This window comes from Loxodonta africana, chromosome 13, assembly GCF_030014295.1.
Source record: "Loxodonta africana isolate mLoxAfr1 chromosome 13, mLoxAfr1.hap2, whole genome shotgun sequence".
NCBI classification, from domain to species: Eukaryota; Metazoa; Chordata; class Mammalia; order Proboscidea; family Elephantidae; genus Loxodonta; species Loxodonta africana.
The window spans coordinates 9,837,384-9,981,562 of NC_087354.1; the positions used below are offsets into that span (position 1 = coordinate 9,837,384).

General features: G+C 45.6%; 1 long non-coding RNA gene across 3 annotated transcripts; it reads right to left on the minus strand.

Annotated features, from left to right (window-relative positions):
• Positions 1-6,298: 6,298 nt before the first annotated feature.
• Positions 6,299-100,774, minus strand: LOC111747854 (uncharacterized). Of its 3 annotated transcripts, none has more exons than XR_010323743.1 (6): positions 100,575-100,774; positions 99,295-99,382; positions 93,327-93,401; positions 73,681-73,782; positions 71,464-71,616; positions 6,299-6,728 (listed from the first exon to the last, which is right to left on the minus strand). It is a non-coding gene; the product is annotated as an uncharacterized LOC111747854 (long non-coding RNA). The 3 variants fall into 3 exon arrangements; XR_010323744.1 differs by lacking the exon at positions 6,299-6,728 and adding an exon at positions 67,830-68,633 and having other exon boundaries at positions 99,328-99,382; XR_002783802.2 differs by lacking the exon at positions 6,299-6,728 and adding an exon at positions 67,830-68,633.
• Positions 100,775-144,179: the final 43,405 nt, after the last annotated feature.

A 144,179-nucleotide genomic window follows, 5' to 3' on the forward strand; every position in this document is an offset into this window, starting at 1 on the left:
ACAAGGAGATATGGGGAAGAGGTATGTGGATAGACCTCTCTGAATGGGCCAAAGAAGTGAAGACGTTTGTGTCTCATTTGAATGCACATCAAAGGGTGACCTTGGCAGAGGAGGATTTTAACAATCAAGTGGACAGAATGACAGGTTCTGTGGAAACCACTAATCCTCTTTCCCTAGCCACTCCTGTCACTGCCTAAAGTGCTCATGAAAAAAGTGGCCATGGTGGCAGGGCTGGAGGTTATGCATGGGCTCAGCAACATAGACTTCCACTCAGCAAGACTGACTTGGCTACAGCCACTGCTGAGTGTCCAAATTGCTAACAGCAGAGTCCAACACTGAGTTCCCAATATGGCACCATTCCTCGAGGTGTTCAGCCAGCAGCATGGTGACAGTTTGATTACATTGGACCACTTCCATCATGGAAAGGACAGTGTATTATCTTACTGGAATAGACACTTACTCTAGGTATGGATTGGCCTTCCCTGCACACAATGCTTCTGCCAAAACTGCCATCTATGGACTTATAGAATGCCTTATCCATAGTCGTGTTTTCCCACACAGCATAGTCTCAGATCAAGGGACTTACTTCACAGCAAATGAAGTACAGCATTGGGCAAATGATCATGGAATTCACTGGTCTTACAATGTTCCCCATTGTTATGGATGAATTGTGTCTCACCAAAATGTGGGCTGGGCCATAATTCCTAGTACTGTGTGGTTGTCCTCCATTTTGTGATCTGATGTAATTCTCCTACGCATTGCAAATCCTGACTTCTATGATCTTAATGAGGCAGGATTAGAAGCAGATACCTTGATGAGGCAGGACACAACCTGCTGGTCTTGGGTTTGTCAGCCCCTGTAGCTATGTGAGTCAGGAGAAGCCTCCAGTCTGATGCCTGACCCGTGGACTTGGGACTTTCTAACCTCTACAACCACATAGCCATTTCCTTGATGTAAATCTCCCATCCTCTCCCTCTCTCTCTCTACATACATATACACATGCTTCACTGGTTTTGCTTCTCTAGAGAATCTGGCCTAAGACAGGTGTATACCTCGGAGTGGGATTGCTGGGCCATATGGTAGTCCTGTTTCACTTTTTGAGGAACCGTCAAACTGTTTTCCTCTGCAGCTGCACCATTTTTCAATTCCACCAGAAATGGATGAGTTTCTCCACATCCTCGCCAACACTTGTTATTTTCCATTTTTCTGGTAATTGCCATTCTTGTGGGTGTGAGGACTCCTGGGCGGTGCAAATGTGTAAACAGTCTGCTATTAACTGGAAGTTTGAACTCATCCACAGGCACCTCAGAAGAAAGGCCTGGTGATCTCCTTCTAGAAGTTTACAGCCTTGAAAACTGTATGGAGCACTGTTCTACTCGGCCCCCATGCGGTCCCATGAGTTGGAATCCACCGACGGCGACTGGTTCGTGGATGTGGTGGTTTTTTAACAACAGAAATGTTGGGGAGGGGAAAATCTGAGAATAAATGGTAGCTCTCAACATTGCATACATTTGCATGATGAAAACCTCATCCAGTGTCCTTATGCTTGTGGCTTGCTTCGGACTGGTGACAGCATCATTCACAGCTTACCCAGGTCCTTGGACAGCTCTTTGGGGCCCACTATTTAGGCTGTGAGTTTCTTGGGGGAGGCCTGGACTGACTTCTCCTCTGGGGACTGCCTTTCTTAAGTGGACTGGTGGCAGCAGGGTTCCAGGAGAGCACTGACTGGGCTACAGCAGTCCCACATGGGAGGATTCCAGGTGACATGTGGCCACCGGAACAAGGGGGATTTGCTGCTGTGGTCCTTTACTGTCCCTGGTTGCAGGCAGGGTGGTCCGCACAGGACTGGAGGGTGCGAGAAGTCAGGGCGGAGCCTCCAGGAGGGCTGAGAGGAGGTGAGGGGGCAGAGGGCCAAGGGAGTCTGCACCGTGTGAACAGGAGTCATCATCTCAAGTCTTACTGGGACAGTCAAGGTCAGGGTCATCACCCATTTGCAGATGAGGAATAGCACCTGGAAGTGTGAAGTGCCTCTCCCTGGGCATCTGGCCATGGAGACTGGGCAGCTGGCTCTGCCCATCTCTGCCTGAGCTCAGGGCCAGGCCACAGACATGGCATTGTGAAGAATGAACCATGAAGAGGAACCTTCTACTTAGAGGCAGAAACGTTTTTACAAAATTTAAAACTGAAATGTTGTTGTTGTTAGCTGCCACAATGGAACGAAATGCTACCTGGTCCTGTGTCAGCCCCGTGATTGGTTGTGGATCGGACCATTGTGGTCCATAGAGTATTCACTGTCTGATTTTCATACTTAGATCTTCAGGCCTTTCTTCCTAGTCTATCTAGTCTGGAAGCTTTGCTGAAACTTTTTCAGCATTATAGCAACGCAGAAGCCTCCACAGACAGATGGGTGGTGGTAGTGTGTGATGTGCACTGGCTGGGAATTGAACCTGCGTCTCCCACACGGAAGAGGCGTTAGGTGGGGAATGGTAAAGTCCTGGAGTTACTGGCCCACCAGTAAAAGGCAGCTCAGAGTTAGAGAGTCCCACTGGGCCTCGCAGCTAGAGTGGACCACTCCCTCGTGTAGTGTGGGTGCCAACGCGTGCACATGCTTACCCCTGAACACATCTTCTGAACCCACTGTGGAGATCTGAAGAGGGCCTAGTGTCATCTGCAAGTGAGGGACAGAGGGGTTCAGTTGTAGGGGTTGCAGGGTGTGGAGAGGAGCAGGAGCATGGGTGATGACCCCCCGGACTTGGCATCTCAAAGGCATTGCTGCTCACACAGGGGAGGTTATCAATTAAGCCCTTGACTTTCACACATAAAAGAAAATATCCCGAATGCTCTCTCCATATCCACTGACTTCTTCCTGTACGCCACAGACACACTCAAGGCTCCCCCAGACTAAAAAAAAAATGGACAATGCCCGCAACAAAAAACAGAGGTTCTTCTCTGGACCTGGGGCTGTACACAGCCCACCCTGGAATTTCTCTCTTCCAAATATCCACACAGCATGGCACGCACCCTGGGGTAATGGGGAAGTGGTTGGTGTGTTATGAGGATAGAACATTTTGCCTTCATAAAAAAAAAACGCTTATGAAGACTCCACACTAATATGGAAATGCACACCCAGCTACTTCCCAGGGAGGCATTATGCTGATGAGTAGGGCCCCTGCCCACCCCCTGGCCCAGGCCAGACTCCAGGATGTCCTTCCAGAGCCCTCCTTCCCCCTTGCTCTCGGGATCTACCTGTCATAGCTGCGTAATGCCACCCTTAGACCTGGCAAGGGGAGGCCCTGCTCTGGGCTTTCCTCTAGCTCTGTCCCCAGGGCAGGGAGTCTGTGGGGCCCTGGGGACATGCCATCCAGAGCCTAAACCCCTTCTAGACTGTGCACCAGGCACCTAGGACCAGGAATCTCCCTGACAAGCACCCCCACCTACTTCTGGGGCTTCATAGGCCTCTTCCTGGTCTCTTCTCCCTGGTGTGTGCCTGTTGGCCTGGAGGCCCTGAGGGGCAGGGTTTCATGTAAAAGGAGGGGTGTGAAAGCTTCTCCACATGGGGCTGGGGTGACACACCATGGGGTCAAAGCCGGGAGTGGGGGCGAAGGGAGCAGGTGGGGCCAGAAGCAGGGGCTGGAGTGGCTCTCAGCACCACTACTCCCTGGCAGTATGTCAAGGAGTCCAGGGATCCTAAATTGGAACCTGGCTTTCCAGGTCCTTCTGAGGGTGTCAAGATGAAATCTAGAAGCCCTCTCACAGTGTGTGGCATCCAGTGCTGTTGAACGGGAGGCTTCTACTTGAGGGTTGCCTTGGGCCTGCAGCGGTGAGAGCAGGAGTTCTCAATCTGTCCATACTCTAGCCCCCTCACTGCCTGGGACTGGGCTCCTGCTCTCCTCCTGCTGCCACTAATTCTAACAGAGAGCAGACTGCGTTCCTTCTCTAGGCTCTCCTTGCCCAGAGCACCGGTGCCCACATGGAGCCTGGGAACCTAGCCCCTGTGCCTCCTGACCCACTGTCCCCCATCCCTGTCCACACATGCTCGGGGCACATCAACTTCCTTATAACCACTGCACCTGCCCTTGTACCCCCACCCCCCCACCCCAGCCTTTGGAAATAACCTGCCATCTCGTCCTCACAAACGCTTCTCTCCACTCTGGCAAGAAGCACTACTGGTAGCTTACCCACCAGCCCTTCCCCGCTTTTCCTTGCTGTTTGGGGGGCAATTTGATCCACATATCCTCTCCACAATGACTCAGGGTCAGCCCTGACGGCTGCAGCCAGCCATGCGGTCTCATCTTCCTTGTCCTGGACAACGAGACATGAGCAGAAGTCAACTGGGGGCTCCTGGGAAAGGTGTCCTCTCTGGTTACGTAGATCCACAGGAAGAAATGGTCTGCGTGCCCCGCCGCACTCTGCTGTGTCAAGATGGCACATCTTTTACCTGCCGTGATGGACTGAACTGTGACTCCCAAGATATGTGGAAGTCCTGACCTCTGCATTGTGACCCTGTTTGGAAACAGAGTCTTTCTTTGAAAATGTCATTAGTTAAGTTACCATGAGCCCATACCAGCGTAAGGTGGGTCCTCATCCCTTCTTACAGAAGAGAAGGTCAGACATGGAGACGGAGTCGAGGGGGAAAGACGGCAGGCGAAGATGCATGTACAGTCAGCAAAGGGACACCAAAGGTTCTGGCAGCCGCCAGGAGCTATGGGTTGTGGTCACTGTTAGTTGCTGTCCAGTGGAATCTGACTCATGTGGAGCCCATGTGTGCAGAGTAGAACTGCATTCCGTAGGGTTTTCAAAGCTGTGGCCTTTCGGAAGCACATCTCCAGGCCTTATTTCTGAGATGCCTGTGGGTGGGTTTGAACCATCGGCCTTTCAGTTAGTAGTCCAGTGCTTAACCATTTGTGCCACCCAGGGACTCCAGAAACTAGGAGAGAGGCAAGGAGAGTTTCTTTCTTTCAGATGGAACAAACACAGCTGATAACCTGGTCTTAGACTCTCAGGCTCCAGAAGAGTAAGACAATGAATTTCTGTTCTTTAAAGCTACCCACTTTGTGATATTTTGTTACTACAGCCCTTGGACACCAAGACACCAGCTTAGCATGAAGCCCACACCCTGAGGAGGGTTAAGCCAAAGAGAGACCCAGGGACACAGGCTGGACCCCTGGTGTAGGCGCCCAAGACTGCCCTCCTCTGCACTTCTGTTGTGAGATCTGCTGTCCCCTGTCTGCTCCATGCAGCCCGAGCCTGGATCTTCCGTTACTTGCAGCCCAACGCAAACTGAACCTGAGCCCCTCCCCATGAGACCTCCTCTGAGTCTCCCAGGACTTCAGTCCTTCCCCCCTGTGCTCTGCCCACCCCTGCTTCCACCAATGTGTTCCTGAAGGGCAGAGGTCATCTCTTATTTGTCTCCGCGTCCTGCCCTCTCCCATCCCTCCCCTGTTGTGCTGGTTGCTGGCTGGATGCCCGTCCAATAGTGTTCCATAGAGTTTGTTGAAACAACACATTTTTTTGTAAAAAGTCAATTGGTGAACCTGCTTGTTTTGTTGTGCAACATCCTTAAAGTCCACATGGTATTAGATTTCAGAACTAGGAAAACATTTCTCTCTCCCGAGAGATTAATTAACAGCTTCTATTACAGGCCCACAATCTCTTATGTACAGTTCTGAAATCTAAGTATTTCTGAAAACTTTCCATAAGTTAGTGGTAAACTCATTGGATGGCAAAATCTGACTTGGTCATTCCTGAAGATAGCAAGTCTTTGCTTATCTCACTTAGTATGAATATCTCTATATTTCACTGCAAAATATAGATGTGCTTGGTAATGAGTGGTGGGCCCCGACCCTGTTGGGGTGTTACTTAATACATGGTATATGCACATTATTACTGGTCCAAAATTCAAAATGTTCTGAATTCAGAAAAACATTCTACCCCAGGGTTTCTGATAAGGAATTGCAGCTCTGTATCAGATAGCGGGAGACCTGGTGGCACAGTGGTTAAGAGATTGGCTGCTAACCAGAAAGTCAGCAGTTCGAATCTACCAGCTGCTCCTTGGGAACCCTATGGGGCAGTTTTACTCCGTCCTATGGGTCACTATGAGTTGGTATCGATTCAAAGGCAACGTGTTTATCAGATAGCAAGGGCTGTGTAATACACTTGATTTTCCTTTTATGCCTTGATTGCCTAGAAGGTCCAACTTAAATTATTTATTGACAACTAACCTTTGTCTAAAGTACAATTATCTTGTCTGTTTTTTTTTTTTTTTTTATAAGATGGCTTTAAAAAATTATCTGTGCAATCTGGCTTTCTTGAATTTGTGAGTTTTATTTTAGCCTGTTTCTCATTGTTTCTTTTTAGTGAAATGATATAAACTTACTACAAACGAGTGAATCCAGAGGGACTGTATAGACTATTGGCACAGATGGTCCCTCGGTGTCTGTCTGTCATCCTGCCACAAGACAGTGGGTATGGGGTGGGGCTGACGTGATTACGGAGTGGGTTCTATCTCAGCCTCACCGTGTGCCCAGGGGAAACAAGGGACACACCCCACCATTCCCGATGGCCTCAGTCCTCGGTGGCTTCTTAGTCAACTCATCCAGTCTTCACATACATCCAGCCACCAGCCAGATGCAGTGGGGAGCCCACTTTTGGACAGTGCAGCAAGTGACGAAGCTGCAGGTTTGCATGCTGACAAGCTTCTCCCTAATTCCTCCATCAGACAGATTCTGCTAAAAAACAAAAACAAATGGAAAAACAAACGAACATAAGAAACACTTGTTGAGTCGTTTCTGACTCATGATAACCGCACGTGTTTCAGAGAACTGTTTTCACAGGGTTTTCAACGGCTGGTTTTTCAGAAGCAGATTGCCAGGCCTTTTCTTCAGAGGCATCTCTGGGCGAGTTTGAACCACCCGCCTTTCGGTTAGTAGTCAAGCGCTTCACGTTTGTACCACCCAGATACTGCCATCCTGCTAAAAAGCCTCAAAAGTAATGTTCATACAACTCACATACTATGAATTGATTTTCATATGGAAGTGTGTGTAGATAGATATATAGCTAATGAGATACACATGTTTATTCACTACAATGAAGACAGTGACCATCTCTGAACGATGGGATCTGGGTGATTCTTATTCTTATTTTTTTCGCTCGTCATTGTATTCCAAATTTTCAACAATAATAAGTATTACTTTTGCAATAACAATAAAGAACACAAGTTTGTTTTTAACCCCCTTTGCAGACGTTCTCAGAAAACAGTTTATCAGAGCATGGCAGTCCCTTTCTAACCACCAGCTTCACTGATCTTTGTAAAACACTTACATGTGGATGTGTCAAAAATATATCTTAACACAGTTGAACTGTGCAAAAATTATTCCAGTCAAATGTTCGAGGCTGTCTCTTTTATTAGGTAACATTTTTAAAAGTTGTTTAGAGCTTTGTCTACCTGACATCAAAGCGGTCAGATAATTCCACAATTCAAATTAAAATAATCAGCTTTAGCTTCTATAGTGACTGAGCAGCTGGCACAGGAGGTGGATGGAATATAGGAAGTGACAGTTTGCGGACATGGGGCAACGGGCAGTGCAGGAATGTGATCCCTCGGAAAAACTAAGCAAATAAAGGGGGTGGGGAGGGGAGGAGGCTACAATCAGCCTGGCTTCATGCCTGCAGGCGTTCCCTGAGCCCTGGTGTCCGGAGGGGATCCCAGCAGAGGACAGAGTGGCTTTGAGCTGAGGAGGCAGAGACTGGAGTTTGGGGGAGCTATGGAGGCTGGAATTGGTGGCGCAGAGAACCATAGAGGGAAGAGCAGGCAGAACAGGGGTCCGGAAATCTCGAGTCTTTGGATGAACCCTAATCTGCACCCACATAGGGTGAGGCACCACAGGGCGGGACACAGAACAACCACAGGAAGAAGAAAAATATGCGGGTGCTGCAAGTGTTGCAGCTAGGAGACCTTACACAGGGTTGGAGACCTGCAAGTTCTGACCAGTCAGAGCAGAGTCCTCGGTGAACATGGAAGTAATACGGCAGAGACTCTAGAAAGGTCACACCTCAAAAACAGGGCTAAAATGACCCTGTTTTTGCTGTTAGCTGCTGTCGAGTTGGCTTTGACTCATGGCTACCCCATGTACAACAGAACAAAACGTTGCCTGGTCCTACGCCATCTTCACCATTGATGATATGTTTGAGTCCATTTTTACAGCCACTGTGTATTCTGAGTGTCTTCCAGCCTAGGGGGCTCACCTTTCAGCACTATATTGGACAGTGTTGTGTTGTGATCCGTAGGTTTTCATTGGCTAATTTTCAGAAGTAGACTGCCAGACCTTTCTTCCTAGTCTGAAAGCGCCGCTGAAAACTGTCCACCGTGGGTGACATTGCTGGTATTTGAAATACCAGTGTCATAGCTCCCAGGATCATAGCAACACACAAGCCACCACAGTACTACAAACAGGCAGACAGGTGGTGGAAAACCATCCTAGATAAAGGCTACCCTAGGCCCAGCTTCACAAAGTCTAAAAACAAGCCTCGAAAGATTCAAGCTGATGCGCAAGGAAATTAAGTGCCTGTCAGAACAAAACTCAACACTCTCTAAAGGAAGACAACAAAATCCAGACATTCGACAGTGTAATATTCACAGGTCCAGCATCCAACAGAAAAGCAAAAAGGCAGAAAAATGTGACCTATAATCAAGAGAAACATCAGTCAATAGTAACAGACCAGACAATAACAGGGATGATGGAATTAGCCAAGGACTTTAAAACAACAAATATAAATATTATTCAAAGATTAAAAAAAAAAAAACTCACTGCCGTCGAGTCGATTACTGACTCATAGCGACCCTGTTGGACAGAGTACAGCTGCCCCATAGAGATTCCGAGGAGTGCCTGGTGGATTCAAACTGCTGACATTTTGGTTAGCAGCTGTAGCTCTTAACCATTACGTCACCGGGGTTTCCCAAAGATTTAAAGAAAAACATAAATATAATGAGGGGAGAAATTGAAACCACACGTGGGAACTCCAGAACTGGAAAAATACAATGTCTGGAATGAAAAATTCACCGGATGAAGGTTGATGATCTGAGCAAGATGGTGCAGGCACACATCACCCTGTCTCTCCCCTGAATGCAGCTTTAATTCCTGAACAGAATGCAGGGAGTAGCTTTCTGAGGACTCTGAGAAGTAACTGGTAGGCAAGCGGGGAAACGAGGCCAAAATTCAAAGTGCCATCAAATTGATGGTGGAACTGCCCACTGACTTTTCCTGTGGTATTGCTCAGCCTGGATTCAAAGGCACTCTGAACCTGGAAGGGCACAGCAGGTGTGGACTGAAAGAGCCTCAAGAGAAGCCCTCTCTTTCTATCTGAGGACCAGGAAAGGGAACCCCTAATGGCAGAGTGAGACAACACCCTGTGTTTGTTTTCCCATGTCCCCTCCCTCGCCACCCCAGGCAACCCCACAGAAGCAGTGGTGACAGCAGTCCATGAAAGGCTCCTGAAACTCTGACAGAGGGGAGCCCTTCTCTCTGACCACAAGAACTGTGGCGCCAAGATTGTGGGGCAAAGTCCCACTGCTTTTTCTTACTCTGTCCTCCCACAGATTACATTCCTAGATGCAGCTGCAGCTGTGGGAGGTGTGCAGGAGAGAGCGGAAAATAAAACCCTGGCTTTCTGCCCACAGAACCGGGAAGGGAGGCCCCAGAGAGCTGGAAAAGATTGGGAGATCATGCAGAGAAAGGAGCTCAGGAGAGAATCCAATAAAGCTGGTATGAATTCCTTGGCTCCCCTCTGAGCGGGATATGCATGGATTTGTTCTCAAACAGCACACCACAGAGATCACCAGACTGGAATAAAAAAAACAAGAAGCAATTCTATGCTGTCTGTAAGAAATCCTTTTTGAGTACGATGATATACCAACCAACCAACCAGTCAGGTGCCATCGAGTCAATTCTGACTCAAGATGACGCCATGTGTTTCCAAGTAGAACTGCACTCCATGAGGTTTCCAAGGCTGTGACGTTTCGGAAGCAGATCGCCAGGCCTTTCTTCCATTCTAACCTCCAGTCTTTCAATAAGCAGTCAAGTGTTTAACCTTTTGTGCCACCCAGGGACAAGATGAAAGGAAAAAGGATGCAAAATGATATACCACACGCTAATCAATTTAATCAAACGGAGGTGCATATATGCTGTCAGAAAAAGTAGGCATCGGAGCAAGGCAAATTAAAAAATGATAAAAGGGTCAATTCACTAAGAAGACATAGCAGTCCTAAGTGGTATGCACCCACGATCACATTCCAAAATAAAGAAAGAAAAACTCGACAGAATTGAAAGGACAAAGGGACAAATCCACCGTTATAACTTGAAACATCAGCACTCCTCTATCAGTAATCAGTAGAACAAGTAATAGGACACCAGTAAAGATTTAGAACTGAACAGTGCTTTTACGAAGTGGATCTAATTGACATTTACAGAATACAGGCAGTTCCATTCCTAAATCTGTCTTTAAGTAGAATTTGTGCATAAGTCGGAACGTCTAGGTGTGGTTCGTATCTAATATCAGTTAGTCAAATGTTTGTCATAGTATATAGTATATAGTAAATAGTATATAGTGTTTTTTGGATACAGTATATAGTTTATATAGTATATAGTGTACCTTTCTAAGCATAAAAAAACATTAAAGAAACACTTCCAGATACACTAAAACACCTTTAACATAATAATACAGTAATAAGAATACTAATGTTTTGATGGAGCCCTGGTGGTGCACTGGCTAAGAGCTCCATTGCTAGCCAAAAGGTTTGAAATTCAAACCCACCAGCCTTCTTGGAAACCCTACGGGGCAGTTCTACTCTGTCCTATAGAATCACTGTAAGTCAGAATCAACACCATGGCAAAGAGTTTGGTTTTTGGTTTTTGGTGCTTGGTAAAGTAGATCCCACTTGTTATTATGAACCATTGTCTGCATCTTCTCCTCAGTTGAAGAGATACCTACAGGGCAAATGTTACCCGAAATATTCAGAAGATTCTGTTCTGTAAAATCTTTGAGATCATTTAGATCTTTATTTTAGACTCTGAGCTAAAAAATCTACGTTGTACCATCTGGCCGAATTTCTGCTAAGCTTTGAACCCTCCTCAGTAGAGGCAGGGAGAGTTGGGGACTTTGGCAGGATGGTGTTGGGGCCAGACAGTTCGTCTCCCCATCAGCTGCTCACCAGACATGTCAACCTCAGACACCAATTATGAGGCCTCTGCCTCTGGGTGCAAAGGAGAAAGTGCCCCTCAGGATGTGCTAAGAATGAGTCCGGGCCCACGGGTTGGGAAGAGGATGGTTACGGAAACCCGAGTCTGAAGTTCTCCAGGGACCTCCAGAAATGGTATGGATATACAGAGGTCAGGAATCTAAGACTGCCCCCCTGCCCCCGCAAGAGGCCAAGAACCACTGCAACAATGAAATCCCACAGGTGTAAGGTAGGTGAAACAGAAGCCCAAAGAGGTGCAATGATGGCCCTGGGCAGCACAGCACGGAGGGCCTAGTGGGGTGGGTGTGGCGAAGCTGGGTGAAGGGGCTCCCTGGAGGCCCAGCCATGTGCCAGTGCTACACACTGACCGGTTGTACTCAGAAAACACCTAAAGCACGGTACCAATGACCCGGGCTGCTGACAACTACCACCTGTAGGCCCGCCACGCAGAGGAGAGCGGTGGTGCTTGTGGGCACGCAGATGGTGGGACCCGCTCTCTCCGAGCCCTGAGGGACTCAGGCGTATGTGGGCTCTCCACTGTCGCTGCTGCTGGCCCATGCTGGGTGCCACAGGTCACAGGGGCCTACCCTCTGCCAGCGGCCCCTCAGGACCTGCTGCAGCACATGAGCACACAGAAGAAGCGTGGCCCGTCGCGGGAGCCCGCCCCCAACACCAAGTCAGGTTTTTCCTGATAGGCTTTACAAGGGCTTGGCTCCTAACTGCTGGCTGGCTGTCAGTCGGAAGTTCTAACCTGGGGATTGGCTGTACTCCACCCAACAAGAGAACACAAATCCTTTCTTTTCAAGTGCACAGGGGACATTCACCAAGATAGACCACATCCTTTGTCATGAAATAACCTCAACAAATTTAAAGCAATTTAACTAATTCAAGTTACATTCTTTGACCACAATGGGACTAAACTAGAAATCAGTCACAGAAAGGTAACTGGAAAATGAGCAAACCCTTGTCAATTCACACTCCTAAATGACCCATTAAGCTAGAAGGAGTCTCGAGAAAAACTGGAAAATATTTTTTGACTAAATGAAATAGAAAATAGAACATATCCAAACTTTTGGGATATAAGTAAAGCACTGGTTAGAGAAAAAAATTAGGACTTAATTCTTTACTAGGGAAAAAAAAAGATTTGTATCACAAATCAAAGCTTCTACCTTAAGAAAATAGACAAAGGAGGGAAAAATAAAACTGAAACACACAGAAGGAAAGAAATAATAAAGATAAGAGGATAAAACAATCAAATTGAAAGAAAAAATAAAGAAAATCAATGAAACTTAAAGACAGTTATTTGAAAAGATTAATAAGATTAATTCACCTCTAGTTAAACTGACAAAAAATAAAATAAAAAAAAGAGAAGACACAAATGGCCTCTATCAAGACATCAAAAGGATAATAAGGGAACTCTACAAACAACTCTACCTACACAAACCCGACAACTTAAATGAAACGCATCAACTACTTGAAAGCTAGGAACTACCAAAACCCACCCAAAAAGAAAAAATAACCTGAATAGCCCTACGCCTTTTGAAAAAATTGAATTTTTCATTAAAATATTTTTAAAAAGAACCATACTCAGGTAGTTTTACTAGTGAATTCTACCAAAAATTTAGAGAAAAAAAAATAACATTGATTATATACAATCTCTTCCAAAACATTATAATAGGAGGAAACACTTCTCAACTCAATTTATGAAGCCAGACGATAGCACAGGAAAAGAAAACTATAGACCAGTATCTCTCATGAACATAGAAATAACCCCAACAAAATATTCACAAATAAAATTCAGAACCATATTTTAAAAAAATACAACACATCTAAGTGGGATCAGGAAACCCTAGTGTGTAGTGGGTAAGTACTATGGCTGTTAACCAGGAGGTCGCCAATTGGAATCTGCCAGGCGCTCCTTGCATACTCTATGGGGCAATTCTACTCTGTCCTATTGGGTCGCTATGAGTGGGCTTGTTTTTTTTAAGTGGGCTCTACCCCATAAATGCAAGGGATATTTGAAAATCAATCAGTGTAGTTCACCATATTAACAGACTAAAGAAAAAAATTATATCATGATATCAGTTATCCATAAAATTGACAAAATCCAGCATCCATTTATGGTAAAGACTTCCAGCAAACTAGGAATAGAAGAGAACTTCCTTAATATGGTAAAGATAAATGGAAAATCAGGGAACACCTAGAGAAACCTACCACTAACGTCAGATTCAGTGGTGAAAGACTCACCTCCCTACAGGAAGAAATAAGGCAAAGGTAACTGCTGTCTCCGCCCTTCCTCAACATCGTACTGTAAGTACCAGTCAGTGCAGTCAGCTAAGAAAGGAAATGAAAGCCTATGGATTTTATAAGAAAAAAGTAAAACTGTCGCTATTCACAGGTGGCATGATTGTCTGTGTAGAAAATCCTAAGGAATTTTTAAAAAGCCCTTACAGTTAACGAGCTCAGCAGTATTTCAGGATAAAAGGTCATGGTGTCAGGATAAAGAATTAATTGTATTTCCATATACTAGTAATAAAAAATTTGAAATAAAAAAATACATATACCATGTACAGTAATTTCCCCCAAATGAAGTATTTACTATAAATCTAACAAAACATGTTCAGGACTGTATGCTAAAAACAATAAGACATTAATGAAAGAAGCAAAAGAAGACCTAAATAAATGAAGAGACACCCCATCTTCATGGATTGGAGGACTCAGTACAGTTTATATGTCAATTCTCCCCCAAACTCATCTCTAGATTTTACACAATTTCAATCAAAACTCCAGCAGGAATTATTTCTGTATGTGTGTATACATAGACAAGTCAATTCAAAATTTTATGTGGAAAGGCAAAGAAAGTAGAATAGTTAAAGCAATTGTAAAAAAGAAAAATAAAGTTCAAGGAAGCATACTAGCCAATTTAAAGACTTCCTGTATAGCTACAGCAAACACGACATCGTGGTATCGGTGCAGGAACAGACGCATGTCTCAACAGAACAGAATAGAGAGTCCAGAAATAGACCCACATAAACACGGTCAGTTGATTTTTTTACCTTAAAAAATTGAGGTATAATTCATATGCTAAAACAGTTTACCATTTTAAAGTGTACGATGCAGTGGTTTTTAGGATATTCACAAGGTTGTGCGAACACCGTCACTATCTGATTTCAGAGCATTATCGCCCTCCCAGAAAAAATCCCCATGCCCATCAGTAGTCACTCCCATTCTCTTTTTCCTTAATCCCTGGAAACCGCTAATCTACTTCATATAGCCATGGGTTTGCCTATTCTGGACATTTCATACAAATGGAATCCTAAAATACGTGGCCTTTTGTGTCTGGTTTTCAAGGGTCATCCATATTATAGCTTGTATCAGTACTTCATCCCTTTTCATGACTAAATAATATTCCATTGAATGGATTACGGAAGCAGACTGCTGCAGCTGGTACTTTCAAACTGCCAACCTTTTGGTTAACAGCTAAGCGCTTTAACCACTATGCCACCAGGGCTCCTTTGTTTGTAGGGATTATAGCCTTAGAAACCCTATGGGGCAGTTCTACTCTGTCCTGTAGGGTCACTATGAGTCAGAACTGACTCAGTGTCAACGGGTTGGCTTTTTTTTTTTTTTTTTTGTCCGTCTGTACAATCAGGGATGGATTACTCAATAAGCGAGGTACGTATGGGCTTACTTGTGTTTACTTACCAATCTGTAGTGCATGATGTCACCACATTAAAGATGTGGTGAAACGCATCTGAAATTGTGCACTACAGGTTAGTAAGTAAACACAGTTAAAAACCAAAAAAAGCTCATAGAGGACAGAGTAGAGCTGCTCTATAGAGTTTTCAAGGAGTGCCTGGTGGATTTGAACTGCCAACCTTTTGGTTAGCAGCTGTAGCACTTAGCCACTATGCCACCAGGGTTGCAGACATGGTCAGGCCTGTGCATACCTTGCTTACTCTAAGCCCGTACATGCCTTGCTCACTGGTTAATCCGCCCCCGTGCGGAATGCACACTCCTTTCACGTACACACAGCACATTTGCCAAGGTAGGTCACGTGCTGGATCAGAAAATAAGTATCGATACATTTAAAAGGGCTGGAATCATACAACGTCTGTTCTCTGACCACCGTGGACCTAAACTAGAAATCAGTAACATAAAGATGTATGACTATTACCAAAATATTTTGAAATTAAACAAAATACTTCTAAAAAATCCATGAGTCAAAAAAGAAATCACAAGGATAATTAGACAATATTTTGAATGGAGTGATAGTGAAACACGAATATATAAAAATTTTCAGGATGGTAACTAAACACTGTTGTCATTGCTCGTAGCTGCCCTGGAGTCAGCCCGACTCATGGAGACCATGTGCACAGCAGAAGCCACACTGCCTGGTCCTGCGTCACCCACAGGATGGGTGGCAGATTGGCCCATTGTGATCCACAGGGTTTTCATCGGCTGACTTTGGGAAGCAGATCACCAGGCCTTTCTCCCTAGTACATCCAAGTCTGGAAGGTCTGCTGAAACCTGTTCAACATCATACCAAACAAACAAACCCGAACCCATTGCCATCGAGTCGAGTCCAAGTCCTAGTGACCCAATAGGACAGAGTAGAGCTGCCCCACAGGGTTTCCAAGGAGCAGCTGGTGGATTCAAACTGCCGACCTTTTGGTTGTCAGCCACAGCTCTTAACCACTGTACCACCAGGGCTACGTTCAGCATCATAACAACACGCAAACCTCCACTGACAGGTGAGTGTTGGTTGGTGGCTGTACGTGAGGTACACTGGCTGGATTCAAACCTCCGTCTATTGAGAGGAAAGTGAGGGTCCTACCTCTGAACCACCGCTGCCCCAGCTAAACGCTGCTAAAAGGGATCTGCATGGCTTTCAACACTTGAATTAGAACAGAAGGGTGTGTAAGTGGGGACCACAGAGGCGGGTGAGTGGCTGCTTTGGGAGGCGGTGAGGACAGTTGTGGGGCAGGCCTGCAGGTGCAGGGTCCTGAGCACAATTCTGTACTGAGGTGAGAAAATCCAACAGCCAGCTGGGAAATAGACCAGCCAGAGAAACAAGACAGCGTCTTCTTGGTGCTCCGCTAGTCTCCTTGAGCACCAGAGAATGCCTTGACTCTACTTATTGTCTGAAGTGGAGTTGTGCTTTCTGGTGTCCACCAAAATGCCCAGAAAAGACTCAACGCAATGGGGAGTGGGGGGCTGAACCCTGGGGGTGGGAGCTCAAGGTCTCTGCCTGGGGCGTGTCTGAACCTCCACCGCCTCATCGCCTGTCCCTCTGGGTAGGGGCAAGAGGGGGCCGCTGTGGTCCGGCCTTGCAGTGAAATCTGAATAATTGATGCCCAGTGTAATGTTTCACCCAATTGTCATAAAGCAAGAAACACAAGCCCAGTGTGTGGCAGATGAGGCCATGCACAAAGGGGGTTTTCATCGCCCCCTTTCCCGGCCTCTCTCCCAGCACATGATCTACCACAATCGGCTTGTGTTCTCTCCTCTCCCCAGGAGCCACAGGAGGGATTACCCAGGAGGCTCCCTCTGACGGCAGGGAGGTTCTGCGGTATCATCTGGAGCGGGTGCCCAGCTGCTGCTGGGACCCCGCCTGGCACAGCCTCCTAGCCGAGGGCAGCTTGCAGGACCACTATAAATGCTGCCCTAGCCCTCACCCAAACAAATGTTGCAGATGGGCCCCCTGGGTTTGTGGGCCCTGCCTGCTAAGGGGGAGGGGGAGGAGGAGGCACATCCTAGGGACTCCCTGAGCCCCAGGCAGATGGGAGGGAGCCCAGCCCGTTTTAATTTCTGGCCCTGGGAGCTAGTATTCATTTGTCACACCTTGAGGGAACAGTCAGTGAACTCCTAACATAGTCCCTGAGCAGGAACAGGTGACAGCCAGCCCTCTCTGGCTGGGCACCCAGGGCCATGACAGCATGTCTGGACCACAGCAGGGTGCCGGCTCCTGGTGTCTGTGCCAACTCGGTCAGGTTTGGAGCTGCAGAGACGGGCATCCTGGGCAGGGTGTGGCGTGCTCCCTGCCAGGGTCTCCATCACCATTTATGCTATCTTGGACAGGCATAGAAATGTCTGCTCAACTTGAGTTTAGTACTTGCTCCCGCCCACAAGTTAATGAGTCTTGGAGCCATTTGTGTAGTTTTGGGGCAAGAAGGAAGGGACTGTAGCTGAAAAGCCCCAAGCTTCTCCTGAGGAGGAAGGAAATGAAGTGACGTATGGAGAGCTGGGCCAAGTGTGGGCACAGTGCTGGCCACCTCTGGCAGTGCTGCAGGCAGTCCTTGGGTTTATGGTGGTCAGAAAGGGTGCTAGAGTGTACCCGTGTGTGCCCAGGAGGACGTGGTTGATCCACTCATCATCACACCGGGAGCAGGATGGGCTGCATGGCCTGTGGGAACACCAAACCAAACCAGTTGCTGCCAAAATCGACCTCAGCTCATGGCGAACCCCTGTGTATCAGAGTAGAACTGTGCTCCACAGGGTTTCAAAGTTCAAGTTTTTGGAATCAGGTCACCACACCTTTCTTCCAAGGTGTCTCTGGGTAGACTTGAACAGCCAACCTTTTGGTTAGCTTTTGACTGTTGGCACCACCCAGGAACTCCATAGTCTGAGAGCCAGTGCAAAAGGAAAACACAGGAGCCCTTATTCAAAAAGCAGGAAAAAGCTCTTTCCTTTCTTCCCCTATCTCTCTCTGGACCAGCCATGGTGTTTTTTATTTTCTATTAATGTTGTGCTCCCTTGGGTATGGGGTACTTGTGGCGAGAGTGCAGATTCCCGCAGGACCCAACACCCTGCCCCACAATTCAGTGGGAGAGGCTTACACACCTGCCCCTCCCTGCACCTGTGCCCAGGCCCCAGCCAGGGGCAGTGGTCACGGGGGCAGGGGGGGAGCAGAGAAGAGTATATGGCCAAGGACCCTCACTGGAGAAGTGAGGGGAAGCAGGAGATGGGCCCCCGTGTGTGCTCCATTGTCCCATTGGACTCCATTTACAGAACACAAATTTAAAGATAAAATTGTTAAGCGTTCCAAGATGGCGGCACAACCTCTTCTGAGAGCACCCCCTGCCCTGGTCGCAGACCCACCAAGCCAGCCCTGGCTGAGGGGGTCTTTCTCCTGCCTTTCTGTGATAAACCTGCTCCCCGTCCAGGCGGCTGGGTGGACTGCTGGGCATGCGACCGGGGGGCTGTTGCAGAACTGGAGGGTCTGGGACAAGCCCGCACTGCGGTGGCCCAAGGCAGCGCACCAGCACTGAGAGTCCGAATTGAAGGCAGAAGGAAGGAGTGCTGAGCTGCATGACAGGAGTGGACAACTGCAGATGGTTCACAGCTGTGTCCTCACTGAGCTGGATGACAGGAGTGGACAACTGCAGGTGGTTCACAGCTGTGTCCCTCACTGAGCTGGATGACAGGAGTGGACAACTGCAGGTGGTTCACAGCTGTGTCTCTCACTAGGAACTGTTCGCAGCCTCAGAGAACATCCTTGCCCAAGATCTTGCCCCTCCCAGGGGCCGCCCATGGCCAATGCCATGCCCACAGCTCCAGGGCCACTGCAGGACTGGTGAGGCCTCGGGTACAGTTGCATCCTGGGTCTTCCTCTCCCTCTGACTGGTCCTGCTCTCCTCACTTCCTTACAGGTGTATCTTAGAAAGAAGACTCTTAAGGGACCTGGGACAGGTGCCACTTGCCGAACAGCTGGCACTAGGGGTGCCCTCATAGGTGGTAGGCAGAGTGTGAACAGTCCCTGGCAGGCTGCAGCAATGGGACTGTTAGCCCTTGCATCAGAGAAGAACCAGGTATGATTCCAGGGAAGAGGGTGGCTGGCTGGGACCATGTACTGGGGTTGAGAAGCGTGTGTGTGTGTGTGTGTGTGTGTGTGTGTGTTTGGGGGGGATGCTGTAACTGGTGGACCCCCAGCTGCTCTGAGCACCACTGGTTCTTAAAGGGAGATAATGACAGACTGGAGATACTCACAAATTCACATCAAAATGTGGAAGCCAGAGGGCCTCCTAGAACATTTAAGGAGACCCTTAGGCCTGGCAGGGCTGGTGGGGAGGGGGGAGAGGGGGAGGAGCAAGGAAGAAGCCTGGTGGAGCAGAGGCTGAGGCCTACAGGTTATTCATAAGCACAGCACCTCTGTGCTTTGGCAGGTGTTGTGGGCTGATTTGTGTCCTCTTTTTTTTTTTTTTAAAGATACGTTCAAGTTGTACCCCTGTACCTGTGAATGTTATTTGAACCTTATTTGGAAATAGCATCTTTGCAGATGTAATTAATTAATAAGAGTTCCAACTGGAATAGGGTGGGTCCTAATCCAGTATGACTGGCATCCTGATAAGAAAGGGAGAAGGGACTTAGACACAGAGACACACAGGAAGGAGCCCACATGAAGACAGAGGCAGAGATCGGAGTGACGCTGCCTGCGGTGCAATGAATTACTTAATACGGCCCTTCTAGCCACATACTCTGTAACTCCCACCAAATGACTGGGTGTGGCTATGCAAATGAGGTGCTTGTGGCCCACCAAGGGGATTGGATAGTTTGCTAATAATGTAAATAAGTTGCATGGCACCCTTGTGGGGGTGGAATCATGCAAATAAGCTGTATGGAATTCTAATGAGGGAATTGGTCAGTTTTGCCATCCTGCTAGGTTTAAAATGAACCATCCCAGGGGCAGGAGGGAGGATCTCGCCACCACCAAGAAAGAAGAGGCAGGAGTGGAGTGCATCCTTTGGACCCAGGATCCTTGCACTGAGAACCTCCTAGGTCCAGGAGACAGAGATAGAGAGAGCTGTAACACTGGAAATGGTGAGAGACAGCAAGAAGCAGCAGCAGAGAAATGGTGGCAGCAGAGCTAGGAGTTTGGCAGGAGATGGTATGGTGGGCTTTTTAGCCCAGGGATCGAGAAAGTAGAGTGCCTTTGGGCAGAAGGCTTGCTGGCAGAGTGGGCATTTCTCAGAGCTAGGCTCCCCAACCCATGAAGCAAGAGAGCTGAGTACCTTTGGGCAGGAGTCTTCCTAGCGGAGTGGGCTGCCTCCGAATACTTATAAGTAGAGCTAAAAGACCTTTGTAACACTTGCCCAAGCAGGGCAGAGGCTGAGGGGTCAGAGAGAGGCCTGCCTGTGGGAATGGCTGAGAAGGGGCTGTCCTGATCGAAGAACGATATCCTGAGCATTCCTGAGCCTCAATTGTAACCTGTTACTTCCCTAAGGGAGCCATGGTGGCCCAGTGGTTAAGAGCTGCTAACTAAAAGGTTGGCAGTTTGAATTCTCCGGCCGCTCCTTGGCAACCTTATGGGGCAGTTCTACTCTGTCCCATATGGTTGCTATGACTCGGAATCAACTCAATGGCAACGGGTTTGGTTTTTTTGGTTTTTACCTCCCTAACAAGCCCCATAATCATGAATATTGCCTATTAGTTCTGTGTGGGCATTGCAAAAATTATCAAACCCAGCAGAGGAGTAGAGAGTGCTGTGGGAGGGATGGCTGGTGTCAGAGCTGATGAAAAGGTTGGAGGGTGGAGGCAAGTCTGACCTCTGTCTCATAGGAATCAGCCTTGGGCTGTTGACCTTGATTCTCCTTGTGAAGTTAGAGGAGGTCAGATGCCCCTGCCATGCCATTTTCACACTGCTACAAGCCAAAGAAGACTTGGGACCACCAGAAGCTGGAAGAGGCAAGGAAGAATCCCTCCCCTAGAGCCTTTGGAGAGTAGCCTTGCAGACACCTTGATCTTGGACTTCTGCCCTCAAGAACTGTGAGAGATTAAATTTCTGTTGTTTTAAGCTACCATGTTTGTGGTCCTTTGATACGACAGCCTGGGGGACTAGGACAGTGAGTGCTCTGTACCAAGTTCAGGGCCACAATGGAAAAGCAGTGGGAACCTGAGACCTGGGATGCCAAGATCTGGGTAGGTGTAGGTGAGAACCTTGAACTCCAGATTTCTGTGAGCCCTCTGGGCCTGCAGGAGTGGCCTGCTCCCCTCATTAGGCAGAAGTTCTCCCCCTCCCCCACATGCTCCCCATCTCCCCGTTCCTGCTCGATGGTCACACAGAGGCCTCCGATGTGGCAGGTGTCCAACAAGATATGTTCCTCCCAGGATCTAACTCCATGATCCCCCTGGGCAAGCAGATCCATCATGAGGGGCAAACCCCAGTATAGCAAGATTGGGGGGATGCAGGACCTGCTAAGGGAGGGCAGGAGTATATGCCAAAGGAGCTGCAGGGCGAGGTAGGACCTGGCCAGACAGTAAGTATGCCTGGGACTGGACCCCGACGGGCTGAGGCAAAAAGGGTGGGGCCAGGGTAAGGACGAGCTCCTCAATGGGGGGACACTCTCTGCTCTGGGGTGTGGAATTGAACACCCTGGCAAGGACCCTGCATGGCTCTGGGAAGCTCAGGGGCAAGATGGCCATACCATGTGCAGAGAAATGGCAGAACAGCCACCCAAGGGGCCAAAGGCTCCCAGTGGTTACCACATGAGAGGCCGGAGAACGCAGCAGCCCACACCCACGTCAGCGACCCAAGCGGGGCTGATGGACCCTCCGTTTTACCAAAGGCACAAAGCGTCCCTCCCTTGTGAGAGGGGCAGCGTGTTGTTGAGAAGCTCATCTTGGCTGTAAGTCAGGGCTGACGGTGGGAGGTGCTAGGAGCACAGTGTAGTAGAGGGCAGGTGGGAGCTGAATCCAGAAGCCAGGGGACTGCAATGACCTCAATGACTAGCAAGATCAGAATAGCAGCTGGGGTCTCCATGCAGAGCACTGAGGAGATGGTTAACAGCGCTCAGGGTCCACGAGGCCAGTGGACAGCAGTCAACAGAGCGTTGATTAGTTCATGCAACAAGCCATATCACCGATGGACCATCAGGAGGCTGAGCCAGCCACCCCCTAATCCCCCAGATCACCATTCCCCAGTTAGTCGTCAGACGTAGGCCCCACTGACTGTGCCCTGTGACGAAGGCTTTGCAACCCCATGGCAGTGTACACAGCATCGAAGACTCCGGGCCTGTCTAGAGGCAGCCCCGCATTACCTGGGTCTGAACCAATATTGATAAATGGAGATCAGAGGGTCACATGGCCCGCGGAGAGTGTGGGGCTGGTGGGAGCCAGGTCTTGGCCTGCCTCTCTGGGGCCTGTGGTCTATTGACCGCCTGGTAATCACTTTTCCACTTCTTGAGTGTATTATTGGAGTGGAGATTCTTGGCAGTTGGCAGAATTCCCCTCACCCCCTGGGTGCCTTAATCTGTGGGGTAAGAGCAATTGGAGTGGGGAAGGCCGGCAGAAGCCTTTGGAGAGGTCTTTTCCCCTTGCCAAGCCAGGATAAAAAAAACAGCAACCAAACCTGTTGCTGTCCAGTAGACTTCAACTCATGGCAACAACATGTGTTACAAAGTAGAACTCTGAGGATCTGCTTGGCTGTAATCTTTATGGAAGCAGATCACCAGGCCTGTCTTCCACAGCAGCACTGGGCGGGTTCAAACCACCAACCTTTAGGTTAGTTGTTGTTGTTAGGTGCCATCAAATTGATGCTGACTCATAACAGAACGAAACAGTGCCCTGTCCTGTGCCGTCCTCACAATTGTTACTATGTTTGAGCCCATTGTTGCAGCCACTGTGTCAATCCATCTCATTGAAGGTTTTCCTCTTTTTTGCTGACTCTACTTTACCAAGCATGTTGCTCTTCTCCAGGGACTGGTCCCTCCTGATAACATTTCCAAAGTAAGTGCGATTAAGTCTCACCGTCCTCACTTCTAAGGAGCATTCTGGCTGTACTTCTTCCATGACAGATTTGTTTGTTCTTCTGGCAGTTCACAGTATATTCAATATTCTTCGCCAATACCATAATTTGAAGGCATCAGTTCTTCTTCAGTCTTCCTTATTCATTGTCCAGCTTTTGCACACATGAGGAGATTGAAAATTGATCTTTATGGATTCCATTTCATTTTTGACAACTTCCAATTTTCCTAGATTCATATTTTGTACATTCTACTTTCCGATTATTAATGGATGTTTGCAGCTGTTTCTTCTCATTTTGATTCATGTCACATCACCAAATGAAGATCCTGAAAGCTTTACTCCACCCACGTCATTGAGGTCAACTCCACTTTTTGGAGCCATCTCTTCCCCAGTCATCTTTTGACTGCCTTCGGACCTGAAGGACTCATCTTCTGGCACTATACCAATGTTCCTTTGCTATTCATAAGGTTCTCACTGGCCAATTTTTTAGAAGTAGATCACCAGGTCCTTCTTTCTAGTCTGTCTTACTATGGAAGCTCCGTTGAAACCTGTTTACCATGAGTGACCCTGGTGGTATTTGAAAAATACCAGTGACATAACATCCAGCGTCACAGGTATACACCAGCCACCACAGTACAACAAACCGAGAGGTAAGTGGTGGCGTAGGTTAGGAGCCGAGTACAAACCCAGGGACCTGGATAGTAAATCAAAAACAGTGTTCCAGTCCCTGATGGAGCGGGAGAACAGTGGGATGCAGATCTCAAACTCTCATAAAAAGACTAGGCTTAATGGTCTGACTGAGACTGGAGGGATCCTGACAGTCACTGTCCCTGAACTCTTTGTTAGCCCAAGATTGGAACCATTCCCAAAGCCAACTCTCCAGACAGGGATTGGACTGGACTATGAGATAGACAATGATACTGGTGAGGAGTGAGCTTCTTGGCTCAAGTAGACACATGAGACTATGCGGGCAGCTCCTGTCTGGAGGCGAGATGAGAAGGAAGAAGGGGAGAGGGGCTGCTTGAATGGACACGGGGAATACAGGGTGGAGAGGAAAAGTGTGCTGTCTCATTAGGGGGAGAGCAGCTAGAAGTACATAGTAAGGCGCGTATAACTTTTTGTACGAAAGACTGACTTGATTTGTAAACTTTTGCCTAAAGCACACAAACACACAAAAAAATAGTGTCGCATTCTTAGGGGTGGCAAAGATTAATGTCACCCTCAAAAAGTTCAATAATTTAGAGGCATTGGTCCCTGTCATACCCCGGCTAATTCACAAGTCTGGCCCCTACAAAAGCTAGATACACGGTATAGGAAGGTAGATTGTAGTGGACCACACAAACGTAGCCAGGTAGTAGCCCAGCTGCAGCTGCTGTGCTGACTTGTGATCTTTGGTTGAGCAGGTTAACATAGCCAAGAGTGGTGCAAATAGTTAACACGCTTGCTGCTCACCAGAAAGTTAGAGGTTCAAATGTACCCAGAGGCACCTGGGAAGAAAAGCCTGGCAATCCACTTCCAAAAAATCAGCCATTGAAAACCCTATGGAGCACAGTTCTACTCTGACCCTCAGCTCCATGGCAACTGGTTAAGTACATGATTCGTGGCCGTCACCTGGTAAATGTAGTCTCTTCCCCCCCTGCACTCACAGCAGTTGGAGAGCAGTCCACATTTACCCAATGAATCCCTCATCCCTGAATCCCACCCTTGTCCTCCAGGCTTACCACAAACTTTACAGGCATTTTTTGGCTCATCCAAAAAAAAAAAAGGGAATGAAAATTGCCCACACTAAGGTCATAACGGGAACTGCTGAGGTGTAAGGCTGGGATTGCAGGAAGGGAATGGGGTCTGCTCGCAGGAGGTAACTGTGGGAAACCAGCCAGCCTCTCGGCCTGTCAGGAGGACCTAGACAGGAAGGGGTGCTGGAGAGAGGATTCCGATGCCCCACATCTGTGGAAAGTGCACCCATGGCAGGGGCTAGGGAATCGAGGTTTCTAATTTGGTTTATTATTTTTTTAATGCACTTCATTTTTCAGAGAAGTTTTAAGTTTAGGGAAAATCGTGTAGAATGTACTTTCTGTAAAGTTCTCATTGCCCTTCTCCCCTGTACAGTTTCCCCACTGTCGCATCTGGCCTTCCTGGGGTGCATTTCTTACGATACATCATTATCAGCTGTAGTTTACATCAGGGCTGACTCTGTGCTGCACAGTCCCATGGGCCTTACAAATGCATAATGTCATGCGTCCACCAGTGTCATGCAAAGCCACTTCACTGCCCTAAAATGCCCTGTGCTCCACCTGTTCGTGGCCACCCCCGTTTTTGATCCCATCAGTCGTGGGAAGTGTAAAAACGGTGTGGGGGCATCAGGACTCCTCATCTCAGTTCGCAAGGGGAAGGAGAGAGTCACCGTCATCATCAACCCAGGGCTGATGCCTGTGAGTGGAGGTCAGACATGCCTCCTCTCTCCTTCCTTTTTACCATCCTGACGGTGGCCATCCCTCCCACGGCCCTCTCCACTTCCCTGCTGGGTGTAATAATTCATTGCAATGGCCACACAGAACTCACAGACCATGCTCACAGTTATGGGGCTTATTAGCCAAGTTAACAGGTTACGACTTGGGATCAGGATCGACAGGCTACAGCTCGGGGCCAAGATAAGGAAGCATGTAGGCAAAGTCTCCCTTCTTCAATGCAGGACAGCTGTCAGCTCCTCTCAGCCATGCAGGGGTCCACTTGGCCCACTGAGGACAGGCTCCTCTCTCAGGCCTCATCCCTGAGAGGCCCAGTCTCTGCCGTGCTTGGCAAGTGTTACAAAACTCTTTAGCTCTGACACTAAGTGCCCAGTGGCACCCTACTCCACCGGGAAGCCTCCGACCCGAAGGCTCTCAGCTCTCTCACTCTGTGGGTCAGCACATCCACTGGGAAGCCCACTGTGCCATCTCAAGCCTGTCTTCTGGTTCTGCTGCCACCAATTCTTTGCAGTTGGACTCTGCCGTGCTTGCCATCACTTCTTGCCACCTCACGCCTTCTCCAGTGTTAAAGTTCTCTGTCTCCTGGGTCTAGGAGGTTCTTCGCTCAGGGACCCTGGGACAAGCTCTCCTCCAGGCTCTTCTCTCTTGAAGGTAGTGAGGTTCTCCCTTCCACCTCTGGGACGGCTCATTTTAAACCTAGCCAGTTGGCAAAACTGACCAATCTCCTTACTAGGGTTCCATACACATTATTTGCATGGTCTCACACCCACAAGAGTACCATGCACTTTATTAGTATTATCAGCAAGCTGTCCAATCCCCTGGGTGGGCCGCAAGCATCTTATTTACATAGCCCCACCCAATCATTTTGTGGGAGTCACAAGACCATGCGTGGCTGCTGTTGTTGTTGTTAGGTGTTGTCAAGTCGGTTCCGACTCCTAGTGACCCTACGCACAGCAGAATGAAACACCACCCAGTCCTGCGCCATCCTCACAATTGCTGTTATGCTTGAGCCCATTGTTGCAGCCACTGTGTCAGTCCATCTCGTTGAGGGTCTTCCTGTTTTTCACTGACCCTCTACTTTACCAAGCATGATGTCCTTCTCCAGGGGCTGGTCCCTCCTGACAACATGTCTAAAGTATGTGAGATGAAGTCTCACCATCCTTGCTTCCAAGGACCGTTCTGGTTGTACTTCGTCCAAGACAGATTTGTCTCTTCTTTTGGCAGTCCATGGTATGTTTGATATTCTCCGCCAATACCACAATTCAAAGGCATCAATTCTTTGGTCTTCCTTATTCATTGTTCAGGTTTTGAATGTATATGATGCGATTGAAGACACCATGGCTTGGGTCAGGGGCACCTTAGTCCTCCTCAGGGTGACATCTTTGCTTATGCGTGGCTAGAAGGGCCATATTAAATAATTCACGGCACTGAAGGAAGCTCTTCTCGGCCTGTGGTTCTGCAGGGTGGTGCCCAATTAACAGAAGGGGGCTGGGTCGGCTGGCCCAGGTCCAAATCCCTGTCCTGCTTCGGACTAGCTCCATACCTGGGGCCAGTTATGTAACGTCTGTAAACTGAAGCACCTTGACTTACAAAAGGGATTAGAGTCACACCTGTCCCGCCCCAGCTCCCCTGGCTGGCTGTGAGGACTAAGCAGGACGATGAATTTCAAGTTCCTTGCAGTGCACTTTCCCTCCTCAGAGATCAGGCCTCTCTGCATGGGCAGGGCTTCTGAGCCTGGCCCGGGGATACAGTCAGAGTGGTCCTGGCTCAGGCATGCCTCCTCAGCAGCTGAGCTCTCGGCTTGAAGGGACCAAATGATGGCTCTGTGGCTAGCAGCAGGCAGGCCAGGGCTGCGTGATCTTCCTAGAGCAGATGGAGCTCCCAGGCGAACGGCAGAAGCTTCTCTGGTAACAGAATCCCTGCAGCCTAGTTCTAAACCGAAAATAGCCTCCTCACCTTGGGCAGGAATACATGGGGACTGCTCCTCCAAGTCAGGCCCCGCCTGCCGCCAGCAGCCCTGAGCTCCCACCTGCAGGACGCAGGCCAGGGCACAAGCCTCAGGGCTTCTTTGGAAATGACCAAAGAGCTGCTGGGCCTCCAGGGCAGAGGAGCAAGAGGCCCCAGGGATGGAATGCTTAAACTCCGGCCTGCCTACACCCTCGGCCCAACCACACCCAGCAGGCGCTCCTTGCCATCCTTGACCCTTGCCCAGGCCTCCACCAAAGGCACCCCTACCCTAGCATTTCAGTTTATTTCTCTTTACCCTTTTGTTACCAAATTTTTATTTATTTATTTTTTAATTTTATGGCATGTGTTTTCAGTATTGGACTTCATGCTTACTCATTAAGTGTGTTTACATTTTTGGTTGGCGCTATGGATTTTGAGAAATATGATCTAGTAATACAAGCCACAGATCTGGTACCACCGATCTGTGGTATGACAATACACCAATGAGAACTAAATAGAGAATTTATTGAGGGCGCCTTTCCATTAGGTTATATATGGGGAACCTTTGGTTTTCCAAATATGACACAAAAAAATCAAACGAACCCATCAGGGCACCCTAACTATGACACAGGAAAGACATAATTATGCTTGCGGTCTTTATCTCACAGAAATAAAGGAAAAAAAAAAAGGCAAACACAAATTAACACATCCAGGAAGCATCACCTGATAGAACGCTCAAGCTACACAGCACTGAGGCTTCAAAACCTGTCTGCTGAGCTCCACGCATTTCAAAGGGATCCACCTGGACACTAAATGCATTAGAACCTGAATAAGTACTACCTCTGAGGTCCAGGGAACCCTGGTGGTGCAGTGGTTAAGAGCTTGGCCGCTAACCAAAAGGTCGGCAGTTCGAACCCACCAGCTGCTCCTTGGAAACCCTATGGGGCAGTTCTACCCTGTTCTATAGGGTCGCTGTAAGTCAGAATCAACTCGATGGCAATGGGTTTGGTTTTGGTTTTTATAAGGACCAGAGACATAAAAAGTGGCCAGTATACCATTAAACCAACAGTAACTAAAAAGTTAATGCCAGTAACTGGCCAGCCCTCTGCAAAGGCTTTTTGCAGGCTTACCTTTCAGCCTCCAACTCCAAACTCCTTGACCCCGCAGCCAGGTCTTCTACCACCTGGACATACCTGGCCTCTGCCAAACCGATCACCTGTAGCTCCCCCAATGAACAGCATAACCCCAGCCCACCATGCTTCCCTGTCCCATGGCCAGTGGTTCAGGACTTCTGCTGATGGTGGGCTCCTGAAAATGGAATGAGAGAAATGCTGGTCTACTAACCAAGGAGTTGTCGGTTTGAATCCACACAGAGGTGCCTCAAAAGTAAGGCCTGGAGATCTACTTCTAAAAAATCAGCCATTAAATAACATAGTTCTACTCTGACACACGGGGTTGCCATTAGTCAGAGTTGACTCCACGACACCTGGTTATTCCTGGGGAATCCTACACCTCCATTCCCCTGCTCACTCTCCTTCCCTTTCCCACCACACCCAGCTCATAAATAAACAAAGCTTACCTCTGTTTAAAGTAGCCAAGAAACAAGATCACAGAGTGGCTCTGAGAGCTGTCACTTCACCTCCAGTAGCAGCATTCTTAGGAAGGCATCATTACACAGGGACAGGCCACCTTTCCCATGTTCCCTGGGCTCAGGAAACTAGACCAGACAGAATCTGAATGTCTGTGCTGTATATTGCCACATAAGCCCCCACCCCAAACAATGTCTTATTATCTCTCATGACACTGTGAGTGGTAATGGCCACATGGTATTGACTGGGAAAACTCTTTTGACTGTGTTCAATTGGCAGCTCGTTGGGCTGAAAGGTCCCAGAAGCCTTCACTTACACACTTGGTGCCTTGGTGGTCTTCCACATGACCTCTCTACACGGTTAGCTTGGGCTTCCTCACAGTATGGCAGTCTCAGAGTTGTCTGTCTCGTTACATGGGGTGGAAAGGTGTATCTGAGTACCTTAGGGAGCTGAGGAGAGGACAGAACTGCAGGAAAGTGTGAAGATGCTATTTCCTCAACTTGTAAGCCATCATCAGGACCCGGGTGCCCTATTGGGGGCTGTCTAGTAAATGTGCCAGGGACGGTGCTCTCTGAGCTCTCCCTTACCCCCATGCGGCTTTGGCATCACTGGGCTCCTGGGCATTGTACAATGCCTGACAGGAACAGCAACGCCTGTAGACTACCAGTACAGGCAGATCTACAAGCAGAGGACCTGGGAGGGGGGCGCCCACAGGTATAGTTGTTGCAGGGAGGCCGGGGACCTGATCCTACAGTCTCCCTTTTGTTGTCATACTTGTGTGTGTCCTGGTAAGTCCTGAGAGATAAGGTTGTGTTTGGATGTCCCTGGCATTCAGGGCCTTGCTTCCATCTTCCAGGAGCCTCTCCAAGGATTAATGACTATTATAGGTTGAATTGTGTCCCCCTCCAAAATGTGCGTTGTAAATCCTAACGTCTCTGCGTGTGGTTATAATCCCATTTAGGAATGGGTTGTCTTTGTTATGTTAATGAGGCAGAGCTAGTGTAGGTGTGTCTTGAGTGAATCTCTTTTGAGATGTGAAAGAGTTTAAACAAGTGAGCAGAGCAGAGATGGCGAAAGACACGTGCCAAGCCACAAGAAGGTTGTCTAGGAGCAGAAGCTCAAAACAGACAAGAACCTTCCTCCGGAACCTACAGAGAGAGAAACCCTTCCCCGAGAGCCAGCACCCTGAATTCGGACTGGTAGCTTCTTAAACTATGAGAAAATATATTTGTTTGTTAAAGCCGTCCACTTAGGGTATTTCTGTTTCGGCAGCACTAGATGACTAAGTCAATGCCACATAAATTCATGCTACGTTTTGCCATCGTTGTTGTTGTTAGTGGCTGCCAATTTGGCTCCGACTCATGGCAACCTTATGTGTAACCGAGCAGAACACTGCTGTGTCTGTGCCATCTGCATGGTCTGTAGGGTGTTTGAGTCCATTGTCGCATCGATTGTGTCAATCCATCTCCCTAGGTTGGAAGCACATTTTGTCTTTTGTGACCTGTGATCTAGGTTCAACCTGTTTATCAGTTAAACCGTTTGTGTGGACTATGCCGGACAGCACTGTGTGTGGGTTCAGGGGGCGCATGCCGTGACTTCTGCCTTCCCATGAGTGAACACCCGCTCTGGGCACAGGCTTGTGATGCCGGGAGGCCCAGACTGTGAAGCTCCTGCAAACTCACAAATGCCTCTGTGACTACAAAGCCATTTTCTACTGAATTTGATTCCCTTCTCCAAGACCTAATCTTCCATGAACCAAGGATTTGGTGAGATTGTCCTCCTGAGTGGTGCTTTCCCAGCCTGTAGTCGAGTGCGTGTTAAATTAGGGCTGCATTCACATGGAGCCAAACCTGCGTGAGAAACCCAGAGCCCCACTGTGCCTCTTCTCCCAAGTGCTCTCTGCTTGGAAGAGCTCCTTCCTCTCTTAAGTGCCAAGTGGAGAGAAGAACCTGAGGCAGAGGGGCAGGGTGGCTCAAACCAGGGCAGGAAACTTGGGGCTACCACTCTCAAGGTGTCTGCCATACAACTGAGGAAAAGATCTAGGATTTCAACGGCCATGAAGACAAGTCTCACCTATGAACTGCAGAGGCCATAACAGAGCGCATGTCAAGAGCACACAGACCAAGCTCGCGGGGTGGGGGAGGGTGCCGCTTCTGTGTGGAGGGTGAACACAGGAACTTAGGGGTCTGGGTGGGACCAAGACAGGAGACATGCAGGTGGGCAGCAGTCTGGTGGGTGAAGGGGCAGCTGGTCCAGGCCACACCTGAGAGGTCAGCAGGGGACAGGAGGAGCCCTTAGCTTTGGGGCCTCCCCACAGGGCCTATTTCCTCTCGGGGGGGCTGGGGTTGACCTCCTGGCCCTGCCACAGAGGCTGAGCCTTAAACAGCCTCCAGCACCTGCCCCATCTCTGCAAAGTTGGTCTCTGAAGAGAACAAGGGAAGTCCAAGCCTGGTAGGTATGGGCAGGGTACTGACCAGAAAGCCTTCTGGAAGAAGGGAGCCAGAGCTGGGCCTTGGATCAGTAGCTCAGTCCCTTGAAGCTGCCGGTGAGCCCTCTAATATCCCAAAGAGCTACAGGTGATGGGCCCATGGCTCAAGATGCAGAACATAGAAGGCGACCTGTCCTGGTGGCAGACAGGACTTTCTAGCCCTCTTGACCTCCAGATAACCTCTCTGCAGCATCTCTAAACCTGCGGCCCTGCCCCACTGGGCTCCTGAGCCAGGCTCTGCCTGTGGTGACCGGCTCGCCACTGTTTAGAAGCATCAGGCTCCATCTTGCAGGTGGGCCCCCACTGTACACTGGGAGCCCTGTGGTGAGACTGCAGTGCCCACACCTTGGCGGCCCTGCTCCCCGGCCCCCAGCTATGAGCCTCAGGTGCAGATACACAGCAGGGCTACCTGTGGCTTTGGCCCATGAGGGATGCAGCATGAACGTGACAAGGACGAAAAGGTCCAGTGTTGTTTGTCCCCAGACAAGTGACGCTCTTCCTTAGCCGAGGGGGATCTTTTGGGAGATTGGAAACAGCTTCCCACAGGAAATCTTTTTCTTGCCTTTAACACAAACATCGACAGCCCCACCCCACTTCAGAGGGGCGATCAGGCTAAGCCTCCAGGACCAGCTGCAACAATGTCGGTCGCATGTTTTTGTCTTCTTGTGGTTTCTCCTTGGGGTTGGGCAATGTTTCATTTCTCGGCAAAACTACAGACCCAATGAACGAGCCTCTCTGCGCCTGTCAACTTGGGCTATGAAGTGTGGGGGTGGGGTGCTGGGGGCACTGAGGGTGCTTGGGAGGCTAGGGGTACTGGGGGAAACCAGAGGCACTGGGGGAGATTGAGAGGGGGCTGGGGTGTTGAGGGTGTTCGGGGAGCTGGGTGTACTGGCGGAAATCAGGGGCATTGGGGGGAGACTGGGAAGGGGCTGGGGGTGCTAGGGGCACTAGAGGGTGCTGAGGGAGACTAGGGGGCTAAGGGGTGCTGGGGGATATTGGTGAGCTGAGGAAGACTGGGGGGCTAGGAGGTCTTGGGGGATGTTAGGGGCACTGAGAGAGACTGGGGAGCTAGGGGGTGCTGGGGGATATTAGGGGTGCCGAAGAGAGCTGGGGGCACTGGAGGGCTTTGGGGAACACAGGTACGCTGGGGGGCGTGGGGGTGGGAGGCACTGGGGGGAGACTGGGAAGTTTCTAGGGGCTCTGGGGGTGCTGGGGGAGACTGGGGGCTGGGGAACTAAGGATGCTGGGGGCACTGGGGGTCTTGTGGGGCCCTGAGGGGTCCGGGCCTTTGAGCTTCTGGGCTTTGGAGTGAGGAGCCTCGGTGTTTTCTGGAGGGAGACTGGGTGGAGAGAGGTAAGCGAGGCGTGTTCTAGTAAGGCTAGGACACTTGTGTTGCCCACTACCGTGGAGGTGGAGCCGTCCACCCGCCTCAGCACTCTCCTGACTCCAACCCAGGGGACCCCTCTCAGTAGGAGGAGGCCCTGATTCTGGCCACACACCCTCTTCTGCAGCTGGGCTGGGGTAGGGGCCTGAAGGGCCACCCTCCAGAGTCCTCTCCTGTCCTCCCCACCTGACCGTGTCACCTCCTGTTGGGGCCACTCGGGACAGACCTGCCAGGTGCCAGGTGTCACAGGTGCCCACCACATGTTGCCCCCTGCCCCCTGAGCCTCGGGAGGGTGCTCTGTGCACTGTTGGTGGGACTGGAGCTCCAGTGGTTGGCCCTTTCCTCACACCATCAAAATGTCCTGGAGGCACTGCCTTAGGTCCCTGCAGCCCAGAGCTTAGTAGCAGTATGTGGCCTCTCAGCTGGGAAGGGGCTCCCAACCCCAGGGGCCTGGGTCCATGTGACTGACACCATGTTTGCCCCCAACATCCCTCCCCATGCCCAGTTTCATTGGGGTGGCTGTGGTCCTCACAGTCAGCTGGTCAGGCACGCGGTAACTGCCCAGGCCCAGGAGCACTTCCTGTAATGGTGGTCCTGTCTGCGCACCTTCACACCCCCCTCCCCCACCAGGAGTCACTGGCACCCCTCTCTGCTCCTGCCTTGAGCCTTTTCCTCCCTGTGGCTTTTAGGCCCCGCTCCCCAGATCCCAGTCCAGGAACGTGGTCAGTGAGCCCCAGCTCTGAAACTCACACTGTCCCACCCCCTGCCTGCCTCTTATTTCTCTCCCCCCATGCTCCTTCCCAAAGCAGAGGCTCCAGGCCCCACCTCAGGTTCTCTCTGAGTCTAAGCTACAAACTGTGTTTAGGCCTCAGCCTGGGAAAGGCACGTGTTTCCTGAAGGAGGCAGAGAGGATGGGGAGTGGGAGGAACCCCTGGGAGCCCAGGTGCTGCCAGATCACATGGGCACTGGTGGCCTTCTCACCCTCACCCACGCCGCCACAGCTGGGTGACATTTCAGAAGGAGGAACAGGAAGCCGGGTAGGTCCTCTGGCGGCCAGGACGCCCTGATAGGTGCAGGCTAGATGAGGCCCTGGCGGGAACACACAGCAGGGACCCAAACGCAGGGTCCCCCAGGAAGACACTGTCTGGGTCACCAGTGAGGGATGTCTACTGTGATGGGGTGTGGGAGTGGGAACCGAAAGAAAGACCAGCCTGCAAACCACAGTGGGTTTCGAGTCAGCAAGCATTTGCTGAGCCCTGGCTCTGTGCCAGGCAGAGGCTCAGCGCTGGGAGATGCCAGGTGGGATGTGGTCCTGGCCTGCCCTCCTCTGCTTACGCTCTGAGCCAACCAGACACAAAGAAATGCCCACAGGCCCATGCGCAATGCGGGGACAAGGTGTGTGCAGAGGGAAGGAGCAGCGCAGATGGGGGTATGCATGTGAGGGGCTGGTGCACATGGGGGTGTGCATGTGGGGGGCTGGTGCACATGGGGGTGTGCATTGGGGGGCTGGTGCACATGGGGGTGTGCACTGGGGGGCTGGTACACATCGGGGTGTGCATATGGAGGGCTGGTGCATGTGGGGTGTGTTCACAAGGGGGTTCCAGTGTACATGAGAAGGGGTTCAATAGGTTTCTCCCTGACTGGGTAGTGAGGGGTGAGTGGGAGTCTAACAATTTCAGGGGTAGGGTTATTGGTGTGGAGGGAACAGTGTGAAGACAGTGTGACCCGCCTTGTGGTTTTCAAGTGTGGCTGGAGCTGGAGTGAGAGGAAAGGAGGCAGAAGTTGGGTTTATTCTTTATGCACAGGGAGCCATGTCAGGTCCTGGAGCCTGGAGTGACAAGCTCCTGTCAGAGGTTCTGGAAGATGTGTTGGCATCAGCGGCTGGGTGTCGAAGTCACGATGGTGGCACAGTGGTTAAGAGCTCGGCTGCTAACAAAAAGGTCAGCAGTTCAAACCCACCCGCCGCTCCTTGGAAACCCTGTGGGGCAGTTCTACTCTGCCCTATAGGGTTACTATAAGCTGGAATCGACTTGACAGCAAGGGGTTTGGTTTTTGTTCGGTATACGGGGGATTAAGACAGGAGCTTTCTGAGTCGTAGAGTCGACACAATGATCGGCTCAAATATCAGAGGGAACTTGCAGCTACAGTTAAGAGGCCCTGGATATAGTTAAACCTGGAAAGGACAGTGACCTTTTCAGGTAGAAATGCAGCCCCAAGTTTTCATCCTCATGAAGAAAATGATTCATCGCATTCTGTAAGAATGTGTATGGGACGAACATTTTCAGTTCCCACGGTCTTCATGCTTTAGTCAGATGATCTAGAGTTCCCTAAAGTAAGAGAGGTTCTGAAAAAGTCCATGCAGGACTTAGGTCTTCTCCCAGTTCTAGCTGGCTAGAAGCAAGAGGAGGGACTGAAGACCAGGGACTGAGCTGGAGCGTCGAGAGCCCCGTGGCAGGCAGGGCCTGGAGTCTGGGCCTGGAGCTCGCGGGGACACCTGCCTTTCCTCCTGCTCCTTTCTGCACTGGCTTAGAGTTCCTTCTGTCTGCTGCTCACACCACATGGAAAGTGACTGGTCCCTGGCCCCCAAGTTTATGTGTCTATAAAATGAGCTATGGTCTCCTGGGGCCAATTCCACACCTCTGAGTAGGGGCTCTGACTGGTCTGGCTTGGGTCAGGGTGACCATCCCTGAGCTGTGCCAATGTGGCTGCGGTGGAGAGTCATATGGTAGAAATGCTTCCCCCGCCCCCATCGGCATCAGAAGGAGCGGGTGGCAGAGACAGGCTGGGTGGTGCTGATGGTGCAACCCAGCTCACACGCACCCAGCCCTAATTGTCTTAGAAAATGAGGATGTAAGTGAGTGCATTTGCTTTCTAAATCGCCATGCATCCTATTGTTTCAGGTTCAAGGTCAGTAAAGTTGTTTTTTAATTTTTCTGAAATGCCTACAAGTCTGGCCATCAGTGTGACCGCCTTTCAGCATCCAGCTTGGACAGTCAACGAGCACCAGGGGCTTCCTGCCACATGGGGCTAGGCCTGGAGGGTACCCGATGTAAAATAAGACCCTGCTCCTTCTTGCTTGGGATCACCGGAATGACCGTTGAACCAGTGGGAACTGGCTGCTGATCTCTGCCCCTGCAGTCCCAGTGTTTGGAGTGGAAAGAGAGCTTACATATTAACTGGGGCCGTGGTTTCCTCCCCTTCTCTCTCTTTCTCAACTTTTCCTTTGCAGCAGAACTTTCAATTTCCCCAAACAAAATGCTGCCTGAAACTCTAAATGTGCCACAGGTATAACTGGAGACGGTTGGTGGCAGGTGGCAAAATGGAGCTCACATCCTTCGTGTCCACCTTCTCCTTCCCTGGTGTGAATCCTGAACAAACCTTTGGAGCCATCTGAAAAATAAACAGGTGTTGCCTCCCCAATGCCGAGTGCTTCCCACTAGCACAGGCTGTTGCTACCGACACCATCTCCGCCTTCTCCTGATCAGCACTCACTCCCCTGACTCCCAGCTTGTGCCCCGGCCTCCCCGAGTCTGTGTGACCTTGGGTGCCTGGAGCTAAGCGGGAGCTGTGAATCAGAAACTGCTGCCTTGGGTCAATGGAGAGGCCTGGTGAGGAATTAGGCCAAGGGTGGCACCTGGGTGCTGGCTCAGTTCTTCCACCCTGCCCCTTCTGGAAGCTTCCCCTCTGCCTGGGCCCCATAGGCAAGGAGTAGGGGCTAGCCCTCAGCCCCCTCCCTGTGCCACACAGACCACAGCTAGAGGCTCCATGGTTTTCCCACTGGAACTGGCCCACCCCAGCCCTCTTGCATCCCAGCGCATATGGCCAAGGTGCAACACGTGCCCAGAGAGCGAGATCATGTCCAAGCAGGGGTGGCGGGCAGGGCCAGCCCCCAGTTCAGGGAGGAAACCACTCACGGAGAGGCACGCAGAAAGTAAAACAAACAGCATTGCGCTTTTGCTTGTGCCGGGCCATGCGTAGCGTCTTATTTAATCTTTACGATTGTTAGTGTTGTTATAGTTGCCATGGAGTCCACTCCGACTCATAGTGACCCCAAGTACAGTGGAATAAAACATTGCCCGCCTTGAGCCATCGTCACAAACATCGGGATGCTCGAATCCATTGTTGCAGCCCCTGTGTATTTTGAGTGCCTTCCAACCCAGGGGGCTTGTCTTCCAGTACTATATAGAACAACATTCTTTTGTGATTCTTAGAGTTGTCATTGGCTAATTTTTAGAAGTAGATGACCAGGCCTTTTTTTTTCAAGTCTGTCTTAGTCTAGAAGCTTCACTGAAACCTGTCTACTATGATGACCCTGCTGGTATTTGAAATACTGGTGGCATATATTCCAGCATCACATCAAACCACCACAGTACAACAAACTGACAAACAGGTGGTGGAATCCTTACAGTATCCCTTGTCTTTATAAGGGAATAAACTGTAGCCCAGCCTAGGGCAAGTCTCCACAGTCACAGAGCTGGTAGAGCCCTTATCTTTCTACGGTACCGCATTGCCCAAAGAAGCATAAATTGTCAATGACAAATGGAGGGCAAGAATCCTAGATCCTGGTCTCCCCTCCATGTGTCTTCATCATTGTCATGCCTCCTTGAGGGCCTTGGTCATGCGGCCACATAGTGAGCACTCTTTAAGGGCGAGCTGTTACTAACCATGCTGCCACCCCTGCTTGGATCTTGTAAGTACCACAAGCTCCGTGTTCCTTAGTGTGGAGGCAGTCCTCCTAAAGCAGGCCCTGTGGCCACATCTGCTTCTGCCCCTTGGGAGCACCCCTCCTTTCCAGTCTCCCTGAAGATGTGCCCTGTGTGTGGTGGCCACTTGTTGGTCACCTGTCTTTTAACCATGCTGTCCCCCCTGCCCAGAGCACGCTACCACTGCTCTGCCTGCTGGGTTCTCCTCCAAGAGCACATTTCTCAGCATCTCCGGGTGCCCACCGCTCATGGCGCTCTGGCCTCACAGTGCCTCACTGCTGGGTGGAGTTCCCCCTCTGCAGCCTGCTGTGCTGCAGAGGTGGCATAATGCTATGGATTGATCTGTGTCCCCCCAAAAGATATGCGGAAGTCCTAACCCCTGTATCTGTGAAGGTGAGAGAAGAGAGTGCCTGCAGTCTCTTTCAAACAAGAGCTAGCAAGGGAGCCTGGCTTAGAGCTGCAGGGTCACTGGTGGTTCCATCCCCAGTCAATGTACCTCATGATAGCCATCACCTGTCTGACAGTGGAGACTTGCATGTTGCTATGGTGCTGAATAGGTTTCAGTGGAGCTTCCAGACTATGATGGACTAGGAAGAAAGGCCTGGCAATCTACTTCCAAAAATCAGCCAGTGAAAACCCTATGAATCCCAACAGTCTGATCCACAACCTATCATCGGGAGGGTGAAGGACCGGGCAGAGTTTTGTTCCATTGTGCAGTGGCTGACAACAACAACAACAGATCAAACTGGCAACGTGGATTTGGAGTGAGGAGCAGAAGAGGGTGCAAGTGTTTCTTAATATCAGACCCCTTAACGGAGGGCCAGGACTCATAAATTCAATTAGAGGACTCCCCCAGCAGCCTGGGACTCAGGCTGGAAGCTGCACCCCCAATCTCCTCTGTCATGGGTGGATCATAGAGGGGATTGCTGTGACTGCTGACCACACACTATCTGGAGTTCCAAAGACCCCAACATGAAGGGGACAAAAGGAGGGATCACCGTGACCCACCAAGATCAGTGGGCGTTCTAGGCAGCTTGGGTTGTTGTATAAGTTATCTACTGCTGCATAACAAACCACCTCAAAACAGTGGCAGAAAATAAAAGCAATCATTAATTTTGTTCATGCGTCTGGGAGTTGACTGGTCTCAGCCAGGCAGGTCTCACCTGGGGTCTCTTATGGAGTTGCAGCTGGTGTGGGTGGGGTTAGGGCTAGGGGCATTGCAAAACTTCCCACAGCCCAGTCTGGTTCCTGGGCTGAAAAGATTCAAATAGCTGGGGGTTAGGACAGCTATGTGACTCCTCAGGCCTCTCTCTCTCGTTCTACCTCTCTTTCACTTATCTGCACAATAAAAACTCGACAAACACACTGTCTTCTTAAAAGGACTTACTAACGAGTAAGGTTATTTTTTCAGCATTGTTAGTAATAGCCAAACTGTTGTTGTTAGTTGCTGTTGGCTTGGTTCCGACTCGTGGTGACCTCACGTACAACAGGACGAAACGCTGCCCAATCCTGCTCAATCTTCATGATCATTGGTATGCTCGCATTCATGGTTACAGCCACTGTGTATTTGAATGCTTTCCACCTAGGGGGCTCATCTTCCAGCACTGCATTGGATAATATTCTGTTATGATCTATAAGGTGTCATTGGCTAATTTTCAGGAGTAGATGCCTAGACCTTTCTTCCTAGTCTGTCTCAGTCTGGAAACTCCAGTGAAACCTGTCCACCATGTGTGGTGACCTGCTGGTATTTGTAAACCAGAGGCAGAGCTTCTGGCATCTCAGCAACATGCAAGCCACCACAGTATAACAAACAGATGGGTGGTGGAAGAGCCAACTAGCCTCCCCTTAACAGAAGCCCAGATACTCGGAAGATGAAGAAATGTTAGCAGGAGTAAAAGATTAGATCACGGAGAGGGCAAGAGGTGGAGGAGAGTTAGGGACTAATGTGCAGGGCTGGAGAAGATGCTGGGTCGGGTGTTGAGAACTGGGGTGGGAGATGCTGTCTAAGGGAGGATATTGATGGTGGCAGAGAGCAACTCTATCAAGTAGTATTGCTGGTCATTGAAAATGTCCTCCCACTTCCATTTTGGTGTTTTCTCAAGGGCATGACAATCATTTGAAGTATTTTTGATTATCTTTTCCCTTCAGCCTCGATTTCTTTGGCTGTCAATTCATGCTAAGATTGGACCATGAGGCTGGGGAACTTTTAGATGGGTTACATTGTGCGAATCACTCCGATAGCATCAGGTCCTGGCCGCCCTCCTGCCCTAATCCCTAGAATGTAGACAACTACTGGTAGGGGCCCAGAATCACAAGAAGGCCCAGAGAGGCAGAAATAGATGGCCTCTGAGCATAAGAGGAGCCCCAAGTGAAAGGCCACACAGAGCTACAGCTGTGAGTGGCCCAGAACCCTACCATTGTGCCTATCAACAGTGAGTGGGTGAGAATGCTTTGAAAAGTACCCAGCACAGAGAAGTTGAGGGGACAGAGTCTGGCATGAGCTGCCTGTCTGAGTCCCTCCTGCACCACTCATAAGCTGTGGGACTCAAGCAAGTCCTTTAAGTTCTCTGAGGCTCAGTTTCTCCTCGTGTAAAGTTAGGGTGATACCAGTACCACTACCTGCATGTGTCATGAGTATCAGAGAACTAGGACTTGCCAAGATCTCAGCACTAGCTGCACGTGAGTTGATATGTGCTATTGTAGCCCACCCTTAGGAATGAATACAAGGGAACAGGGAGGGGTGTATTTTCTCTTCAACTCTTATTTAAAAAATAAATGAATAAAGTTCCCTAAAAAAAAAAAAAAATTTTTTTTTTTTTTTTTTAAGTATACCATGGTGGAGGGTACTAACCCAAAGGCCTGCAGGAGTGAGGTGGGTAAGGGGACAGTGGAGGCCAGCTGGGGGGGCTCTATACCTGGAGTGGCAGCACATGTCTTCACAGGAACCTGGTACCAGACCTCTGCTGCCTGCTGCCTGTGAGAATGCCAAATCTTCCAGTCTTCCTAGATAGGCTAGAAAGTTGGATTTTATTAAACGTGAACTTTTCACATTTTTAAATGTCAGCAACTAATTTAAAAACCTCAAGGGATACACAGAATGGCCTGGGTCAGTCAGCTCATGCTTCTGCCTGGTCTTGAAAGATCAACTCAGAATGGTCCAGGACAGGTAAGACGTTCCAGAAGCTTCAGCTCAGCACACCCTCTAGCACCTCTCCTGTGGTGTCTAGGCAGGCAGTGATGAAGGGCCTCTGGGGCAGAGTGTTGAAGGCACAAGGAGGGAGGTTTTCCCACTGAAGCATGGACAGAGTGTCTGGGCAGCAACAGAATTGTTCTGGTGTCTGGGATGGGGTGGCAGCTGTAGGCGGAGCCCCCGTGCACAGAAGCTTTCTGCACCCCCAATCTCCTTATTTCCCCTTAGCAGACAAGCTATTTGTTGTCTGCCTCCTCCACCTCTTGCCCTTTCCTTGATCTAATCTTTTACTCTTGCCAGCATTTCTTCACCTTTCGAGGGTCTGGGCTTCTGTTAAGGGGAGACTATTTGGCTATTCCACCACCCATCTTCTTGCTGTACTGCGGTGGCTTGCATGTTACTGTGATGCTGGAAGCTCTGCCACTGGTTTTCAAATACCAGTAGGTTATCACACATGGTGGACAGGTTTAGACTAAGACAGACTAGGAAGAAAGGCCCTGTTTACTCCTTCATGAAAGACCCTGAGCTCAGCCACACTGAGGTGAGTAGTTGCTCACTAGGCTGAATGCAGCTTCCCCTCCCAGGGAGAGTTGCACTTTACCAGAAGATTAGTGCAAAGCTTTAAAGATAACATCTTGTGCACCGGTTGACTGGTGGGTGACAGGGAGGATGTGAGGTGAGGGCCTTCGCTGAGCTCATGAGATCTTCCGTGATCACCATCACCACCCCATAACAACAACACCATCTTTGCAGAGCACTTTGGTGCTTGATGGGAACACCATCAGTCCAGGTGGAAAGAGGAGACATTTCCTGCTTCTGCCAATACCTTCTGTCCTCTCTGCCCCCAGAGAAGATTCTGGGACCCTAAAGACATCACTAGGCCTAGTCCAGCTGCTTCTGAGAAGCTCAATGAGAGATACTGTGTTGTTGTGGCATCAGACCTTGCCTAACTTCATAGAGGATAATGAGACTCACAATCAGCCCAAACATGATTCCTATAGAGTGAAGTCAGACATACCTCCACTCTCCAACATTTTTGACACCAGCGTTCCTCCCACAGCACTCTCTACTTCTTTTCTGGGTTTGATAATCCATTGCAATGGCCACACAGAACTCACAGACCATACTCACAGTTAAGCGGTTTATTAAAGAAGTAATAGAGTACAACTCGGGATCATGATCAACAGGCTACAACTCAGGATCAGGATCAGGGTCAGGATCAGGGTCACGGTCAGGATCAGGACCAGGGTCAGGACCAGGACCAGGGTCAGGGTCAGAGTAAGGGTCAGCATCAGGGTCAGAATCAGGACCAGGGTCAGGATCAAGGTCAGGGTCAGGATCAGGATCAGGATCAGGATCAGGGTCAGGATCAGGATCAGGACCAGGATCAGGATCAGGGTCAAGGTCAGGGTCAGGGTCAGGATCAGGGTCTAGATCAGGACCAGGATCAGGATCAGGGTCAGGATCAGGATCAGGGTCAGGATCAGGATCAGGACCAGGATCAGGGTCAGGGTCGGGATCAGGACCAGGATCAGGGTCAGGGTCAGGGTCAGGATCAGGACCAGGGTCAGGACCAGGACCAGGGTCAGGGTCAGAGTAAGGGTCAGCATCAGGGTCAGGATCAGGACCAGGGTCAGGATCAAGGTCAGGGTCAGGGTCAGGATCAGGATCAGGGTCAGGGTCAGGATCAGGGTCAGGATCAGGATCAGGACCAGGACCAGGATCAGGATCAGGGTCAGGATCAGGATCAGGGTCAGGATCAGGATCAGGACCAGGATCAGGATCAGGGTCAAGATCAGGATCAGGGTCAGGATCAGGGTCAGGACCAGGATCAGGATAAAGATCAGGGTCAGGATCAGGATCAGGATCAGGACCAGGGTCAGGATCAGGACCAGGACCAGGGTCAGGGTCAGGGTCAGGATCAGGATCAGGATCAAGGTCAGGGTCAGGGTCAGGATTAGGGTCAGGATCAAGATCAGGACCAGGATTAGGATCAGGGTCAGGATCAGGACCAGGATCAGGGTCAGGGTCAGGATCAGGACCAGGATGAGGGTCAGGGTCAGGGTCAGGGTCAGGATGAGGGTCAGGGTCAGGGTCAGGATCAGAATCAGGACCAGGATCAGGGTCAGGGTTAGGGTCGGGATTGGGGTTGGGATCGGGATTGGGACCAGGATCAGGGTCAGGATCAGGGTCAGTGTCAGGGTCAGGGTCAGGATCAGGATCAGGGTCAGGATCAGGGTCAGGGTCAGGACCAGGACCAGGACCAGGACCAGGATCAGGGTCAGGATCAGGATCAGGAAGCATGCAGGCAAAACCTGGAAGGTTCCCTCGCAATGGATAGCACATCCCTCCCTGGCTGAGTAAGCAAGCAGGCCCTCCTCTCTGCCCTCTCAGGGCAGGCCTCATCTTTGCCCCCTCAGGACAGGCCTCTCAGTCCTGCATGCCCCTTCTCAGCTGTGCAGGCCCCTTCTTGGCTCCCTCAGAACAGGTCTCATCTTGGCTGTGCACATCCCCTCTCAGCTGTGCAGGCCTCTCTGCTGTCGGCCTCTCCCCTGCTAACTGACCCAGCTCATAGCCAGTGTAACAGCTTTGTTCAACTCTCTTAACTGCATTCCTAAAGCAGATTTTTGCTGTCACCACTGACTCTGCTGCAGGGCCTCTTCCAGGCCCCTTGCTGTCTTCCCTGTTACAGCCCTTGACCTATGTCACAGCTCTTTTAGGAGGTTCCTCACCTCTTCCCTCTCTGCCTCTTCCTTCTTCTCTCGTCTTGTCTCTCTTTTGCTTCTTTTCTCTCTCAAACTTCTGTGGGGTTGGCTGCATATATAAGCAAAGACCTTGCAAATTTCAAGGCGTGACCCTCCCCACAGCTACTGACTGGCCAATCCCCTCAGTGGACCATAGTCACTTCATTTGCATAGTCTGTAGTCACTTTGCAGTGAAGTCCTGGTGGCATGGTGGTTAAGAGCTTGGTTGCTAACCAAAAGGTCAGCAGTTTGAATCCACCAGCCACTCCTTGGAAACCCTATGGGAAAGTCGTACTCTGTCTAATAGGGTCACTATGAGTCAGAATTGACACGACAGCAACAGGTTTGGTTTTGGTATAGTATATTGACGAATCCTTGCAAGGTGCATACCAATCACAGGGCAGGCTGCAGCCCAGGGCCAAAATATCAAACCATCAAGCTGTTTACAGTTTACCCAAGAAATATCAATCAACCTGGACACAAGAAACAAACTTGGGAGATGATGCCAACATGGCACTGTGGACAGAAGCACCACGATGTCCCTCTACAGCAAATATCAAAAAAACTAAGTAAAACAGATACACTCATCAATCCTGGAACCCTAAGCATCAAATGAAGGAATAAAGAACTCAACCAAGCACTGAATAGAATAAGAAACTGACAGAGAACACAGAATGAAGAGGGCTACAGAGTGGAGGACCCCTATCAGCTAATGTGGCATAGAATTCACCATCTTGGGCCTCAGCCACCATGAATGATGGACAGGGAGTACAGGTAGGCAACTTCATGGAGCTTCCACCAGAAGACAGAGTATCCAGTTACCAGGGATACATGCTTTTCCACCCCATGCCCTCTGCACAGCCTCCTCTGCCTTCTGGCAAGCTCGGTCACTTGGTGGGAGAGATGCTGGCTCCTTGGTGTTTGGATTTGCCCCACCCCCACCAGCTGGTCCCTTCAGTGCCATTTTTTTTTTTTTTTTTTTTTGCTGTTGTTCTTTTTTGCTTCTTTTTGATTCTTCTCTCTCTCTCATCTCCTTCCTTTCCTTTCTCCCACCTAGCTGGCACCATGTGTCAGGTCCACTCCTTCTTGATGGGCAAACTGTGCCCCTCAGCTGAGGAGGCACTTCCCTGGTCCATGCCACCATGCCAGTGGGCTCCCTCAGAGAATTTTTTCCCTTAGTTTCTTGATCCTCTCTACCTTCCTTCCTTTCCTTTCTCCAGGTGCCATCTACACTACTTTTTGACAGGCTATGGACACTGCTTGGCTGGGGAACCTCCAACACACGGCTTCCCCAGTCTGTGCCTCAACGTTGATGGGTACTTTTTTTTTTTTTTAATTTTTCCCTTGATTTCTTGTCTCTCTCTACCTTCCTTCCTTTCCTTTCTCCTTACCACCTGGCTGCATGTGCTGTCTCTGCAGCTTTTTGATGGGCTGGACCACACGGTTCAGCTGGGAAACCATGGGCACACAGCTTTCCCAGGCTGTACTGCCACTCCAGTGGGCTCCCTCAGGGCTTTTTTTTTCCTCTGCTTTTTCTTCCCCCACGGTTTCTTGTCTCTCTATAACATCCTTCCTTTCCTTTCTCCCAACCATCTGGCCATGTGTGCCATATACGCCGCTTTTTGACAGGCTGTGCCACATTACTCAGCTGGGGAGTGGCCAGCACATGGCTTCCATGGTCCATACTCCCACATCAGTGACCTTCTTCAGGGCTTATTTCTTCCTTATTTTTTGTCTCAGTTCTTGTCTCTCTCTACATTCCTTCCTTTCCTTTCTTCCTACCACCTGGCTGCATGTGATATCTCTGCTCCTTCTTGACAGGTTGTGCCACACCACCTGATTAAAAAGCCACTGGCACATGGCTTCCTCAGGTCTGTGCCACTCCACTGGCAGGCCCCCATAGCACCATTTTTTTTGTTTTGTTTTTTTGTTTCTGTTTCTCTCTCTTCTTCCTCTTCTTTTCCACATGCACTTAGCTCCAAACATCACATACTCCCACTTCCCTTCTGCCTAATTGCACCACGTGCTGAGTGCTGCACCCCTAGTGGCACAGGTGCACTCCACAGGACCCCACACTGCACTGCCCCAGCTCTGCCCTGTCAGCCCTAGTACATGCCACAAATGACCCACCCATGCCCTTTCCCCTCAGCTGGACCTGCCCTACTGAACCACAGCTGAGCAATTGGCCAAGCCCACATGGACAAGGTGGTGAGAAGTATCATGCCCACAGAAGAGCAAACAACAAAGAACATCCAGCCTGTCTGCCCAGACATAACCAAATAAAACAAAAAAAGCAAGATGAAACTAATAAATCTACAATCAATAAACAAATAGAATAATTCCTGAATGTCTCAAGACAGCAGACAATATCAAAACATAAAAAAAGGACAGGATGGCTCCAGAAAGCCTCCAAAATGAAAAGCCAGATGACCTTTGGGTAGAAGAAAAGGCACTGGAACTACCTGACAGGGAATTCAAAGCTCTAATATTCAGGGCTCTCCAAGGGATGAAGGAAAATGCGGGAAAAAATAGACAAAAATCATGGAAAATACAGACAAAATCACTGAAAAGACAGACAAAAAATGGAAGAATTCAAGAAAATAATACAGGAACAAAATGTCAAAATAAACAACTAGAAATCACACAAAAACAGCAATTAGAAATCCAAAAGATAAACAAGATTTCATAAATGGACAGTACCATAGATGGTTTTAGGGGCAAATTTGAAACAATGGAATACAGGATAAGCAAAATTGAAGACAAACCTTTGGATACCACTTCATTTGAGGAAAGACCAGAAAAAAGAATAAAGAAAAATGAAGAAACCCTGAGAACGATGTGGGATAAAATCAAAAGCAAAAATTTGCATGTGATCAGAATTCCAGAGCAGGGGGAGAAAATGGAAAACACAGAGAGGATCATCAATGATTTGCTGACAGAAAATTTCCCTAATATCATGAAAGATGAAAAGGTGACTGTCTGAGGAGCTTAACAAACCCCATATAGGATAGACCCCAAAAGAAAATCACCAAGATACAATCACATTTGCTAAAACTAGAGACAAAGAGAGAACCCTGAGAACTGCCTGAGAAAAACAAAAAGTCACTTACAGAGAAGAAACAATAAGACTAGGCCCTGATTACTTGGCAGAAACCATACAGGCAAGAAGACAATGGGGTGATATATAAAACTTTGAAAGAAAAAAACTGTCAACCAAGAATAATAAACCCTGCAAAACTCTCGCTCATATGATGGCGAAATTAGGACATTTCCAGATAAACAAAGGTTAAGGGAATATGTAAAAACTAAACCAAACTTACAAGAATTATTAAAGGTAGTCCTTCAGTTACAGAACCAGCAACATCAGACAACAGCCTGAATCTAGGATGCAAGACTGCATCAACCAGATAGCAACCTAGGTAATGAACTCTCAAAGACAAAACGAAACTAAAAAATTTACTACAACCAGAGAGGTCAATCAGTAAAAGACAATAATGTCAGAACAATAAAAGAAGGAATAAACAGTGTAGGTATAGAACTTTCAAATGGACTGGAAGTCAAAGCAATATCAAACAATAAAAGACTGGTTCAAACTTAGGAAGATATGGGTAAATTTCAAGGTAACCACAAAGAAAGTTAGCAAACCTAGTCATCAAAATAAACAAGGAAAACAAAGTTTCAGTAAGCACAAAACCTACAGAAACAAAGGAAACAAACAAACAAAAAAGTCTACAAACAAAAGGAATTCAGCACAGGAGAGTAAGAGGAACAAAGAAAACATCAGCACCAAAGAAAAAAGCACTACGGAATGACAGCAATAAACTCACACCTACTAATAATCACACTGTATGTAGATGACTTAAACGCACCCATGAAGAGAGAGAGAGTGACAGGATGGATTAAAAAACAGGACCCATCAATATGCTGTCTACAAGAGACACACCTTAAAAACAAAAACATAAATTTCTTAAAAATCAAAGGATGGAAAAAAATATATATCAACCAAAGAGCAACCAAAAAAGAGCAGGAGTGGCAATAATAATCTCAAATAAAATAGACTTCAAAACAAAATCCACTGTAAAAGACAAAGAAGGACATTACATAATGATTAAAGGGACAATCCACCATGAAGACATATCCATAAAAATACCTACGCACCCATGACAGGGCTCCAAAATACATAAAACAAACTCTAACAGCACTGAAAAGAGAATTTGACAATTCCACAATAACAGTAGGAGACTTCAACACCACTTTCAGCAAAGGCCAGAACACCTAGAAAGAAACTCAACAAAGATACAGAAGATCTAAAGGCCACAATCGACCAACTTGACCTCATGGACCTATACAGAACACTACACTCGAAAGTAGCAAAGTACACATCTTTTTCCAATACACATGGAAAGGTTCTCCAGAACAGACCACAGCTTCGGCCACAAAACAACCCTCAACAAAATCCAAAACATTGAGATAATACGAAGTATCTTCTCTGATCACAATGCTATCAAAGTAGAAATTAATAACAGGGAGAACACGGACAGAAATCAAACACATGGAAACTAAATAACACCCTGCTTAAAAACGACTGGGTAATAGAAGAAATCAAATACGGAATTTAAAAAATCCCTAGAATCAAACAAGAATGAAAACATCATACCAAAACCTTTAGGAAACAGCAAAGGCAGTGCTAGATGTACACATCAAAAAAGAAGAAATGGACACAACTCAAACAAACAGAAAGAGAACAGCAAAAGAAGCCCATAGGTAACCATAGGTAACCCAAAGGAAATAATAAAGATCAGAGTGGAAACAAATGAAATAGAGAATAGAAAAAAAATAATAGAATCTACAAAACCCAAATTTGGTTCTTTGAAAAAACCAACAAAAATCAACAAACCATTGGCCAAAATGACAAAAGAAAAACAGGAGAGGATGCAAATAACCCAAATAAGAAATGAAACAGGGGACATTACAGTAGATCCAACTGAAATAAAAAGAATAATAACAGAGTACTATGAAAAACTATGCTCCTACAAATTTCAAAACCTAGAGGAAATGGACAAATTTCTAGAAACACACTACCTACCCAAACTAACACAAACTGAAGTTGAATATCTGAACACGCCCGTAACAAGAGAAGAGATTGAAAAGGTAATTAAAAAAAAAAAAAAACCAACACAAAAGCCCTGGCTCAAATGGCTCCACAGATGAATTCTACCAAACATTCAGAGAAGAGCTCACACTAGTACTACTCAAACTATTTCAGAACATAGAAAAGGAATGGCTACTTCCAAATTCATTCTATTAAGCCAGCATAACTCTGATACCAAAACCAGGCAAAGACACCACGAAAAAAAAAAAAATTACAGACCAATATCTGTCATGAATATAGATGCAAAAATGCTCAACACAATTCTAGCCAATAGAATTTGGTACATTATCAAAAACAAATATACACCATGGCCAAGTGGGATTCATACCAGGTATGCAAGGATGGCTCAACATTAGAAAATCAATCAACATAATCCACCACATAAATAAAATAAAATAATCACATGAGCCTCTCAATCAATGCAGAAAAGGCATTCGACAAAGTCCAGTACACTTTCCTGATAAAAACTCTCAATAAAATAGGAATAGAAGGGAAATTCCTCAACACGATAAAGGGCACCTATACAAAATCAACAGCCAGCATCATTCTCAATGGAGAGAGGCTGAAAACGTTCCCACTGAGAACAGGAACAAGACAAGGTTGCCTTTTATCATCGCGTCTCTTTAATGTTGTGCTGGAAGTCCTAGTTAGAGCAATAAGGCAAGAAAGAAGAAATAAAGGGCATTCAAATTGGTAAGGAAGAAATAAAACTGTCCCTATCTCGGGATGATATGATACTATACACAGAAAACCCAAAAGACCCCACGAGAAACCTTCCAGAACTAATAGATTTACCAGAGTAGCACGATACAAGATAAACATCCAAAAATCAGTTGGATTCCTATATACCAATAAAGAGAACGATAAAAAGGAAATTCAGGAAAACAATACCGTTTAAAATAGCCCCTAAAAAATAAAATACTTAGGAATAAATCTAACCAGGGATGTAAAAGACCTATATAAAGAAAACTACAAAACATTACTACAAGAAACCAAACGAGACCTACATAAATGGCAAAACATACTATGCTCATGGATAGGTAGACTCAACATTGTGAAAATGTCATTTCTGCTCAAAACAATCTACAAATACAATACAATCTCCATCCAAATACCAATAGCATTTTTTAACTAGATGGAAAAACTAATCATTAACTCTATATGGAAAGGGATTAGGCCCCAGATAAGTAAAGCACTATTGAAGAAGAATAAAGGAGGAGGACTCACACTACCTGACCTCAGAACCTATTATACAGCCACAGTAGGCAAAAACAGCCTGGTAATGGTACAAGGGCAGCACATTCACCAATGGAACAGAATTGAGAACTCAGATACAAATCCATCCACCTACAGTCAACTGATCTTTGCCAAGGGCCCAAAGTCCACCAAATAGGGCGAAAGACAGTCTTTTTAACAAATGGTGCTGGCAATATTGGATGTCCCCCTGCAAAAAATGAAACAGGACCTATACCTCACACTCTACACAAAAAACTAATTCAAAATGGATCAAAGACCTAAATATAAAACCCAAAACAATAAAGATCAGAGAAGAAAAAATAGGGTCGATTCTAGGTGTCCTAATGCATGGCATAAACAGGATAAAAACCATAACTAACAATACACAAACATCAGAGCATAAGCTAGATAACTGGGATCTTCTAAAAATTAAGCACTTATGCTCATCAAAAGACTTTACCAAATGAGTAAAAAGAGAACCTACAGACTAGGAAAATTTTTTGGCTATGACAAATCCAATGAAAGTCTAATCTCTAAGATGTGCAGGAAAATCCAATACCTCTACAACAAAAAGACAAATAATCCATTTAAAAAATGGGCAAATGATATGGACAGATACTTCACCAAGAAGACATTCGGGCAGCTAACAGACACGTGAGGAAATGCTCAAGATCATTAGCCGTTACAGAAATGCAAGTCAAAACCAAAATGAGATACCATCTCACTCCAACATTACAGGCATGTATCAGAAAAACAGAAAATAAGAAATGGAGAAGGTGTGGGAAGACTGGAACTCCTACGCACTGCTGGTGGGAATGCAAAATGGTACAAACATTCTAGAAAAACAATACATCACTTCCTTAAAAATCTAGAAATAGAAATACCATACAATCCAGCAATCCCACTCCTAGGAATATATCCTGGAGAAATAAGAGCTGTCACACGAATAGACGTGTGCACACCCATGTTCATTGTAGCATTATTCATACTAGCAAAAAGATGGAAACAACCTAAGTTCCCGTCAATAGAGGAGTGGATAAACAAACTAGGGTACATATACAAAATGGAATGCTATGCAGTGAAAAAGAGCAATGATTAATCTGGGAAACATCTCACAACATGGATGAATCTGGAAGGCATTATGCTGAGTGAAATAAGTCAATCACAAAAGGATAAATACTATATGAGACCACTACTATAAAAACTCATGATAAGGTTTACACACAAAAAGAAACAATCTTTGATGGTTATGAAGGAGGGGAGAGGTGGGAGGGAAAACACTAAATAAACCATAGATAAGTAGTAACTTTGGTGAAGGGTAAGACAGGACACAATACTGGGGAAACCACCACAACTTGACCAAGGCAAGGTCATGGAAGCTCCACAGACACATCCAAACTCCCTGAGGGACCCAACTGCTGGGCTGAGGGCTGTGAGGACCATGGTCTCCGGAAACACCTAGCTCCACTGGCACAACATAGTTTATAAAGAAAATGTTCTGTATCCTACTTTAGTGAGTAGCGTCTGGCGTCTTAAGAGCTTGTGAGCAGCCATCTAAGATACTCCACTGGTCTCACCCCATCTGGAGCAAGAGAGAATGAAGAAAACCAAGGACACCAGGGAAAGATTAGTCCAAAGGACTAATGGGCCACAACTACCACAGCCTCCACCAGACTGAGTTTCACACAACTAGATGGTGCCGACTCCTCTGACAGGGATCACAATAGAGGGTCCCGGACAGAACTGGAGAAAAATGTAGAACAAAATTCTAATACACACACACACACACACACACACACACACACACACAAAACAGACTTACTTGTGTGACAGAGACTTGAGAAACCTGAGAGTATGGCTCCCCGACTCCCTTTTAACTCAGTACTAACGTCACTCCTGAGGTTCATCCTTCAGCCAAATATCAGACAGGCCCACAAAACGAAACGAGACCGAATGAGCACACCCGCCCAGGGTCAAGGACGAGAAGGCAGGAGGGGACAGGAAAGCTGGTAATGGGGAACCCAAGGTCGAAACGGGAGAGTGTTGACATGTCGTGGCGTTGGCAACTAATGTCACAAAACAATATGTGTATTAGTTGTTTAATGAGAAACTAATTTGCTCTGTAAACCTTCATTTAAATATAATGAAAAAGAAAAAAAAGTAACAAACCGTCTGTAACAGAAAACTGGGGCAAAGTTAACTCTTCAGGGATTAGGGGAAAATCTCTCAAGCTGTTTTTCTGAAGAACCAGAGCAAAAGGCCATGTAAAGAAACTTGTTTCATCACAGATACAGAGAGTCCTGTATATCTGCCTGTCTGCACCAGCCCTGAGTTGCTGGCTATGTGTCGTGTGCCAGGCCAGGGCCGTGTTCTGTGCCTCCTTCCTTTACCTCCAGGCTGACAGTCTCAAGGCTAACCCAAGTGCACAGAATCCAACACCCTGAAAAGGGCCCTGGTATGCTTTCTAGGATCAATCCTGGACACTTGGAGGGAAGCAATGGCCCACTTTGAATGGAGAAGAGATGCCAGGACTTCCAGGGCAAACTGTGCAGGAAGGGGTCAGAAGAATTGGTCTTGTCCATAAGACTGGAAAACCCACACCCGACTCAGTTCCTTAGGAGCACTGGAGGACATTCTGTTCACCAAGATGACAAGAAATTCGCAGGTGAGGGAAGCACTAGCATCATTGAGAAGCTCAATGGTGGCTGTCCTCTACAGATCAGGACTGATGGAAGGAGATGCTTTCATAAAACCTGGCTCCTTCACAGCAGCGGGGATGAGAGAATCTTGGACTAGCAGGGGTCAGGTAGCAGCACTGAACTACAGTCCTTGCTTCTGCACTGTGGGTGTAACTATCATAACTGGACTGCAAGGTCACATGAGAAGAAGCCGGCAGGCATTTAAATTCTCAGAGATATATGCAGTGGAGATGGCCAATAGAACAAGGTGCTCCGAGGGCAAAATAGATAGGCAACCAGTTAGGATACTGCTTAATACACAAAACTGAAAGAGGCAAGAACAGATTTGCAGAAGACCATAGTCAGTGAGTGCTCAGTGGAAAGTCATAGTCCTTTGCCCATTTTCCAAATCTGAGCTGGTTTTCAGACACAGAACCCATTGGCTAGAGGGAGATGCTGAGCTCCATAAGAAAGAACCTGCGACAACACCGCAAGTGTCTGCAGCCGTGACTACCGCTCCCAGCTCTTCTCCAAAAGGATCTATGAAATTTTGCCTGTGTAGCCACACACTGGCAAAAGGAATAACCAAAGTTTCAAGGGTTGTTGGATCAGTTCTGAGCTTTTGCTGATATTTAAAAGGCTATCTTGTTCCTCCTGTTAGAATAGGGGCACCTGGGAATCAGGTAACAAATGGAGTCCTGGGTCAGGACTGTCTCACAGCTCTGTCTCTGGGTCCATGGACCCACACAGTGGTTGTGTGCCGGGTTCTTTTTTTTTCTAGTTTATTTTATTTTGTTGTTGATGCTGTTGACAATATGCACAGTAAAAACATACACCAGTTCATGTTTCTACATGTACAATTCAGTGGCATTGATTACATTCTTCGAGTTGTGTAACCATTCTCTCCCTCCTTTTCTGAGTTGTTCCTTCCCATTAACATACAGTCATTGACCCCTAAGGTTCCCATCTAATCTTTTGAGTTGCTTTTGTCAATTTGATCCCAATAGATCTTAAAACAGCATAATGCTCAAGGCAGACTTCTTTTTTACTAGTTAAGCTAAACTTTTTTTTTTATTATTATTGTTCAGTTTTAAGATGACTTCCAGGGATGGTTTTGGTTTAAGGTTCAAAGATTATCTCAGGGCAATAGTTCTATGGGGATTCATCCACCTCCATGACTACAAAAAGACTGGATTCCATGAGAATTTGAAATTGTTCTGCATTTTGCCCACTTTTGATCAGGATTCTCCCACAGAATCTTTGATCAAAATATTCAGTAATTGTTGTAGCTGGTCATCATACAGTTCTCCTGGTCTCAGCGCAAAGGGGGCAGTTGTTCACGGAGGCAAATAGCCACACATTCTATGTCCTCCTCTATTCCTGACTTTCCTTGTTCCTCTGTTATTCCAGGCAAATAGAGACAAATTGTCATGCCTCAGATGGTTTCTTCAGAGCTTTAAAGACCCCAGACACTAGGTAACAAACCAGTAGGTAGAAGAGGAGCACTAAACATGTTGTTAGGCCAATTAACTGGGACGTTCCATGAAACAATGACCCAAGCCAAGGTGTTTTCAATTTTTATATGCATGGGAAAGCTGGACAATGAATAAGGAAGACGGAAGAAGAATTGGCATCTTTGAATTATGGTGTTGGCAAAGAATATTGAATATACCATGGACTGCCAAAAGAACGAACAAATCTGTCTTAGAAGAAGTACAGCCAGAATGCTCCTTAGAAGCAAGGATGGCGAGACAGTGTCTCACATATGTTGGACATGTAATCAGGAGGGATCTGTCCCTGGAGAAGGATATCATGGTTGGTAAAATAGAGGGTCTTCAAAAAAGAAGAAGACCCTCAACGAGATGGATTGACACAGTGGCTGCAACAATGGTCTCAAGCATAACAATAATTTTGAGGATGGTGCAGGACTGGGCAGTGTTTTGCTGTATTGTAAATAGGCTTGGTTTGAGTGGGAACTGACTCAACAGCACATAACAACAGCAACAATGTCTTCAAGCTCCATATATATCGCAGCATGTATCAAGACTCTGTTTTTCTTACTGGCTGAGTAGTATTCCATTGTATATATGTATGTACCACATTTTGCTTATCCATTCATCTGCTGACAGGCATTTAGGTTGTTTCTACCTCTTGGCTATCGTGAATAGTGCTGCAATGAACACAGATGTAAAAGTCTCTGTTTGAGTCTCTACTTTCAAGTCTTTCGAGTATATAGCAAGGAATAGACTTGCTGGGCCATATGGTAGTTCTAGTTTTAGTTTTTGGAGGAACTGCCACACTGTTTTCCACCATGGCTACCATTTTGCATTGCTACCAACTGTGAATAAGGGTTCTAGTTTCCCCATAACGTCTCCAACATTCGTTATTTTCTGTTTTTTTTTTTTTTTTAATCTTAGCTAATCCATGAGCATGGAACATCTTTCCATTTATTTAAGTCTTCTTTAGTCTCTTTCAGCAGTGTTTTATAGTTGTGTCCTGGGTTCTTTAACGTACAATCACAATGGATTTAGCAGTAAGCAGAAGCCAAAAATTTGTTCCTTAACCTGTAGAGTAGGAGCTATTGTAGAAGTCTAAGTGGAAGCCCCTGAATTTTCCCCTCCAATCAAGATGGCAAATCAAAAACAATATTATACCCAGGGGATGGGGAGTGAGGAATATCAAAGAGAAGTGCCACCCTCAACGACTTAAACGTGCTAGGGTGGTGGTCCCCATCATACTCCCATTTAATTCACTACATGGTATGTGGCTATGGATTTGGTGAGTGTCATCTTTTCCACACCCATCAGGAAGATCAGAAGCAGCTTGCGTTCATACCTGCTAGACAAAAATAAACCTTCAGGCTTTTGCCCCATGGCTGTGTTGATTCTCCAGCTCTGTTCTAATATAGCCTGAAGGATGAGAACTGGACTGTGTGAACTTTCTGCAGAGCTGCACATTGATCTCCTGTGTTGATAACATGTTTCTTGGATCTGAAGAGAAGGAATTTGAGAGTAGGAGATAAACTTTACAAAGTTTCAGGGAACTGCCACATTTGTGAAGTTTTTAGGGATCCAGTGGCCTAAGGCAGGCTGGGTTACCCCTCTAAATAAAGGACAAATTACTGTATTTTGTATCTCATACCTCTAAGAAAAAACTACAATGCTTAGTATGTTTCTTTAAGTTTTGGAGGCAGTATGTTCCATGCTTGGGAACTACTCTGACACATCTTCTAGTTGGTACAGAATATTGCTAGTTTGGGCCAGTTTTGAGTGGCTCCCAGAGCAAGAACGGGATGGGTGAGAGGCAGACTGTGGGGGCAGGCAGCTTTGGTGCTTGGGCTAGACAAACCACAAGCAGGTGATCCATACCCCGTGTCATCTACCTCTGTACACTGATACCTCTGTGATCTCTCAGCAAATGCCTCATGGGATTTCCCTGTGACCTAATGACAAAGAAGGAAAAACCCAAGCTTGGTCCATAATGGATCATAGAAAGGTGATGGGTGGTGGATCAGCTCTGTATGTCAGGGCAGGACAACACGGATGGCAACTGCATTGCAGCCTCGCTCAGGGGTGGCTCTGAAAGGCAGCAGTGAGGGGAAATCTTCCTACTGGGCAGAGCATCAGGCAGTGTTCCTGGTCATCCACTGTGTGTGTCCAGGGATGTGCCTGGTATAGGGATATACAGAAATTCGTGAGCAGTGGTGAATGGCTTGGCTGTTTGGTCAGGAGCCTAAAAGTGTAGATTGGAATAACACAAAGAGTTCTGGGGAAAAGTCATATTGATGGCCTTATGGGAGTGGGCTGGAAGGTAAGGATCTTTGTATCCACATGGAGAGGAGTTGAACATCCAGTGGACAAGGTAACTTGGCCAATAGATGTCAGCCCTCCCCTGCCCTTAGCCACCTGAGAGCTTGGACAATGGATTCATGAATAGACTAGTAACCATAGTGGGGCCATGCATGGCCGATCCTGAATTTTGATAGACTCTTTTATCATTATCGTATTAGGGTCAGCCGTAGAAATATAAACATGTACATATATGTATACAAATACATATACAAACACATACAGAGAGAGAGATTGATTTTAAGGACTTATTTGACTATGAGGGGTGACAAGTCCAAAACCTATAGGCAGGAAATGATCAATTTTGTGTGTCAACTTGGCTAGTCGACGGTGCCCAGTCATTTGGTCAAACAATAGTCTAGTTGCTGACATAAAATAATTGTAGTTTTTGTTGTGAATTGCTGTCGAATCATGGAGACCCCACGGGTACTGAACTGCTCTTTAGGGTTTTCAAGGCTTGTGACCTTTTGGAGGCAGATCACCAGGCCTGTTTTCCAAGGCACCTCTGCGTGGGTTTAAATCACCAATCTTTCAGTTAGTAGTTGAGTGCTTAACTGTTTGCAACACACAGGGACTCCTATAAAGTAGTTACTGTGATTAAATCAGTTGGCCTAAAATAAAGCAGATTAGCCTCCATAATGTGGGTGGGCCTCAATCAATCAGTTGAAATCTTTAGGAGAAAAAGGGAGTTTCCCTAGAGTGCCTCCAGACTATAAATAAACATTTGCCGAAAACTCTCTTACTGTTCATGCTTCTCATTGCCTGACCTATGGATTTTGGGATGCAAGCATGCAGGAGTGTCCAGCCTGTCACCTGACCTACAGATCTTGGACTTGCCAGTGCCCCACAATCATGTGAGTCAATTCCCTGAAGTAAAGTTCTCTATATATACTTTTCTCCAGTTGCCACTGAATCAATTCCAATTCACGGCTACCCCATGTGTGTCAGAGTAGAACTGTACTCCATAGGGTTTTCAAGGGTTGCTTTTTCATTTCCGCAATCCTTTTCTGACTTTCTATTGAGTTGTCTAATTCTGAAATTTTACTGTTAATCTTCTGAATTTCTGTATTCTGTCTCTCTATGGTTTCTTGCAGCCTATTAAATTTGTCATTATGCTGTTGAATAACCTTCTTAATTTCCTCAACTGCTTTATCTGTGTGTGCCTTGGTTTGTTCTGCATTTTGCCTCATCTCCTTCCTGATCTCTTGAAGAGTTCTGTATATTAACCTTTTGTATTCTACCTTTGGTAATGCCAGGAATATATCTTCATCTGGAAGATTCCTTGATTCTTTGTTTTTGGAGTTTGTTGAAGCAATCATGGTCTGCTTCTTTATGTGATTTAATATTGTCTGTTGTTTCCGAGCCATCTATAAGTTATTATATTAATTTATTTTGTGTTTGCTTACTGTGTCCTAGCTTCTTGCTTTGTTTTGTTTTGATATGCCCAAATAGGTTGCTTGAGTGAGCTAATTCGATCACTGGCACCTTTGAAGCTCTAGCTTCCTGTCACCAGATGGCTAGAGCTGCTACCAGGTATATGAGCCCAGGAGTCCATTCACTTTTCTTGTATGGATTCAGCTCGGGTGTCCAAGTAGTTGGTCTCCAAGTGTATGGTATAGGCTCTCACCTACAGTCTTAGAGGAGCACAGGTGATTGGAGTAGGCACAGGTATCTGGTTGCAGCAGGGGGTCACGCTCGGAGCAAGGCAGGGGGCTGACAACCATACCCCAAGTGTCTGTGAGGAAAGTGCGTCCCTGTTTCCTAGAGAGCACAGGTGGGTGGGCTCTGCAGCTGGACCATGGGCACCGAAGCCTTTTGGCTGTAAGGACTAGGAGGCAGCACTTATTCTTGGACCCCTGTCGTGGGTAGCTAAGTGGCCTGGGTGGAGCCACCAGTCCTCAGTCCATGATGTGGGTAGGTGAGGTCCCTGCTTAATAGGTAGAGCAGTGTCAAGCATCAAAAACCCACCTCTCCACCACACAGCTGAAACAGTTGAAATCAGACCTCAGGCACATATACCCTTGCACTGAACCAACAAAGGCCTAAGCTGCTGAATGGGTTCACACAGGTCCATGTAGGGGTGAAAGGTATTCAAAGTTCATGGACCACTTGTGTTTGTGCCCAGGTAAAGTGGCCCCTTCTGCCCTGAGTTCCCAGCTTAGGGGAGCCAGCAGACTACTTTTTCCCCATTTTATTAATTTGTTCCTTTTTCAAGGCCAGAAGAATGGCTCAGGGAGCTCAGCTGGACCTATCTCAGGCCCAGGGAAAGAGACCACCACTGAAGCCAGCTCAGGGGCTGCAGCATAGGGAAGAGGGATCAGATAAATGGGAGAGAGTTCTTTCGAAAGAGTTCTTTTGCACGGTAAATTAGATGCAACTGTTAACCTTTGCCGAGAGCACTGTTCTTCGCTAATTCTGGAGGCATGAATAGACTCTGTGCTGCTTACTTGCTCTCTCTCACTGAGGAAACTGTGTCCCAAATGCTACCGCCAGCCCTTGCCCACGTGGTCGCGCTAGGGGATAGGGCCTGCAGGGCACTGGTTCTTGCCAAGTCAGGTCCAGCAACTCCTCACTGCTTCTGAACCATCTCTCCCTCCCCCTTCCACTCAGTCCGATTTCCTAACCTTGCCTTTGACATTCAGGGCTCCTATCTTGTCATGTATATAATTGATTCCCTTGTTTTTTCAGGTCTTTGTTGTAAGAGGGACCACCAGAAGTGTCTGACTACTCTGCCATCTTGGCCCTGCCTCCACAAGGGCTGCTTTTTCAGAAGTAGATCACTAGCCTTTGTCACAAGAGGACTCGAACCTCCAACCTTTCTGTTAGCAGCTGAACACACTGCCACCCAGGAACTCTTTCTCTCTCTCCAGGGTACATGTCTGTATATAGATATACATATACACATATCTATATATGTATCTATCTATAGATATACATCTATCTATCTATCTGTCTGTCCGTCCGTCTATCTATCATCTACCTATCTACCCCCCACCCCCCCACCCCCCACCCATCCATCCACTCACCCATCCAACCATCCATCCATCCATCCATCCATCCATCCATCCATCCATCCATCCATCCATCCATCCATGCATCCATCCATCCATGCATCCATCCATCCATGCATCCATCCATCCATCCATCCATCCATGCATCCATCCATGCATCCATCCATGCATCCATCCATCCATCCATCCATCTATCATCTATCCATCATCTACCTACCTACCTACCCACCTATCTACCTATCTACCTAATCTATCTATCTGTCTGTCTGTCTGCCTATCTAATCTGTCTATCCATTCTGGAGCCCTGGTGGTGTAGTGGTTAAGAACTCAGCTGCTAACCAAAACATCAGCAGTTTGAATCCACCAGCCACTCCTTGGAAACCCTATGGGGCAGCTCTACTCTGTCCTATTGAGTTGCTATGAGTTGGAATTGACTCGATGGCAAAGGGTTTGTTTTGTGTTTTGGTATCTACCTATCTATTAAGACATAGTTCACTGGTTTTGTTTCTCTAGGGAGCGCTGACTGTGATATTATCAATCTTGTATTTGAAATCAGAGGCCAGGGGCAGGTTGGAAACTCTAGCAGGATAGTTATGTTATAGTCTTGAGGCAGAATCCTTCTCCCTGGGAAATCTCAATTTTTATTCTTAAGGCCTTCAACTGATTGAATGAGGCCCACCCACATGGTGAAGGGTAATCAGCCTTACTTAAGGGCAATCACATGTGAATACCTTCATAGAAACATCTAGACTAGTATTTGACCAAACAACTGGATACCATAGCCTAGCCAAGTTGACACACAAAATTAACCATCACAATTACTAAGTGACACTTTTTGTCTCTAATAATACTTTTTGGCCCAAATACCCTTCAGTCTGATATCACTATAATGACATCACTTTCTCTGAATCTGTATACTGTTTTCCAACCTTTCACTCTCAACTGTTGTGTAACCTTGTATTCTAGTAATGTCTCTCGTAAAAACCATGTAGCTGTATTTTTAAAATCTAGTTTGACAATCTTGTCTTTCAACACTTAGACCATGTGTATATAAAATACCTGTTGAGGTACTTGGGTTTTAATCTACCATCTTCGTTTATGCTTTCTATTAGTCTGCCTTTTGTTTCTTTGTTTCACCATCTTTTCTCCCTTGACTTAGAATGCCTTTTATCCCATCTCCATACCCGCACTCCAATCTTTTAATGGCTACCCTAGAGATTACACCATGTATTCTTAATACCTGACGGAAGCTCTGGTGGCACAGTAGTTAAAGCACTTGACTGCTAATCGAAAGGTCAGTGGTTCAAAACCACTGCGGGAGAAAGATGTGGCAGTCTGCTTTTGTAAAGATTTACAGCCTTGGAAAGCCTATGGGGTCGCTACGAGTCAGAATCTATTTGACAGTGGTGGATTTTTATTCTTAATATCTAAAAATCTGAATTCAATCAATATCTTTACTTCACCTGGATATTACAAGGGACTTAGGGCACTTGACTCCATTTAACTTGTACTTGACCTATGTTTTCTGGTTTAGCACTTTCATTTTATTTTATTTCTCTTAACTCCACTATTAATACTGCTTTCTCCACACCTGTCTGGCAATTTGTTATACTGTGGTGGCTTGCATGTTGCTGTGATGCTGGAAGCTATGCCACTAGTATTTCAAATACCAGAAGGTTCACCCATAGTGGACAAGTTTCAGCAGAGCTACCAACTAAGACACACTAGGAAGAAACACCTGGCAATCTATTTCCAAAAATTATCCAGTGAAAACCTATTAATCACACAGAACATTGATACAGGGCTGGAAGATGAGCCTCCTAGTTCAGAAAAAAGGCACTCAAAATACACGGCAGCCACCGTGACAGATTGAACATGAAGTCGGCTCGGGACCGGGCAGCGTTTCCTTCTGTTGGGCCCGGGGTCACCATGAGTTGGAGCCAACTCCAGTGCAACTAACAAAACAGCAATACAATCAACGGTCGCTTTTATTTACTGTTATAAGTACTTTCTTTGTTCTTCATTCCTTCTTCTGACCTTCATCTGAGATCACTTTTCTTCTCCCTGAAATACATCTTTCAGAACTCCCTTCAGTAAGAGTCAGGTGGCAATGACCTCTCTTGGTCTTCGTTTATCTGAAAACATCTTTATTTCACCCTCATTCTCAAAAGATCTTTTCCCTGGGTAGAAAACTCCTCATCGGCTGTTATCGTTCAGCATCTAACACCTGAGTACCCACTTCCCTGTATTCAGTCACCTCTGGTTGAAACACCTGGTGCAGACACCCCTTACAGATGCACAAGCCAGCTGCCCACTTTTGCCCCAAGGGCATTGACCTTCAGGGTGGAAAGTGCCTCCACTCTGCTCCCCACTCAGGCAGCCCCCAGCATTGGCTCTGCCCCTGGAGGCCAAAAGTGGCATTTACCGCTCACCTTTCTCAATGAACGTTTGCCAGGATTTGGCCTGCACCACTCCATTATCTTGTCTGCTGTTTGATGCTTTTAAGAAAACATTCTTTATATTTCTCCCATGTTTTTAGTTGTTTTCAGCAGGAAGGTTTGTCTGAATAAGCTAGCTCACCATGGGCAGATGGAAGTCGAGAGGACATCACTTCGTAATTCAGACTAATTTTCTCTGGCTGTTATCTTAGTCCCTATATCATGATGAACATTTTGGGTGTTACCATATGTGGGCAGTGTTTCTGTGGAATCCTTTTGCCAAGTAAATTTTACATAGCAGTCCAACAAGTAAGTTAAAAAAAAAAAAATTCTTCTGGTTGAAGCAGGGGTGGGGGACCCAGAACCCTCTTTGCACAGCCTGTTCCCCACCCCGGTCAGCCTCAACCTCCTCCTGGAACCCCAAGAGAGTCCCAGGACAGAGTCTGAAAATCACTAGCTGTCATGGATTGAATCATGTCCCCCCCTAAAATGTGTGTGCTAACTCGGTTAGGCCATGATTCCTAGTATTCTGTGTTGTCCTCCATTTTGTGATTGTAATTTCACATTAAAGAGGATTAGGGTGGGATTGTAACACCTTTACCGGGTCACAGCCCTGATCCAATGTAAAGGGAGTTTCCCTGAGGTGTGGCCCGCACCACCTTTTATCTCTCAAGAGATAAAAGGAAAGGGAAGTGAGCAGAGAGTTGGGAGCCTCATACCACCAAGATAGCAGCACTGGGAGCAGAGTACATCCTTTGGACCTGAGGTTCCTGTGCTGAGATGCTCCCAGACCAAGGGAAGACTGATGACAAGGACCTTCCTCCAGAGTCGACAGAGAGAGAAAACCTTCTTCTGGAGCCGACACCCTGAATTTGGACTTGTAACCTACAACGCCATGAAAGAATAAATTTCTCTTTGTTAAAACCATCCACTGTGGTTCTTCTGTTACAGCAGCACTAGATGACGAAGACAGTAGCCTAAAAACATACAAACCAACACAAACTCATCACTGCCCAGCCTCTCGGGAAAACCAAAGGGCAGCGTTGGCTGTGTTCATCCTGCCCATTCAGGGAAAATGGCTCCCGAATCTGAGCAGGGGCCCTCCTGGCTCAGAGAAGCCCTCAGGGCTGTAGGGGTGTAGATGAATTCTTATGCCCTGGCAGGTGCAGGGCACCATGAACAGTTGTGCTGGTTGTGCACTACTCAAAGGCTGCCTGTAAGGAGGCACGTGGGTTCTGAAGCCCAGAGCATACCCTGCGCTCCTGACCAGGTTCCTAGGGTACATGAGGTCCCCAAGAGAAACCTTTACTCCTACTTCACAAAAAGGATCTGTGCAGGCCAACAGTGCAATGTCCGGAATGCCCCACCTGCCTTTCTGAGCTCAGTCCCCACACTCACAGAGCCTCTTTGTGGCCCTTCAGACTTCACTGCAATTCTGGCCCCAGGAAGGCGGACCCGGATGGGGATCCTGAGTGCTCAGTCCTAGAAGAGACCTCCCCATAGAACACCCCCCACGAACTGTTGTCTGATTTATGTACCTTAGCCTCTTAAGCACTGTGGGGTATCAGTTGGCCTCCTGGGCCAGGTTGGATTCCAGCATCTGAGGACTCAGCCGTGGTCCTGAAACTCTGGGAGGCTCCTGGGAGAGGCACCAGCTCTTTTCGACCAAGGTCTCCTGCCCACTCTGGTGTCACCTGGCCCTCGAGAGCTGGCCGGAATTCCAGTCTTGGCTTTCGCTCCACCTGCTCCTCCACTACCCCAGTGACAAAGTTCAGGATGAAAAGGAGCCAATGAAAGAACAGGGTGCCAACAGGGATTAGCGCAACCCCGTGAGCATCTGGGCTGGGGGAGCGGGAGGCCTCGGGGACTGGAAACGCACATTGTTTGGGGGCGTTGCGGATACAGTACAGATTATTTTTAGCAAATTGTTCTGACTTACTGAAAAACCTGAAAGATAGTGTTGATAATCGTCCTTATTTTAGTGCCACAGATGGCCCTACTATAATTAGACGCTTGTTTCTGGGAGATTCTGCTGTTCCTATAAGAAGACACCTTGCCTGCTGCACGAATACATCATTGGAGTTTGTCTTTATTTTTTCATCTGGGACTCAATCTTTTACTCTTTACCCTTAAACATTAACATTTGTGAGAAACAGTAAATTATTCACATGTCTCTCAAGCTAATATTAGCCTGAACATAAATGAGAGGTTCTGCCATCTTTTGTTCTCTGACCCCAGTGAGAAGCAGGAACAAGCCTCCTGACACTCCTCCTGCACCTTCCCCCCTCCTCAGAGGTGATTCCTGGGCCCGAAGCCAAGTCCCCATCAGCCGCTCTTAGCTCACCCTGTACTTTTGTTTCATATTAGTGCTTTCTGTTTGTAATTATGCATTTATTTGTGAGGTCCTTGGACTAATGTCAGAGCCCTGGTGGCAGAGTGGTTAAGAGCTGAGCTTCTAAACAAAAGGTGGGCAGTTCATATCTACTAGTTGTTGCTTGGAAGCCCCTATGGAGCAGTTCTACTCTGTCCTATAGGGTTGTCATGAGTTGGAATCAACTCTACAGCAAGGGGTTTAGACTCATGTAAGCCTCCTTCCCCAGACCATAAGCTCCACAGGAAGGGATTGTGGCTGGTCTGTTTAGGGTCATGTCCCAGGTGCCTAGAACAGGTAGCATCTGTGAAATGCAAGGATGGTGGGAAAGCCACTGCCCAAGGTGGTGTCAGTGCCCAGGGACCCAAAGCCTCACTTCTTTTCACAGTTCACCCACCATGTGCTACATGTCCACAAATCTAATATGAGGCTGTTATAGATTGAATTGTATCCCTTCCCTCCCCCAAAATGTGTCTCAACTTGGCTAGGCCGTGATTCCCAAAGTTGTGTGATTGTCCACCATTTTGTCATCTGATGTGATTTTCCTATGTGTTATGAATCCTACCCCTATGATGTTAATGAGGTGGGATTAGCAGCAGTTATGTTAATAAAACAGGATTCAATCTAAGATTAGGTTGTGTTTTAAGTCAATCTCTTTTGAGATACAGAAGAAAGAAGCAAGCAGAGAGACATGGGGACCTCAGACCAACAAGAAAGTACTGCCAGGAGCAGAATGTGTCCTTTAGACCCAGGGTCCCTGCACTGAGAAGCTCCTAGACCAGAGGAAGATTGATGATAAGGACTTTCCTCCAGAAAAGACAGACAGAGAAAGCCTTCTCCTGGACCTGGCACCCTGAAATCGGACTTCTAGCCTCCTGGACCATGAGAGAATAGATTTCTCCTTGTTAAAGCCATTCACTTGTGGAATTTGAGTTATAGCAGGACTAGATAACTAAGACAGGGGCCTATCTCTGCACTTCAGTGTTCTTAGCCATCAAATTGGATTAATAAGACACGCCCAACTTACAGCAAAAAGATGTCCTGAGACTTGAGTAAGGAGGCATGAATAAAAAAAAATGAATAAGGTAAGACTAAAAAAGTGAAGCTGTTGTGAGCCAGTGATTCTACTATTGAAATTAGGCTGAGAGGTGAGGTAGGGAGAGAACTGAAATTCCACCAAAAGCCTAAGTTTCTTGAGGGCAGCTGTCCCATTCAAAACCCAATCACAACCACAGCCCGCAGCACAGAGTCTACCAGAGAGCAGGCGCTCAGCAGCCTCACTATATCAAGGAGTCGTTACGCCTGTGGGGTCCAGTTTCCAAAGTGACCTCCTGGTATTTGCACCCTTCGTATCCTCCTCCCACCCACTTCATACCAGGGACCAATAGGATGCAGCAGAAGTGATAATATGACACTTCCGAGGTAACATCATAAAAGACACTGCAGCTTCCTTGTTGGTTGTTCCATTCTTTCTCTCTGCCCTCAGATACGTTGCTTTGGGGGAAGCCGTGATGTGCACAGCCACAGGAGATGCCCATGTGGGAGGAGCTGAAGCCTCCTGCCAACAACCACATGAGTGAGCTTGAAAGCAGATCCTCCAGCCCAGTTGCATCTGCAGAGACTACTGCCCTGGCTAACTAACACCTTGACTGCACTTTATGAGAGTCTTTGAGACAGAACAACCAGCTAAGCCACTCCCAGATTTCTGACCCTCAGAAACTGTGTAAGGTAATGCGTGTTAATCATTTTTAGCAGCTAACCAAAAAACCAAACCAAACCATTGAGTCGATTCCAACTCATAGCCACCCTATAGGACAGAGTAGAACTGCTCCAGAGAGTTCCCAAGGAGCACGTGGTAGATTCGAACTGCCAACCTTTTGGTTAGTAGCCATAGCTCTTACCCACTACGCCACCAGAGTTTCCTTTAAGCAGTTAGGTTTGGGATAATTTCTTACCACCCAACTGCATCTCTGCCCCCTGGCTCTGCTGAGTCAAGACCGAGTACTCAGCTCCCTCAAACCCACTTCCAGTCGTCCACCCTCCTTTCTTCTTCCCATGCCTCTGGTCCTCACCCACTGAAGACCAGCCCTCTGCTGGCCATAAACAGGGGCTAGCACAGACCAGAGGGAGCAAATGGCAAGGGACCAGGGGGCGAGATAATCACAGAAACCAGGCAACCTCACAGTTCTGACCCCTGGCCTGAGATGGAAACTTGGCCTCAGTTGGCCCCACATTGGTTCAGCCTCATTTCCTGGGGTGAGGGGAGAGTTTGTGAATCCAATTACATCTCCCAAAAGATATGCTGAAGTCCTAACCCCTGATACTTGGGAATGTGACCTTGTTTGGAAATAGGATCTATAAAACCGTTATCAGTTAACATGAGTTTATACCAGAGTAGTATGGATCCTATCTGAGTGGTGTCTTATAAAAGAGAACAGACACAGAGATAGGGTTAAACAGAGGAAGGATGGCCATGTGATGTCAGGGGCAGTGGCAGCTGCAAGCCAGGGATGCCAGGGAACTCCAAGAGCCACCAGAAACTGGGAAAGAGGCACAGACCAGCTTCTCTCTCAGAGTCCTCTGAAGGAATTAACATGGCGAATAGTCTGATTTGGACTTCTAGCCTCCAGAACTATGAGACAATAAAGTTCTGTTCTTTAAAGCCAACCAGCCTGTGGAACTTTGTTACAGCAGCTCCAGGAGACTAAAACAGGGGAGCTTATCCAGCCTTCTCTAATCTCCACCTTTCTAATCCCACCACTAGGGAGCCAAATTTGTTCTCTCCACACTGTCTAAGGACCTTCCCTGTCTTAGTACTGTCAAGATCCTCCATCACCAGCACCAGTGGCTGGGTTTCTTTTGAGGCCACTTCCCACCAACAAACCCAACTGTTGTAAATTCACAAGACTTCCTGCAGAAGGGGAAAGGGCTCCCAGTGATTTCTCAGGCCTAGGATTTATGCCTCCAGGACACCCACCCAACTGGGACTTTGCAACTGGGTGAGACTCCCATTTGGAAAATACTCAGACTCCCCAGTGCTGCTGACCACTCCCACTCTGGCCCTCACTTTCTGCTCTGCAGCACACTAAGCTACAACAGTGGGCAAGGGGAGAAGCTGCCTTGTCCTTTTCCAATTACTTTTTTTTTTTATTTTAGAAAATTAATTCACGCAGGTAATGAAAATCCAAATAGTGTAGGTTCTCAGTGAAATGCAGCCATTCTCTGCCCATCAGTCTCACCCTATCCACTCTCCAGGGGCACCAGTTTCAATCTTATTTGTCTCTGAACAACTAACGATACAGGCCTGTTTTTTTATTTATTACGGTTTGACATTATTTGTTAACTTTCTATTATAATAGTGGAGGATTTGACACTGGTATTCCACTATGCTCCCACTTTCCCCCTCACCCATTGTTATGGATTGAGTTGTGTCCCTCCAAAAGATATATCGAAGTCCTAACACTTGGTGCCTGTAAACATGATCTTATTTGGAAATAAATAAGGTCTTTGAAGATGCTGTCAGTTAATTTCACATGAGGTCATACTTGAGTAGGATGAATTCTAAGACAATATATGTGGTGTTCTTATAAAAAAAAAAAAAAAGAGAGAGAGAGAACAGACACAGAGAGAGCAAGAGAGAGGAAAGAGCCATGTGAAGATGTGTCTATAAGCCAAGAAACGCCTGGGGCCGCCAGAAGCTGGGCGAGGCAAGAAAGGATCTTCTCCTGGAGTCTTTGGAGAGAGCATGGCTCTGCTGACACCCTGAATTGGACTCCCAGCCTCCAAAACTATGAGACAACCAATTTCTGTTGTTTAAAGCCATCTACTTTGTGGCATTTCATTACAGCAGCCTAGGAAATTAATACATCCATCATCCTAACATATCTTTATATTTTAATTTTTGGTTAAATTAGTAGTGTTTACATTACCATAAATAGGAAATATTGATTACTGTAGAACCAAATAGTTATTATAAATACGTTCCCTTTCTCATGAGTCGGAATCAACTCGACGGCACTGGGTTTGGTTTGGTTTTGGTTTTCTCTTTCTCATAATCTGCTCCCCTCCCCCACTGGGAGTAAATGCCTCCTTTTATTGTTCACTTAGATTTCAATGTTCTTAGGGCTAACTTTTCTCAAATGCTTCCATATTTTTGTCAAACACTTACCAACAATTGCCTCAACTGCTCTAAAAATCAGATAGCTCCCCCTTCGTTGGAGGCCTCCTTCCTGGGGCCTTCTGTCTTCCTGCTCAGGTCTAAAGAGCTGCTGTCTGGGTCCATGGTACAAACTGTTACCTTGGGACTTCTCTTGGCCTCTCTGCTGAGCTAGGTTCCCTGCTTTCCACACCCCAGGTCTTCTTCTGTCTTGGTTTACTTGCTTGTTTTAGTGGAGGACATCATCTCATATCTCTTGAGAAAGGATGCACAGAAAATAAAATTTTAGAGATGTTACATGCCTAGGAATACTTTTATTCTACCTCACACTTGAATGATAAATTGGCTGGATATAGAGATTTAGTTCAAAAATAATTTTCCATCAAAATTTAGAAGGCATTGTTCCATTGTCTTCTGTCTTTCAGTGCTGCTGTTGTAAAGTCTAATGTCATTCTAATCCTTAAAACATTGTATGTGTTGCTCCCTCTCACTCTTAGTTTGTAAGATTTTCTCTTTATCTCTGGTAGTTTCAAATTTCATAGCGATATGTGGTGTGGAATTTTAAAAACCTGTTATGCTGGCACTTGACAAGCTCTTTCCATTTGGAGGCTCCCATCCTTCAGCTGGAAATTTTCTTGTTATTCCTTTGAAAATGTCTTCCCCTTTTTCTCTGTTCTTTCCTTTCATCAGTCCAATTAATTAGACGTTGGGTCATTTGGCCCTCTAATTGTCTTTTCTCTCTGTCAATCTCTTTGTCTTTTTGTTCTGTTTTCTAGAGATTTCCTTGACTCTACCTTCTATTGCAGCTATTAGATTTCTTCTTTCTTGTGCTTTGATTATGTCTTTCTGATAGCATACTGACCTTGCTTCTTGGATGCAATATTATCTCTCATCTTCCTGAGAACATTAATGATAGGAGCTTAGTTTTAAGCTTATCTTCTGATCCCTTCTCTCTGATTCCTCTGAGTACCTTTTTTTCTGTTGTTTGTTTTGCTTCATGTTGGCACCTTCACTCATATGCACGTTCTGTGATCCTTGGCAAGCTGTTCATATCCAAGAGTGCTGCACTAACAAGCTCTTTGAAGACTTGTTATGTGTGTGCAGGCAGAGAGAGGCAGGCTTTAGACTGGTGAGTGAGGCAGATTTCTTTGTAGGATGGCCCTATATGTAAGCATTTTTAGGTCTCTTCTCTAGGGAGTAGAGCAGGGGAGGGATTGTGGATGTCTCTTCATTCAGTGTGAAGTCTTTCTTCTTATACCCCACAAAAATGGTGTGGGGGTGGTGTCTAACCTCCTCTAACTTGAGCAGGGGGAAGGAGAATCAAGATCAACAGCCCCAGGGCTGATTCCCATGAGGCAGAGGTCAGATATGCCTCCTCTCTCAGCAACCTTTACCAATTCTGACATCAACGGTCCCCCCCGATGGTACTCTCTACTTCTCTGCTGGGTTTGATAATTCATTGCAATCACCACACAGAACTCACAGACAATACTTATGATAATAGGGCTTATTATAGGGAAGTAGCAGTTACAATTCAGGTTCAGGAACACTCAGGATACAGTTCTTTCATCAGGACAGCCTCTTCCCAGCCATGCCACAGGCATGCCTCTCTGGCCTTTGGCTACTGCCCTGCTCAGGCAAGTGTTAAAAAGCTCTTTTAGTTCTGCCACTAAGTACCCCAAGCTACCCCACTTTGCCAGTAAGCCTCAGCCTGAAGAAACTCAGAAGCCTAGCTCTTCCAAGTGCCTGGAGCACCCTACTCCACCAGGAAGCCTCCTGCACAAAGGCATTCAGCTTTCTCACTCCGTGGGCTGGGAAATCCACCATGCCATCTCCTGCTATCTCTTGCCAGTCTCCTGGTTCTCCTGCTTCTGCGCTGCTGTTTCTCAGCCACTGCTTCTCATTGTCTTGCAGTCTTCAGTGTTATGGCTCTCTCCCTGTCTCCTGGGTCTAGGAGGGTCTCAGGGCAGGGATCCCAGGTCTAAAGGACGCACTTCATTCCCGGTTATTCTTTCTTTGTGGTGGTGAGATAATTTCTTTTCCACCTCTGGGATGGCTCATTTCAAGCCCAGTGGAATGGCAAAGTTGACCAATCTCCCTGGTAGGCCACGATTACCCTATCTGCACAGTCCCATCCAATCACTTGGGTGGGAGTTACAAGACCATGGTGAGAAAGGCCACACAAAAGTGATCCATCGCACCACATACCCCAACACCTTTTCAGTCTGGAACCCTACCCTTGCCCTGTGCTTTCCCTGAGGCCCATGAGTCCAGAGCTACCCCACTTCAATTTCCCAAAGAACAAACCTCCAGACTTTTATGCGGGTTAGCTGTGCATGGTAGTGGTGGGAACACGTGGTCCTCCTGGCTTTCTATACATAGTTTAGATCAGACCCTCTGTCTTCATCACCACCCCTACCTCATCCCACTTCCTCCCATAGCCCAGTTTTCTGGGTTCTACCACTTGAATGGGCCTGATTCTTAGCAGTATCTGCCACAGCAGGTCCTCAGGTTGCAGCTCCTTTCTCACTGCTGCACCACTCTCCACAGTCCAGTCTTCTCTGTGCTAAAATGAGGATAAGAATAGCCCCCAACTTACAGGACTACTGTGAAGGTGACATGAGCTCACAGTGTGCCATCACAATTATGATAAGGATTGTCTCAGCCAAGCTCTGTCCCAGTATGCCATTTTGCTCACATACGCAAGCCCTTGTTAGAATGTAAAAATTCTCATGCTGAGGATGCAAAGCCGGGGAAAACTGTTCCCTGCCACATGGCTCTCAGCTCCTGCCAATTCAAGCATGACCCAGTCACCGGCCAAGCATGACACCAAGGAACATGTGAGCCCCCTGCAGCTACTCACAGTTCTCTCTCTCCATACCCTAGAGAAGAAGTTTGTACACATGCAAAATAATAATAATATGCAATGTCAGGTGAGACCTTGACAACTAATGACAGTTTGAAAGAAAGATGTATAGGCTCTGTGCCATCTGTCCACCTACTTTTCAGATTACTTGCACCTAACTTTGAAATTATGTTCAAGTTCAGTAGGAATCATCACTAGTGTGATAAAGACAGTACTCACCATGGGGGAGGGTGACTCGCACTGAGCAGCCCTTGCTCTGTCCACCTTTGCTGAAGTGGTGGATTCAACTCTTGAAAGGAGAGGGATTCCTCCTGCTGTGGTTCCTGCCCTGACATCCCAGTAGGCTCCTGGCACAGGGTGGCCCCAGTGACCCTGAGGTGAAAAGAGGAGGGGGCGGGACCACTTTCCCTCACCTCCTGCCCCCGCCCAGGGCTGTCCAGTCATGACGCAGTGCTGGATCTCAGAGGCCTGGCCAGACCACAGGCTTCCCACCAACTGCACACCCATGCTCATGAGCATGGCTGCTTCATTCCACAGCTATGCTCTTCATCAGTTACACAGTTGTTGTTGCTGGGTGCGGTCAAGTCCATTTTCAACTCACAGCGACCCCACGTGGCAGAGGAGAACTTCCCCATAAGGTTTTCTAGGTTATAATCTTTATAGGAACAGATCACCAGGGCTTTCTCCGATGGAGCCACCAGGTGGGCTCACACAATCAACCTTTTGTTTAGCAGCCAAGGGCTTAACTGTTGCACCACCAGGCTCCTTAATTACACAGTAGCAAGGCACAAATACTTCCACTATATTTGGGGAAGTGTTAAACTTTGGAATATTTCATTGGATGACCTGGGCATTGTCAAATATTTATTTAGGAAAATATAAACCTAAGGTACAACAAGGAGTCCCTGGATGGTGCAAATGGTTAATGCGCTCAGCTGCTAACTGAAAGGTTGACGGTTCGAGTCCACCCAGAGGCACCTCAGTGATGTGCTTCTGGAAGATTAGCCACCAGAAACCCTATGGAGCACACTTCTACTCTAACACACAAGGGGTCGCTGTGAGTCAGAGTCAGCTCTAGGGCAACTGGTTTTCACTTGTTAATGTATAACAGGTGGAAGGAAAGCATGTTAGTTACACCACCCTTCTGCTTCTAAGGGAAAAGTATCATGGAAATGGGGGGGGGGAGGTGCAGCAGGATGAAGAAATGGGAGGTGGGACTCTAAGGGAGGGAGGGCCTAGGGCTGGCCAGACCCTGCCTTGGGCCAGGAGAGCTGCAAATACACAGTAGGTCCACCTGCTACACCCCGTGGATGGATGCCCTCTTGGGGATCCTGTTCAGAGGTGGCCGTGGGTAAGAACCCTGCACAGAAGTGGGTGGAATGGGTGCCTCTCGCTCTGCCTCTGAAGTGGACAGCCAAGGTTGGGGCTGTGCGTCTGCCGCGGGACTAATGGTTCCATGAGTAGAGCAACCAGTGCACTGCACCAGCCCGCTGGCCTCTGCCCACAAAGTTATCCCATGCTGCTCCAGCTTCTGGGTGGGATTTGGGGACCCGCCTAGGGGCACCACCGAAGTGCCAGGTAAGTGCTTGTGGTTAGTGACAGATAAGGACATAAGTCGGTCATAAATATGTCTGTTGGTCCTGCAGGGTCAAACCCTGCCTAGGCTGTCCCTCCTGATGGTGCATGGGTGCCCAGCATTCTGGCTTCCCAGGGCATGAGGAGGCGACTCCATCTGAGGAACAGGGCCAGCTCCGGGCAAGATCCAGAGGAAAACACAAAAGCCCGGCTTTCATCTGTTTTAACAACAGAAGATGCACTTCATACTTAGGGGGCAGCTTTCAAACACAATGAAGGAGGAGACCATGAATACCAAGTCTCCCACCACCACTGCACCTCCCAGGCCCCTCCCCGGGAGACTCCCACAGTGTCAGTTTCCATGGTTTTTGTGCCCTTGCAGGAAAGTTCTATACCTCCACACACACACACACACACACAAGGAAACTCACATAAATCAGAGTGTTCTATACTCACACTATCTGGCTCCATCTTTTACATGAAGCAATACACTTTGAGGATTGCTCCACATCATAGACAAGTTGTTGTGTGCCATCAAGTCTATTCTAACTCATATCAATGCTATAGCACATAGTATAACTGTCCCATAGGGTTTCAAAGGCTGTAATCCTTATAGGAGCAGCTGGCCAGGTCTTTTCTTCAATGGAGCTGCTGGTGGGTTCAAACCATTGACCTTTTGGTTAGCAGCCAAGTGTTTAACCACTGCACCACCAGGGCTCCTATCATAGACACAAATATACCTTATTCTTTTTAATGAGTGCAAGGTAATTTCATCTGAGGTTGTACCATTTGTTGTTGTGAGTTGCTATCGAGTTGGCTCCTACTCATGGTGACCCCAAGTACAAAAGAACAAAAGATTACCTGATCCTGCATCATCTTCTCCATCATTGGTATGCTCAAGTCCACTGTTGTGGCCACTGGTATTTTGAGTGCCTTTCAACCAAGGGAGTTCATCTTCCAGCACTATATGGGACAATATTCTGTAGTTATCCATACGGTTTTTATTGGCTAATTTTCAGAAGTAAGTCAACAGGCTTTTCTTCCTACTCTTAATTGGAAACTCCACTGAAACCTGTCCACTAGGGATGACCCTGCTGGCATGTGAAATACAAGTGGTATAGCTTCCAGCATCATAGCAACACTCAAGCCACCACAGTATTCCAAACTGACAGACAGGTGGTGGTTTATTTAATTAATAACACTATTAGATGTATTTAAGTTGTTTCCATTCTCTCATGATCACAAACAATGCTGCAATGAGCCCCTGTGATAAAGGCCATTGCACACGTGGGTGAGGAAACCCGTAAGGTGAAGTCCTACGAGCAGGGTTGCTGGGTCAAAGAGCACCTGTGTTTTATATTTGGCTACATGGGGCCCAGCTGTTTCCTAACTGTCCCTGCAGCCACGCCATGGGTGAGGGTTTATTTTCCCACTCACTCAACACACAGTGGTTATCAAAGATTTGGAATTCTGCCAATCAGATAGGTGGAAAGTCATATTTCATTGAAGTTTTAGTTCGCACTTCCCTTGTGTAAGAGAAATTTAAGCCCCGTTTTCAAATGTTTAGATGCCATCTGCTTTTACTTTTCCTGCAAACTCTTTCTATCCATTGCCCATTGTCCAATCCAGTTGCTGGATTTTTCTTATTGATTTGTAGCACACCTTTGCCTGTGATATAACTTGCACATATTTTTTTTCTCAGTTTATGATTTGTCTTCTTACTTTAATGGTGACATTTTCTGCCATGCAGAAATATTTGGCTCTTTTCTGGTGGAATAAATAAATTATGTAGTTTATGGCCTCAAGGATTTGTAACATAATTAAAAAGTTTGACCCCCTCCAAGATTATAACATTTTTTCCCATCATTTTCTTCTAGTATTTTTGTGGCTTTCTTTCTTTTTTTTTCCTTTCTCTCTTTTTTCTTTTCTCATTTTTTTACAACTAAATCTTTGTTTTATCTGGACCCCTCTGGAATTTATTTTGTGAAAATAGGAGGTAAGTGTCCAATTTTACTTTTTTCTAGTTGCCTAGCCACTTGTCCCAATGCTATGTATTAACTGTCCATCTTTTCCCACTGGGTGAGAGACACTTTTACCACTTTCACCACTTTCTAAATCTCTACCTATGCCTGGTGGCCCTGCGCTGTGGATGATCACTTGACCACCTCTGGTGGAATGACAGTCCAGGCAGACCCAGAGAGAAGGTGCCTTAGGGTCTGATTGGGTGCACCAACATGTTTCCATAAAGCAGCATTGACCAAGATAGGAAAATCACCACCTGGGTGCGTCTGGGCAAGAGCTTCGCATCCACACAGTCATCAGGCCAGTCTGCTCCACAGCAGAACTGTCCTCTAAACAACCCCCACCCCGTCTTCCCATTACCACAAGCATGCCTATCCCAGAGCAGGGGCTGACTCAGCCAGGTCATGGTGAGAAGTAGGAGGCTGGCAGGGGGGTCACTAACTCCTACCCCTGCTCCCGCTGTCTGCACATGTCTGCACACCTCCTGGCCTTTCTTGCCTCACTTCTTCCAGACTGTCCTTGAGGACTCAGTGTTCCTTCCCCGATTCTTTCCAATCACATTCAGGCAGCTGAACCCTAGTACGTGCTGCGGGTGGGATGCTGTCCTGTGGGGGGCAGAGACTCCTGGAAGAACAGGCACAAGCAGGGGCCTAGCTCAGTCTGGAGAAACAATGCTTGCATGGAGACAGGTGAAGCATAGGCATAAGCCAGGACCCAGGGAGGGAACACGGACCAGCCTAAGAGAGTAGCAGGTGCAAAGAACCCAAGGACAAAAGTCCAGGTTTCCCCACAAATATGCCACTGTCTCAGGTACCTATTGCTGCAGTCAGAGAAATGGCCACAAATCAACTGCTGTCTCAGGTACCTAAATCAAAAAAACCCACTGCCGTCGAGTTGATTCGGACTCATAGCAACCCTACAGGACAAAGTAGAACTGCCCTATAGGGTTTCCAAGGAGTGTCTGGTGGATTCAAATGGCCAACCTTTTGGTTGGCAGCCATAGTTCTCAACCACTGAGCCACGAGGGCTCCAAATCCATCTAGTGCTGCCGTAACAGAAATACCCACATTATACTGTCATCTCAGTTACCTAGTGCTGCTATAACAGAAAGATCCATCAATCTACTGCTGTCTCAGTTACCTAGTGTTGCTGCAACAGCAATACCTGCAAAACTATAGCTGTCTCAGTTATTCACCGCCGTTATAACAGCAATACCCCCAAACCTACTGTGGGCTCTGTTATCTAATGGTGTTGTAACAGATATACCCACAAAGCCACTATCGTCTCAACTATCTAATGTTACCATCACAGAAATAACTGCAAATCCACTGCTGTCTCAGTTATCCAGGGCTGCCTTCACAGAAACATCAGGAACTCTACAGCTGCGTCAGTTACATGGTGCTGCTGTAACAGAAATACCCCCAAATCTAGAGCTGTCTCAGCTCTCTAAAGCTGCTGTAATAGAATTATCCTCAAACCTACTGCTGTCCCAACTGTCTACTGCTGCCATCACAGAAATACCTTCAAATCTATCATTATCTCAGCTACCCCGTGCAGCCGTAATAGCACTTCCCACAAATGTACTGCTGAAGTAGCTATCTACTGCAGGCGTGTTAGGAATACCCGCAAATCCATTGCGGTCTCAGTTATCCAGTGCTGCTGTGACAGCCATGCCTGCACTTCTACAGTTGTCTCAGTTACCCAGTGCTGCTATCACAGAAATATCCAGAAATCTACAGCTGTCTCAGTTACATAGTGCTGCTATAACAAAAACACCCTCAAATCTACCAGTGTTTCAGCTATTTAACACTGCGGTAATGAATTATCCACATATCTACTGCTGTCTTAGTTACCCAGTGCTGCTATCACAGAAATACCCGCTAATCGGTCTCCTGCAGTCTCAGCTCCTTAGCGTTGCTGTGACAGAAGCACCTGCAAATCTACTCTTGTCTGGGTTATCTATGCTGCCATCTCAGAAATAGCTGCAAACCTACAGCTGTCTCAGTTACCTAGTTATCATAGAAATACCCCCAGATTCACTGCTACCTAGTGCTGCTACCACAGAAATACCCACAAATCTACTGCTCCCTCACGTATCTAGTCCTGCTGTCATAGAAACATCCTCAAACTTCCTGCTGTCTTGGCTATGCACTGCTTCCGTAACAGAAACGCACACAAATTGACTGCTGTCTTAGTTATCTAGCGCTGGTATCACAGAAATACCACAAGTGGGTGGCTTTAAGAAAAAAAAAAAAAAAAAACCAGTGCCATCAAGTCAATTCCTACTCATAGAGACCCTATAGGACAGAGTAGAACTGCCCCATAGAGTTTCCAAGGAGCGCCTGGCGGATTTGAACTGCCGACCCTTTGGTTAGCAGCTATAGCACTTAACCACTATGCCACCGGGGCTTTGGCTTTAAGAAACAAATTTATTTTCTCCCTACTAGGAGGCTAGAAGGGCAAATTCATTGGTGCCACCCTTAGGGGAAGCCCTTCTCTATCTGTCAGCTCCAGAGGAAGGTCCTCGACTCTCTGAGCTTCTCTGCTGGGCGATCTTCATGTGTCTTGGCATCTCTCTTCCCCCATCTCCACTTGCTCACTTTCTTGTTTAGTCTCTTTCATATCTCAAGAGGTTGATTTTAGACACACCCGACACTAACACTGTCTCATTAACGTAACTAAGAAAACCCATTCCAAATGGGGTTATAATCACAGGTACAGGGGTTAAGATTTACAGCACATATTTTGGGGGGGGTACTGAATTCAATCCATAACAACTGCTGACACTGAGGCCCAGCACGTCAGACGGACAGCCAGCTGTAAACCTGAGTGAACGCGCAGCTCAGTGTACCTGCAGCATCCAGCACTGGGCTCACCACACTTTAGGGACAAGAACGTACTCAGGACAGCAGCAGAGGGGAGGGCTAGTAGGAAAGGAGGCCTCCCCTGTCCAGGCTCTGCAACTTCCGGGGCTCAGGCTCCAACTCTGACTTCTCACCCCCAGGGCAAATGACTTCACAACTCTGACACTCAGTTTTCCCATCTGTAAAATGAGATAATGCTGTGGTAGCCCTGACCCTGAGAAGAGTGTCGCCTGGGCCCACCTGACTCCTCATATCTGAGAGCCCCGCTCAGGAGGTGTTGCTGGAAGGTGTCAAGCGGACCACTCCCCAGCCAAGTCTCTCTCTCTCTCTCTCACACAAACACACACACGCGTGCGTGGCGTGCGTACGCATGGACACACACTTTGCTCATCAGGAATCATGTTTTCTAGGCATCTTACTAATTTGGTCCTCACAACAGCCCTCTGTGAGAGATTTCTGCATGTTGTGTGCCCCAGGATTTGGGGTAGAAGGTCAAATTGCACGTTTCGAACCCTGAAATGTATGCGCCCCACGTTCCCTCGCCCCCTCAGACGGTGATATCTCTGACAAATGTTGGTTCCCTTGCCACTGCCACGCTTTCTGCAATTCGCTGTGTCCTGGTGCAGAGTGACCAGCCTGTTCACACGGCCGAGGGCGGGGGGGCGGGGGGGCGGGGGGGAGGTGGGGTGGACGTAGAGGGGTGGGGAGTGGTGCGGCCCTCAGGTGTCCTGCTGATTCACTCCGCGGCTCCAGCAGAGAGTTCCATTTTACAAGGTCAGGGAGTGGGCGCTTCATACAAGGTTGCCTTCAATTATTTCAGCTGCATGGGAAGTATTTCACAGTCAGACCAAACAAACATTTGCATCTATAAAAGGAAAACCAGGGTCATTTGAAATAGAGAAGAAAGCTGTTCCCATATCCGGAGGGTGTGGTCAGACTTTCCAGAGAGCAGCTGTGGAGGGCTGCTCCGGTTTTGTGTGTGGGCCAAGGCACACAGTCAGCACTCTTTCCAGGAGGGGGGCATTTTCTAGTAAATAACAGCGTGGCCAACCCAAGCTTCCTTCCTTTCATTCGCTCCCCCAAAGCCACCCCAGGTCTCCTGCAGTTGGCAGAATAACTTCTTTGAAGGGTTCTGTCGGCCTTTCATGAGTAGGCCACCAAGACCAACTCAGTGTTATCAACCAGTCATGCCCAAAGCAGGGGGAAGGGCTGCTCCTCAGACTCCCCAGAGCAGAAGGAAGGGCGCTGCTCCCTAGCCCTCCCAAAGCAGGGAGGGAGGTGGTAGTCCCCAGACCCCCCAAAGCAGGAGGAAGGGCACTGCTCTCCAGAGACCCCCAAAGCAGGGAGGGAGGCGGTTCTCCCCAGACCCCCCAAAGCAGGGAGGGAGGCGGTGCTCCCCAGACCCCCCAAAGCAGAAGGAAGGCACTGCTCCCCAAAGCCCTCAAAGCAGGAGGAAGGGCGCTGCTCCCCAGACCCCCCAAAGCAGAAGGAAGGCAGTGCTCCCTAGAGCCCTCAAAGTAAGGGGAGAAGTAGAGTTCCCAGACACCTCGCCTTCCCCCCCACCCCCCGCATCCTCCATAACCTGTCCTTGATGTGCCTCCCCTCCTGTCTCCTGGGATGCTTCCTAGCACCTCCACTTCACACTTGGGCAGGTGCCCAGGAGATGGGAGCCATGTTTTTCCCAAAGAGTCGGGATCTGGGAAGCAGTCTGAGCGTCATTCTTTTCCTTTGTTCCAGCCCCTGTGGCTTAAACCCCATCATGTAAATTAATCCCAAAGGAAGGTGGCAGCTGCTACAACTCTCTCTGTGGGCCCCCCAGACCCTCTTCTAGGGTTTCCACTGATCGCTGAGCTGCTAGATGACAAGCAGACAGTGCCACCCTGACCACGCCTGACTGCAGGCGTTCTCACACAGGTGAGTCTTCACAGCCAGCCAGCTCGTCCCCATCTGCCCACCATGCCGCCCTCACAACAGCCTGGCCTGCAGGAAGGGAAGGCATACAAATACCGGTCCTTTCCTTTGGGTCCTGCCCTTAGGTTCCCAGGGTGATGCAAATGGTTTGCTCTTGGCTACTAATCTAAAGGCTGGCAGTTCAAATCCACCCAGTGGTGCTGCAGAAGAAAGGTCTGACGACCTGTTCTGTAACACATGGGATTTCCATGAGTCGGAATCCACTTGACAGCAATGGGTTAACCCTTCCATTACGATCCACTGCTAGACCCCTGGCTTAGTCACTCATCCACTTATTTATTCATTCAATCGATAATTTTTGACATCAGGTTCAAGATGCCTGATTAAACACATCCAGGTACTTCTCCTCCCTCCATAAATCTCCTGAGATAAAAAATATATATATATAAACACAAACACTTAGAAGTCTTGGAGAGCCAGGAAAAAGGCCACCAGTAGATCAGAACACTGGAGTATTTCTGGAAGCAGAGCTGAGGGACCACAATGCTATACAGGTGAGAGACCACCTTAATAAACCCCAAGTCTGGAAATGGGGGAGGGCAAAGAAAAAGTGGGTCATGGGTAACCACTTCAAGGCTGCCCAAGCAGCTGAGGTGGGGCTCATTTATTCCCATGATAAAGCCAGCATGTAGCTTTGAGAAGGAAGACACAGAGCTGCAAGAGAAGCCTCCAGGGGTAACGTTGGCCCCAGAGAGCAAAACATGACCCTGCCTAGGCAACTGCCAGCCAAAGTGAGCCAAGGAGTACCCCAGATCAGAGGCCTCACAGAGGCAGCCTGCCCCTTGCACATCCTTGCCACGTCTCCATGACCCCCACGTTCCCAGTGGTACAGGGCTACTGTCACTGGGCGTGGAGAGTCCCCCCAAGAAAGAAGGCTTGCTTGTGCTGAAGAATGACCAGTCAAGATCAGCAGTTCCCAAACATGTGCAGTCAGGACCTCATGCTGTTGTCAAAATATTTATATGGGTTAAACGTATCGATATTTACTGTGATAGAAGTTAAAATGGAGAAAAAAAAACTAAACATTTATTTATTTAAAAATAACAATAAGCCCATTACATGTTGTCATGGATTGAATCATGTCCCCCAAAAATATATATCAACTTGATTAGGTCATGATTCTCAGTATTGTATGATTGTCTGCCATTTTGTCATCTGATGTGATTTTCCTATGTGTTGTAAATCCAATCATTATGATGTAATAAAATGGATTAGCGGCAGTTGTACTGATAAGATCTACAAGATTAAATAGTGTCTTAAGCCAATCTCTTTTGAGATATAAAAGAAAAGTGAGGAGACGGGGCCAAGATGGTGGAATAGCCAGATGGTTTCTGTGGTCCCTCTTACAACAAAGACCTGAAAAAACAAGTGAAATGATTACATTTATGACAAGCTAGGAGACCTGAACATCAAAGGCAAAGTTAGAAAACGGACTAAGCACCAGGGGAAGGGAGAGATGATTCAGAAGTGGAGAGGAGTTGCCGGACCTGAATCGCCAGGATCCTTCTGGCACCATTCCTGGGAGTGGCTGCAGCAGGCTGATGGTAGCATTTGGCCGCAGTTTCCTCAGGGAGAAATGACCAGCCACACAGCCTACGCACACCTCCAGATCCTGAGAAGAACAATGCTCTTGGCAAAAGCTAAATACTTGTATATATTTTACTGCACACCCAGCCCCCAAGCTGGCTTCAGAGGCTGTTGATTTCCCTGGGCCTGAGATAGATCCTGTTGAGCACCTGGAGCCATTCTCCTGGCCTTAGAGAGGGAATAAATATGCAATCGGGGGGAAAGATAATTTGCCAGCTCCACTAACCTGGGGGGCTCTGGACAAAAGTGGCTTCCGTCCAGGCATAAATGGTCCATGGACTTTGAATACCTTTCCTCTCTGCATGGACCCGTGTGGGCCTATTTCATAAGAACAGGCCCTTCTTGGCAGACTGCAACTGTTTCAGCTGTGCAGTGGAGAGGTGGGTGTTTGATGACTGACACCACTTTGCCTATTAAACAGTGTCCTCACCTACCCACATCAAGGGATTAATGACTGGTGGCTCCAGTCAGGCCACCCAGCCACCCACAAAAGGGGTCCAAGGATAACTGGTACCTCCCAGTCCTTACACCCAAAAGCACTGGGTGCAAATGGTCCGTCCGCAGAACCCGCCCACTTGTACACTCTAGGGAAGAAGGATGTGCTTTCCTCAGAGTCACTTGGGGAATGATCCTCAGGCCCCTGCCTTGTTCAGAGCATGGCCCCCTCCTGCAATCAGATACCAGTGCCTATACCAATCACCCCTGCCCCTCTAAGATTGTATAACAAAGCCTGTATCACACACTTGATGACCAGCTACCTGGACACTTGAGCTGAATCCATACAAGAAAAGTGAATGGAATCCTAGACTGACATACCTGATACCAGCTCTAACCATCCGGTGACAGGACGTCAGAGCCTCAAAGGCGAAAATAATCAAGCTAGCTCATTCAAGCAACGCATTTGGGCATATCAAAACAAAACAAAGCAAGAAGCTAGGATCAGTAAACAAACATAAAATAAACAAATACAACTTATAGATGGCTCGGAGGCAACAGTCAATATCAAATCACATAAAGAAACAGACCATGATCCCTTCAAGAAGCTCTCAAAACAAAGAATCAAGGGATCATCTAGAAGAAAGCACCTTCCTGGAATTACCAGATGCAGAATACCACAGATTAATATACAGAACCCTTCAAGACATCAGGAAGGAGGAGCTCAGGCAATGTGCAGAACAAGCCAAGGAACGCAAATATAAAACAATTGAAGAAATTAAAAATGTTATTCAAGAACATAATGAAAAATTTAATAAGCTGCAAAAATCCATAGAGAGACAGCAATCAGAAATTCAGAAGATTAACAATAAAATTACAGAATTAGACAACTCAATAGAAAGTCAGAAGAGCAGAATTGAGCAAGTGGAAGGCAGAATTAGTGAGCTTGAAGATAAAGCACTTGGCACCAATATATCTGAAGAAAAATCAGATAAAATGAAGAAACACTAAGAATCATGTGGGACTCTATCAAGAGAAATAACCTATGACTGACTGGAGTACCAGAACAGGGAGGGATAACAGAAAATAGAGAGAGAATTGTTGAAGATTTCTTGGCAGAAAACTTCCCTGATATAGTGAAAGATGAGAAGATATCTACCCAAGATGCTCATCAAACTCCACATAAGGTAGATTTTAAAAGAAAGTCGCCAAGGCATATTATACTCAAACTTGCCAAAACCAAAGGTAAAGAAAGAATTTTAAGAGAAGCTAGGGATAAACAAAAAGTCACCTACAAAAGAGAGTCAAAAACAGTAAGCTCAGACTACTTGGCAGAAACCATGCAGGCAAGAAGGCAGTGGGATGACTTATATAAAGCACTGAAGTAAAAAAATTGCCTGCCAAGAATCATATATCCAGTAAAACTTTCTCTCAAATACAAAGGTGAAATTAGGACATTTCCAGAAAGCAGAAAGTATACAGAATTTGTAAAAACCAAACCAAAACTACAAGAAACACTAAAGGGAGTTCTTTGGTGAGAAAATTAATAATATCAGGTAACAACCCAAGACTAGAACACTGGGACAGAGCAATCACAGGCCACCCAAGACAGGGAAATCACAAAAATGAATCAAGATTAAAAAAAAAAAACAAAAAAACGCTCAAAACAGGGAAATGTTATTATGTAAAAGAAGACAACATTAAAACAATAAAGAGGGACTAAGAAATGTAGTCATAGATCTTTTAAATGGAGAGGAAGACAAGGCGATACAAAGAAATAAAAGTTAGGTTTAAACTTAGAAAAATAGGGGTAAATATTAAGGTAACCACAAAAGACACTAACTATCCTACTCATCAAAATAAAACACAAGAAAAAAACAGAGACTTGGCAGAAACAAAATCAACAACAAGAATAAGAGGAATAGACAATCTATAAACTACTCAGCACAAAAGACTAAGTGGGAAAAAGAAACTGTCAACAACAAACAAAAAAAGACATAAAAATGACACCACTAAACTCATACCAATCCATAATTACGCTGAATGTAAATGGACTAAATGCACCAATAAAGACACAGAGAGCGGCAGAATGGATTAAAAAAAAAACATGATCCATCTATATGCTGCCTACAAGAGACACACCTTAGACTCAGAGACACAAACAAAGTAAACTCATAGGGTGGAAAAAAATATATCAAGCAAACAGCAATCAAAAAGGAACAGGAGTGGCAATATTAATTTCTGACAAAATAGACTTTAAAGTTAAATCCACCACAAAGGATAAGAAATGACACTATATAATGATGAAGGGGACAATAGGCCAGGAGGATATAACCATATTAAATATTTATGTACCCAGTGACAGGGCTGCAAGATACATAAAACAAACTCTAACAGCATTGAAAAATGAGATAGACAGTTCCACAATCATAGTAGGAGATTTTAACACACCACTTTCGGTGAAGGACAGGACATCCAGAAAGAAGCTCAATAAAGACATCCAGAAAGAAGCTCAAAAAAGGACAGGACATCCAGAAAGAAGCTCAGTAAAGGACAGGACTTCCAGAAAGAAGCTCAATAAAGAATCTTGACAAATCTCAATAAAGATCTAAATGCCACAATCAACCAACATGAACTTATAAACATATACAGAGCACTCCACCCAAAAGCAGCCAAGTACACTTTCTTTTCTAGTGCACGTGGAACATTCTCTAGAATATACCACATATTAGGTCATAAAGCAAGCCTTAGCAGAATCCAAAACTTTGAAATATTACAAAGCATCTTCTCTGACTAAAAGGCCATAAAAGTAGAAATCAATAACAGGAAAAGCAGGGAAAAGGAATCAAACACTTGGAAACTGAACAACGCCCTGCTCAAAAAGGACTGGATTATAGAAGACACTAAGGATGGAATAAAGAAATTCATAGAATCCAATGAGAATGAAAACACTTCCTATCAGAACCTTTGGGACACAGTGAAAGCAGTGCTCAAAGGTCAGTTTATATCAATAAATGCACACATACAAAAAGAAGAAAGGGCCAAAATCAAAGAATTCTCCCTACAACTTGAACAAATAGAAAGAGAACAACAAAAGAATCCCTCAGGCACCAGAAGAAAGCAACTAATAAAAATCAGAGCAGAATTAAATGAAATAGAAAACAAAAAACAAGTGAAAGAATTAACAAGACCAAAAGCTGGTTCTTGGAAAAAACTAACAAAATTGATAAACCACTGGCCGAACTGACAAAAGAAAAACAGGAGAAGAAGCAAACAACCCGAAAAAGAAATGAGATGGGCGATATTACAACAGACCCAACTGAAATTAAAAGAAACATATCAGATTACTACGAAAAATTACACCGTAACAAATTTGAAATCTTAGATGAAATGGATGGATTCCTAGAAACACACTACCTACTTAAACTAACACATAGGTAGAACAATTAAATAGACCCATAACAAAAGAAGAGATTGAAAAGGTAGTAAAAAAAAAAAAAAGTCCCAACAAAAAAAAAGCCCTGGCCCGGAAGGCTTCACTGCAGAGTTCTACCAAACTTTCAGAGAAGAGTTAACACCACTACTACTCAAGGTATTTCAGAGTATAGAAAAGGATAGAATATTCCCAAACTCATTCTATGAAGCCAGCATAGCCCTGATACCAAAACCAGGTAAAGACAACACAAAAAAAGAAAATCACACACCTATATCCCTCACGAACTTAGATGCAAAAATCCTCAACAAAATTCTAGCCAATAGAATTCAACAACATACCAAAAAAATTATTCACCATGACCAAGTGGGATTCATACCAGGTATGCAGAGATGGTTCAACATTAGAAAAACAATTAATGTAATCTATCATATAAGTAAAACAAAAGACAAGAATCACATGATTTTATCAACTGATGCAGAAAAGGTGTTTGACAAAGTTCAACACCCATTCATGATAAAAACTCAGCAAAATGGGAATAGAAGGCAAATTCCTCAGCATATTAAAGGGCATTTATACAAAGCCAACAGCCAACATTATCCTAAATGGAGACAGTCTGAAAGCATTCGCCTTGAGATCGGGAACCAGACAAGGATGCCCTTTATCACCACTCTTAGTCAACATTGTGCTGGAGGTCCTAGTCAGAGCAATTAGGCTAGATAAAGAAATAAAGGGCATCCAGACTGGTAAGGAAGAAGTAAAAGTATCTCTATTTGCAGATGACATGATCTTATACACAGAAAACCCTAAAGAATCCTCAAGAAAACTACTGAAACTAATAGAAGAATTCAGCAGAGTATCAGGATACAAGATAGACATAAAAAAAGCAGTTGGATCCTCTACACCAACAAAAAGAACATCTAACAGGAAATCACCAAATCAATACTATTTACAGTAGCCCCCAGGAAGATAAAATACTTAGGAATAAATCTTACCAGAGATGTAAAAGACCTATACAAAGAAAGCTACAAGACACTACTGCAAGAAACCAAAAGACACCTACATAAGTGGAAAAACATACCTTGCTCATGGATAGGGAGACTTAACATGTAAAAATGTCTATTCTACCAAAAGCCATCTATAGATACGATGCAATTCCAATGCAAATTCCAACTACATTTTTTAATGAGATGGAGAAACAAATCACCAACTTCATATAGAAGGAAAAGAGGCCTCGGATAAGTAAAGCATTACTGAAAAAGAAGAACAAACTGGGAGGCCTCTCTCTACCTGATTTTAGAACCTATTATATCAGTCAAAACAGCCTGGTACTGGTACAACAACAGATACACAGACCAATGGAACAGAATTGAGAATCCAGACATAAATTCAGCCACATATGAGCAGCTGACATTTGACAAAGACCCAAGGTCAGTTAAATGGGGAAAAGACAGTCTTTTTAACAAATGCTGCTGGCAAAACTGAACATCCATCAGCAAAAAAAATGCAACAAGACCCATACCTCACACCATGCACAAAAACTAACTAAAAATGGATCAAAGACATAAATATAAAATCTAAAACGATAAAGATCATGGAAGAAAAAATAGGGACAACACTAGGAGCCTTAATACATGGCATAAACAGTATACAAAACATTACTAACAATGCAGAAGAGAAACTAGATAATTGGTAACACCTATACTCATCCAAAGACTTCACCATAAGAGTGAAAACTTTACCTATAGACTGGGAAAAAGTTTTTGGCTATGACATTTCCGATCAGCACCTGATCACTAAAATCTACATGATACTGCAAAACCTCAAATACAAAAAGACAAATAACCCAATTAAAAAATGGGCAAAAGATATGAACAGACACTTCACTAAAGAAGACATTCAGGCTGCTAACAGGTATATGAGGAAATGCTCAGGATCATTAGCCATTAGAGAAATGCAAATTAAAACTACAATGAGATTCCATCTCACTCCAACAAGGCTGGCATTAATCCAGAAAACACAAAATAATAAATACTGGAGAGGCTGTGGAGAGACGTGAACACTGCTGGTGGGAATGTAAAATGGTACAACCACTTTGGAAGCTGATTTGGCGCTTCCTTAAAAAGTTAGAAATAAATCTACCATATGATCCAGCAATCCCATTCCTTGGAATATATCCTAGAGAAATAAGAGTCTTTACACGAACAGATACATGCACACCCATGTTCATTGCAGCACTGTTTACAATAGCAAAAAGATGGAAGCAACCAAGGTGCCCATCAACGGATGAATGGATAAATAAATTATGGTATATTCACACAATGGAATACTACACATCGATGAAGAACAATGATGAATCCGTGAAACGTTTCATAACATGGGGGAATCTCCAAGGCGTTATGCTGAGCGAAATTAGTCAGCCGCAAAAGGACAAATATTGTATAAGACCACTATTATAAGAATTCGAGAAATAGTTTAAACAGAGAAGAAAATATTCTTTGATGGTTAAGAGAGGGGGGAGGGAGGGAGGGAGGGAGGGAGGGAGGGAGAGGGGTTTTCACTAATTAGTTAGTAGATAAGAACTATTTTAGGTGAAGAGAAAGACAACACACAATACAGGGGAGGTCAGCACAACTGGACTAAACCAAAAGCAAAGAAGTCTCCTGAATAAACACTTCGAAGGCCAGCATAGCAGGGGTGGTGGCTTGGGGACCACAGTTTCAGGGGACATCTAAGTCAATTGGCATAATAAAATCTATTAAGAAAACATTCTGCATCCCACTTTGGAGAGTGGTGTCTGGGGTCTTAAACACTAGCAAGGACCCATCTAAGATGCATCAATTGGTCTCAACACACCTGGAGCAAAGGAGAATGAAGAACACCAAAGACACAAGGCGATTATGAGCCCAAGAGACAGAAAGGGCCACACAAACCAGAGACTACATCAGCCTGATATCACAAAAACTAGATGGTGCCCAGCTACAACCAATGACTGCTCTGACAGGGAACACGACAGAGAACCCCTGAGGGAGCAGGAGAGCAGTGGGATGCAGACCCCAAATTCTCATAAAAAGACCAGACTTAGTGGTCTGACTGAGACTAGAAGGTGTCTAGTGGTCATGGTCCGCAGACCTTCTGTTAGCCCAGGACTGGAACCATTCCCAAAGCCAGCTCTTCAGACAGGGATTGGACTGGACAATGGGGTAGAAAATGATACTGGTAAAGAGTGAGCTTCCTGGATCAAGTAGACACATGAGACTATGTTGGCTTCTCCTGTCTGGAGGGGAGATGGGAGGGAGGAGGTGATCAGAAGCTGGCAGAATGGACACACAAAGAGAGAGTGGAGGGAAGGAGTGTGCTGTCTCATTGGGGGAAAGCAATTAGGAGTATATAGCAAGGTGTGTATAAATTTTTGTATGAGAGACTGACTTGATCCATAAACTTTCACTTAAAGCACAATAAAAATTTCAAAAAAAAGAATACTGACAAATTGTGACAATGTAACTAATGTCAGTGAACAATTTATGTGGAAATTTGTAAAAAAAAATTTTTCATTGAAGGATTACAGTTTTGCAACAGAAATAACAACTAAAAAATATGTGTTTGGGTATATAGATACGTAAGTGTGCATAAATATGTACAGAAAGGCATATAGGAAGAACTGTAGGCATATATATGTTTACGTGTGTGGCATATATTTTCAAATATAAAACAAAGCACTTAGGGGGCACGGTTATGGATACTTCGTAAACAACCAAACACCCCACAGGATTGGTCTACTGGGTTTAAGGGCTTAGGACCACAGTCTAGTGGGGCAACTCAGTCAATTAGCATAAGACAGTCTGTAAAGACAATGTTCTACATCCTAGTCTGGCAAGTAGAGCCTGGAGTCTTAAAAGCTTGTGAACAGTCATCTAAGATACAACTATTGGTCTCTACTTGCCTGGAAGTAAAGAGATAGAAGGAAACCAAAGATTCAAAGGAGAAGCTAGTCTACAGAATGAATAGTCTTATACAAACAATATCTCCTACCTTGAGACCAGAAGTAAATGGTGCCCAGCTAACATTACTGACTCTTCAGACCAGGGACTCTACAGATGGTCCTGAATAGAATGTGAGAAAAATGTAGAACAAAACTCAAATTTCTAAAAAAAGGCCAGATTTACTGACCAGTAGAGACTAGATGAATCCCTGAGACTATCGCTCAGTGATACTCTTTAAACTTGGAACTCAAACCACAACCAGAGATAACCTTTTAGCCAAATGACAGATTGGCTCATAAAATAAATAATATCACCCATAAGTACTGTGCTTCTCAAAATAATTGTCTAGGTGAAACCAAATGGTTAACATTTACTCTAGACCAAAAATGAGAAGGCAAGAGGGCACAGTGAAGCTAGATTAATGGAAACAGAACAACCAAAATGGAAATAATGAGAATGCTGATATATTGTAAAGAATGTAACCAATATCACTGAACAATATGTATAGAAATTGTTAAATGAGAGCCTAATTTCCTGTGTACTTTCACCAAAAGCACAATAAAATGTTTTTTTTAAAAAATGAAATCCTTAAAAATAAACAAATAAATAAAAGAAAAGCAAGCAGAGAGACGACAGGGGGACCTCATACTACCAAGAAGGCAATGCCAGAAGCAAAGCATGTCCTTTGGACCAGAGGTTCCTGTGCTGAGAAGCTCCTTGACCAGAGGAAGATTGATGACAAGGACCTTCCTGCAGAGCCAACAGCGAGAGAGAAAGCATCCCCTGGAGAAGACACCATGAATTCGGACTTCTAGCCTAGTAGGCTGTGAAAGAATAAATTTCTCTTTGTTAAAGCCACCACTTGTGGTATTTCTGTTATAGCAGCACTAGATAACTAAGACACATGTTAACACAAATAACAATATATGATAAAAATAGCTATATTTTCCCCAAAATAGTTTAGTAAGAAGAAGAGTGACACTGTTTTTACATTTTTGAAGATCTTTCCAATGTCTGGCTTAACAGACAGCTAGATTTTCATATCTGCTCTGCTTTCAATCTGTTGTGATATCACACATCATATTGTTGTTAGGTGCCATCATTTCAGTTCTGATTCATAGTGACCCCATGTACAACAGAATGAAACACTGCCCGGTCCTGTGCAATCCTCACATTTGTTGTTATGCTTCAGCCCATTGTTGCAGCCACTGTATCAATTCATCTCTCTGCGGATCTTCCTCTTCTTTACTGACCCATTAATTTACCAAGCATGATGTCCTTCTCCAGGGACTGGTCCCTCCTGATATCATGTCCAAAGTACGTCAGATGAAGTCTTTCCATTCTTGCTTTTAAGGAGCATTCTGGCTGTACTTATTCCAAGAGAGATTGGTTCATTCTTCCAGCAGTCCATGGTATAGTTATTATTCTTTGCCAACGCCATAACTCAAAGGCATCAATGCTTCGGATTCACTGTCCAGCTTTCTCATGCATATGAGGTGATATACATCATGTAACCCTTGGAAAACTACTGGCACCCCTGAAAGAAAAGCCTTTTAGTATTCCTATTACATTGTTTTGACTTTGTGGACCCCCAAAAGAGTCTCAGGAACCTCTATGAGTCCGCTGACCACATTTTGATAATGCTGCCCTGGACACTCATTTACAAATGGGATCAGACAACCAAGAATTCCCGTACATTTGAAGGAACTTAATAGCTTGCAAAAGAAGAACCAAAAGTAACCCTAGAGAAAACAGGTTGTGATTGTTTACATTGTGTGTCAACTTGGCTGGCCCATGATTCTCAGTGGTTTAGCAGTTATGATGTAGTTTGGCAGTTGTATAACGATGTGACCACTTCCATGATGAGATCTGATATAATGTGATCACCTCCATGATGGGATCTGCTGTGAGTAGCCAATCAGTTGAAAGGGATTTTCCTTGGGAATATGGCCTGCATCCAACATAGGCGAACTTTCTGGCAAGGCTCATGGGCTTTTGCTTGCTCTGGATCCTGCAGCTGGCTCCTATTCTTCTGACCTCCTGTTCTTGGGATTTGAGCCAGCAGCTTACCTTCTGTCTTGCCTGCTAATCTTGGGATTCGTTCGTCTCCACAGCCTGTGAGCCAGGGGCCTGCCACCTGACCTGCCAATCTTGGGTTCGCCAGCCCCTGCAGATAGTCAGGAGTCAGGAGAACCCTCCAGACTGACCCACAGACTTGGGACTTCCCAGCCTGTACAACCACATGAGCCATTTCCTTGATATAAATCTCTCTATATATCTATTTTGGGGCCCTGGTGGCCTAGTGGCTAAGTGTCTGGCTGCTAGCCAAAAGGTCGGGAGTTCGAATCCACCAGCCACTCCTTGGAAACCATATGGGGGCAGTTCTATTGGGTCGCTATGAGTTGGAATTGACTTGATAGCAATTGATTTTTTTTTTCAGTTATATATATATTTACACGTTTTACTGGTTTTGTTTTTCTAGAGGACCCAGCCTAAGACACAAGTTAATGCAGGAAGCAGGAAGGGGTGTTAAGCTAAATATAATTAGTATTCTCTGAAAGGTCAAGTGGCAAATGGACACAAAGCAAACACACAAAAATCAGTACTTTCCCAGTGTACTATCAGTAACCAAGCAGGAAATGGCATTTGAAATGGCAACAAAAATCATAAATAATCTAGGCATAGATCTAATCAAAATTCTGGAGGACTTACAGGAAGAAAAATTCTAAATTGCACTAGAGGACAATATAATAAATTGAGAGATGTATTATATTTCCTGTGGGAAGCCTCGATATTATGAAGATGACAGTTACATGAGTTCCTCAGTAAATGTCCCTCTGCCTTACGCTGGGTTGAGTTGGATTTTTGTCACAAGCACCCAAGAGTTGTAATTATATATTCTCTAGGATGAAAGCTGCCACAAACAAGTGACTGACTACAAGAAAATATTTACAAACATACAACAGTCAGCAAGTGAATGCACTTAATATACAAAGTTCCTGAAGAATATATGAAGAAGACAGAACCCTTAAGGTATAGGCAAGTCATAGAAGTGGCTAACCACATGGAAAAATAACCAGTTTTTTTTTTTTTTTTTTTTTTTTTATGATGCTAGTTAACATAAGGTTCAGCTACTGTAACAAAGAGACCCAATAACACCAGGGCTAGAAGAACAAATAGGTGTGTTTCTTTCTCAGATGACAGTGGTGAAATGAGTATCAGCTCTGCTCCCCATGCTCACCCAGGGACTCAGGCTCCTTCCCTCACATTACTTGGCCCCTGTAGGGGTCTGTCCAGCCACCGCTGTGCTTGCTGCCACAGCCAGATTCTGGGCAACCTGGAGAGGACACACCCACTCTGCAGGCCCAGGTACAGAAGTGGCTCATATCATACATCTCCTCATGTTGGTGAGAGCTACATCTGGAAGACATGCCTAACAGCAAGACAGGCTGGGAAATGTAGTCCAGCTCAGTAGTCTCTGTCCGGCTACAGATCTGGTATCTACTTGACGTGAGCTGTCTCCATCCTCATTTCCATATAGATGTTCCTGCTGTCAAGTCAGCCCTTGACTCATGGCAACCCCACGCACACGAAATAAAACTCTGCCCAGTCCTGTGCCATCCCCATGATTGGTTGCAGGTCTTCCTTTTGTGGCCCATAGAGGGCTTTTTTTTTTTTCGGTCAGTTCAATGTTTTACTGGTATACAACTAATTGACAGTAATTACAATAATTGGCTGCGCAAACCTACCCTGAATCAACGCAATTTTTCCATCACCATTAGCTTTCCTCTCTCCCCTCCCTCTCACCCCTGGTAACCACTAATAAACCTTGGTCTCTATTTCTTGTCTTTTTATATAAGTGAGGTCATACAATATTTGTCCTTTTGGTGATCCATAAACTTTCCACTGGGTGATTTTCAGAAGTTGATCCCTAGGCCTTTCTTCCTAGTCTGTCTTAGTCTGGAAGCTCCGCTGAACCTTTCAGTATCATACTCCTTGCCGTTGAGTCAATTCCAACTTGTAGCAACCCTATAGGACAGAGTAGAACTGCCCCACAGGGTTTCCAAGGAGTGGCTGTTGGATTCAAACAGCCAACCTTTTGGTTAGGAGCCGAATTCTTAACCACTGCACGCCAGGGCTCCATTCAGCATCATAGCAACAAGCGAACCTCTACTGACAGAGAGGTGGTGGCTACACTTGAGGTCCACTGACCAGGAATCCAACCCAGGTCTCCTGCATGGAAGGCGAGAATTCTGCCGTTGATCCACCACTGCCATTGCTCCTTCTCTATTAATGAGAAAATGTAAATTAAATCATGAAACATGTTTTCTTTCCCCCTTTTTTTTTTTTTTGCATATCAGATTGGCAACAGGCAAAAAGTTGGCAAATAACCACCTTTTAGTATCAGTCTAGAGGACTCTTTTATTTATTTTTGCTTTTTCTTCTAGCTTTATTTAAATTTTATTGTGTTTTAGGTGAAAGTTTACAGTGCAAATTAGCTCCTCATTCAAAATTTTATACACAAATTGCTCTGTGACATTGGTTGCAAGTGAGTCAGTGCTCTCCCCTTTTCCTTTTACACCCTGCGTTCCCTGTGTCCATTCAGCCATGTTCCTCTCCCTTCCTGCCTTCTCGTCTTTGCTCCTGGGAAGGTCCTGCCCACTTGGTCTCGTATACTTGACTGAACGTTCCTCATGTGTTATTGTTTGTTTTACAGGCCTGTCTAATCGTTTGCTGAAAGGTGGACTTCCTAGTGGCTTCAATCCTGCATTAGCTGGGTGTCTGGGGGCCATAGTCTCGGGGGGTTCCTCCAGTCTCTGTCAGACCAGTAAGTCTGGTCTTTTTTAGAGAACCTGTATTTTGTTCTACATTTTTCTCCTTCTCTGTCCGCAACCCTCTTATTTATTTTTAACATATTTTATTTATTTATTATACTTAGGTTGAAGGATTACAGAGCAAACAAGTTTCTAATTAAACAACTAATACACATATGTTTAGCAACCCTTTATTGTGATACCTGTCAGAGTGGTCAGTGGTGATAACCAGGCAACACCTAGTTCTTCTGGACTCACGCTGGTGGAGGCTGTGGTTCACGTGGTCCTTTAGTCCTTTGGAAAGACATTTTCCTTGTGTCTTTCGTTTTCTTCATTTGCATTTGCTCCAAACGTGATGGTACCAATAATTGTATCTTATATGGCCACTCACAAGCTTTTAAGACCCCAGACGCTACTCATCAAAATAGGATGTTTTTATAATAGTGGTGTCATATACAGGGTCGTATATAGGGTCACTATGAGTCAGAATTGACTCAATGGCAACGGGTTTTACTGTCTCATACAATATTTATCCTTTGTGATTGACTTACTTCACTCAGCATAACGCCCTCCAGATTCGTCCATGTTGTGAGATGTTTCACAGATTCATCATTGTTCTTTATTGTTGCATGGTACCCCATTGTATGTACCATAATTCATCTGTTGATGGGCACTTATGCCCTTTCTTTTTGCTGTTGTGAATAATGCTGCAATGAACATGGGTGTGCATGTATCTATTCATGTGATGGTTCATATATTTCTAGGATATATTCCTAGGAGTGGGATAGCTGGATCGTACAGTATTTCTATTTCTAGCATTTTAAGGAGACGCCATATCATTTTCCACAATGGTTGTACCATTTTACATTCCTGCCAGTAGTGCATAACGTCCAATCACCCCACAGTCTTCTGACATTTGTTATTTTTTGCTTTGTGCCAGTAATGTCAGAATGAGACAGTATCTCATTGTGGTTTTGATTTGCATTTTTCTAATGGCTAATGATTGTGAGCATTTCCTCATGTGTCTGTTAGCTGCCTGAATGTCTTCTTTGGTAAAGTGTCTGTTCATATCCTTTGCCCATTTTTTAATTGGATTGTCTTTCTGTTGTTAAGGTGTTGAAATATTCTACAGATTTTAAAGATTAGACGCTTGTCAGATATGTCTCTAGACATTATCGTTTTAGGTTTTATACTTAGGCTTTTGATCCATTTTGAATTAGTTTTTGTGTATGGTGTAATATAGGGTCCTGTTTCTTTTTTTTACAGATGGACTTCCAGTTTTGCCAGCACCATTTGTTAAAAAGACTGTCTTTTCCGCATTTAGTGAAACTCGGTCCTTTGTCAAAGATTAGCTGTCCATGTTGTCGTTGTTAGGTGCCATCAATATTCTTCCCTAACACCACAGTTCAAAGGCATCAATTCTTCTTCAGTCTTCCTTACTCATTGCCCAGCTGTCACTGCATATGAGACCACTGAAAACACCATGGCTTGGGTCAGGTGTGCCAAATCTTCAAGGCGACATCTTTGCTTTTCAACACTTTAAAGGGGTGTTGTGCAGCAGATTTGCCCAATGCAATTCATCTTTTGACTCTTCTTTCTTGGTAGTAGGAGGCCCCTCTCCTCTTTGCTCCTTTCTCTCTTTTATATCTCAGAAGAGACTGACTCAAGATACAATCTAATCCTGTAGATTGTATCCTGCCTCCTTAACATAACTACCTCTAGTCCTGCCTCATTAACTTCATACCAGAAACCAAACCCGTTGCCCTTGAGTTGATCCTGACTCATAGTGGCCCTATAAGGCAGAGTAGAAATGTTTTCAATGAGCAGCTGGTAGATTCAAATTGCTGACTTTTTGGTTAGCAGCCGAGCTCTTTACCACTGTGCCACCAGGGCTCCCGTTAACATCATAGAGGTTAGGATTTACAACATAGGATAATTACATCAGATTACAAAATGGAGGACAACCACACAACACTGGGAATTGTGGCCTAGCCAAGTTGACACACATTTTTGGGGGGGCACAATGGAATCCATAACACCATTGTATTTGGTAGCGATTTTTGCAAGATATCTTACTCTTGGTTTGCAAATATTTTCTTTCAAGGTTTTATATATGTCATCCCATTGGGTTCTTGCCTGCATGGTTTCTGCCAAGTAATCAGAGCTTAGTCTTGTTTCTTCTTTTTGACTTTTCATTTTTCTTGAACTGCTCTTAGTTTTGTGATTATGATATGCTTTGGTAACTTTCTTTTGGGGTTTATCTTATATGGGGTTTGTTGAGCTTTGGATGGTCAGCTTTTTGTCTATCATGGTATTTGGGAAGATTTCTGCCAGCAAATCGTCAACAATCTTTTCTGTGCTTTCCATTTTCTTTCCCTCTTCTGAACTATAATCATACGCAAATTTTTGCTCTTGAGTCCTACATAGTTTAGGTTTTCTTCATTTTTAACTCTGATCTTTCCTCAAAGCGGTGTCCATGGATTTGTCTTCTATCTCACTGATTCTGTCTTCCATTGTTTCAAACCTGCTTCTAAGACCTTCTCTTGAGTAGTCCATCTCTGAAATTTTTTTCTTTCGGATTTCTAGTTGCTGTTTTTGTGTGTTTCTAATTGTTTATTTATTTTGACATTTTTTTCTTGCATTATTTTCCTGAATTCTTCTATTGCTTTGTCTGTTTTTTCCTTGACTATGTTTTCATTGGTTTTGTCTGTGTTTTCCTTGATCTCTTTCCTAACCTCTTGGTGAGCCCTAAATATTAGTCTTTTGAATTCCACATCAGGTAGTCCTATTGCCTTTTCTTCTACCAAAAGGTCATCCGATTCTTTATTTGGTCACTTACTGGAGCCATCTTGTCCTGCTTTTTTATATGTTTTGATATTGTCTGCTGTCTTCAAGACATTACGGTATTGTTTTCTTTATTTACTGATTGTATGTTCATTTGTTCTTTCTGCTTTTTTGTTTTGTTTTGATATGTCAGGGTGGGCAGGCCAAGTATGCTTTGCTGCTTGCCTGTCTGTGGGCACAATAGCTCTCCACCTTGTCTGGGCAGGCACGGCAGCAGCAGGCAGGGAGAGCCCTCTTTGCTGTACACTGGGTAAGCAAAGTAGCTCAGGGTGGACTGGGTGGGTGTTGTCTGCCTCCTAATGTTGGTCCAGCAGTGTGGGAGTGTTCACAGTCTCTTGAAGGACAGGTGGGGGTGTCAGACACAGAGTAGTCCCAGCTTGCTTCCCACCATTCAGTAGCTGGTTGAGTGGCAGTAGGGGAGAGGTGATGTGGGCCCAGTGTGGTGGCAGGGTTGAGCACGGAGGATTCTCTAGTCATAGCAGCACAGCAGAGTCTGCGGAAAGGAGGGGTGGTATACAGGTCTAGGTTGGGGGGAGAAAGAAAAGGGAAGAAAGGGAAAAGAATAAAGAAAGAAAAGACAAAAAAGAAAAACATTACAGCCAGTGGGGGCAGGGTGGACCTGGGGACTGGTGGGAATGGAGAGGAGGTAACATACTGGGGTATGTGGGAGGGAGGAAGAAAAGGGAAAAAAATGGTGATGTGCGAGTGGTCACAGTTGGATGTGGTGTCAGGGCAGCGGTGGGCTGGTGTGCCAGTGGCTGTCTAGTCACAACAGCATGGCAGGGTCCAGGAGGAAGTGGGGGAGGTGAGGTACAGGCTAGGTGTGAGGGAGAAAGAACAGGAAGAAAGAGAGAAAAAAAAACTGGCTGCATGGTGGGGGCTGGCGAGTGGGGGCAGGGCAGGCCCAAGGGCTGGTGGGAAGGGAGGGAAGATGGCTTATGGGGCTAGATGAGAGAGGGTAAAGAAAAGAAAGAAAACAAAAAGGTGGTGCAGTGGGAGCTGGCAGGTAGGGGTGGGGCAGATGCAGGGTAGCAGCACTGTTGCTCTATAGCTGTGGAGGTACAGTGGGGTCCAGCAGCAGGTGGTGAGGTGGCATACAGGGCTAGGTGGGAGGGAGAAAGAGAAAAGAAAAAACAAATGCATAAATACATAAATTAAAAAAAAAAAAGCTGGCAGTGTGGCAAGGGCCAGTAAGCGGGGACAGGGCAGATCCAGGGCCAGTTGGAAGGGAGGGGAGGTGATGTACAGGAATAGGTGGGGGGTGAAAAGAAGAGAAAGAAAAAGAGCAAAAAAAAAAAAAAAGTGGCAGCATGGTAGGAATCAGCTGGTGGGGGTGGTCTCGACTTTGGGTAACAGTGGGCTGCTGGCTCTCTAGCTGAGTGGCGTGGCATGGCCTATTGGGAAGGGGGGTAGAGGTGGCATAAGTGGCTAGGTGGGAGGAGAAAGAAAAGGAAGAAATGGAAAAAAAATGGCATGGCAGGAGCAGACTGGTGGGGGTGGGGTGGACCCTCGGTGGCAGTGGGCTGGTGGCTCACTAGCCAAGTAGCTTGGTGTGGTGTGGTGTGGCCTGTCGGGAAGGGGTAGAGGTGGTAGGGCAGAAGGGTTTGGGGTGGGAAAGCATGTTTCTCTGGTTACTGGGCGCTGTCTCCTCTTGGGAACCCCGTGAAGCTGCCTTCACATATTCCCTGTTCAGGATCCTTGCCGTCTGCGTTCCAAGATGGTGATGCTGTGCCATGTTAGCTGGCAAGAGACATCTACTCGGTATCTTTGTTCTCTGTCAGTTTCTTCTTCTATTCAGTCTTTGATCTAGCTCTTCACCCTTTCATCGGATGCTTAGGGTTCCAGGATTGACACTTGTATCTGTTTTGCTTACTTTTTCGGGTCTTTATTGCAGAAGGTCAACATGATGCATCTGTCTACGGCACCAGATTGGCCCTGCCTAGAGGATTCTTAATCTAAGCAACAACCACAAAAAAAAAGGATTTTATTTTGAGGGGCATTCAGAGAATCTTGAGAATAAAGGAACAGGCTTGGAAAATGAACAGGGATCAAGAGGCCTGGATAAGCCAATGGTAGAAGCAGGCTCGTTTAGACACGACAGCCACCCAGGTCACTGATGCCAAAACTAGACAGGCCACAACCAGGCAATGGCACCACCACCACCTTGCACACTTTCTTCTAGGCCAGGCTCTGAATACCCAGGATCCTGGGATTCTCTGCCCACATGTCACCACAACCCCTTCCAGGACTTGTGTGGGCCTGAGGGGACCATAGACAGATGTTTGTGTGCAGGACAGGTCAAGTGTGGATCTTGGATCTGCAGGCTGGGTACAAGGCCCCCAATATTTTAGGGAGTTTTTGCATCTATCAAATGTCTATCAATATCTCAAATGCACATAGCCAGCAGTTTCTCTTCTAGAAATCTTCCATTTGTTACAGAAAAGAATATACTCTTAGTGGAAAAAAGCAATTCACTGTACAATAATGCATACAAAAGTGGGAAAGCCCAGTTGTTAACTTACTGGATCCAGTGCCAGTTTCAAATCTTGGCTTACCAGCTGTGTGGCCTTGGACAGGTTACTTAACCTCTCTGTGCCTCAGCTGCCTCATCTGAAAAATGGAGATGAGGTTCATTAATAAACAAATTAATATATGCAAAGTGCTCAGACCAGTGTTTGGCACTTGGTAAACACTCATTACTAGTTAGCTCTTCTTATAATATCCTAATATCATTTTTGTCCAAACTATGCCAATACGCATATGTGTACACACTCAGCTATTCGTGGTTACCTGGACTAGGAAGTGCTGGGGAGGAAGGGGGTCAGTAAGGACGTCCTCTTGTGATGTTTCTATTTATGAATTCTTTCAATTTTTGATAACCACTAAGTAGGCAGCAGATACACTCACAGTGAACAAGGACTAAGCAGTCAGCTGCCCCGGCCTGGGGACACGCCTGCCGTCCTTCCTTTCTCCTAGGTCTGATGCCAGGCAGTGTGAGGACTCACCTAGTGGCCCTGAGGGCACCTGAGGGACAAGGGATGGGGTGGAAGTGGGCACTTCCACTTCCCAGGCAATTCGACACCCTCCCTCTTCTCCTCCACTTTGCTCTAGGAGGTGGTGGGGCCAGAAGTCCCCCAAGCAGACTAGGTCAATCACTAAGCCCTAAAAATGCACATGCCTCCAGGAAGGTCCTGGGTCCATTAATCCAGCTCAGCGTGAACAGCTGCCCAGCCTGCAGTGCAGGGAAAAGGGCCCACTAAAAGAAGGCAGAGGACAGGCCCGGTGAGTGGTGGGGTTGGCACAGCATGCAGCCTGCACCCCAAGGCCTGGGGGGCGGATGCCACGGGGAGAGGGGCACGCCCGCTCCGAGCATACTTTGCCCCATTTCAACATTTCCTCCTGGGCTGGCCTAGGTCCAGGAAAGAGGCAGGGGTGCGGCCTCCCTCTTCCTCCCCCTCTTTCCCCCCTCAGGCTCTACCCCTCCTCCTCGCTTTTCCCCTCACCCCCTCTCCCCTCGCTCCCCTCCTCTCTCCCCCCTTACTTTTTCTCCCCTTTTCTTCTGCCCTTGCTCCTCTCCCCTCTCTCCTGTCCCCAGACCCCTTCTTCCTCTCCTGAGGGCTGCGCCCTCCTCATCCCGCCACCTCCCCGGAAGCCCGCCCAGCGGGGGTCATTGCCCCCTCCCCGGGGGCTTCAGAGGGGGCGGTTCCCTGGCGGTGGCGCCGGCGGCTCTGGAACCGGGTTCTGGCGCCGGGTCTGCGCTCTCGCACGTGCGCCCCTCCCGCGGCCCGGGGCTGTCTCGCACCTGCCTGGCCGCGGCCCGTTTATTCTCGACCGCGGGCTTGGAAGGCGGCAGGGAAAGTGGGTCAGCGCGGGGCCGCGACGGGGCTGCTGTTGTGCTTGGAAACGGGGTCGGGGGAGACGAGAGGCGTCTCCCGGGCGCAGGAGCGGAGGGGCGTTCCCACGGTGACAAGCCGGGGACAAAGAGGGCCCGCCCAGGCCAGCCGACGGCCGCCCGAACCGGAGGCCCGGCGGCAGCCCGGCACGGCCCCGCCTGGCACCACCCGGCCTGGCACCGCGTGGGGCGGGCGTACGGCCCCTCCTCCGGGGGCAGCGAGGACGCGCCCTCCGATCCCGGGCCTTGCAGGAGCCAGGGTCCGCCTGCGCGGGGCCGGCCGGCGGCGGCGGCTGAGAGCGCGGGCTGAGGGCACCCGGCCTCTCGGCGGCGCACCCCGCACAGCTGCCGTCCCCCGAGGGACGTCTCCATGTCCCCTGGGCCTCCGACCCGGAGCCCCACGGCGCCTGCAGCGCTCGCTGTCAGACTTCCCGGCTAGAGCTGGGCGGCTCCCTCCGCCGGGATGCTGGCCTTGCCACCCCTCCCTGCCCCCTAGTGTCAGCCACAAGCCTCCGCACCCTGCCGGGCTCAGCCCTTGAGCGCGCCTTCTAGGGACCGCTCCCTGTCACCTCAGCCTGGGGCCTTTGACCTCCAGTTCCCTGCCCATGATGGGGGGCGGGGGGCTGGCTCTGCTCCAAGGAGGCCTCGGGCTGCTAAGGGAAGCCAGGGGCAGATGCCTGCAAGGCCCAGTCGCCGCCAGCTCCTGGGGCGAGTCCTCCAGCAGGGCAGGGAACCTGTGTCCCTGTAGCTGAACCCCCCAAGGTGGGGGTGGGGGGAGCAGCGACCCCAGGAAGGCCAGGCGGGACCGGGAGCTGGGCAGCCTCGGCCCGGCCCCTGTCATTTGGCGGACAGGTGTGAGGCTACCGCCCTCCAGCTGCGGCCTAATCAGCACGTAAGGAACAGGAAGGTATACCTCTGTGGCCTAGGGTAGGCCACCTCATGAGGTGCTTCCAACCCCCAGGCGGGGCCGCTGGCCTCAAAAAACTTAGCAAGACGGACAGGCAAGGCATGGCTCGCCACCGCCTCTTTTTGAGCCTCTTTCTGAGGTGTTTTTAACGTAAACAGCAGGCTCAGGTCAGAAAGATTGCCCATCCTCCGTGAGGAAACCGTGCACAAATGGAGTCAACAACGACGTGTTCCTTGTGAACGTGCTTCTTTAGAAGCGAAGACTCCTCTGGTGGCTTCATACAATGCCCCACCACTCGGTTCCCTGGGCTCAGCCCCCCAGGAGGTGGGGGCCCAGGACTCTGAGTTTCAGCCTGTGCTGCTTCTGGGCAGATCCTGAGTGACTGAGGGGTCCCTGCCCTATGGCCACTTGTCTGACTCCAGCCTTGCTGCCTGGTCTCCTGGTAGACCTGACACACTGCCTGCCTCCTGCCTGGTGCTTCTGGGATTGCTGCCCCCGGGGCTGGGCGGTCTGGCTGCACACACCGGCTCCCTGTCCTGCTGGACGACTCCTACCTGAGCTGGAGGCATCAGCCCCTGACTTCCCCCAGCAGCCCCGGGGCCTCCCTGGAGCAGATCCAGCCCCTCCCACCACCACATGAGCAGATGGACTGTGGCCTAGGGGTCAGGGGCCTGGGCTGGGTCCTGGCATTGTTGCCCTGTCCTGTAGCACCCCATGAATTACACACGTGGACAGCTCCGCACTCTCCTTCCTGCTTTGGAGCTTTTGCCGGGAGCTGTACCTCCTTCCTGGAAAGCCCTCCCCCTTATCATTGTTGTTAGCTGCAGGGAAGTCCTTCCCGAGTCACAGCGACTTCATGTATAACAGAGTGAAACATTGCCTGGTCCTGCGCCATCTTCACGACTGTTGGTATATTCGAGTCCATTGTTGGAGCCACTATGTATTTTCAGTGACTTCCAATTTAGGTAACTCATTTTCCAGCACTATTCAGACAATATTCTTTTGGGATCCATAAGGTTTTCATTGGCTAATCCTAAGTCTGGAATCTCTGCTAAGCCTGTCCACCATGGTGACCCTGCCGGTGTTTGAAATACTGGTGGCATGGCTTCCAGCATCACAGCAACAAACAAGCCACCACAGTGTGGTAGGCTGACGGATGGTGGTTTCCCCCTTGGTCACCCCGCAAATGTTTCCATCCCACCTGATTCCAAAGCATTCCCAAGTCTCTCAGGGCAATGCTTCACCAACCCCTGGTTTTCGCTAACAGTCGTCATCCTGCAGTACCTCTCCTGGCACTGGCCTCTTGGCCTCTGGGAGGACAGGCCTCTGCAACCGCTGAAGGCTTGGATGGTTCCAGCAACTGCTACCTTCTCACCTGACAGGCTCCAGGTTTGAGAAGATTTCACCAGAGACATCCTGCGTTCACCGTGGTATCATTTGCTCATGTCTCCGTGTGTAGTCAGCAGCGGCACGTGACTGATGGTCAATGTGGCCAGAGCTGTGGGTGACCACCCGGTATGGACCTGTACCAGATCAATGGAGCCCTACTGCTGGGCCTGTAGAAGGGCCAGCCTTAGTGTACAAACCCTGTATGTGTCACTGGAAACGGACACTTGGACACCTGGAAGCCTTCCATCGTTTGAGGGTGAAGTTGGGAGAGGAACCTGGTGAAAAATGGCCTTTTCCAACACTTTTTTTAGGGAGGAAAGGAATCTTGCCAAGTGGTGGCAGGGGTGCTCTCCTGGCCTCTGACTTCTGATCAGTCAGAAAGTTGCAGCTTGAGTGTCCCTCCTTTTTCCCTTTATACCACTCCCTGGGGACAGGTGTGTCTCTCACAGGCCACCCCTACGCAGGCCCGTGGCCAGATGGCACCCAGGTCAACCAAACACAGTGCTCCAGGATAAAAGGTTAAAGTCATCTGGTTCAGGACCCCTATCCTCACCAACCCTGGCCAGGGACCTCTTGTTTTGAAAATGTTTACATATTACATAAACAACAATTCAATAGAAAACATCTATATGACTTCTGAGTGTGACTCTCAGAGACACAGAGCCTGCAGCGAGTTGGGCAGGGATCAGGGTGTTTCCACATAGTACACTTACCTGTAGCGCAACCTGTTTGCAAAGTGCTGCTAAAGCAAGGGCTGGCAATTTGATGGCTGGAAAGCCCTCGGCAAGCTCTGCCTGGCTGGCTGTAAGGCTCGAGGACTTCAGACGAACAATAAACACAATAAAGAACCCTGTGGACCCTTTAAGTAAACACTGCTTTTGAAAAAAAAAAAGCAAGGTGTGGCCCCTCCCATTTAGGTTTTGAGACAGATTTCGGTTTAGTTTTCTTTTGACTTTTTGATCATAGGCCCAGTTATCACCTTCTAGAATCTTCCTTCCTCCCAGTAAACTCCAGCTGAGTTCAGAAGTTTTCAGGGAAACCGACACTGGGTAATAAGACCTGGAAGGTTTTGCCGTTAAACAGCCCTCCTTTAATGTCTGTTTATGGCTGAGGTGCAGTCTGTGGCACCATTTAGCCATGTCTGATTAAATGAGGCCCACAATGTCCCGGGGCAACAGACAAATAATTGCAGTGTTTACTTCTCCCGTTTGAAGATTAATGAAAGCTTTTCTCACTTGTGGGAAAAGGCAACTTTAATACATTCGGACTGGAAAATGGCTTTTCCCCACTGCAGTCCTGACATTCTTCACAGGCTTTCTTTTGCCACGCTGCAATGCAGCCCTTGTTATCCTGACACGGTTACCACGTGCCTCTGAAAACAGAATAAGCTTTTGGTGCCAACCAGCAGTGAGGGTGTGGAGGGAGGTGTTCCCAGCATGTCCTATATGTGGCTTAATAGTCAAACATGGTAGAACAAACATTTCACCCACAAACGAGAAGCATTCGTCGTTAGGCATCTTCTAATGTCTTAAACCTGCCATGGGCTTCTCCCAGGCAAGAGATAAAAGTATTCTACCTGTACGGCTTCTCCTACAGAACTTTCTGGTCTCTGACCATGTGAGATGATGGAAAGGGCCTGGCCCAGGAGTCAGGGAGACACTGTTCAGCCATTAAGCCCACTGTCACCTGGTTGTGTCACATTGGAGAACTCACTTGCTTTCTCTGGTTCTCAATTGATGTGTCTGTTAATAGATGCTGGATTTGGTAGTTGCAGCCCTGTGCACAACAAAACAGAACATTGCCCTGTCTTGCACCATCTTCACAATCATTGCTATATACTCGAGTCCACTGTTGAGGGCCACTGTGTATTTTGATTGCCTTCTAGCCTAGGGGGTTATCTTCCAGCACTGCATTGGACAGTGTTCTGTTGGGACCCATAGGGTTTCATTGACTAATTTTTGGAATTAGTTCACCAGGCCTTTCTTCTTAGTCTGTCTTAGTTGGAAGCTCTGCTGAAACCTGGGCATTTGACCCTGATGGTATTTGAAATATCAGTGGCATAGCTTCCAGCCTCACAGCAACACTCAAGCCACCACAGTACAACAAACTGACAGACGCATGGTGGTGTTAATAAATGGAAGTATGGTTACCTTTCTCTCCTTCTTTCCTTGCATTCCTCCTTCCTTCTATACTTTCTTTTAATTTTTTATTATGGAAATTTTCCATTTCAAACCTAACCAAAGTTAGAAAGAGTACTAAAATGAACCCTCATGTGCTTCTTGCCAGCTTCAACAATTATCATCATAACCCGTCTTCCTTCATCTATCCCCTGGCTCACCCCACCCCCCATTTTATTTTGAAGCAAATCCCTAGACATCATATAATTTAATCTATAAATACTTCAGAATTACATTATTTATCTGTTGTTGTTATCTGGTGACTTATAACAGCAATAACTTACTAGATCATGATTCTGCAGGTGGACTATTTGAGGTGGGATCTGCTGGACAGTTCTCCTGTTGGTTTCACCTGGGCTTTCTCACAAGATGCTATCAGCTGGTGACTTGGTTGGGGCTGGACCAGCTACGATGGCCTCACTCACATGTCAGGCAGTTGGCTAAGGGGCCTCAGTTCTTCTCCTCATGGCTCTCCAGCCAGCTAGCTTGGGCTTGCTCACATAGCAACAGCACTCCAAGAGTTCCCAGCTCAAGAGAAGGCAGGCCTCACTGTGTAAATAATTTCAAGCCTCTGCTTGCACCATGTCTGCTAATGTCCCGTTAATCAAAACACGTTATGTACCCAAGCCCATAATCAACCAGAAGGGGGATATACAAGGACATGGAAATAGGGAGAATTAATTCACTGGGGCCCTTACTGGGCAATCTACCACAAGAACATATTTCTAAAAGATAAAGGCTCCCCCTTACCTTTTTTTTTTAAACATAGTCACAATTTCATTATCCTAGCCTCAAAAATTAACCACAAATCTTTAATATTGACAAGTATCCACTCAGTATTTAGATTTCCCCAATTGTCACATAAATTTGTTGTTGTCGTTATTCGTTTGTAGTTGATTTGTCTGAATCAGGATCCAAATAAGCCCATGCATTTGGATATGTGTCTTTAAATCAATAGATTTTCTATTCTTCTCTCTCTTGAAATTTAATGTTGCAATATTTTATGGAAGAACCCAGGTTGTTTTTCCTGATGTATTTCCCAAACTCTGGATTGTGTTGTTTGCACTCCTGGTGTTGATTCATGTGTTTCTCTGTCTTCTGCATTTCCTAAGAGCACTAGGTAGGTAGACAGAGAAGGCAGCTCAGACTCCAGTTTATGTTTTTGGCAGCACTTCATGAGTCTTCCCCAGCAGACACATAATGCTGGGTTGTATCTTGTAGTGACGCTGAGGTTGCCCACAGCAATGGCTCAGTGGCTTTTAGTCCTGGGTGACAGTGGCCTTCGTCAGTTATCTCACTGAGGACATCAGCATGGTGATATTCCAGTGCTCTCCTTCCTCTGAGAGATTTAGCTCATCAACAATTTGCTTATCCTGAAGAGCAGCTCATAGATAGAAGACCAGCAAAGACTTGGTCACTCCCTCGTTTACCAGTTTTCGGAGTAACACCTTGGCTCCCCAGCATTCTCCAAATATGACCAGTTAGTGTTTTGTTTCTTTTGTTTTGGCATTATAATGAACTGATGCTTTTGATTCTTTTCCAAATTTGAAATGTTCTAGAACATTGCAGGTTCAATTCTGTTAGATGCTCAGACTGTCCCACTTCTGGCCATGAGTTGTTTCAAGCTGGCTCCTGAGTCCTTTTTACGTAATACTAGTAGTCTCTGCTTGCCAAGGCCCACGTTTTTCATGTCCTGCTCCAGACCAGGAAATATGCATTTCTCCAAGAAACTTTCTATCAATTTGATGGAAATTGACAGAATAGAAATTGAGATGTTTCAACAAACAGATGCAGTGCTGGAAGTGCTCACTCGTTTATTTCAAGAAATTTGGAAGACAGCTAGGTGGCCAATCGACTGAAAGAGATCCATATTTGTGCTTATTCCAAAGAAAGTTGATCCAGCTGAATGCAGCAATTATTTAACAATGTCATTATTGTGACATTAATATGTCATTAATATGAAAAGTAAAATTTTCCTGAAAGCCTTTCTAAAGTGGCTGCAGCAGTACATCAACAGAGAACTGCCAGAAATTCAAGCCAGATTCAGAAGAGGATGTGAAATGAGGGATATCATTGCTGATGTCAGATGAATCATGGCTGAAAGCAGAGAATACCAGAAAGATGTTACCTGTGTTTTACAGACTGTGTAAAGGCATTCGGCTGTGTGGATCGTAACAAATTATGGATAACATTGGGAAGGATAGCAATTCCAGAACACTTGACTGTCCTCATGAGGAAACTGTACATAGATAAAGGGGTTACTGCGTGGTTTAAAGTCAGGAAAGGTGTGCCTCAGGTTTGTATCCTTTTGCCATACTTACTCAATCTGTATGGTGAGCAAATAACCTGAGAAGCTGGACTATATGAAGAAGAACAGGGCATCAGGATTGGAGGAAGACTCATTAACAACCTGCGACATGCAGACGACACAGCCTTGTTTGGTGAAAATGAAGACTTGAAGCACTTACTGATGACGGTCAAAGACCACAGCCTTCAGTATCAATTACACCTCAACATAAAGAAAACAAAAATCCTCACAACTGGACCAATAAGCCACATCATGGTAAACGGAGAAAAAATTGAAATTGTCAAGGATTTCATTTTACTTGGATCGACAATCAAAACCCACGGAAGTAGCAGTCAGGAAATCAAATGACGAGTTGCATTGGGCAAATTTGCTGCAAAAAATCTCTTTAAAGTGTTGAAAAGCAAAGATGTCACTTTAAGGACTAAGGTGCTCCTGACCCAAGACAAGAGGTTTTCAGTGGCCTCATATGCAAGTGAAAGCTGGACAACGAATGAGGAAGACCAAAAAAGAATTGATGCCTTTGAATTAGGGTGTTGGCAAAGAATGTTAAATATACCACAGACTGCCAAAAGAACAAACAAATCTGTCTTGGAAGCAGTACAGCCAGAATGCTCCTTAGAAGCAAGGATGGTGAGACTTTGTCTCATATACTTTGGACATGTTATCAGAAGGGATCAGTCCCTAGAGAAAGACATCATGCTTGGTAAAGTAGAGGGCCAGCAAAAAAGAGGAAGACCCTCAATGAGATAGATTGACACAGTGGCTGCAACAATGGGCTCAAGAATAACAATGATTGTGAGGATGGCACAGCACTGGGCAGTGTTTCGTCCTGTTGCACACAAGGCTGCTATGAGTCGGGACCGATTGGATAGCACCTAACAACAACAACAACAACAGAGGAACTTGGGCTGTTTCTGGGGAAATGCAATTTAGAGACCACTCTCTGGGCACTGGGAAACCCTGGTGGCGTAGTGGTTAAACGGTACGGCTGCTAACCAAAGGGTCAGCAGTTCAAATCCACCGGGCGCTCCTTGGAAACTCTATGGGGCAGTTCTACTCTGTCCTAGAAGGTCACTATGAGTCGGAATCGACTTGACGGCTGTGGGTTTTTGGTTTTATCTGGGCACTAGAGGGCAGGCTCATTGCTACTAAATTGGTCATTGTTTCTAGGTTGTTTGAGAATAACAGTTTCAGAACTAAAAGAATGATAACTTGAGGATAACATACCAGTATAAGTATCAACAGTGTTATTATTGTTATTGTTTTCCGTTGAAAAGTCTTTGAAATAATTTTTGTCATTATGGTGATGTTACTAACTCGGTATGCAGTTAGGTTTATTGGTTTCATTTTGCTTTTGACTTTTAAAGGCTGTTTTCTTCTTCCTTGGGGCTTAACTTTGTTTTATAGTTATTTAACTTTTTTTTTTTATGTGATTCTAGAGTCAAATCTGCAAGACATGATATACTCAGAGAAGTCTGACTATGGATTGAACAGGGGTTAAGTTACGCACCCCAGAATTTTTGTTGAAGTCCTAACCCTTGAACCTGTGAATGTGACCTTGTTTGGAAACAGGGCTTTTCTTCTGTTATGTTAATAAGGTCAAACTGGAATGGGGTAGCACGGGTTCTAAACCTTATAAAAGAGCAAATTAGACACACACACACACGCACGCGTGCATACACACTCACACACACCGGGGAAGACACCAGGGCAAGCTACATCTACAAGCAGCCAAAGAATGCCGAGAAACGCCCAGAGCTACAGAACTGAAAGCACCAAGGATTCTCCTCTAGAGCCCACAAAGACAGAGACCATGGCTCTGTTGACACCCTGAATTTAGACTCCTAGCCTCCAGAACTCTGAGACAACAAATTTCTGTTCTTTAAAGCTATCCACCTGTGGTGTTTTTGTATGGCAGCAGTAGGTAACTAGACATCTGGCTTCTGTCCCTGTCTCTGTCCCTGTCTCCTCACTCCTGTTCCACACCTCCTTTTCTCACTTGAGCATCTATCATGGAAGCCCCTTCTTAGCAGCCTTCCTGTTCCTTCTCACAGACACTCAGTCATTCGTCGGGCAGGTGGTCGGTTAGAGCAGGGATGTTCACACGGCAGATTGTTGCCCATGCAACAGTCGTTTTAATAGGGCATAAAAAAACAAACTGAAGTAGAATTAAAGGGTAAGTATTGTTTGTGTATAACCCTTTAAAAATTTTTTTATTGTATTTTTATTTTATTTGTATTTTGTGAAAGTTTACATAGCAAGTTAGGTCCTCACAAAAATTGATCAATGACATTAGTTACATTTTTCACGATTCTCTTTAATTGTGTTCTGGTTTTTCCATTTCCAATACTCTAGTTTTCCTGGCCCTTATCTTCTCATCTTTGCTTTAGATTAAATGTTGACCTTTTGGTCTCATACAGACAGTTTTTTAGTAGAGCACCAATCTAATGGGTAAAATCCTTTATTTGTGTGTCACTCTACCTGTCTGCTAAGAGGTGATCTCAGGAGATAGTTTTCATTCAAAATTTAAAGAGTGTTTCTGTACGATAGCCTTAGAGGGTCCTCTGGCCTCAGGTGGAACAGTTAGTCTGACTTTTATTTAAGGATTTGAGTTTTATTCTATATTTTTCTCCCGTTCTGTCCAGGATCATCTGTTGTGACCCCAGTCAGATGGGTCAGTGTTGGTAGCCGGGCACCATCTAGTTCTTCTTGTCTCAGAGTAATTGAAGTTCTGGATCTTGCAGAGTATCGGCCTTGTAGACTTGTTCTGTCTCTGAGATTTCGATTACCTTCTGTTTTGCTCCTCCTGATAACATAGAGACAAATAGTTGTATGTTAGATGGCCACTTGCAAGCTTTTAAAACTCCAGACACTACTCACTTCACTAGGAAGCAGAATATGAACTTTGCAAACTATATTATGCCAATTGACTGAATCGTCCCATGAGACTATGATCCTAAGCTTTCGAACCTAGAAAACCAATCTCCAAAGATATTTGGTTATGTCTGAGGAATACCTGTAACTGTGTCTTCAATAAACATATGTGTCTGCACACACATATCTACATTTGCATATGGTTGTGTATGTGTGTATATACCTATACCCATGCATATGGGATCCTAGAACCGTTTTTTGGTCTTCATTGGAGTTGTTGCCATCTAATACATATCAAATTCTTTAGCACAGACAAGCTTTTCTCATGAGCGCTTCTCAAAAACATCATTTACTTTGGTCATGTTGTGTTCACTACACTCACATTTGGTGCCACTTTCCCATCACCAAGCATAACAAGGACCTATGATCTAGAGCATGCTTCCCCTTCTGGTCCCTCCTTCCCCTGGTACTCACCAGTGAACACTGGTCTCTTTATATATGTATCTATTCTTGTCTTCTTATAAGAGAGATCATACAATATTTGTCCTTATGTACCTGCCTTATTTCACTTAGAATTATGCCCTCTAGGTCCATCCATGTTATAATATGTTTCGCGGACTCATCATTGTTCTTTATGGTTGTGTAGTATTCCATTGTATGTAAGCACCACATTTTGCTTAGCCATCCCTCCACTGATGGGCATTTTGTTGTTTCCATTTTTTTGCTATTGTGAATAAAGTTGTAATGAACAGAAGTGTGCATGTATCTGTTCATGTCATTATTTTTAGGTCTCCATGTGGTTAAGAGTTTGGCTGCTAATCAAAAGGTTGGCAGTTCAAATCCACCAGCTGCTCATTGGAAACACTATGGGGCAGTTCTACTCTGTCCTATAGGGTCCGTATGAGTTGGAATCAATTCGATGGCAAGGGTTTGGTTTTTTGTTTTGTTTATGGTATTGCTGGAACAAAGAGTAGTTCTATTTCTAGTGTTTAGAGGAAGTGCCATATGATTTTCCATTGTGGTTGTACCATTTTACAGTTCCCACCAGCAATGGATAGGGGTTCCAATCTCCCCACATCCTTGCCAATATTTGCTGTTATCTTTTTTGTTTGTTTGTTTGTTTTTTAATCAGTGTCATTTTAGCTGGAGTTTTGATTTGCATCTCTCTAATGGCTAATGATCAAGAACACCTTTGCACATGTTTGTTGGCTGCTAGAATGTCCTATTTGACATTTGCCCATTTTATAATTGGGTTGTTTGTCTCTTTGTTGTTGAGTTGTTTATCTTGTAATCTGCTACTCTGCAGAATCTATTAGTTCCAGTAGTTTTTCTGTGGAGTCTTTGGGTTGTATGTATAGTATCATATCATCCGTGAAGAGGCACAGTTTCACTTCTTTCATACTGTGATTGTTGGGGTTGTGCATCAGCTTGGCTGGGCCATGATTCCCAGTGGTTTGATAGTCGTATGATGTCGTGATCACTTCCATAATGAGATTTCATATTATGTGATCACCTCCATGATGGGATCTCCTGTGAGTAGCCAATCAATTGAAAGGTAGCTTCCTTGGGCATGTGGCCTGCATTGACTATAAGTGGACATTCTGGCAAGGCTTGTGGGCTTTTGCTCACCTGGTTCCTGCACCTGGCTCCTATTCCTCTGACTTCCGGTTCTTGGGACTTGAGCTAGCAGCTTACCTGTGGGCTTGCCTGCCGATCTTGGGATTCATTGATCTTTGCAGCCTGTGAGCAAGAGCCCTACTCTCTGACCTGCCATACTTGGATTCATCAGCCCCTGCAGCTACGTGAATCAGGAGAAGCCCCTATTCAGACCTACGGACTTGGAACATTCTAGCCTCTACAACCACAGGAGTCATTTCTTTGATATAAATCTCTGTCTCTCTCTATATATTTATATACTTTACTGGTTTTGCTTCTCTAGAGAACCCAGCCTGAGACATTTACTAATTTGAATGCCCTTTATTTCTTTTCCTTGCTTAGTGCTCTAGCTAGGACTTCCAGCACAATGTTAAAAAGGAACAGTGATAAAGGATATCACTGTCTTGTTCCTATTCTCAGGGGGAATGTTTTCAACCTCTCTGTCAAGAATGATGTTGGCTGTTGATTTTGTATACATGACCTTTATTATGTTGAGGTATTTCCTTTCCATTCCTATTTTGCTGAGAGTTTTTGTCAGGAATGGGTGTTGGACTTTATCGAATGTCTTTTCCTCATCTACTGAAATCATCAAGTGATTCTTTTCTTTTGCTTTGTTTATGTAGCGGATTATGCTGATTGACTTTCTGAATTTGAGCCATCCTTGCATATCTTGTATGAATCAAACTTTTGGTGGTGTATTATTTATTTTTTATATGATGTCAGATTCTAATGACTACAATTTTGTTTACAATATCTGCATTTATATTCTTAAGAGATATTGTCTGTAATTTTCTTTTCTTTTTTTTTTTTTTCCATTTTTCCCTGGTTTTGGTATCAAGGTTATCCTGGTTTCACAGAATGAAATCTGGAAGCGTTCCTTCCTTTTCTATGTTATGAAATATTTTGAGTATTACTGGTGTGTGCTCTTCTCTGAATGTTTGGTAGAATTCTCCAGTGAAGCCTTCTAAGTCAGGACTTTTTCTGTTGGGAGTTTTTTTTTTTTTTTTTTTTTTTAATTACCTTTTCTATCTCTTCTCTTGTCATGGGTGTGTTCGGATTTTCTACCTCAATTTGTATTAGTTCAGTAGGAAGTGTGTTTCTAGAAATTTGTCTATTTCCTGTAAGTTTTTTAATTTGTTGGAGTATAGTTTTTCATAGTACTCTGTTATGATCCTTTTTATTTCAAATGGGTCTATTGTAATATCCCCCATTTCATCTCTTATTTGGGTTATTTGTGTTTTTCTTGTTTGTTGTTTATCAGTTTGGTCAGTGATTTGGCAGTTTTATTGATCCTTTCAAAGAACCAACTTTTGGTTTTGTTGATTCTTTCTATTGTTTTTTCTATTCTCTATTTCATTTATTTCTGCTCTGATCTTTATTATTTCTTTTCTTCTGGTGGCTGTGGGGTTTTTTTGCTGTCCTCTTTCTATTTGCTTGAGTTGTATAGCTAATGTTTTGATTTTGTCCCTTTCTTTTTTGATGTGTGCATCTATTGCTATAAGTTGACCTCTGAGCACTGCCTTTGCTGTGTCCCAGCCATTTTGGTACGATGTGTTTTCATTCTCACTTGATTCTAGGAATTTTTTTTATTCCATTTGATTTCTTCTATTACTCAGTGGTTTTTAAGGAAGGTGTTATTCAGTTTCCATGTATTTAGTTTTCTTTTTTTCCTTGCTCTTCTTTATGGCATTGTGATCAGAGAAAATGCTTTGTATTATCTCATTGCTTTGGATTTTGTTGAGGATTGCTCTGTGGCCTAAGATGTGGTCTATTCTGGAGAATGTTCCATGTGTGTTGGAAAAGAATGTGTACTTTGCAGTTGTTGGGTGGAAGGTCCTGTATATGTCTATGAGGTCAAGTTGGTTGATTGTGGCCTTTAGATCTTCTATATCTTTGTTGAGTTCGTACTAGTTGTTCTGTCCTTTACAGAGAGTGGTGGGTTGAAGTATCTTATTATTTTTGTGGAACTGCCAATTTCTCCTTTCAGTGCTGTTAGAAATTGTTTTATGTATTTTGGAGCCCTGTCACTGGGTGTGTAGATATTTATTATGGTATGTCCTCATGGTGGAATGTCTCTATAATCATTATATAGTGTCCTTGTCTTTTACAGTGGATTTTGTCTTAAAGTCTATTTTATCTCAGATTAGTACTGCCATTCATGCTATTTTTTTTTTTTGTTGCTGTTTCTGTGATATATTTTTTCCATCCTTTAATTTTTAAAATATCTATGTTTTCATTCTAAGGTATGTCTTTTGTAAATAGTATATTGATGGGTCCTGTTTTTTTTAATCCATTCTGTTACTCTATGTTTCTTTATGGGTGCATTTAAGCCTTTTATGTTTGGTGTGATTATTGATAGCCGTGAGTTTATCGCTGTCCTTTTGTGGTGCTTTTTTTTGGTGGGGGGGCGATGTTGACGTTTTCTTTGTTCCTCTTACTCTCCTGTGCTGAACTCCTTTTGTTCATGGGTTTTATTATTTTATTTTTGTTCTTTCATTTTTTGTGAATTTTGTGTTTACTTAGACTTTATGTTTTCCTTCTTTGTTTTGATGAGTAGGTTTGTTAACTTTCTTTGTGGTTACCTGGAAAGTTACCTATATTGGAACCAGTCTTTTGTTACTTGATATTGCCTTGACTTTCTCGCCATTTGATAGTTCTATACCTACACCATTTATTCTCTCTTTTATTGTTCTGGTGCTGTGGCCGTTTACAGATTGACATCTCTGGTCCCCTGCTGTAACTATTTTAGTTTTGTTTTATCCTTGAGAGTTCATTACCTAGGACAGTGTCTGGCTAATGCTGTCCTGTGTCCTGGATTCAGGTTGTTGTCTGATGTTGTTTGTTCTCTAATCAAAGGACTCTCTTTAATAATTATTGTAAGTTTTTTTGGAGGAGGGGGTTTACATAGTCCTTTGATTTCTGATTATCTGGAAAAGTCCTAATTTTGCCATTATTTTGAGTGAGAGTTTTGCAGGATATATTATTCTTGGTTGGCAAGCTTTTTCTTTCAAGGTCTTATATATGTCATTTCATTGCCCTCTTGCCTGCGTGGTTTCTGCTGAGTAATCAGAACTTAGTCTTTTTGTTTCCCCTTTGTATGTGATTTTTCTCATGCTGTTTTCAGGATTCTTTCTTTGCCTTTGGTTTTGAGGCATGTGACTATGTGTGATTATATGTCTTGGTGATTTCTTTTGGGGTCTATCCTATACGGGGTTTGTTGTGCTTCTTGGATGGTCAGCTTTTCATCTTTCATGATATTAGGGAAGCTTTCTGTCAACAAATCTTCTATGATCCTTTCTGTGTTTTCTATTCTTTCCACCTGTTCTGGAACTTCTATCACGCACAAATTTTTACTCTTGATTATATGCCACATAGTTCTCAGGTTTTCTTCATTCTCTTCTCTTATTTTTCCTCAAAAAAAAAAAAAAATGTTATCCAAGGATTCTCTTCAACTTCACTGATCCTGTCTTCCATTGTTTCAAATTTGCTCCTAAAAACTTCTGTTGCATTGTCCATTTCTGAAAACTTCTGTTGCATTGTCCATTTCTGAAATCTTCATTCCTTATCTTTTGGATTTCTAATTGCTGTTTTTGTATGATTTCTAATTGTTTGTTTATTTTGATATTTTGTTCCTATATTATTTTCCTGAATTCTTCCATTGCTTTGTCTGTGTTTTCCTCTTTTTTTTCTGTATTTTTCATTATTTTGTCTATTTTTTCCTTAGTTTTGTCTGTGTCTTCCTTCATCTCTTTCCTAATCTCTTGGAAAGCTTTGAATATTAGCCTTTTGAATTCCCTATCAGGTAGTCCCAGTGCCTTTTCTTCTACTGAAAGGTCATCTGGTGTTTTATTTTGGTCATTTACTGGAGCCATCCTGTCCTATTTTTTTAAATATGTTTTTATATTATCTGCTGTCTCCAGAACATTCAGGAATTATTTTCTTCATTTATTGATTGTAGGTTTGATTGTTTCATCCTGCTTTTTTTTTTTTGTTTTATTTGCCTATGACTGGGTGGGTGGGCTGGGCATTGTGTTTTGCTTGCTCATCTATGGGTATGATATTTCTCACCACCTTGTCAAGGTGGGCTGGGCTGGTTGCTCAACTATGGTGCAGCAGGGAAGTCCCAGCAGTGGGGTACTGGAGTGGGGATAGATCATATGTGGCACAAACTTGCCAGTGGGGCAGTGCTGGGAGCAGCACAGGGTGGGGTCCAGGGGTCCTGGAGTCCTTGCTGGTGACACTTGGGGGCTTGATGCCTGGGTTAGGCAGGAGCGGAGGGAGAGAAAGTGATGTGCAGAAGTAAGTGGAAGAGAGAAATAGGATAAAGAAGAGAGAGAGGTAGAAGCAAAAAATGAAGAAAAAACAAAGGAAATAAATTGACAGCTCATTGTGAGTCAGCAGGTGGGGGTAGGGCAGACCCAAGGAGGCCATGCGCCAGTGGCTCTCTAGCTAAGCAGTGTGGCACAGGCCATCAAGATTGGCTGGGGACAGCACATGGGGCTAGGTGAGGGAAAGAAAAGAAAGGAAGGAAGGAAGAGAGAGAGAACAAGAACAAAAACAATATGGCACTAAGAGAGCTGGCTCGTGGAGGTGGCATGGACCCTGGAGGCCATTCGCTAGTGCTGTCTAGCCAAGCAGTACAACATGGCCCATTGAGAAGGGTAGGGGCAGTGCATGGGGCTAGATGGGTGGGAGAAAGAAAAGGAAAGAAGGGAGAGGGAAAGAGAAGAAACAATAAACAGACAAACACACAAAAAAAAACGACAACAACCAAACAAAACAAACAAAAAATATGCCACTGAGGGAACCAGCCACGGTGGTGGCAAGCTGGTGTCTTTCTCCCTGGGCGACTTGGCACAGCCCAGCAGGAAGGGGTGAAGGCAGTGCAGGGCCTAGATGGGAGGGAGAAAGGGAAAGATAAAGAAAAATTTAAAATAGCACTGAGTGAGCCAGCCTATGGGGGCAGCACGGACCTGGGGAGGCTGTGTGCCCAGTGGCTCTCTAGCCAAGTGGTACAACACAGGCCATCAAGAAGGGGGTGGGATGGGGTGGTGCAGAGGCTTAGGTAGGTGGGAGAAAGGAAAGGTAAGGGGGAGAGAGACAAGAAACAAAAACAATAACAAAGATGGCACTGAGGGAGCCAGCCGGTGGGGGTGGCACAGAACCAGGGAAGCTGTGTGCCAGTGGTTCTCTAGCCAAGTGTTGCAGGACAGCCCACTGAGAAAGGGCAGAGATGGCACGCAGTGCTAGGTGGGCGGAAGAAAGGAGAGGAAGGAAGGGAGAGAGGGAGATAAAAAAAAAAAAAAAAAACAAAATATGGCACTGGGGAAACCACCACTGGGCATGGGAAGGACACGGGCCAGCAGTAAGCCAGTGTCTCTCTGGCTGAGTGACTGTGGCCCACTGAAAAGGTGGGAGGTGTATCCCTGGTTATCAGGTGCTCTGTCTCCTTTTGGGAGCTCCATGAAGTTGCCTGCCCATACTCCCCATCTGGGGCTCTTGGTGGCTGTGGTCTAAGATGGCAAATCCATGCTTCATTAGCTGGCAGGGGACCTCCACTCCATAGCTCTCCTTATTCTCTCTTTGTCAGTTTTCTTCCATTCGGTGCTTGATCAAGTTCTTTATTTCTTCATTTGATGCTTAGGGCTCAAGGACTGACATTTCTATCTGTTTTACTCAGTTTTTCGGGTCTTTGATACAGACGGATGGCATGGTGCATCTATCTATCTAGGGTGCCATGTTGGCTCTGGCCACTTTCCCATCTTTTTAATGACCTTTTGCTTTCTTCGTGTATGATGTCCTTGATATCATTCCACATCTCATCTAGTCTTTGGTCATGACTGTGCAGTGCATCAAATCTATTCTTGAAATGTCTCTAAATTCTGATTTTCTTCAGGTTCAACTTGAACTTGTATTTGCTCAATTGATGATCTGTCTGCAGTCAGCCTCTGACCTTCTGACTGATGATATTGAACTTCTCCATCATCTCTTTCCACAGATGTAATTGATCTGATTCCTGTGCTTTCCATCTGTATAGTTGCTGTGTATGTTGTTGAAAAAAGGTAATTGCAACAAATAAGTCTTTGGTCTCGCAAAATTCTATCATACAATCTCCAGCATCATTTCTATCACCAAGGTCATATTGTCCAACTAATGGTCCGTCTTCTTTTTTCCAACTTTCACATTCCAATTACCAGTAATTATCAATACATCTTGATTGTATGTTTGATCAATTGCAGACTGCAGAAGTTGGTAAAAAACCTTCAATTTCTTCATCTGTGGACATAGTGATTGATGGTTATGGATATTATCCTGTCCCTGGCAATGTTGTAGTTCAGGATAGATCTTGAAATATTATTTTTGACAATGAATGCAATGCCATTCCTCTTCAATTTGTCATTCCTGGCGTAGTAGACCATATGATTGTCCGATTCAAAATGACCAATACCAGTCCATTTCAGCTCACTAATGCCTAGGATATCAGTGTTTATGCATTCCATTTCATTTTTGATGACTTCGTACATTCCACATTCCAATAATTAATGGATGTCTGCAGCTGTTTCTTCTCATTTTGAGTGGTGCCACATCAGCAAATGAAGGTCCGAAAGCTTGACTCCAACCACATCATTGAGGTGGACTCTACTTTGAGGAGGCATCTCTTCCCCAGTCATATTTTGAGTGCCTTCCAACCTGGGGGGCTCATCTTCCAACACTGTATCAATGTTCCCCTACTATTCATAAGGTTTTCACTGGTCATTTTTTTCAGTAGTAGAACACTAGGTCCTTCTTCCTAGTTTTTCTTAGTCTGGAAGCTCCACTGAAACCTGTCCATGGGTGACCCTGCTGGTATTTGAAATACTGGTGGCATAACTCCCAGCATCAAGGCAACATGCAAGCCACCACCGTGTGACAAAATGACAGAGGAGTGGTGGCTACTTTATATGGGTTGTGTGTTTATCACATTCCTGCTGTTACTATATGTTAGTGTTATGTTAGGTTTTATGTGTTATTTGGTATGATTTGGTAGGTTATTTTTTGGCTCTGGGAACGCTCAAAAAATTTTCCCATATAAATAAATGGCAATTGCTCCTTCCATGCCTTTGGGGGTGGCAGTGGCAGAGGGAGCATCCTATCTCTCCCACACACCCCAGGATTTCTTTGGCATCCTGAGCAGGATGGCAGAGGGCCTTGGTGTGCAGCCAGCACCCCTGATGCACAGCTGGGTGTCCGTCTGTGAAGTGGGGGCCTTACACGGACCCACTTTCAGACACCTGGGAAGCTGAGAGAGCCCAAGCCAGGTGGTCTCCCTCACACTCTCAATCCTGCCCCGCTTCACTGGGAGTAAAGGACATTTGCACAAAGCATTGCCCTGGTGAGAAGGGGTCACAGATTTCGTTGCATCGTTGGCTTCTGTTACTGAAAAGGCACTCAGTTGCAGCAGCCCACCTGTCCACTTGCCTCAGCAGGCAGCAAGGAGATGGGGGAGAATTGTACTCTACATTTTCATTCAAAAACAAAACAGACCGTGCCTTGCATATGGATCCCCAGTGGCTCTGTGACAGGACAAGGCCCTCATGGTGCTTGCCGAAAGCTCCTGTTAGACTCGTTACCCAAAGGCAGGGTTTTGGGTCTTTCTTGTTCATTTGTTTCTCCATTGCCCTATGGGCCTACAGACAGCATTTGTTAACAGACTACATTATTCTAAACACGTGGTAGGATTTGTTGCACAGGATTAGGCTCAGTTCGCATATTTAATTCCAGCACGATCATCTGCACTCTTAGCATATTCTGGAATCCAGCCCCTACACAATTTTATGTGGGGTCCAGCAAAAAGCCATAAGCCTCATAACCCACAGTTCTTAGGTTACAAACTTCTGGGCACTGAAGTCCCTGGTAACCGGTGAGCCCAAGTGATGCTTCTATCCCTGGCTCGGTGACAGGTTCCTCCCAGCCACCCCCCTGCTCCAGTCCTAAGGGAAGGCAGGCAAGGGCCCTGCGTGGGACCTGGGGAGTGAGATTTCTAGTACACGCTGGGATACCTGGAAGGTCCGAGTGATGGGCAGAGTCCTACGGAGAGCTGCTCATGTCCTTGACCAATAGGCAAACAAATGTCCCTTCCCAGGTCTTGTGAAAGTGGTGTGGTCAAGGACATGTGGCCATCCTGAGGGGCAGAGAAGAGATCACAGTTGAGGGCCAGAGGCTCTCTCAAGACCCTGGGGCCTGTCTGCTCCAGCCAGCCCAGCTCGTCCGCTCTTTGGCTTGGAAACCCTGGCAAGTTGGTCAGTGATGTTGGGCCTCTGTCATTTGTAAAATGGATAACAGCAGCATCTACTTCATAGCATTATTGCAAAGTTAAGTGAGTGAGCAGTGGGCTCTGGCCAAGGGCTGGCTGCATGGGAGTACCCAGGGTTCAGTGGGGGACAGTCCAGCTAGCATCCAGTCCAGATCTCCTGTGTGGGGGGGGGGCGAGGGAGGGCAGGAGTGGGAGAGCCTGATTCCCAGAGGAGTCTGGGAGGAACCCAGGCTCGAGCAAGGCTGGGACAGTGATATAAGCCCAGTGAAATGGGTGGGAGGAGGAAATGACCCCACTCCACTAGTGGAGTCAGCCGGGCTCTCACTACCAGTCAGGGCTTCTCTCACCTCGCTTCACCACACCCACTCCTTTGACCCACACTGATAACTCACTCAGGAAAGGCTGCCTCAGAGGTGGGCCTTGGGCTGCCAGGACGGCCCACCTGCACCCACGCCCATCTTAGCAGCTGTCCAGGACAGTGGCAGAGAGAGCACTTGGGTCTGAAATGTCCCTTAATAACATGGGGCCTGTTGTGGATCCCTGTGAATGGGTGTTGACAAATCTGTGAAGTCCCAGGCACAACCCGCTTCTCCTGTGAACGGAAGCTAGGCAGATACCTTGAGTGTGAAAGCCCCCATTTGCAGGGCCTGCACCAGGGTTCCGGTGGTTTCCCCTTCCCCCACGCAAGGTCTTCTTTTTACTTTGTGAAGTGCTACTCCCGGGTCCTTGACCTACTAACAGGACTTCACACAGGCAGGGTCACTCCAGTTGAGATATAGATTTGTTCTTTCAGAAAGTGGGAGACAGTCCCCACCTGCTGGTGACAGGGTGCGGAACTTGTGAGAGGCGTGGGATGAAGGGCTCTTGGAGACTTGGGGGCACCAGACAGCTGCATGGACAAGCTGGGCTGTGGTAGTCAGGAATATGGGAGCCTGAGGTCCAGGACACTCCCTGTGATGGTTTTCAGCATCTTCATCCTGCTTACCCAGAGTGATTGATGACCTCTGGTGGGTTTCCTCACCTTTTTTCCCTTTTAAATCCCCTTGTTTTACTGATGACAAAAGTCACACACGCTGGGGTGGAGGGGTATTGCTTAAGGGGCACTGAGTTTCTATTTAGGGTGATAAAAAGTTTAGCAACAGATGGTGGCCATGGCTGCACAGTATGGTGAATGTAATTGTCACTGAATTGTACACTTAAATATGGTAGAAATGACAAATGTTTTGTTATCTAGGGACAGTCCAGCCAGCAAGACTACAATAAAAAAAAATTTTTTTTGAAGTCACACACACAACTTAAAAGAGAAACCCAATGTCGATTTTTGCTCAATCTTAACTACTGGTAAGTTATAGGCTTCCCTTATTTTTTTCTCTCTCCATATGGTATATATTTATAATATACATTTACAGTTTTATTTATTTTGTTGTTGTTGAGAATGTGCACAGCAAAACATACACCAATTCAATAGTTTCTACAGGTACCATTTAGTGACATTGATCACACTGTTTGAGTTTTGCAACGTTCTCACCCTCTTTTTCTGAGTTGTTCCTCCCCCATTAACATAAATTCACTGCCTCCTAAGAACTATCTAATCTTTCCAGTTGCTGTTGTCAATTTGATCCCCTATAGATAGTTCTTAAAAGAGCATAATGCTCAAGGCAGACCTTTTTTACTAGTTAAGTTAAACTATTGTTCAATTTTAAGATGACGTCAGAGGATATTTATGGTTTAAGGTTTAAAGATTATCTCAGGGCAATACTTTCAGGGATTCATCCAGCCCCCATAGCTCCAGGAAGGCTGGAGTCCATGAGCATTTAAAATTCTGTTCTGCATTTCCCCCCTTTTGATCAGGATTCTTTTATAGAATCTTTTAACAAAATGTTCTGTAGTGGCCCCTGGCCACCATTCATTTCTGGTCTCATGGCAAAGAAGGCAGTTGTTCACAAAGGCCATTAGCCACACATTCCATAACCTCCTATTCCTGACTCCCCTTCTTCCTCTCTTGCTCCTGGCGAATACAGACCAATTTTAGTGCCTTGCATGGCCGCTTGCAAGCTTTTAAGACCCCAGGCACTACGTAATGAACTAGTAGGTAGAACAGAGACAGTAAACATGTTACTAGGTCAGTTAACTGGGATATCCCTTGAAACTATGGCCCAAAACCTCAAAACTGAGAAACCAAGCCCCATGAGGTTTTTGGTTGCACATAAGCAGCCTGAGCAGCTCTTCTGTCTTTCTTTTTTTTTGGTGTCGTTGTTGTAAATATATCTATCACTCACCTTTTGCCAATTCAGCTTTTTACAGGTGACAACTTATTGACAGCCATTGGCTGTGCAACCCAACCCTTAATAAACTAGATATTTTCATCACTGTTAAGCCCACTTTCCCCCTCCCTCCCACACCTGATAACACTAATAAACTTGGATCTTTATACGTTTGCCTTTTCTTGTCTTTTTATATAAGTGAGATCATATAGTATTTGTTCTTTTGTGATTGACTTATTTCACTCAGCATAATGTCTTCAAGCTCTACCCGTACTGAAGCATGCATCAAGACTTCATTTTTCCTACTGGCTGAGTAAGTATTCCATTGTATCACATTTTGTTTATCCGTTCATCTGTTGATGAGCAGTTAGTTGCTTCTACCTTTTGGCTGTTGTGAATAGTGCTGCAATGAACCTTGATGTACAAGTCTCTGTTTGAGTCTCTGCTTTCAAACCCTTTGGGTATATAGCAAGGAGTGGACTTGCTGGGTCATATGTTGTTGTTAGGTGCGATCAAGTCAGTTCCGACTCATAGCAACACTATGTACCACAGAACGAAACGCTGCCTGGTCCTGCCATCCTTACAATCATTATGCTTGAGCCCATTGTTGCAGCTGCTGTTGTCAATCCATCCTGTTGAGGGTCTTCCTCTTTTCCGCTTGACCCTGTACTTTACCAACCATGATGTCCTTCTCCAGGGACTGACCCATCCTGACAACATGTCCAAAGTATGTAAGATGCAGTCTGGCCATCCTTGCTTCTAAGGAGCATTCTGGCTGTGCTGCTTCTATGACAGATTTGTCCATTCTTTTGGCAGTCCATTCAATATTCTTTGCCAATACCTCAATTCAAAGGCATCAATTCTTCTTCGGCCTTCCTTATTCACTGTCCAGCTTTCGCATGCATATGATGTGATTGAAATTGCCATGGCTTCGGTCAGGTGTGCCTTAGTCTTCAAAGTGACATCTTTGCTTTTCAGCACTTTAAAGAGGTCCTTTGCAGCAGATTTGCCCAATGCAATGTGTCTTTTGATTTCTTCACTGCTGCTTCCATGGCTGTTGATTGTAGATCCAAGTAAGATGAAATCCTTAACAACTTCAATCTTTTCTCCGTTTATCATATGTTGCTCATTGGTCCAGTTGTAAGGATTTTTGTTTTATGTTGAGGTGTAATCCATACTGAAGGCTGTGGTCTTTGATATTCATTAGTAAGTGCTTCAAGTCCTCTTCACTTTCAGCAAGCAAGCTTGTGTCGTATGGTAGTTCTATTTTTAGTTTTTTTTGAGTGACCACCTCACTGTTTTCCACAATGGATGTGCCATTTTGCATTCCCACCAGCAATGGTCAAGGATTTCACTTTCCCCACATCCTTGCCAACACTTGTTGTTTTCTTTTTTATTTTAGCCATCCTAGTGGGAATGAAATGGTATCTCATTGTGGTTTTGATTTGAATCTCTCTCATAGCTAATTTTATGGCATTATTTTGTACTTTTAGGCTTTTAATCCATTTCGAATTTGTTTTTGTGTATGGTGTGGGGCATGGATCCTGTTTCATTTTTCTGCATGTGGAAATCCAACTTCCCAGCACCGTTTATCAAAGAGACTCTTCTTTCCCCTATTGAATAGACTTAGCACCCCTGTCAAAAATCAATTGACCATAGATGTGTGGGTTTATTTCTGGACTCATAATTCTATCCCCTTGGTCTATGTGTCTATTGTTACACCAGTACCAGACTGTTTTGATGACTGTAGCTATATTAAAAAAAAAAAAAAGTTGCCATCAAGTTGATTCCAATTCATAGTGACCCTACAAGACAGAGTAGAACTCCCCCATAGGGTTTCCAAGGAGCAGCTGGCAGATTCAAACTACCGACTTTTTGGTTAGCAGCTGATCTCTTAACCACTACGCCACCAGGGCCCTTCATATGTTTTAAAATCAGGAAGTATGAGCCGTTCTACTTGTTCTCTTTTAATATTGCTTTAGCTTTTTGAGGCCTCTTGCCATTCCATATAAAGTTGAGGATTGGTTTTTCTATTTCTATAAAGAAAGCTGTTGAAATTTTGATAGGGATAACTTTGAATCTATAGATCGCTTTGGTACTGTTGACATCTTAACGATATTAAGTCTTTTAATTCGTGAACATGGAGCATCTTTCGATTTACTTAAGTCTTCTTTAATCTCTTTCATTAGTGTCTTATAGTTTTTATTGAGTTATGGCCTTCCTTGATGCAAAGAAAACTCTTGAAGGCCTGGCCTTACGCTTTGCTGCTGAGTGTTCCTGAGCAAGCACGAGATGTAGTAAGAGGCTCGGCAGGTCGGTGCCAGGGCTCTATGCCCACATCATGGAGACGAGAGGGCCTGGGATCTCCATCACATCTTCTCCCAGGAGTCTCAGCCAGTAAAGGGGGCGACGCTGGGAGCAATGACATTCCCTCAGCACCATTTCTCCCCTGGGCCCCACCCATCCCCTAGAGAGGGGAGGCTGTTGAGGCAGGTCAGGAGAGCACCCCCTGAGTTTAGGAGCTTCTCTCCACTGTCCATCAAGAAGAGGAGAAGAGGATGCTGTGGACGTGGGTCTGCAATGAATGGGAGGGCTGTGAGGGTGTGAGAGGGTGGAGAGGAGTAGGAAATGAGTGTCCCCTGGCAGCCCTGGCCAGAACTTGAGTTCTCACCCACACCAACAAGGATGCAGAGCATTCTCCAAAGGGGTCCTCCAGCTCCTCTATGGTAGATGTCCAGCCCCTTACTCTGACCTGTCGTCCTCCACCCAGCACAGCCTTCTCCTCAGAGTGAATGAGCAGCATTCCACTAGAGGTTTCTGAGCTTTGGTCTGAGAGCCCTGGGGTCCCTCAAGGTACCCTGCAGCCCTCAGGGCAGAGACAGGAGGAGGTAGAGGCTGAGACCCAGCGTTCCCCCCACTGTCTCCAAGACCACTGCACTTGAAGCCAATTAGAGGAGGGGCTTCTAGGCAAGGCCATTTCAAAGGGTGAGAGCTGTGGGACAGAAGTCCCCAGGCACCCCCAGTGGGACCTCAGAAAAGCTATGGGTGGGCTGGGGAGGGTCCCAACCAGGGAGAGAGCCTCATGACGTGGGAGGACCCGGCCATGTCGTGCTCGAGCAGAGAGAGCAGCTGAACTCCCAACTGTTCCCCAAGGACACATTTTTGCTGGAGAAGATTTTGCAGCTAGTGGGATCCTAGAAGGAACGATGGAAGAGAACGAGAGAGGTGTCTAATGTCTAATGGGGGTGTTCAGGAAGCTTCACTGGAAGCTGGGAGATGTAAACTTCACCGCCCTCCATGAGATCACCAGGAACACACCCCCCAGCCCACTCTTGGTGTGCGCTCTGCAGCCAGCTGCTTTGGGAGCTGTGACAAAGGACGAGACCAACTCAAAAGGATGCAGAGCAACCACCAAGTCACCCACGATGGGTTCCGCAGGCCTGGCCCAGGCAGTGAATTGATCCTAAAAAGTCAGTGGGCTCCTAGACCCCACTGTCATGCACGCCGGAAGCAGACAAGATTTGCAAGGCCACACTGAGCCCTCAAACCCCCTTTTGAACCATGAAAAAGCTGTGTTCTTCTATGACATTCATCAAGGCGTTCTACAAACAGTGTTTCGTCCTGTGACAGAGGGAGGTGGAGGAAGAGGACAAAAGGGGCAGGGATGTGAACCACTCCACAAACTAAGAATGCAAACTACTTTTTAAATCAGTCACTCTGCTATCCACCTGCCTTGATGGTATAAATTCCCCTGGAGTTTTCCCTTCCTTCTGAATTCCCCCCAAATCCTAGGGACTTGGTGGCAGAGGATGGAGGATGGAGAGAAACATCTAGGAGCGTGCTTCTGCATTACTCCGCGCTGCCACATGGCGGCGCTAGGAGGTCCGGCCAACAAAATCCCACCCTCTTGGCCCTGACGGGGGGTGGGTCCCACTCCCTCAGACCAAGCCGAGCTGCCCAGGCGCCCTCTTAGAGCAACAGCGCCCGGGGCCCCTTGACCATGTGACTAAATATGTAAAAGTCATAAATCAAGCTGACACATGTAAAACTATAGTTTTTGTGACTGAAACTTGGCAAAATACCACAGATGGTTGAATTTAATTATTGTGCATGTCTGGGTGTCCTGTTGTTGGGTTGGCGTTGTTTGAATGAATAATACAGTCGTAATTCATAAATTGCTATTTATTCCATTAATTTTATTTTTCCTGCCTTCATTTCAGCAAAATCGCTACGTTTTTACAATAAGATTTTCCCAGAATTTATGTATGAATGATAAAGCAAAAAAAAAAAAAAATCTTAGATGTGTACCCAGAAGTGAAAGCAGAAATGCAAATAGAAGCCTGTACACCGATGTTCATTGCAGCCCTTTCCACAACAGCCAAAAGATGGCAACAACCGAAATGAATAAACCAAATGTGGTATGCACACACAATGAAATACTACTCAGCCATATGAGTAGTGAATGAAGTCCTGATGCATGCTACAACGTGGAAGAACCAAGAGAACACTGTGCGGATTGAAATAAGGCAGTCACAAAAGGACAAATACTGTATGATCTCACTTATATGAAATAAGCAAATATATAGAAACCAGAAATTATTAGTGGCTACCAGGAGTGGGAAGGAGGAAGAAAAGGGAATTTTTTTTTTTTTTTTTTTTTAGGGGGTGTAGAGTTAATGTGCATTGTGGTGGAATAATTTGGAAAAGGATAGTGCTAAAAGTTGTACCACATAAGAATGTAATCAATGTCGCTAAATTGTATATGAGGAAATTGTCGAACTGATGAAGCTTTTCTTGTATATACTTTCACCACAATAAAAACAAAGGCAAACAAACGAACCCCAAAAAACCCCAAACCCATTGCCGTGAAGTCGATTCCAACTCATGGTGATTCCATGCTTTACAGAGTAGAACTGCTCCATAGGATTTTCTTGGCTGTAATCTTTATGGAAGCAGATCGCCAAGCTTTTGTGGTGCTCCTGAGGGGCTTTGAACTGCCAACCTTTAGGGTAATAGATGAGTGCAAACCGTTTGCCCCACCCAGGTATCTAATTATGCTGTGACAATACAATTTTCCCAGAATTTATGTTTGAATGATAGTGTAGACAAATAAGACCACCTTTCTTGAGCCAAAATAGGTCTTAAACATTTTTTAGAAATTAACTTCAATTTGAAGAAACTTCACTGTACTATGGAAACTGAAATCATCTCTCAAATTCTTAAAGCAATACTTGGAATTGGCAGTCAACCATACACTGTATGTGTCACGACCAAGTATCATTGCTGTTAGGTGCCATCGAGTCAATTCCAAGTCACAGCGTCCCCATGTGATAGAGTAGAACTGTCCCATAGGTTTTTCTAGGCTGTAATCTTTAAGGGAAGAGATTGTCAGGTTTATCCCCTGAGGGAGCCACTGGGTGGGTTCAAACCACCAGCCTTTTGGTTAGCAGCCAAGCACTATATCAGGGCTGTTTTACAAATATCACAGGGGGTGACACAGGATAAATTATCATTAATGTAGAAAATATTGCAAAATATTTTAACTTTTTAATTTCATAATGAAACATGCTATCACTTATATAGTGGTGTTCACTAATTTTCACTTACCTCTAAAGCCTTTTTTGTCTAAAGCAACATCTAACCCTACCTGACCAAGTACCGGGTACAGAACTAGGAGCACGTCGTGGAAATTTAAGGGGAGGAGGCTGGTCCCATTGCTTCCAGGTCACGGAGGCTCACATTTGTGTTTCTTTTGCCTGCTGACTTACGGAGGTTAATGTCCTTGTTTATGTGATTATTTTTTTCTAAATGTGATGTTATCTTCAGTGGCTATATATACATATAAAATATATATTAAAAACATCTATATATTTAGATTTTATTTATTTTGTTGTCATTGTTGTTGAGAATATACGCAGCAAAACATATACCAATTCAACCATTTCTACATGTACAATTCAGTGACAATTATTCCATTCTTCAAATTGTGCAACAATTGTTACCCTCCTTTTCTGAGTTGTTCCTCCTCTGTTAACAAACTTGCTGCCCCTTAAAGGTCCTATCTGATCTTTTGTGTTGCTGTCGTCAATTTGTTTTCATATAGATGATTCTTAAAAGAGCATTAGGCAGACATTCTAATGCATTCTAAGGCAAGGCAGACATTCTTTACTAGTTATGCTAAACTATTGCTTTGTTGTAAGGAGACTTCCAGAGATATTTTTGGTTTAAGGTTTAAAGATTATCTCAGAGCAACAATTTTGGTTCTTCATCCAACCTTCATGGCTTCAGAAAATCTAGAGTCTGTGAGAATTTGAAATTCTGTTCTGCATTTTCCGTTTTGTTCAGTGTTCTTCTATAGGTTCTTTGATCAAGATGTTCAGCGACGGTTGCCGGGCACCATCCAGTTCTTCTGGTCTCATGGCAAAGGAGGCAGTTGTTCATGGAGACAATTAGCCACACATTTCCTCCTCCTATCCTTGACTCTCCTTCTTCCTCCGTGGCTTTAGGTGAATAGAGACCAATTTTCGTGCCTTGGATGGCTGCTTGCAAGCTTTTAAGACCACAGACATTAGACAACAAACTAGGAGACAGAACAGAAGCACTAAACACATTATTATGTCAGTTAACTGGGATGTCCCATAAAACCATGACCCTAAACCTCCAAACCAAGGACCCAAACCCCACAAGGAGTTTGGTCGTATATAAGCAACCTCAGTAATTAATCTTTTTTTTTTTTTTTAATCGTTGTTGTAAATATCACACCACTTTTGCCAATTGAACTTTTTATAGGTGTTCAACTTATTGACAGCACTTGCAATAATTGGAACCCTGTTACCAAACCCTAGAAGGTGGGCCCTTGTCCGGCACGCTCAGATTTGCCAACTATCTGGACTCCAGTCTTTGGAAAAAGAGAAAAAACTTTATTACAATGTGCAGAGCAAGGAGCTGGGAGGAAGTTCCTCAGATCTGACCCCCTGAGCTATGAGAAAGCAGGGCTTATATGTGATTAGGGCAGCAAGATGGCAGCCACGCAGGCACACACGGGTGGGAAAACTCTAGAAGGTGGGCAGGAAACAGGAGGTGACATGATCCTTGTTGGACCTCTGGCTTCGGAATAGGATACAAATGATGATTTTCCTTCTGATTCATTCCACCTGTTTCTGTGTCTGCTGTCGAAGTCAATTAGTGGCCACGGCTGGCCCTTCTGCACATGTGGGGCAGGGCAAATCTGGTTTGGGCTAAAGACTAATAGAAATTTACTGGCATTCGTAGGGTCAGGTTACAACCCTATCCTTAATCAATGCAATTTTTTTCCGTCAGTGTAAACCTAAACTCAGTTCTCCATAAGCAATAATCCCCTTTCCCCCTCCTTCTCACCTCTGGCAACCATTAATAAACTTTGGTCTCTATACATTTGCCTTTTCTTGTCTTTTTTTATAAGTGAGGTCATACAATACTTGTTCTTTTGTGATTGACTTATTTCACTCAGTATGATGTCTTCAAGTTCCACCCATATTGAAGCATGTATCAAGACTTCATTTTTCCTACTGGCTGAATAGTATTCCATTGTATGTATGTACCACATTTTGTTTATCCATTCATCTGTTGATGGGCATTTAGGTTGTTTCTATCTTTTGGCTATTGTGAATAGTGCTGCAATGAACACTGGTGTACAAGTCTCTGCTTGAGTCTCTTCTTTTAAGTCTTTTAGGTATATACCTAAGAGTGGACTTGCTGGGTCGTATTGTGGCTCTATTTTTAGTTTTCTGAGAAACCGCCACACTATTTTCCACAATGGTTGCACCATTTCACATCCCCACCAGCAACAGATAAGGGTTCCAATTTCTCTACATCCTTGCCAACATTTGTTATTTTCTGTTTGTTTTTTAATCTTAGCCATCCTAACCCGTTGCCATGGAGTCGATTCCATTTCATAGCAACCCTACAGGAAAGAATACAACTGCCCCACAGGGTTTCCAAGAAGTGGCTCGTGGACTTGAACTGCCGACCTTTTGGTTAGCAGGCATAGCTCTTAACCACTGTGCCACCAAGGCTTCTAGTCATCCTAACAGGAATGAAATGGTATCTCATTGTGGTTTTGATTAGTGGTAACATATATTCTTTTCTGTGTGAGTTTTTCCATTTGCCTGTGCCATGAACTACAGAGGTATTGCCAGCTTGTGGCCAATTGTATGGAAACCTTGCAGATTTCTACAACCCAAGACAGGTGAAAATTCAGACTCAAATCCATATGGGTAAGTAGGATTCTCGGAAGGCCCCCAGGAGTCCTGAGCTGATATAAACTCCCTGCATAATTCCCTACCCTCAGTGTGAATATGAAGGGATGTCACTGCTGTGATTAGGTTACCAAGCAGTTGATTTTGAGTTCTCAAAAAGGAGATTATCCAGGCTATCTTGGATTTTGTTTAGTACCATCAAGTTGATTCTGACTCATATTGACCCTATGGTACAGAGTAGAAATGTATCATGGGGTTTTCTGGGCTGAAACAGTTATGGTAGCAGATTTCCAGGTCTTTTCTCCCAAGTAGCAACTGGTAGATTTGAACTGTGGACCTTTCAGTTAGCAGGCAAATGCTTAACCTTTGCACTGGCAGGGCCTCTTTATTCTGGGTGGGTCTGACCAAATCCGAGGAGCCTATAAAAAAAGGCAAAGCATCAAAGGGACATGGTCCTGCTGGCCTGGAAGACAGAGAACTGCCTTGCTGTGAACTGACCAGCAGGGCCACGCAGCAAGGGCCCAAGACAAGCCCCTGGCCTACAGTCCTACAACCACAAGGAACTGAATTTTACCAACAACTTCTGAATAACCTTGGAAGAGGCCCCGAGCTCCAAGTGAGAATCATGGCATGGCTGACGCTTTGATTGCAGCCTTGTGAGTCCCTGAGCAGAGGACCTAGCTAAGGTACCAGACCCCTGACCCACAGAGACTCTGAGGTTATAAATTTGGTTTGTTTTAAACCACTAAATCTGTGGTAATTTGTTATGCGGTAATAGAAAACTAATATGCCACCCGTGGCATAGGATGGGCTTTCATCTTCCCACGAAAGTTGAATTTGGTTTCTTTGTTTTGCCCCAGTCTCCAGGCAGAGACTGGCTTCCTAACCAGGAACCTCAGCTAGGACTGCCACAGCTGTGCCCCCTCACCCAGGCCAGCTCTCGGGCCAGTGTCCTCCTCCCCTCACCTGGCCCAGTGTAGAAGTTTTCTGGCCCCTAAGGGTTTCCCTCCTTCCTTGCCAGCTCAGCACCTTACTTAGAGGGTTTAGTCCTGGTTAACTAGCACTCTAGGGTGATGGCTTTCCTCAACTCAGACGCGCTGTGAGGTAAGCTGGTCTGTTTTCAGCGGTCCCTTAGCCTGTACTAGCCTGTGCTGGGCTCCTTCCCACCCCCACCTGCTGCTGGGGAACAGGTTCCAGAAGGGTCTGGTGGGTGGATCAGAGAATGAACTCATGTGTCAGTCCTTGGAAAGTCTTTGCCAGGACCTTATCTCTAAGTAAAAAGAAATGGAAGTGGGATCTCCTTGGGTCTGAAGAAGCCCTGTGTTTGTTACCCATGCCCCATGAGCCTGCTGGTGGGGTCTCATTCCTGCCCAGCCACCTCCCTCCCAGCTCCTCTGGCTGAGTCCTCCTCCAGGGTCTGGGGCACAGCCTGGAGATGTTGCCGAATGACAGTGCCTTCCTGCGATGTCATTGCCTGTGGTCTTTCTGACTACACACTGATGATGGCCAGCTGGGCTGGGCCTGGGCTGGGCTGAGCCTGGGCCTGGGCTGGGCTGGGCTGGGCTGGGCCCCAGGCATCCTCTCACTGCAGAGAAGAAGGGGAGCAGTGATGGGCATCTGCCAGCAGCCATGCCCCGAGTTTTCCGGGCTCCCTGTGAATGTCCCCTCTGCCTCATGTCCTCTTTCCCTAAGCTCCTGGGACAAATGATCTCTGTTTACAGTATAGTAGCTAGTCTCTGAGAGTACATTTCAGAAGAGGATCCAGCTTTTCTGGCACTGAACCTTATACACTTTGGGAGACCCTCTTTGTGGCAGATTATGTTTTTCAAAGGTGGCCACAGTATTTGCCCTTCTAAAACCTTGCTATTTCCCATGAAGAAAAAAACATTGCTATCAAGCCTACCCTGACTCTTGGCAACCCCATGTGTGTCAGAGCAGAACTGTGCCCTGTGGGGTATTCAATGGCTGATTTGGTGGAGGCAGATCACCAGGGCTTTCTTCCAACGTGCCTCTAGGTGGACTGGAGCCTCCAACATTTGAACTAGCAGCTCAGCTTGTTTAACTGTTTGCAGCATCAGGGGCTCTTCCCATCAAGAAGGGGAATCCATTCCCTCCACTTGAGCCCGGTGCCCTCAGTCTATGAATCTTCCAGCAGAGGCCCCAACCTGTCCCTACCATGCCCCAGAAACTGTGAGAGATGAAAAATGATTATTTTTTAAATTATTTTTATTTTGTTGTTGTTATTGAGACTATACACAGCAAAACATACACCAATTCAACAGTTTCAACATGTACCATTTAGTGACACTGATGACATTCTCCAAGTTGTGCAACCATTCTCACCCTCTTTTCTGAGTTTTTCCTCCTCCATTAACATAAATTCACTGTCCCCTAAGGTTTCTATCTAATCTTTTGGGTTCGTGTTGTCAATTTGATCTCATGTAGATAGTTCTTAAAAGAGCATAATGCAGGCGGGGCCAAGATGGTGGACTAGGTAGACGCTACCTCGGATCCCTCTTGCAACAAAGACTCGGAAAAACAAGTGAATCGATCACATACATAACAATCTACGAACCCTGAACAACAAACACAGATTTAGAGCTGGAGAACGAACAAATATGGGGAAGCAGCGACTGTTTTCGGAGCCTGGAGCCAGCATCCCAGTCAGGTAACCTTGGCGCTGGGCTTAGGTCTGGGCCCAGGGGAGCTGAACTCAAAATCTTGTGACTGCACAAACAAGAGGTGCAGCCCTACACCCCTGAACTGACCCTGGGAGGGGGCCCAGCCAGTCCGCGCGGGCAGTGTGGCAACGCGGCTGGTGGGAGAAGTCCCCGGGAGGCAGTGACTGGTTTTGGAGCTGGGAGTGCAGTGTCCCAGCCAGGGAACCTTGGTGCCGGGCTTTTGACTGGGCGCAGTCACGGCGCAAGCACGGGGCACAGCCCTACTCCCCTGAACTAACCCCGGGAGGGGGCCCAGATGGTCCGTCGGGGCGGCGCAGCAACGCGGCTGGCGAGACGAGAAGTCCCTGGGAGGCAGCGACTGATTTTGGAGCCAGGAGTGCAGCGTCCCAGCAGGGGAACCTTGACGCAGGGATTTGGACTGGCAGCGGAGGATCTGACCATGGCTTCAGCGGGACAGACCCTCGGGGGCAATCTCCACACAGCCAGCACACATAGGCAACACACCCCTCAGGAATCTCAGATAAAATAGTCATTCCAAGCAAGATAAGTAACACTGGCTATATTCCGAGGTACTACTCTCCTATTTCTCTGAACCCTTCCCCACCCTTCCCAGGCGGATTCATTAACATTGGAATTTCCTGAGCCAGAATGGCTCCGGCTCCGCGGCGGCTTTGCTTTTCCCCTTTTTTTTTTTTTTTTTGGTCTTTTCCTAACCCATTCTTCCGGCCTGAGAGAAGGAACCACAAAAAACCCAGGGACCAAAAATCCATCCCTAATTGGACTAAAAACACAGAACCAGCTACAGCCAAGCATATATGATCCAAATCTCGGACTTTCATCCTTACAGGGAACAAGGTGGTGGTTATGATCCAAAGGCAGTTCTGATAGGGATCTGACTGCATTTTTTTTTTAGCGGATTTTCTGGAAAAACAAGTTTCCCGGGTCTGATATCTCTGCTTATTCAACAGAGCCCTAACTGACTCACAACAGGGAACCGAGGGCTGAAGCTCCCCCCAGACCACCTAGTCTCTTGCCTTAGGGGTCTAAGGAGGGTGACACCTACCAATCAGTAGAGGTACTTGCATTGGGGGCCTAAGGTACAGCTGCAGTGCCCTCCCACCAAGGTGCTATAGGAATAGAGACACACCTACCTCACTGATACTTGGAGGAAGCCTGTCAGCATCCTGCCCCCTCCCCCGGAGGGTGAACCCCAGCTGCTAATAGAATCTGGTGCACACAACTATCACCACTACTTCTCGAGGTGGATAGGTGTTAGGGTGCAGCACACACTTGATGACCCAAAATCAGATTCTACTCAAGAATAGTGAATAGACTCAGGCATATATATCTGGCAGCAGCCCAAACCAGCTGGTAATAGGTCATAAGTAAGTCAAGGGCTACAACAATCAAGACGGCACAATCTAGTAGCCCATCCATGTATATTGAAAGAAAACAAAACAAGATAAGAGTGAGCAATTACAGAATAAACCACTACTATATCTTAGTGATGGCTCGGAGACAGCAGTCCATATCAAACCACATAAAGAAGCAGACCATGATAGCTTCTACAACCCCCCAAACAAAAGAATCAAAATCTTTCCCAAATGAAGATACAATCCTGGAATTACCAGATACAGAATATAAAAAACTAATTTACAGAATGCTTCAAGACATCAGGGATGACCTCAGAAATGAAATAAGGCAAACTGCAGAAAAAGCCAAGGAACACACTGAAAAAACAGTTGAAGAACTCAAAAAGATTATTCAAGAACATAGTGGAAAAATTAATAAGTTGCAAGAATCCATAGAGAGACAGCATTCAGAAATCCAAAACATTAACAATAAAATTACAGAATTAGACAACACAACAGGAAGTCAGAGGAGCAGACTCGAGCAATTGGAATGCAGAGTGGGCGATCTGGAGGACCAGGGAATTGACACCAATATAGCTGGAAAAAAATCAGGTAAAAGAATTAAAAAAAATGAAGAAACCCTAAGAATCATGTGGGACTCTATCAAGAATAACTTGTATGTGATTGGAGTCCCAGAACAGGGAGAGATAACAGAAAACACAGAGAGAACAGTTGAAGATCTGTTGGCAGAAAACTTCCCTGACATCATGAAAGATGAAAGGATATCTATCCAAGATGCACATCGAACCCCATTTAAGATTGATCCAAAAAGAAAATCACCAAGACCTATCATCATCAAACTTGCCAAAACCAAAGATAAAGAGAAAATTTTAAAAGCAGCCAGGGATAAAAGAAAGGTCTCCTACAAGGGAGAATCAATAAGAATAAGTTCAGACTACTCAGCAGAAACCATGCAGGCAAGAAGGTAATGGGATGACATATATAGAGCACTGAAGGAGAAAAACTGCCAGCCAAGGATCATATATCCAGCAAAACTCTCTCTAAAATATGAATGTGAAATTTAAACATTTACAGATAAACACAAGCTTAGAGATTTTGCAAAAACCAAACCAAAGCCACAAGAAACACTAAAGGAAATTGTTTGGTCAGAAAACCAGTAATGTCAATTACCAGCAGAACACAAGGTCACAGAACAGAACATCCTGATATCAACTCAAATAGGGAAATCACAAAAACAAATTAAGATTAATTTTAAGAAGAAAAAAATTCTCAAAACAGGGAATCATGGAAGTCAATATGTAAAAGATCACACTAATCAAAAAGAGGGACTAAATACAGGTGGCATAGAACTGCCATATGGAGAGTGATACAAGGCGATATACGACAATACAAGTTAGGTTTTTACTTAGAAAAATAGGGGTAAATACTAGGGTAACCACAAAGAGGTATAACAACTCCATAACTCAAAATAAAAACCAAGAAAAACATAACGACTCAGCAAACATAAAGTCAAACACTATGAAAATGAGGAACACACAATTTACAAAGAAAAACGTCTCAGCACAAAAAAGTGAGTGGAAAAATGAAATTGTCAACAACACACACAAAAAGACATCAAAATGACAACACTAAATACACACTTATCTATAATTATGCTGAATGTAAATGGACTAAATGCACCAATAAAGAGACAGAGAGTCTCAGACTGGATAAAGAAACAATCTGCCTATATGCTGCCTACAAGAGACACACCTTAGACTTAGACACACAAACAAACTAAAACTTAATGGATGGAAAAAATATATCAAGCAAACAATAAGCAAAAAAGAAGAGGAGTAGCAATATTAATTTCTGACAAAATAGACTTTAGACTTAAATCCACCACAAAGGATAAAGAAGGACACTACATAATGATAAAAGGGACAACTGATCAGGAAGACATAACCATATTAAATATTTATGCACCCAATGACAGGGCTGCAAGATACATAAATCAAATTTTAACAGAACGGAAAAGTGAGATAGACACCTCCACAATTATAGTAGGAGACTTCAACACACCACTTTCGGAGAAGGACAGGACATCCGGTAAGAAGCTCAATAGAGACACGGAAGATCTAATTACAACAATCAACCAACTTGACCTCATTGACTTATACAGAACTCTCCACCCAACTGCTACAAAGTATACTTTTTTTTTTCCTAGCGCACATGGAACATTCTCTAGAATAGACCACATATTAGGTCATAAAACAAACCTTTGCAGAATCCAAAATATTGAAATATTACAAAGCATCTTCTCAGACCACAAGGCAATAAAAGTAGAAATCAATAACAGAAAAACTAGGGAAAAGAAATCAAATACTTGGAAACTGAACAATACCCTCCTGAAAAAAGACTGGGTTATAGAAGACATCAAGGAGGGAATAAGGAAATTCATAGAATGCAAGGAGAATGAAAATAGTTCCTATCAAAACCTCTGGGACACAGCAAAAGCAGTGTTCAGAGGCCAATTTATATCGATAAATGCACACATACAAAAAGAAGAAAGAGCCAAAATCAGAGAACTGTCCCTACAACTTGAACAAATAGAAAGTGAGCAACAAAAGAATCCATCAGGCACCAGAAGAAAACAAATAATGAAAATTAGAGCTGAACTAAATGAATTAGAGAACAGAAAAACAATTGAAAGAATTAACAAAGCCAAAAGCTGGTTCTTTGAAAAAATTAACAAAATTGATAAACCATTGGCTAGACTGACTAAAGAAATACAGGAAAGGAAACAAATAACCTGAATAGGAAACGAGAAGGGCCACATCACAACAGACCCAACTGAAATTAAAAGAATCATATCAGATTATTACAAAAAATTGTACTCTAACAAATTTGCAAACCTAGAAGAAATGGATGAATTCCTGGAAAAACACTACCTACCTAAACTAACACATTCAGAAGTAGAACAACTAAATAGACCCATAACAAAAAAAGAGATTGAAATGGTAATCAAAAAACTCCCAACAAAAAAAAGTCCTGGCCCGGACGGCTTCACTGCAGAGTTCTACCAAACTTTCAGAGAAGAGTTAACACCACTACTACTAAAGGTATTTCAAAGCATAGAAAATGACGGAATACTACCCAACTCATTCTATGAAGCCACCATCTCCCTGATACCAAAACCAGGTAAAGACATTACAAAAAAAGAAAATTACAGACCTATATCCCTCATGAACATAGATGCAAAAATCCTCAACAAAATTCTAGCCAATAGAATTCAACAACATATCAAAAAAATAATTCACCACGACAAGTGGGATTTATACGAGGTATGCAAGGCTGGTTTAATATTAGAAAAACCATTAATGTAATCCACCACATAAATAAAACAAAAGACAAAAACCACATGATCTTATCAATTGATGCAGAAAAGGCATTTGACAAAGTCCAACACCCATTTATGATAAAAACCCTCACCAAAATAGGAATTGAAGGAAAATTCCTCAACATAATAAAGGGCATCTATGCAAAGCCAACAGCCAACATCACTCTAAATGGAGAGAACCTGAAAGCATTTCCCTTGAGAACGGGAACCAGACAAGAATGCCCTTTATCACCGCTCTTATTCAACATCGTGCTAGAAGTCCCAGCCAGGGCAATTAGGCTAGACAAAGAAATAAAAGGCATCCGGATTGGCAAGGAGGAAGTAAAATGATCTCTATTTGCAGATGACATGATCTTATACACAGAAAACCCTAAGGAATCCTCCAGAAAACTACTGAAACTAATAGAAGAGTTTGGAAGAGTCTCAGGTTATAAGATAAACATACAAAAATCACTTGGATTCCTCTACATCAACAAAAAGAACATCGAAGAGGAAATAACCAAATCAATACCATTCACAGTAGCCCCCAAGAAGATAAAATACTTAGGAATAAATCTTACCAAGGATGTAAAAGACCTATACAAAGAAAACTACAAAGCTCTACTACAAGAAATTAAAAAGGACCTACTTAAGTGGAAAAACATACCTTGCTCATGGATAGGAAGACTTAACATAGTAAAAATGTCTATTCTACCAAAAGCCATCTATACATACAATGCACTTCCGATCCAAAGTCCAATGTCATTTTTTAAGGTGATAGAGAAACAAATCACCAACTTCATATGGAAGGGAAAGAAACCTCGGATAAATAAAGCATTACTGAAAAAGAAGAAGAAAGTGGGAGGCCTCACTCTACCTGATTTCAGAACCTATTATACAGCCACAGTAGTCAAAACAGCCTGGTATTGGTACAACAACAGGCACATAGACCAGTGGAACAGAATTGAGAACCCAGATATAAATCCATCCACATATGAGCAGCTGATATTTGACAAAGGCCCAGTGTCAGTTAATTGGGGAAAAGATAGTCTTTTTAACAAATGGTGCTGGCCTAACTGGATATCCATTTGCAAAAAAATGAAACAGGACCCATACCTCACACCAAGCACAAAAACTAACTCCAAGTGGATCAAAGACCTAAACATAAAGACTAAAACGATAAAGATCATGGAAGAAAAAATAGGGACAACGTTAGGAGCCCTAATACAAGGCATAAACAGAATACAAAACATTACCAAAAATGACGAAGAGAAACCAGATAACTGGGAGCTCCTAAAAATCAAACACCTATGCTCATCTAAAGACTTCACCAAAAGAGTAAAAAGACCACCTACAGACTGGGAAAGAATTTTCAGCTATGACATCTCCGACCAGCGCCTGATCTCTAAAATCTACGTGATTCTGTCAAAACTCAACCACAAAAAGACAAACAACCCAATCAAGAAGTGGGCAAAGGATATGAACACACACTTCACTAAAGAAGATATTCAGGCAGCTAACAGATACATGAGAAAATGCTCTTGATCATTAGCCATTAGAGAAATGCAAATTAAAAGCAGGATGAGATTCCATCTCACTCCAACAAGGCTGGCATTCATCCAAAAAACACAAAAGAATAAATGTTGGAGAGGCTGCGGAGAGATTGGAACTCTTATACACTGCTGGTGGGAATGTAAAATGGTACAACCACTTTGGCAATCTATCTGGCATTATCTTAAACAGTTAGAAATAGAACTGCCATACAACCCAGAAATCCCACTCCTCGGAATATACCCTTAGAGAAATAAGAGCCTTCACACAAACAGATATATGCACACCCATGTTTATTGCAGCTCTGTTTACAATAGCAAAAAGCTGGAAGCAACCAAGGTGTCCATCAACGGATGAATGGGTAAATAAATTGTGGTATATTCACACAATGGAATACTACGCATCGATAAAGAACAGCGACGAATCTGTGAAACATTTCATAACATGGAGGAACCTGGAAGGCATTATGCTGAGCGAAATTAGAGGCAAAAGGACAAATATTGTATAAGACCACTATTATAAGATCTTGAGAAATACTATAAACTGAGAAGAACACATACTTTTGTGGTTACGAGGCGGGGAGGGAGGGAGGATGGGATAGGGTTTTTTACTGATTAATGAGTAGATAAGAACTGCTTTATGTGAAGGGAAGGACAACACTCAATACATGGAAGGTCAGCTCAATTGGACTGGACCAAATGCAAAGAAGTTTCCGGGATAAAATGAATGCTTCAAAGGTCAGCGGAGCAAAGGCGGGGGTTTGGGGACCATGGTTTAAGGGGACTTCTAAGTCAATTGGCAAAATAATTCTATTATGAAACATTCTGCATCCCACTTTGAAATGTGGCGTCAGGGGTCTTAAAGGCTAACAAGCGGCCATCTAAGATGCATCAATTGGTCTCAACCCACCCGGAGCAAAGGAAAATGAAGAACACCAAGGTCACACGACAACGAAGAGCCCAAGAGACAGAGAGGGCCACATGAACCAGAGACCTATATCATCCTGAGACCAGAAGAACTAGTTGGTGCCCGGCCACAATCGATGACTGCCCTGACAGGGAGCACAACAGAGAACTCCTGAGGGAGCAGGAGATCAGTGGGATGCAGACCCCAAATTCTCATAAAAAGACCAAACTTAATGGTCTGACTGAGACTGGAGGAATCCCGACAGCCATGCTCCCCAGACCTTCTGTTGGCCCAGGACGGGAACCATCCCCGAAGACAACTCATCAGACATGAAAGGGACTGGACAGAGGGTAGGAGAGAGACGCTGATGAAGAGTGAGCTAATTATATCAGGTGGACACTTGAGACTGTGTTGGCATCTCCTGTCTGGAGGGGGGATGGGAGGATAGAGAGAGTTGGAAGCTGGCAAAATTGTCACGAAAGGAGAGACTGGAAGGGCTGACTCATTAGGGGGAGAGCAAGTGGGAGTACGGAGTAAGATGTATATAAACTTATATGTGACAGTCTCACTTGAAGCTCAATAAAAGTTAATAAAAAAAAAAAGAGCATAATGCTCAAGGCAGACGTATTTATTAGTTAAGCTAAACTATTGTTTGGTTTTAAGAAGACTTCAGGGGATATTTCTGGTTTAAAGTTTAAAGGTTGTCTTAGGGCAATAGTTTCAGGGGTTCATCCAACCCTCATGGCTTCAGAAAATCTGGAGTCCTTGAGAATTTGAAATTGTGTTCTGCATTTTTCCCCTATATATGTCAGGATTCTTCTACAGAATCTTCGATCAAGAGGTTCAGTCCTAGTAGCCAGGCACCGTCCAGTTCTGGTCTCATGGCAAAGGAAGCAGTTGTTCATGGAGGTTATTGCCCCACATTCCATATCCTCTTCCTATTCCTCACTCTTCTTCTTCATCTGTTGTTCCAGGTGAACAGAGCCCAACTGTTATGCCTTGGGTGGCTGCTTGCAAGCTTTTAAGGCCCCAGGTACTACCCAATGAAACAGTAAGTGGAACAAAGTCACTGAACATGTTATTAGGCCAATTAACTGGGATATTCCATGAAACCATGACTCTAAACCTCCAAACCAAGGAACCAAACCCCGTGAAGTGTTTGGTTGAACATAAGCAGCCTGAGCAGCTACTCTCCTTTTTTTTTGTGGTTGTTGTAAATATATCATACAACTTTTGACAAGTCAATTTTTTTATAGGTGTATAACTTATTGACAACACTTACATTAATTGACTGTGTAACCCTACCCTTAATCAATGTGATTTTTCCAGAGCCATAAACTGAAACTCAGTACTCCATAACCAACTCCTTTTTCCCTCCTTCCTACCACTGCTAACACTAATACACTTTGGTCTCTATGCATTTATCCGTTCTTTTCTTTTTATATAAGTAAGGTCATACAATATATGTTGTTTTGTGATTGACTTGTTTCACTCAGCATAATGTCTTCAAGCTCAGTTCACACATATCAAGACTCCATTTCTCTCACTAGCTGAGTAGTAGTATTCCATCGTATTTATGTGCCACATTTTGTTTATCCGTCCGTTAATGGGCACTTAGGTTGTCTCCACCTTTTGGCTAATGTGAATGGCTGCAATGAGCATTGGTGTGCAAGCTTCTGTTTGAGTCTCTGCTTTCAAGTCTTTTGGGTAGATACCCAGGCGTGGACTTGCTGGGTCATTTGGCAGTTCTATTTTTAATTTTTTGAGGAACTACCACACTGATTTCCACAATGGCTACCATTTTACATTCCTATCGGAAATGAATAAGGGTTCTAATTTCCCCACATGGTGGCCAACTTTTGTTATTTTCTGTTTTTTTTTTTTTAATCTTAACCATCCTAGTGAGAGTGAAGTGGTATCTCATTGTGGTTTTGATTTGCATCTTTCTGATAGCTAATGACATTGATCATCTTTTCATGTGTTTGGTGGCTATTTGAATTTCTTCTTTGGTGAAATGTCTCTTCAAGTTCTCTCATTTTATGATTGGGTTATTGGTATTTTTGTTGTTAAGTTGCTGAAGTTTCATATACATATTGGTTGAAACAGGCTTGCATCTGTGGCCATGGTACATCACTCTTTTTATATATTGTTGTATTCAATTTGCCAATATTTTATTGAGGATTTTTGTATTTAAGTTCATGAGAGATATTGGTCTGTAGTTTTCTTTCTTCTTTCTTTCCTTCCTTCTTTCCTTGCATTGTCTTCATGTAGTTTTGGCATCAAGATTTCTTTTGGGGGAGTTTTTAATTACAAATTCAATCCATTTAATGGTTAAAAGACTATTAAAATCATTTTAATAAAAAAATGATTTTAATAAGAAAACCCATCTTGTTGAGTTTTGGTAGTGATTTTTGAGGTTATTGGTCCATTTTTCAAATCTATGAGCATAGAGCTGTTCATAGTATTCCCTATTATCCTTTCAATGGCTGCAGGATCTGTAGTGACATTTCCTGCTTCCTCCCTGATTTGTTTCTCCTCTCTGTCTCTTTTTGGTTAGTCCTGTTAGTTCTTTATCAATTCTATTGATTTTTATCAGAGAACAAGTGTTTTATTTCATTGATTTTCTTTATTGTTTTCAATATCATTGATTTCTGCTGTTATCTTTGTTAGTGCCTTTCTTCTGCCTGCTGTGGGCTCATTTTTTTTTTTTTTCCATTTATTGTGCTTTAAGGGAAGTTTATAAATCACGTGAGTCTCTCATATAAGAACTTATACACACCTTGCTAGGTACTCCTATCTGCTCTCCCCCTAATGTGACAGCACACTCCTCCTCTCCACCCTGTATTTCCCATGTCCATTCAACCAGCTCCTGTCCCCCTCTGCCTTCTCATCTTGCCTCCATACAGGAGCTTCCCACATAGTCTCATGTGTCTACTTGAGCCAAGAAGCTCACTCCTCACCGGTATCATTTTGTGTCTCATAGTCCAGTCCAATCCCTGTCTGAAGAGTTGGCTTCAGGAATGGTTCCAGTCTTGCGCTAACAGTGAGTCCAGAGACCACGACCTCCAGGGTCTCTCTATCCTCAGTTAGACCATTAAGTCTGGTCTTTTTAAGAGAATTTGAGGCCTGCATTCCACTGCTCTCCTGCTCCATCAGCGATTCTTTGTTGTGCTCCCTGTCAGGGCAGTCATCAGTGGTAGCTGGGCACCATCTAGTTCTTCTGGTCCCAGGCTAATGTAGTATCTGGTTTATGTGGCCCTTTCTGTCTCTTGGGCTCATGTTTACCTTGTGTCTTTGGTGTTCTTCATTCTCCTTTGCTCAAGGTGGGTTGAGCAAAGTTGGCCACTTGCTAGCATTTAAGATGCGAGCTTGTTTTTTGCCCTTTTTTTCCCCCCCTTACTTTCTTTTTTTGAAGTAGGTACTTCGATTATTGATTTGAGACCTCTCCTATTTTTTTGTTTTAAGCATTTAGTGCTATAACTTACCTCTCAGCCTGCTTTAGCTGCACCCACAAATTTGGTATGTTGTATTTTCATTTTTA